Genomic DNA, 144179 nt, shown 5'->3' with positions numbered 1-144179 from the left:
ATACTATTCTCACTTCACACAATCTTCCAGTCAAACTGGACCATCAGATTCCATTCTTGTCTCATACTTCCTCATTTCCCTACTATGACATACATAGAATACATTCCTGCCTAGGAACATTGTTTCCTTCAAGACCATTTCATGTGTGCCCTCCTCCATGAAGACTTCCCTGATTTCTACTTCTTTCCTGGCCCCCTTGCAGTTGAAAGTGACAACTGCCTCCCTCCTCAAATGTTCTTAAAACAATTTTTCTGAATCTCTTTGGCTAGATTACATTTAACAGTATCTTTTTCATACTTATATGTATATGTATTCTATTCTCTCCCTGCCCCCATTCTGATTTGGCTGCAAGCCTCTTGCAGTCAGGGGTTGTATCTTGTTTCATTTTTTCAGCAGCTAGGGGCAGGTAGGTGACACAGTAATAGAGTGCTGGGCCTGGAGTCAGGAGAACCTGTGTTCAAGTCTAGTCTTAGATATTTACTAGCTGTGTGACCCTGGGCAAGTCACTTACCTCTGTTTGCCTCCATTCCTCATCCATAAAATAAGCTGGAAAAGGAAGTGGCAAACCACTCAAGTATCTTTGCCATGAAAACCCCAAATGGGGTCACAAAGAGTCAGACATGACTGAAACAAATAAAAAACAAAGCATTACACTATATAAAGTAGGTGCTTAGTTAACATTTGTTGGATTGAATGTAATTAAGTTAAAAAAATTAGTCACAGACTTTTATACCTGGAAGTGTTCTGGGTCCAAACCTAATCTTTTGCAGATGAGTAAAACTTAAGTCTAGAAAGCTTTAATGACCTTCTTGTAATCACATGACTAGTGAGTCATTGAGCCCAGGCCTTTTGAGTCTTTTTCTAATATTCTTTTCAGTACAATATGGGGGCTAGTTTCCCTGTATGGGGGAAAGGATATCAGGGCTCCTGTAGCCTTTTAGGACAGATTGAATGGATGATTATGGAAAGAAATATAGCATAGATGGAAAGGAACTGTAGCTACTGGGACCATATTGAAAACTTTCTCAACTATTTCATTTAAATGTACACAAAAGGAGACTTCCAGCTAAGAAGGCTGTCAGAATGGCAGCAGATGACCCAGCTCCTACCCACCAGTTTCATCAAAAACATGAAATTCGTAACAGACCAAATAATTACCAGGAAATCCAATGAGAAGATGCAGTAGAATGCTTCTTCCATCCCAGCACAGTAGGAAAGGGAGCTGCCATCAAAGTCAGTACCAACACAGACAGACATGCTTGCAAGATCCCAGTGCAACCGAAGATCAGCCAGAGATACATATTCCCTGCAAAGCTCTGCATCTGGACTCAGAGTGGAAAATCCCACAAGAAAGACCCAAGGAATTCAGAAAGTGCTAGGCTGGCCAGAACACCTTAGAGTGGAGACTTTGAAAACCCTGGAAAGCAGCAGCAAGCAGAGTGGATCAGTAGCACTTAGACTGGGACAGCACAGGCCCAGTGTTCCTGGGATGCCATAAAGGGGCCTGAACATCTAGTACTCTGAATTTCAAAGATCAGGGTGGGGGGTGAGGGTCTAACCCCAGGAAGTAGAGTTCAAGGAAGGAACCCAGGAGACCCAGAGTGAGACCACTCAAAAAGATCCCCCAAAAGGAGAGATTAACTCTATAGCAACTGCAAGTAATGATTTAAAAGGAAAAAAATGCTTTCCCCCCAGGACTATTTGAATGCTTAGAATCAAGAGATTAAAAAAATTGAATAAAAGCTCTAGAGGAGAGAATAGTTTAGACAAGATAATGGTAAACTTTACTCAAGAAATAGATCTTTTGAAAATTAGAATAGAAATGAAAATTGCCTAGATCTATTAGAACCTGTGGGTACAGTAAAGATTGAACAGATCCACCAATCACATCCACAAAGAAATCCCTACTGGAAAGGTCCCAAGAATACCACAGCCAAAATCCAGAACTTTCAAGTCAAAGGGAAAATACTACAGGGAGCCAGAAAGAAATTCAATTACTGAAGAACCACAGGGAGGATCAAAGAAGATCTGGCAGTTTCTATGGTAAATGAGATTTTGAAATATAATTTTCTAAAAGGCAAAACACATTGGCTCACAACTAAGCATAAATTACCTTGCAAAGCTGAATATAATCCTTTGGAGGTGGGGGTCAGGGACTAGTAATCAAGATGACCACAAAAGAATGCCACAGAAAGACAAAGAAAGTTCAGAAGGAAGCAGAGATTTAAAAAAAAAGATAGTTTGAAAGTTATATGTGAAATTATTACTAATTTACTTAAAAGACCAAGTGGTATGAAAAGGAGATTCACAGATTCATATTTAGTCCTCTTTTTGTGTCCTGCTAGGTATATGGAAATTTTCTTTTTTTGTATTTATGTTTATAATAAAACAAAATTAAAAATGAAAACATTAACTTACACAGTACCTTTAATGTCTTTACTATACAATGTTTAAGACTTTATAAGGTAGGTATAGGGGAGGATTACATTCCAAGAATAGGAGAGTCAATGCAAAGGAAGAAAAATGGGAATGGAGTGTCATGTGTGAGAAATACACAAAATAATGGGCATTTTTGAATCAAAGAACTTGAATCTCACCTCTGCTACTTACTGTCTATGTGAGGTTAGATAAGTGACTTAACTTTCCTGGACCTCATTTCCTGTATTGAGGTAGTAGAACTAAATGGGGTTCTAAGGTTCCTTTCACTTCTAAATCCTATGAACCTGCAATCTTATAGCATATTAGAGTTCCTTTGAACTGCTTTTGAAAAAGAACCTTGAAATGAGCAAACCTTTTTAATCCTTGTGCTTCTATTTTAAATTCATTAAGTATAGTATTTCTCAAAAATTTTTTAGTATCATGAACCCTTTATACTCTTTAAAATTATTGAAGATCCCTCCAAGGAGCTTTTTTAAAATGTGGGTTTTATCTATCAATATTTACCATATTAAAAATTAAAACATCTTAGTATTATTATAAAAAATGGTTTTGATCTCACAAATTCCCTGAAAGGATCTTGAGGACTACTGTGGGTCCCTGGACCACACTTTGAGAACCTGTGAAGTAGACCATGAAAAGGAGATCCTCCAAAAATTGTGATGGCTTTCCTCCATATTCTTCTGTGGAACCAGTGGAAAGGAACAATGGGAACATGACACTTCATCATGAAGCAGCTGTTGGCACAGTGGATACAGTGCTAGACTTGGAGTCGAGAAGATCTAAGATCAAATCTGGCCTCAGACACCTACTAGCTATATGACCCTGGGCAACATCTGTTTGCCTCAGTTTTCCTCACTGTAAAACAGGAATAATAGTAGCAACTGCCTCCGAGGGTTGTTAGGAGAATCAGATGGGATAATATTTGTAAAAAGTATTTAGCACAGTGCCTGGCATACAGTAGGCACTATATAAATGCTTATTCCCATCTCTTCTGTCACCTCTCCCCCCATCCTAGATCAGTTTACAATTGAAAGGGACCATAGATTTAGGGCCAAAGCAACTTCAAAAGCAATCTAGACCTACCATACTTACTTTACATCTGAGAAATCTGAGGCTCACGGAGTTTAAGTGACTCGCAGAAAGCCACACAGCTTTACTAAGTAACAAGGGTAAGATTTAAACCCAAGTCCTCTGCCTCCAATCCAGTACTCTAGACAGAGATTAATCCTATTTCCCCTAGATAGTGACTATGATAAAGTCTAATAGTGGCTGAATGTACAGGTATCAGAGTCTAAAATAACCCTGTCTGTCACATACACCTTGCAACTTTAAGGCAGAAAATGGGTATGTTATCTTCCAACCCCAAATCAGGGTATATGATCTTATAAAGGATCTACCCTCCCCCATTTGTGAATGCAACAAAATATTTTAAATCATTACTGTTCTTGGGAAATACAGGATATTCTGTAACTATCTTACTGTATCATTGGGTCACTAAATGGGGTAGAATGGATAGGCAGAAGTGAACTTGAACAGGTAAATGTATAAAGTGTTGAGGGTAGAAACCAGAGAAAATGGTTAAAAGGTGGAATTGAAAGGAAGGGATTTAGGTATAAGAAAAAGAAACTATAAAGGGAAGTTGTCCAGAAATACTGAAACTAGAGGACAAAGTACAGATCAATAAAATCCCCTGGATGCCAGCAGAAATGAGCCCCATATTGAACTCAGAAAACTCTAGACCTTCCAGGTTCAAAGAGAAAATATTACAAGTAGACAGGAAAAGACAGTTTATATCCCATGTGACTACTCCAAGTCAAACAGCATGTTTTACCAAAAGTGAAAATAAAATAAAAAACTGGAATGATATACCAAAGGGCAAAGGGAAATAGCTTGCATCCAAGGAAAACTTGTCCTGCAAAGTTAAGCATAAATACACAGTGGGTTCAATTCTCTTTTAACAGAATTAATAATTTCCAGGTATTTATTTGCAGAAAACCAGAGCCTGCAAAAATCTTTGAAAGACAATGCAATACTTCTCTGTCATATTGCATATGATCCTCATGACCTCTCATACCTCTTTGACACAAAAATTATGTGTCAAAGATAAAGTAACTCCAGCTATCTCCAGGGTCTATGACACCCAGAACACACACACACACACACACAGAGTTTTAAAAAAACATGAACTAATGTCTACCCTGAGCTCAAGAAACACCACCTCCCCACTAACCAGCACGCCCCTCAGCAGCAAGGCTGCAGTAGCCAACCCAAGTACGTGACCCACTTGGTCATTAATAAATATTGGCTCAAAAATTTTAACAAAATCTTGTCAAACAAATTACAGAAATTTATCTAAGAAATCATGCATTAAGACCAAGTGGGGGCAGCTAGGTGGCGCAATGAGTAGAGCACCAGCCCTGGAGTCAGGAGGACTTGAGTTCAAATCCAGCCTCGGACACTTGACACATTTACTAGCTGTGTGACCTTGTGCAAGTCACTTAACCCCAATTGCCCTGCAAAAAAAAAAAAAGACCAAGTGGGATAGATGTAGATAATGCAATAGATGCAGTAAAAGTGTTTTACATAGCACTCATTTTTTGCTAAAAACCTGCAAAGTATAGGCATAGAGATTTTTATTATCCTAAAAACATCTATCTAAAGCCAAAAGCAAACATCATATACAATGTAGATACACTAGAACCTCTCCTACTAAATACAGGAGTGGAACACTATTATTTTATATATTTCTGGAAATATTAACAGCAATAAGAGAAGATAAAGAAATTAGAGGCATAAAGATAGATAAAGAGAAGATAAAACTATCCCTATTTGCTGATGATATCATGGTATACTTGGAAAAGGTAGGGAATCAGCAAATATGCTAATTGTGACAACTGACAGCTTCAAAAAAGTTGTAAGCTGAAAAATAAACTCTCAAAAATCAGCAACATTTCTACATAATAATTAAAAAAACCAAGAAGCAATAATAGTCAGGGAAATCCCATTCCAAATAACAACCAAAATACATAAAATATCCAGGGATCAATCTCCCAAAGCACACAAAAATTCGTATGGGTCCAATTACAGAGCACTCCTTAAAGATTTAAAGAGCAACCTAAGTAGCTGGAGAAATAGTCAGTTGTGTGAGGTAGTGAGAAAATAAAACACAAATACTTCACAGGGAATATATATGTATAAATATATATATATCTATATCTCTATGTACCTACACGTAGAAATGTTTAAAAATCAAGAAGTAGGGAAATCGGGAAGTGGAAAAATTCTGAGGGTATGAGAGCCTGATGGCTCAGCCTCTGGGAAAGTTTCTTTTTTTTTTTACCCTGAAACTTTTTGTTCTTTCTTCTGGTTTTGGTTTAAAGATTTGCTAAGTAAGAATAGTGTCACTGTGACTTGCCTTCCTTTACTGTAAAAGTACTGAAGAAGAATGCAGAGGGTCTCCCCCTCCCCTCATCTTATTCTCCTTCTTTACATTTATAGATGTCACCTCAGTTGTAATCATTAACTAAGAGAATGGGAATTGGAATTTCTGTGCCTTGATTTCCTGGTTCTTTGTCTAGTTTTTCATGCTCAGATTGTAAGTCAGCCTCCCAGCCAATGGTGAGAAGGGTCAGAGGTGGGCGTGAATTCTTTTGCATTAGGTATAATTATTGATGCTTTGCCGCTTGTACAGGGCCTCCCTTGCTAGATCTGTTCTGGCAGGGGACGCCCTATTCTCACGAGAATTGAATAAAATCTTTTTCTGTTCCCACCCTGAGATTATTAAAAATTATTAAAAATTATTTTTTTAATTGGTGAGGGTCTTTCCTCCCACACATCAGTGCTCATGGCTAGGCCATGTCAATATAATAAAAATGGCAATATTACCAAACTTAATTTATACTTTTAATCCTATGCTAATCAAACTACCAAATCATAATAACTCAACAGAATAATAACATAATTCTTTCTTCAACCCACTATAATTATCAAACATTTTAAGTCAAAGGGGATGGACTAAGGTATAAGAAATGCTGAGGTGTTGGCAACTCTTGTAGGATAGCTCCTGGTGATGTGCCAGATGTTGAAAGCCCAAGATAGTCCCAAACAGCCTGGCTAAGCCTCCCACCTCTAGATAGACCTCTATGCCATGCAACTAAAAGAGGCATTAGAGCCCTGTGGTGGCACTGAGTTCCCAGGCACCAGCTGCTGCAGCATATGTGTCCCTTACCCCAAAGCATCACTGTCATTCCAGCAATACTATCTGAATACTAAAACAAACAAGACAGTGGATGGATTTTCAGTGTTTGCTTGTCAAACACTACACTTTTTTTCCCTCTGTGAAGCCCTTTGGATTGCTTCATGGAAGCCTAGAGGTTTATGAAATAGAGTTTGAGGAATGCATATCCAGTCTTACCCAGTCCTTTCATCTTTTCAATAAGAAAACCCAAAGAGATTATATTTTACTCCCAAAATCACAGCGACAGTACTTGCACTAGAACCTATACATAAAAAGTCCCATTTTTCTTAGTCTTGCTTCGTTCTTAAGCCCTTTTTTTCCTCCAATAATTTTAGTTGTCCTCCTTTGGCCTGTTTTTTTTTTTTTTTAGCTCTAGTAAGCCCTTCTTGGTGTAATATAAACAAAACTGTAGTATAGCTACGGGCATAATCTAAAAAGCAACTCAAACTGTTCTAGAATCTTTATAGTGATATATTTGTTAGGGACTGAGCGGTTAGTGGTTTGTTAGCTATTAATGATAACACAGCTATTCTAGTGAAATCAGAACTATTTCTCTGAGGAGAATTGTCTGCTTTAGTTCCTTCTGTTTATTTGCTGCTACAGTCCTGCTTTGCCAGTTTATTTATCTTACAAACATCTTAGATCACCTGTTGTCATACCTACAAGTCTCTTAGCTCCCATTGTAAAACAGATGCCCATGAATTAGTAACTTCTTTTTCTAAGAAGTGAACTAGAAAAAACATCATATTAATAAGAGAACCATGAATTTCATCACTTATAAACTGTTTTAAAAGATGTGCTACATTAGCTTCTATGCCTTTATTCATGCCTTTCCTGCACCTGGAATGTCTTCCCCAAAAGACTTATCATTAATTATTTCCTCCAAAATCTAGACAATCAGTGATCTCCTTCAGGATGTCTTTGCAGAATTTTATGGCACAGTGAGAAAAGTGCTGAGTTTGTAATCAGAGGACCTAAGTGTGAATTATGGTTCTGCCAATGACCATCTCTGTGACCATGGGCAAATCCTTAACTTTTGGGATCTTCAATGATTCCTCATCTGTAAAATGAAAGGTTAATATTAGAAAGGTTCTGGCAGCTCTAAATCTATGCTCCATGATCACTGCTTTATAGTCTTAAAATTCTATGACTACGAAAGTCCAAGCCCAAACCCCAACCAAACCCCTAATTTCACCATTTGTATTTGTACTACAGTACATGGTTAGAATTGGTTGATATTTTATTTTTAAAGTACCTTCGAGTTTACTTCTGCTTATCTTTTCTCCCTAATGATAAGAACTGAATCTATTCTCTTCTATTATGAAAAAAAAAATAAGAAAACTGCAGCAAAGATAATGCATTAGCCCAGGTTAAGGGCTTCTTCTGCACTCTATGATACAGTTGTCCATTTGCATATGACCAAGTAGAAAACTTTGGATTTAATAATTGTGGAACCATGAACCTCAGGACTATTTTGTGATTATTAGGTAAATGTATATTGCCTAGATATGGCTTCATTAGCAAGGAGAATTTAATTACTTTCCATAAAATAGAGTAAAATTGCTCACTGTGAGGACTCTTTCTATAAACAGGAAGAGTTGATCAAAGAAAACACCCCAGAGCTATACAAAAGAGAGAAGAGTTGGTTGGTCTAAGAGACACTATGTCTGCATCTGTACTACCTGGATGGGAGAGAAGAACTGCAATGCATAGCTGATGGTGCAGAGCTGGAGATGTTTCTGTCAATCTTAAAGTAAGGGTCCAGCCTTTTCTAAAAGAACCTAACACTATCAGAGCTAAGGATTAGTTGACCTTGAAGCTGGAAGTGTTTGAGACTGCACTTGCCATAAAGGAGCAAGCCCAGCTAAATGGAGCCTATAGTTGAGTAGCAGTGGAACAGCAAAGTAGATGTGGGCAGCTAGATGATGCAGTGGGTAAGAGTGCTTGGCCAGGAGTCAGGAAGACAGCTTCCTGAGTTCAAATCTGACTTCAGACACTTTCTAGCCATGTGACCTTGAATAAGTCACTTAACCCTTCTGCCTCAGTTTCTTCATATGTAAAATGAACTGGGGAAGAAAATGGCAAACCACTCCAGTATCTTTGCCAATGAATGGGGTCATGAAGAGTCAGATATGTCTAAATAAGCAAAGCAGATCGACTCATCCAACTGAAGCAATGTGCTCTGTGGGAGGAGAAAGATTATACAGCATAGGTCTCTAACAGCCTTGTTTAGCAACAGAGCCACCTATCTTATTACAGGTACCACACACATTAGTGAACTGTACAAAAAACAAAGGATATTGAGGACTGACCAAAGTTCCAGAATTGAGTTTCCAGGCCATGTGTATTTTCTACACATGTGCCTCACAATCATTGTATTTTTAGTTTGTGCCTGTTCTTCCTACAGCCACTCTGTAGTTGATGGAAGACTGTGAAATCCTATTTATCATTCTTGCTTTTCCTTTTTAGTAAATGCTTTGGTTTGAATTAATAGAGGCATTTTAGTTGGTTTGTTAATGGGAAATACATTAATAGTGGCACAGGAACTACATGGTTAGTAGGAATTCCCAACCATAAATGTTACTCCTAACCACAAATGTAGTAGTTATAGAAATCACCTCCTCTTGGGGAAACCCAATGTGCCAGAATGGGGGTGAGTTGAGGGGAAACAATCCCAGAAAGAGAGGAGAGGGGAAAGGAAGAAGAAAGAGGGAAGGAGAAAACAGCAATATAGGGTAGCAATATGGATGAGCCACACCTGAGTTACATTTATTTCCATAGATCATAATACAATCACAATCTCACACACCCACACCCCCCCATACCCACACCCACACCCCCTCCCCACAACCCCCCCCCACAGGGCTTTCAATGATAGCTAAATGTCCCAATGAATAGAATGCCAGATTTGATGTCAGGAAGATTTAGGTTTAAATTTTGCTTCAGAAATTTGGTAACCATGTTATGGTTGGATCTTCCTCCAGCTCATATCCACTAACTGAGGCTATCCCCTAAGGCTCCGTCCTGGGCCCTCTTCTCTTTTCCCCACATATTATCTTCCTTGGTGATCTAATCATCTTCAATTATCATTTCTATGTAAATGATTCTCAGATCTATTTATCCAACTCTAATCTCTCTCCTGACTTCCCATCTCACATCTATAACTTGATTAGACATCTCAAAATGGAGGTCCAGTAGACATCTCAAACACAAAATAATCAAAATAGCACATATTATCTTTCTTCCAAATTCCTCACCTCTACCCAGATTCCCTATTACTATTGAGGGTAGCACCATCTTCCTGGTCATGTCTTTATTTTCATTTATACCTCATATCAGTATTTTCCTAAATCCTGTTATTTCTACCTTCACAATATTTTCTCCAGTCACACAGCTACTACCCTTGTTTAGGTGCTCATCACTTGTAACGGCAACCACACTAGCATACCCAGGACAGCTGCTAGTACAGGTTCTTTTTATCTGCTTTACTAAGGAAAGATAGCTTTCTCAGGCATCAACAATCTTTCTTTTTTAATCACATAAAATGCAAACACAGGAAGTTTTTGCCTTTCTTTGTATCCCCAATACTTAGCACAGTGCCTGGCACACAGTAAATGTTGATTGACTGACTCCACCAAAAGCTTCTCAGTCTTTAAATGTGGTAAACATATTGCAATTAATTTGTTTACTGGGATTATATTTTAGATTGTGCCTTCTTGATAAGATTTTGGGAGCAGGATAGGGGACAACCTGGACTTCATGATAACCTTTAGGAAACCCCTTTGTCTTATCAGCAATACATTTACAAATCATTTGTTAGGCTGTGTTATCACTAGATGGTATGAAAGATGTCAGGCAATGGTTTGGAATTTTCTTGCAGTACTATTAGTTCCCAAACCCTTCCTCCACACTCAACACTTGGGAATTACCATTCCAGCAGTGATTTTCTCTCTAAAATTTCTAAATGTATGAGTCCTTGGCTCAAAGCTCTGAGCCTAGTGAAGGTCAACATTCTACTACACTTTGATTAATATTCCTGTTCCCCAAATCACCACCACACTGAGATGCTTATAGCTCCAAGCATCTGCTCCCTTCTCTTCCTTTTCCTCTTTGACATACACAATGAAAACCAGGTGTATTTTTGCAGAATTTGTTTATAAAGGAAAATAGTATATTTTAAAAATACAAAAAAGCACAAGTAATCAGAAACACATACAAAAGAAGTCATTTAACCCTTCTGCCTCAGTTTCTTCATCTGTAAAATGATCTTCATGGTTTCTAAGGTTATATGATACTATCGAACTAATTTCTCCCTGATTCCCATCTAGGAGGATCCATATATGAGGTGTAACCACAAGGGCAAGAGAGATCACTAACTTTCCTTCCTTTCAACCTCCCATAAGAATAGTGTCTTCACCTTAGAAACTGCTTTTCCCAAGTTTGGTTCTACCCAGTTTCCAGTTTCTTAGATTTAACAAATTACTAAGTAATAAAGATCTAAAGCAAATAATCAAGAGTGGGGAATCAAAATTCAAGTAAAGAGTTTTCACATTGAGATTTTTCCACACTGATGGTATAATTTAACAATTCTTAATAAGAATAACAACAAAAACCCAAAAGCCCTAACAGAGAATGTTTTGGGAAGCATATATCATAGGCCAAAGAATAATACACAAGGTTTCTCATTAAGTAAAATGGAGTAATTACTCTACCTCACTCCTCAATTCACTAGCAAACACAATTCCCTGAAGATATCTGAGTTCATCCACTTTATGTTGGATATTTATTTTCCCAGTAAGAATGATGGTTGCTTATGCCCAAATCCTGGGGGTGGATCTGATTTGGGACTTGCAGCCTTGTGTCTACTGACTGCCAATAAATTCCACTAAAGTCCTTCTAAGGGTTTTAAGTTTTAACTTTAACTTTTTAACTTCTATTAAGTGTTGTTAAACTAACAACTGGGTCTTGATTATGTTTCTTATAATGGTTTTGAGTTATTACAGATGTTTACATATATTAGACAAAGGCATAAGTTTCCATATCCTCAGTCTTGATCCTTAAATGGAATTTTCAGAAAATACTGATGCACCCATGTATGTATTAGATACCTCTGATTCTTTAAAGGCCAGGAAATTTGTCCTTTTTTCTATTCCTCATACACAGCACTCCATTTCTTACCTCTGTTCCTTCCCACTGGACCTACGTACCTAGATTGCTCTCCTTCCTCACTTCTACCTCATAGAATCCTTTAAGAATCAGCTCAACTTACTACTTTTCCCTGAAGTCTTTTCTGATTCTCCAACCTGCAAGTATGGTCCCTCTCCTTGTATGCGTTCTGTATTTATTCCATATATTCTCATACATGTTCATATTGTCTCCCTCAATGAGATTGAAGGATTAGGGACTTTTTCATTTTGTGTCTTTGTATCTTTAGCATGAAGCATAGTTCCTGGCACATATTAAAACTTAATAAATGCTTGTCGAGATACACACGCACATTATAAACATCTATATGTGTGCATATATATTATACATACAGATATAATTGAGTATGTAGGCCTGCTCAAGATATCCTTAAATTATCCATTTGAAAAAAAGCCAAACTATATTTTCATTTTTTCCAAAATAGAAGGAATTGCTGTGAATGACACAATTGCACAATTTTGGTGTCAAAAAACAGCTTTGCCAACCAAGTTAAAAATTATTGAGGAAGTCTGCCAGGCAGAACTATAAATTTGAACTGTGGCTCTCTACACCCATACTGAAAAGGAAGCAGAGCCATGCAGAACTACAAAATGTTCTCCAGCTAGGGCTGCAGAAATGAGTAATGAAAGGACGAGAGAGAGAGAGAGAGAGAGAGAGAGAGAGAGAGAGAGAGAGAGAGAGAGAGAGAGAGAGAAAGAGAGAGAGAGAGAGAGAGATTGACTTTATCTGATAAATTCAAACATTCATTCATTCTTTGATTACCTACCAGAGGGGGAAAATTAGTTTTTGCCTGAAAATACTGCTGAATTACCTCAGTACTCTTCTTTGGTTGGCAATACAGCTATAGCCCCTGCTCAAGGACATAGAACGCTTTAATGTTTTTTTCCAGACTAGGTCATCCAGAAAAAAAGGGAAAAAGTACTAAATAGTCTTGTATTAACATGCCAAAAGAATTTTATAAAAGTCTTCCTTGGTTGTTAAAGTCTTTAATCATATGACATCAGAAACTGTCAGTGAGGTTGGAGATCTAATGAAACAGCTAATTGGGCTTTCGCATTCAAGGAAAAAGTTGTTCATTTCCTTGTGGAGCACCTAGGGACACCCTTGAATTCATACATGGGTTCCCCAAGACAAACCAGACCATGTTCAAGGTATTCTATGTGGCCAAATCCACCAAAAACTGCGGCTCATAAGTCCTCACTAACATGTTTGGTTTTTTCAGTTGGCCAGAAAGTAGAATTATCTCAAAGAAAGCATTTGATGAAGTAGCTTACTCCATATGTACCCCATAAATCTGAGGTACATTCTATCACAAATACACAGACTAGCAGTGGAAAAGTAGAAAAATTTAGGGAACACCAATGGAAAAGAATACATATGGGGAGTAGTTAGGGCAAGGAAATATGTACAATTGGGTTACTCTTTGATGATGTTATCATGGTACCCCCTACTGGGTCTGTTATTCCTTGGTCTCATATGGCATGTATTGTCTGTTAGGTCCATAGTCTCTTCTGGGGACTTAGAAATTGATTATAGTCTCTACTACACTGTAGACTCTTATTCAGTCAGTCAATAAGTATTTATTAAGCACTCAAGTCCATCCTCTGATTCTGGGCATTTTCATTGGCTATCCCTCATTCTTGGAATGTTCTCCTTCCTCATCTCTGACTCCTGGCTTCCCTGGCTTCCTTCAAATCCCAGCTAATATCCCACCTTCTACAGGAAGCCTATCCCAATCTACCTTAACACTAAGGCCTTTCCTCTGTTGATTATTTCCAGTTTATCTTCTATAAAGCTTGGTTGTATATAGTTATTGTTTGCATATTGTCTCCCCGTCACTGGGTGGTGACCTGTTCTGGTGCTATTCATTGTCAGGTGGTTCCATCCAGTAATAGTGTAGTTTCTCCCTGATTTTAGTCTCCTGCTTCAGATAGAGTCTTCAGCTGAGGTGCTATGCTTTCCCCTTAAGATGAAGAATAGGCTCTACCATCTCTTAGTAGCTTAAAGCCCAGAGGTTTAAGCTTTACCTCTTTCAGAAAGGCAGTGCTTAGGAGAGGATTCTGGGAAGATGGCCGAGCAGGTCAGAAAATTCCAAGCTCTCGAGATTTTCCCCCACAAAAGAGTTAAAATAGCCTTAGGGCAAACAAAGTGTGGGTGGAGACAAAGAAAAATAGGGGCACAACCAGGGTTTTCCTCAGACAATTTGAGAAGATCTGAAGAAAAACCCCAGGACTAGGTTTGGTCCCTGCAAGGAGTAAACACCTCCAGGCCAGATTCTGTTTTAACAACAAGCCAGGAAGCTGCTTAAACAACTAGTGGCAAGTTCCAGGGTTAGTTGGTCTGAGAGGCTGCCTCGGCCTCAGGCACTGGAACTTTTCACCCTGGGATAGTGAAAGGAGTTGTGCATTTGAGCCCCGGAAGACTTTGGGAACCTCTGCTGATGAGGAACACCAGACTCAGCTGTGTTGCAAGGAATGGGGGCAGGGGGGGGGGGGTGAGAAGAAACCAGCACATGCCCATGAGTGCAGAAACATCAGGTGGAAAGTCCCTGGCTGTGGGCACTTACAGAAGGTTGGAGTTTTGGCTTTGGTTCCAGGATAGAGGAGAGAACTAAAGATCTGGGGCAAGAGGCACCAGTTCCCATAGCCCAGGGCTAGAGGTGATTACAAAAATCAAGTTATTACTACAAAAAAAAAATGCACAAGCAAAGGAGAAAGAATCCAATCATAGAAACCTATTACAGGAATAGAGATGACCAGGGTTCATCTTCAGAGGAGGATATTGAAGTAAAGAAACCCCCAAAGAGGAGCGTCAAATGGTCATTTGCCCAAAAAGAATCTATAGAAGATCTTAAAAAAGACTTTAAAAATCAAATGACAGAGATTGAGGAAAAACTAAAAAAAAATAAACCAAGAAAAACAAGAAGGTTATGAAAGGAAAATCAGCCAATTAGAAAAAGAGATCCAGAATCTCAAGGAGGAAAATGACTCCTTGAAAATTAGAATTGGGCAAAGTGAAGCCAGTGAAATTATAAGAGATCGAATAATTAAACAAAACATGAATAATGAAAAAATAGAAGAGAAAGTGAAACATCTTATAAGAAAAACAACAGATTTGGAGGACAGATCAAGAAGAGAAAATATAAAAATAATTGGGATAACTGAAAGTCATGATCAAAAAAAGAATCTTGATACAATAATACAAGAAATAATTAAACAAAATTGTCCTGAAGGTTTAGACCAAGGCAGATGTGTGAGGTAGTGAGAGAATAAAGTATGAAGGCTTCATAGGGAATATGTATATACATATATATATATGTATTTATATCTAAAATGTTTGAGAATCAATATTTAAAGAAAAGGGAAATGGGATAAATTTGAGTCTGTGGGAATCTATTTAGCCTTTAGGAATGTCTTTCTCCCCCTCCTTCTTTAGATTTATAGATGTCACCTCAGCTGTGAGTGGAAGACAAGATTGTGAAAGCTTCCCTACGAATAACTCAGGTGAGGCAATATTCAAATAGAGATAGTGCAAATTTAGTTAGGATGTGAACCTCACCAGGCCTAAGTTTTGTTTTCCTGTAAATCATACGATTTTGGGGAAACCAGATGATATTCCCCACTCCCCCTCCCCTAGCCTACTTACAAACTGCCATCTTAGCATTAAAGTTTCCCTATAAGGTAATTCTGTAGTTTCTGTGCTTGTATTGGGTAAAAACTTATTCCTGGTTAGATTGTGAGGCCACTGTCTCTGCAAATGGGGATGGGGGTCCAGCCTCTGGGGTGGCATTTCTTAAAATTGTTTATACAAGGGTATATATCTCCCTGCTTGCCTTCTCCATCTCGCCTCTCTTCACTGCTCTCTCCACCCTGGTAGTGAGAGATGCCCAGTTCTCTCAAGACTTGATCAAATAAAGCTTCTGGTTTTTTTGGTTTTTTTTTGCCTTGAGAAACCGAGACACCTCTGTTTTTTTCACTTGAGTCAGACCCACACACAGGGAAGTAAAAATAGAAAAAATCCATCGCACACCATTTAAAAGAGATCCTATGAGGAAAACTCATAGGAATATCATAGTCAAATTCCAGAACCCCCACCTCAAGGATAAAATATTAAAAGCATCAAGGTTAAAACAATTTAAATATGATGGCTCCACAATTAGAATTACACAAGATCTAGCAGCAGAGATATTAAAGAACCGCAGGTCTTGGAACACAATATATCAAAGAGCGAAAGACCTGGGGCTCGGACCAAAAATATCATACTCTTCAAATTTCAGTATTATCTTGAATGAAAAAAAAATGGACATTTGACAAACCTTCAGACTTTCAAGACTTTGTTAAAAAAAATCCTCAACTTAATAGGCGATTCAACGTACAAGAACCAAAAGAAACATAAAGTACACACCAAAGACTGACTATCAGGAATTAATAAGAACAGATTGCTTAGCTATTATATAATATAAAATGTAAAATGTATGTCTAACATTCTTATTAATAATTGTCGAGCTCATAAGAAAGAGGGGGATAAACCTGAATATGATATGAATTTAAAAGGTAAAACCATTTAGAAACAACTAAAAACAGTAACTATTTTATACAAAAGAGGTACAAGAAGAAGAAAGGATGCAGGGGATTTAGATGGAGCAGTAGGGATGGTAGTTCTGGTAACCTACTTTCATAGGGAATGGGTTTAAGAGGGAACAATACATATACATTTAGAAGAGTTTAAAAGTCTTCTAAATTTAGAAGAAATAAAATGGTAGGGGAGAGGACAAGGGAGGGATTTTTAGAGGGGAGAATAAGAGAATAGGTAAAGGGAGTTTAGATTAATGGGAATGGGAGGATAGGGGAGGGATCCTTAGAGGGGGGAAGGCAAGTAATAGGAGGGCAGGGTGGTTGGTGAAGGAGGGGGTTGGCAAGTAATAGGAAGGCAACGTAGTGGGTAGAGGTAAAGTAGAGGAGGTAGGAAGGATAGGAAACAAAAAAATGTACAAACAAAACAAAAAACAAAGATCAGGAGAAGATTATGTTTGGGAATGTATATGTCTATATATGCATGTATATATGTCTAAGTGTATGTATATATCTGTATGTGTATGTGTATATCAAGAAATATCTAAATTATATTGTAGCCTTGGGGGGGGGGGTTGGGAGACAGGAAAAAAAGAACTAAGTTAAAAAGTGCACAACAGAGAACAAAAGAAAACACAAGGAAGCAAAGAAAAGATGGACAATTCTCAACACAAGATGTATTATTTATCCTACAGGCTTTCTTGAAGTGAAAATTTATTGTTACATATTTTGAATCCTCTCTTATGTTCTGCTATGCACATGACATTTTTTTTCTTTCTTTATATTTAAGTTTCAATATTTAAGGTTATGATATGATTTTGTTTCTTTTCTCTATTTTGTATTTGTCTTCTGGTAAAATAAAATTTAAAAAAATCAGAAACAGAACACACACACACACACACACACACACACACACACACACACAAAGAAAGTCAGTGCTTATGCACACTTAGTCACTGGACTAAGAAAAAAATATTTTATTTTTTTCCCTTCCTAGGATAATCTATCAGTCTTTAGAATTTTCTTCTATTGATCATACCTCTAAACATTATTTATTTAAAATTCTTAATTTTTATTACATAGATGTGGCCAATGGCAGATTTTTCTAGGCTTTCAGCCATACCCAACTGTGTATACCATGTACCTTTCATAAAGGGTAATTGGGGAAGCTTGAAGTAGTTAAAATAGCACTAGGTATGGAGTCCAAGGGCTTGGGTTCTACTCCCAGTTCTGCCACTTAGCAAATGTATGACCTCAGAGGCCTCAAGTTCCTCATGTGTAAAATAGGAATAAAAATATTGACACTAATCAATTCTATTCATCTATTGTGAGCAAAGTCCTGTGCTAGGCTCTTGAAATGCAAAAACAAAGATGAAATAGTCCTTCCTCTCAAAATACAAAAGAACTTTACATTCTGTGCACAAGCAAGTAAACAATATAAACCGAAAAAGGGTACAAAGCTATTGATTGAGGGAATCATTGAAGGCTTTGTGAAGGAGGTGTTATCCAGCCTGAGCTTTGAAGGAATGTAAAGACCCTGGGAGTTAGAAACGAGAGGAGACTCCAGGCTTGAGGGAAAGCCTATATAAAGCCAAAAGCAGGAGATAGATTGTAGAGTTTGAGGGGACATCTAGTAGGCCTGAATAGCTAAAACATGAAGTATGTGAAAGAAAGTAATATAAAATAAGGTTGGGAAGTACATTGAGGCCTAGTTATAGAGGACCTGGAATTGTAGGTTAAGGTAAAGTTCTTGGAGTTTTCCAATGCTCTCTAGTTCTTCAATACTGCCGTCATCATATTTCAGTGGCCTCTTACTTTCAGCTCTTATTTAATCTGTTATACCAGAAGTGAGTGAGACACGTCACAGAGTATAAGTTTTAAGTGGAGAATTTATTAGCCAGCGGCCATTGGGGTAACAACTGCAAATCAATGGCCACGTGTTGGGGTGACAGCTTGGCTTATATAGGATATGTGGGGGTACAGGGCGGGGGAACAGGAACAAAGGTCCTGGCTGATCAAAAGATTCAGTCAGGTTATCTTACTAGTGGGATAATCTCATTTACATTCCTTGGTGGAGTCATGGAGCCCCAGGGATATCTGCTAGAAGGGTCTGCCAGGTTATCCTTCAGTGGGATGGTCCTATCTATTGACATTCCTTGGTGGAGTCATGGAGTCCCAGGGGGTTTGCTAAATGCCAAAGATATCTGAGTCTATTCTTTCTGGGGGTGCTTGTCAGTAGCTAGGGGTTTCTCAGGGGTTCCTAATTTTCCCTGTATTACAAATCTAATCTGGGTTTAGGGGTAAAGTTATTTTTGTGGTTGAATGATTTTTTAAAATTTATTAAGTATTTATCATGTACCAAGAATTGCAAAAAAAAAAAAAAAAAAAAACCCACTCTGCCTGCAAAGAGCTTACATTCTAACAAGGGGAGAAAAATACATATAGGGAAATGAGTTGCAAGAGAGGTATTTCGATTGGAAAGTTACTGGGAGGGGCAGCTAGGTGGCGACTAGCTATGTGACCTTGGGCAAGTCACTTAACCCCAATTGCCCTGCCTTCCCCCCTCCAAAAAAAAAAAAGAAGAAAAAAAAAGTTACTGGGATCATGTGTTGAGTCATAGAGGAGTAAATTAGCCAACGATATTCAGAAGCAGTGGCAGAATTTGACCATGGATCCTCGTTCTTGGTTCTAGAACTGGAGGTTTTGTGGAGGTGGCTTGAGAAGGAGCAAAGTGAAGAATAGATGGAGTTTCCTCCCAATTCATCTCAGAGAAGAGACTTTAAGGATGAGTTTTGCTCTACACCAAGTCAAATGTTTTTTCACTATCAACAAACATGGATAACAGGATCTTGAATTCTGTATACCTTTTAGTTAATTGGGATTGTGGGGATATGGCTTGCTATAAGAAATCATCTACAAAAACCCATTAGTTCTGTTCTCATTTTTCTACCAAGAATACTCTTCATATGAAGGGCGCTCTCTAAAACACTGTAAGATGAGGAAGTAGGCACACAGGTCACTTGTTACTGGTGCTCTCTTGACTGTCTTTTTGGCAATAGCATCCCAGATTTTTAAAAGTGTTGTTTTCAGCATGGATCTTTTCTTTGTGTACTTGGTCTGATCTGGTCATTCTGCCAAATTTCATTTTCCTAAGTATTATTTCCTCTTCTTCTTTTAGCACTTTGGGTATTGGGGTGTTGGCCAAAATAACTGAATGATGAAAATTGTACTGTATACAAACACTGAAACATCTGTTCTGTTATTTGCAGTTCTTCCAAATTTTTTCTATAAATGCTTTTGAGATGCTTTAAATTAGTTGGGTCCCACACCAAACTTTCTGTAGACCTTGGTTATTTTGATGTTAAAAAAATGAATTGTGCACCAACCATGTGTGGGGTCCTACATGGGATACAAATATAAGAAAAAACTGTCTTAACAGCTTATAATCTAGTTTGGGAAAAGGAAGTTATTTACAAGTGAAAATTTAATTAACAACCTCTAAATTAAATAACAAATACAAAAATAATTTGTTATGAGAAAATATATTATTAATTAGCACATGAGTGGTATAGTCAATAATTTCTGAGTTCAGTAGCAGAAGAAATTACATTATTGGAGTAAAGTAAAGTTTCACATAGGATGAACTTTAGCTTAGTTTTAAAGAATAGTAGAATTTTACTAGATGCACAAGGGAGAAGGCAGAGGAGGTGGAGGTTGGTCTGCAGTTTGTTGTATGACTTGGAGTTTGGGGTGCCATTAACAAATAGGGAGTTCTTGCCTATAACAAGGAAGATCTATTTCTAGTTTTGCTATAATACTGGTACACAATGAAAATATTCATACTCAGTCTATATCTAAGGCACTTCAACATATATATCAATGTTCTATCAAATGCTATAACCTCCCAGTTCTTCAATCTGCTTAACCCTTCTGACCTACTCCTCCACTCCACCACAGCTACATGAAAAAGATAACCTTTTATCTCATCAAAAGTCTCATTTCTCTCAAGCCCTTTCTCTGGACTGACCTTGATCTACAATCTTCCCCATCTCTGCCTTCTGCCCCACCCCAATCCACCTCACTCAATATTTTGTCAAGCTATCACTCTACTCTGACTACACACTTCTCTCCTCCCTGTGGCAACTCCTTAGAGAAACCAGTTTAACTTTTCATTCTCCTCTCTTCTCCAATCAGTACCCCATAACTTATGCCTCTGGATTACTATAACTGTCCACCTCTACCACGTTTTCAAGTGCTGCTAGAGAAAGTCTTAAAACTGGCTGCATGACAAATTTATATTATCTAACCTCAACTGGGCCCTCACTGCAGCAAGGTAATCCTTTCATTATCCCTAATTGTCTCTATCTCACCACAGCAGATATTCCAAACCCTCCTTCTTCAGGCTTCCAAATGCATCTCCTCCCTCTCCCCTTTCATCTGAGGCCTTTGTCCCATACTTTACTTTAAAAAAAGTCAAGGTTATCTGATAAGAATTCCTTTGTCTTTCCTCTTTACTTTATGACCACTCATCTCAAAATCTGAGGACATACATCTCTACATACCATTTCTTCTTTTACTCCAGTCTCTGATGCATATCAAATCAAACATCTGTAGTGTTTAGCAGACCCTGGCATATAGTAGCTGCTTAATAAATGTTTATTCTCTTCCCCTTCTCAACAAGGTTGACCCCTTCTAGAGGCACCCCTTGATCCCATTCCTTATCATCTTCTCTAGAAGGTTACCCAGACTATCATTCCCTCTATCTCTTTAATCTTCAACCTCTTCCCATCTACCAGTTCCTTCTTTGCTGTCTACAAATATGCTCAAGTTTCTCTCATACTCAAAGAAACAAAATAAAACATAGCTCTCATTAGTTATCCTTACATTCTTGATAACCACTATCCTATATCTCCTCACTTTCTCAGTCAAATCTATTGTAAAAATCCATTTATAGCTATTCCCTCAATTTTCTCTGCTTGCATTGTTTTCCTTTAACCTCAGCCAATCTGGCTTCTTACCTCACAACTAACTAAACTTATTCTCTCCAGTTTACCAATGATCTCTCCACTAAATCTATTGATCTCTTCTCAATTCTTATATTCTTTGGCCTTTCTGTTGCATTTAACACTTTTGACCACCCTCTTTTTCCTGGATCCTCTCTACTCTCTGTTTTGAAGACACTACACTCTCCTGGTTCTCTTCCTACCTGCCTAACCACTCTTTATTCACCTTTGCTGATTCATCTTCTGTGTCACATCACAACCCCAAAGCTTTGAGCTAGGCCCTATTCTCTTCCCTCTCTATACTCCTTCACTTGGTAACTTCATTAGTTCACACAGGCTTAATTATCCTCTCTATACAACTGCTTCCCAAATCTGTATATGCAGTCTTTGTCTCTATCCTAAGCTTCATTGTGACATCACCAACTACCCACAGGACATTTCAAATTGAATGTCTCACGGGTATCTCAAACTCACTAAAACAGAACTCATCATGTTTTCCCCAAAATCCATCTCTTTTTTGAATGTCCTTATTACTGTTGAGGGCAATACCATCCTTCTAGTCACCTAGGTTCACAACCTTAATATAATTCTCAACTTCTCACTCTCATTCACGCAAAATATCTAATTAATTGTCAGATCTTGTCTTTTCTATCTCCATATCATCTCTCACATACTTATATCCTCTTTTGTTTATTCACACAGCCACCAGCCTACAACAGGCCCCCAATATTTCTTGCCTAGTTTACTTCAGTATCCACCTTTCGGTTTCTCGGCCTCGTGTCTCTCCCCATTTCAATTCATCTATATAGCTGCCAAAATGATGTTCCTAAGGTACAAGTCTGACCATGCATATCACTCTCCTCCTCAGTAAGCTCCAATGGAAAGGCCAAAGTCACCCATTGGATCCCAGGCCATCACCAGTCATCTTGATTTTTGTCTTGCCGCTGGACTTCAATGACTCTGAAAGAGAGAGTGAGGCTGGTAACTTTCCACAACTCTGCCTCACTTAAATCTAATTCACACACAAGTCAAGATATCACCCTTATGATGTCATTGGTACTCTTTGAGAACAAAGGATGAATAAGTGGCTCTTTATTGCTTCAAATTCAAATACTGACTCGTCTGATTCAAAAAGCCCTCACCATACACCTCCAGTTTACCCTCACTGTCTTATTACACATTCTACACCATTATACACACTATAATTCAGTCAAACTGGCCTTCTTACTGGTCATCATACCCAGCGATCTAGTCTCCACCTTTGTGTCTTTACCTTCAGTGTCATTCATGACTGGAATGCACTTCTTCCTCATTTTCATCTCTCAAGATATTTAGTTTTCTTCATAGCTCAGCCCAAGTTCCATCTGCTATATGAAGCCTTTCCTGATCTCTCCCACTCTCCCTTCCTGCACTCAGTTGCTAAGTGCCTTCTCCATCCCCAACTCCAGTAATCCCATATCACTTTTGTAAAACTTTGGATATACATGTATACACACTATAAGTTATATATAGATATATGTACACATACAATATCTATATGTGTGTATATAAAACATTTACAAAAGCAATATAGGATGAATCTATATTGCATATATGTGCATATAGAAAGTATTTGAATATGTTTTGTATATATATACATGCACATACAAAGTATTTTATATACACATACATATATGTATATTCAAAATACACAAATGCATATATACCTGTTATTACTCATGGCTAAATAATAAACTCTCTAAGAAGAGCTATTGTTTTAATATTGTCTTTATTGTTTTTATATACCCAGTGAGTAGCACAGTGCCTGACACAGAGTAGGTGATAAATAATTGTTGATTATTATTACTGTTATTAACAATATTGCAAAAAGAGAGAAGTCTGCAGAACTTTGGAGGATGAGCATCAGAGTTCCAGTTTAATTCTATCTGTTTAATCTGAAAGGATGAAAGAATATTCTAGTGAAATTGGTCGTGGCAAGATTGGTCAGTCAAAAAATGTCTGAGGAATTTGAGTCATTCATGAGCCATTGGCATGCAATACTCCCTAATGAATCATCTTGTTACTTCAGAAGTGAGTTATCTTGGTCATGCTATATACAGCATAATCAGGAATTATTTAAATTAAATCACTGACCAGAAATTATGTCTGATCAAAGGGAATTGATTGTCAAAATTTTAAAGGAATGTAACATATATCAGATTATTCAACCTTACCCATCATACTCTTTCTCATGTAAAGCCATCAAGAAGCTATGTTTAAAAAAATACATTACTGATTTTGTAGGACAATTGAGGGAAAGAACTTGTTTGTATCTATGGACTTCTCAACATGTCTTAATATATTTATCTCATTTTAAACCTCTGCATAGCTTTATATCAGGTTTTTTTTTTGGTAATACATAGATTTTTAGACACTATTGTTTCTGTCAATGGACTACATTTATCTCAGTGGAGTTTAAGGATATTTTCAGAGGAACTTTATTTGAATTATCACCATCATACCTCATCACATTTAAGCAAACAATTAAATTGATAGGATGGTGCCATCTACTTAGGATGTTTGAAGCAAATTGTTTGAGGAAACTGGCCAACAAGGTTGTTTCTCATCAATCAACAAATCACTTTATGTTCAACCAGCATAAGTTCTACTGAATTACTGACATGGCAAGAAAAGAGCATTAGATTTCTTTGCAGTTGGGTAGAGGCTTGCATTTTAATCTTGGTTCTTCCACTACTTAGTTGTGCAACTTTTAGAAAGTCTCTTAAATGTTCATGTTCCTCAACAACCAAATGAATGGCTTGGGGAGTTTAAAAATAAACCCCCAAAATGCATTCTTAATGTTGCTCCCTATACCTCCTCTCTTAAAAACAACAAAAAACAGACAATATTAACAGCAAAAACTATTTTCTAGCAACTGCAGACCTGAACCAAGACAGATTCCTGGCAGAAAAATGTTCTTCCTCAGATGACCTGACAATAGTAGAATCACGCCAATTTATTTTACATGTCCTGTAATCATATCCATATAATAATATCCATAAAATTAAGGATGCAGAAATTCTTTTCTGGCCACCACCAACTCTTGAAGTAGAGTTCTTTGCTATTGTCTGTACTTTAGTATAACTCAGAGCTGGCATCATGGTCTCCTGTGGGTAAAAAATACCTCATGTAACTAAGAAGGAAGAAATCTTATCTATGGATGCCATGGGGCTCTGTAGTATGTGGTTAGTGTTTTTATTCCTTTTAAGTTCTTGTTGAAATTCTTATCTTCTTTCTCAGTTTTATATTGGCATGCTACAGAGATTTCTCTGGGTTTTGCCCATAGTAATTTTGCCATAATAAAGTAATGTCATGTGAAGGCTTATACATCTCTTGCCCACTGGTGGGATTCAGTCCGTTTGCAGTGGTTGGGTAGAACCAGTACCTAATTTTAGGTTGATTTCCACGAACTGGTTGTTAGTTGGGGCGGGGCCTGCACCGGCCATGTCAGTAGTTGGGGCAGTGCCTCAGCTGGGTTCTGTGGAGAACTGGTTATTAATTCATTTGAATCCTACCACTGCTCTTGCCCATTACTGGTATTGACAAAAAAGAAACACATTTGTATTCTGAAAAATGAGTCATTCAGCTATCATATATCTAATCAGTCTTGATTAAGATACATTCAATTAGATTGTAACATCTTGCAAATTGTGGACCATGATTTACTCATCTTTACATCCCAAACAATTCCTGACAGTGTCTTCCTTCTAGCAGATGCTCAATAAACATTTGTTGATTGATTTTAAATCCAAATGATTAATACTGTTTATATTTTTTCTTTCACCATCCTCAAGATGTTCTAACACCTGAATATTCTATTACAGGTCGTGTAAATCATCAGCACTTTTTCTAATATAGCTTTGATTTCCAGGAGAGATTTTATAGTATTTCCAACATAACTAATTCACTGACCACAAATACAAGGCTTGAGTAATCACCGAGCTGTATTAAATTTTCACTGAATCTGACCCTATAACCCGAGCAGGAGAAATCTCCATTATTGCTTTTCTCACTGAGGCTTTCAATTTGGGTTTAATCCAAGGATTAAAGGACAAATGCTTGAGTATTGCAAGGGATTTTTAGAACTTTCCCTCTTCCTGACATATTCTGATCATTACTTTTACAGAAACGCTTTGTTCACATGATTGAAAAATAAGCCCCTGTCTATAGGATGTTGTTTATTTAAGAAGAGCAAAAAAAAAACCCAATATATGTGTTAATTACTATCTTGCAATAACATTGAAAGTCTGACCCTAAATATTAACCTGACATAACACTGAAATGTCTTACCCACTTGAGTCAGACAGCAGCTAGAATTTGTCTCATTTATGATTTTCAGGATGACCCACATAATCATATGAGACTGAGGTAGGCTGAGGAAAAGAAATGAGTCAAGTATTGTTTTGTTCCTTTCAGGAACTCTCCATTTCCTAGCATTTTATAAAGCAAGTTTCTTGAGGACAGAGGCTAAGTCGAATTTGTCTTTTTGTCTAGCAGAGTGCCTTACACATGATAAATACTTAGTATATGTTTATTAGAAATTCTGCTGAATGAATATAATTTTTTTTAGCTGTTGCATTACACTGGCCTTCTTGATGTTCTTGACACTAGATGCTACACCTCCTCACTCCATGCTTTTTCATTGGCTATCCCTATGTCTGGGATGCTCTCTCTTCTCACTTCCACCTCCTTACTTCCCTGGTTTACATCAAGACTTAGCTCAAATCATATCTTCCAATTCTATATATAAATGAAAAGTATTTCTTTATCTATAAACACAAATTATTTCTATATTTATAAGTAAATACAAAGTATTTCTATCTATAGAAATACAAAGTATCTATCTATATATAAATACAGAATATATATCTATTTATAAATACAGATAGATATATAAATTTATACATCTATATTTATGTATACATATACACATACAAAATATCCATATATACATATATATGTATATGTATATGCATATTAAAAGTATATATACATGCATATGCATGCACACACACTTGTGCTCGCATGCACACACGCACACACCCACATGCACACTCACACGCATACGTACAAAACAAAATCCAACAACAACAAAATAAAAACCTAGGAGAACCAGAATAGCTATGAGTAGAAGGAGAGGCCTTATATAATTCATTTACCTTACACCAATGCCTTCCCTCAGGAATTATCTCCCATTTACACTATCTATATTTTTTATGTATGTAATTATTTACATGTTATCTTCCTCATTAGAAAGTGAATTTCTTGAGAGCTGGGACTCTGCTTTTGCCTTTCTTTGTAAAGTACGGGAGAGAAGAGGTATGAGACTGACTACAAAACTGAAGCTCTCCAGAGCCTTTGTGCTGACCTCATTGTTGTATGCCTGTGAAATCTGGAGTCTACCAGCACCATGCCAGGAAACTGAATCGCTTCCATTTGAATTGTCTTAGGAAAATTCCGAAGATCACCAGGCAGGATAAGGTACTAGACACTGAGGTCCTTTCTCGAAATAAACTGACAAGCATTCAAACTCTGCTTCAGAGAGCTCAACTCCAATGGGCTGGCCACTTTATTCAAATGCAAAACGTCTGCTTGCCAAAAAGACTATTTTTTGGAGAACTCAAACAGGGCAAGTATTCACATGGTAGTTAGAATAAGTGATACAAGGACACTCTCAAGGTCTCTTAAGACCTCTGGAATTGATTGTGTGACTGAGAGATACCGCTCAGCATGGCATGCCCATATCAGAGAAGGTACTGTGCCCTATGAGTAAAGGCAGGATTGAAACAGCTCAAAGGAAACACAGGATGTGCAAATTTGGAGAATCCATCCCAAATGTTCACATGGACTATTTATGCCCAACCTGTGGTAGAGCATTCTGAGTTCATACTGGTCTCATCAGCCATAGTCAGTCACACTGAAATATGACTTTAGCATAGTGATGTCATTTTGGTCCTCTTTGAGAATGAAGGACAACAACCAACCATTCTAAGTACTTAAGCACATAGTGTACCCTTAATTAATGCTTAGCAATTGACTGATTGATGTTGCTTTTCAAACCCTGTGAAAAGAAGGTGAACTTGTTATTCTTTTATGGTTTTTTCTAACTTTATATAATTCCTGACTTATCCAGTAATGCCTTGTGTTAACATATACTTTGCTTTTTAGTTATTTGTAGTTCATTTAGCATGATCTCATTTTTAGGATTGAATAATATTAACAACAAGATAAAGAAAGATGAATCTCCGTTTATAAATAGCCCTAGGAGGTGAGTAGGCAGTTCTCAAAAGAAGAAAGGCAAGCTATCACATCCATATGAAAAAATGTTGCAAATATACCTAATAACAAGAAAAATAGGAATTAAAACCACTGTGAGGTTCCACCTTGAACTCATCAGATTGGCAAGGATGCTATAAAAGGAAAATGACAATTGCCAGAGGAGGTGTGAGAGAGAATGCACAGGAATAGATTTTTGGTGGAACAGTGAAGCAGTCCAACCAAAAGCAATTTGGAACTGTATTCAAAAAGTCACTAAATTGCGCATACTTTGTCCCAGTGACACTACTATTAAGCTTATACCCCAAAGAAATCAAAAGAAGTGGGATAGATAGATAGATAGACAGTTGCAAATTTTGTGGTAGCAAAGAATTGAAATAAAAGTGGCTATCTATCTATTGGGGAATGGCTAAATGAATTATGGTATGTAAAGGTAAAACAGAGTCAGAAAAACTTAGATTTATATGACCCGAGCAGAACAAGGAGTACAATTATATGGTGATAGCACAATGTAAAAGAAATCAACTATGAAAAACTTCAGAACTTTTTTCAATACTATGGCAAACTACTTCTCCAGAGGACTGAAGATGAAACATGCCACCCCAACGTTTTCCAGAGGAATGATGGACTAGAGATGGAGAATGAGACATACATCTTCAGATACAACCAATGTGTAGATATGTTTTATGTAACTACACCTGTTATAAGGAAGGGATATTTGCTTTGTTTCTTTGTTTTTTGGGGAAATATAGGTAGAGAGTAGAGGGTAATGATAGTGAAACTTAAAAAAAGGAAATAAAGAAAAGTGCGTCAAAGAATCATTAAAAACAAATAGAAGAGAGCAGATCAAAGTTCAGCAGAGAAAGACAAACAGAGCAGCACTGAATCTGAATTTGAAATATTAAAAAAAATAGAGGGTAAGTTCCTTGAGGAAAGGAACAATTTTTCATTTTTTGACTTTGAATCCCAAGCATAATCCCAAGCTTTTAAAATAGTAGGTACTTCTTAAATGCTTAATGAATTGAATTTATATGAATCCTATGCAGGGCATGTCATAGGTAAAGTCTGCAGTAACTTAAATTTGTTTCAACTTCTCCCTTTACCTTTTTGACACCTTATATCTTACCAGGTGTTCATCATCTAATACCCATACTCTCTAGGTAGGTCCCTCAAATTAACCCTCTATTTCCTCAGGATTCATCATGCCACTGCCAAACTGAAATGTACCTGCCTGATAGAATATCAGTTTTAAGGGGTGGAAGTGTGAATACTATATGCACTTAAACTTCATGCTTTTTCTTGGTAACTATTGTTGCCTTTGTTACCTAACCCATGGATGATACTAATAGTGAAAAAGTAAAGTGACAGGCAGGACAAAGAGAGAAAATTAATAGGATGGCTGAGAGTAGGGCAAAAAGAGGTAGATACATACTGTTGATAGCCCTTATATCATACTTCATCAATTCCACCTAAGAGTGCAAAATCCTCAGAAGACAGAAGCACTTATTATCAAACCAGTATTTTGTACTATTTCCTGTCTCCTAATCTTGTGTTACATAGTCCAGCGATCCATTCACTGGACTTCTCTGTAATGATACACCTTTACATACAGAATGAAACTATGAAATGGCAAGCATAAAGAAAGATTTCAAAATATAGAACAAAATTCCAAATATTAAATGAACTACAATACATGTAAGCATATATATATGCATATATGTGTGTATATGCACATGTATTTATTTGTTACTGTTATTGTTAATCCTTCATTTTCAAAAAAAGACCAATGACAAAGGCTATGTCTTGCCTTGCCTGTGAATTGGATTTAAGTGAAGCAGAGCTACGCAAAGTCATCAGCCTCACTTTCTCTCTTCCAGAGTCATCAATGTACAAATGGCAAGACAAAAGTGAAGACAACTGGTGATGGCCCAGGCTGTAGTGGATGACCTTTGTGTCTTCGACATCTAACCAAGCTCTAAGAGCTCCATAGCATCTGCTTCAGCCACCTTCATCACCATTGGAACAAATTGGCCCAGACTCCCAAAAGTCTTCACATGCTTGGGGTAGACATCCCCCTTACTGAAAGGTTTGAAGCCTGTTAGTTACTCTTAACTCGGTGTAACTTGTCTGCCAAGGCAGTTTTACCCTGCTGTGGCCGCTGAGCATACCAAAGCTTCTTGGAGCCACAGGTGAGAGTTGAGCAACAGATGAGCACCAAAAATGGATGTGTGTGTGTGTGTGTGTGTGTGTGTGTGTGAGCAAATGACCCAAGATGACCACAGTTCTGCCACTCACTACCACTCTGACTTTCAGCAAGTTACCTAACCCCTCTGGGCCTCTGCCTGTAAAATGAGGTGATCGGACTAAATGACCTCCAGGGTCCCTTCTAGCTCTTAACCTGTGATCCCATGTGATTTTGACACAGGAAATGTTGGTGGTAATGGAGGATACTTACATGTAGACTATTAGTCTAAGGTTAATGTATCTCCTAGTGTCTCTGAATAAACTGAAGGTCACCCCTTAGTGGCTCTGTTCCCCACTATATCTCTACTGACTATAACAAAATCTATTAGTGAATGGGGAATAGGGAGCTCAGGTGAGATTTCTTTCTGCTTTCTGATAATAGCTATTAGGTGTTGTACAGGGAGATAGTATTTAGAAATAATAATTTTCTTTAAAATGGCTAGAATCCTTCTTCAGGATTGAGTGAGATAAAAACGTGTGTGAGATGAAAATTAAAAGAATGAGGTCAATAAACTGAAGAAGAGCTGAGGGAGAAAAATGCCAAGGTCAATTTGCATTTTTACGAAGTACTCAGGCTAGCTACTCCTATTAAGGTTAATGAATGTTAAAACTTTGCAACTTTAACCTTTGTTACTTTAAAACTCCTTTAGTTTTTTCAATAAGAAAAATGTTTATTTCAAGGACAGGAGGATAAAAGAGAAACTGGAAACCTGTATCCCCTTCCTTAGTAGATCTGATTGAAAGGAACCTAGAAGAAAAAGAAGGGATGGTGACAGTAATTACCAAGGAAAAGAAGAGAGACAGAGACAGAGAGAAAGAGAGAGAGAGAGACAGAAGCTTTGGGGGAGCCAACCTGTAACCAAAAAGATTTAGCTGCAGCAGGGCCTTGGGGCATCACAACATACTTATATGTGTTTCAAAAAATTACTAGCAGGTGGAATTTATGAATATGTCATTCATTTAATGGGGATGATAATAGCATCTACCTCCCAGGGTTGTTGTGAAGATCAAATAAGATAATATTTGTAAAGTATTATATCAATGCTAACTATTATTATTATTATTATTATATTCAATCACCTTCATATCTGAGTATATCCTTTGATCTCCTTTACCCTCACTCAATGATCCAGCTCACATAACAAAGAACCTTAAAAAAGATAAAAAGGAGTTCAGCAAAACTAACCAACACATTGACTCAGAATGAGAAAATGTACAATCTTCTACACCCACGGTTGCCGACCTCTGCAATGAAGCAAAGGAGGTACATTTTAAAAATTCTTCTTTAGGGCCAAGGTTGGTCATTATGCCATTTTTTTGTTGTTTTGTTGTTCTCATTCACATGCTATAATTTTACATACTGTTTTTCTTTACTTCTGTTTACTATACCTCAGTCAAAGTCTTCCCATGCTTCTCTGAATTCTTTATATTCACTATTTCTTGTACAAAGTAATATTCCACTTCCACTACATCAATATATAACAGTTTGTGTAGCCATTGACTGTTTGGACAGGTACTTTGTTTCCAGTTCTTTGCTACTACAGAACATGTACCGGTGACTATTTTGATGTGTATGGGAAATTTCTTTCTCTTCTTTATTTCCTTGTGGATATATCTAGGAGTAATATATCCTAGTTACATATATTTAGTCATTTTAAAAAATAGTACCAAATTGCTTTCCCAAATGGTTGGACTAATTCATAGTTCCGACAACAGTATATTGGTGTATTATCTTCCCATAGCCTCTTCAACATTATCTATGCTCATCTTTTGTCATGGTTGCTAATTTGCTGGGTATGAGGTGAAACTTGTGGATTGTTTGGATTTGAATTTATTATTAGTGATGTGAATTAACGTTTCATATGTTTAATAGCTTACAATTCCTCTGAAACTTTTCATTTGGATCCATCGATCATTATTTGTTGGGGACTTATAGCTAGGTCTTAAATATTTGTTTCCTTCCCATGTATCTTGAATGTTGCATCCTGATTACAAATATTAAAGGCAAAGATTTTTACCCAAACAAAAGCTTCTTTGTTAACCTAGTTGCATTGATTTGTTAGTGCAAAGCTTTTCAATATTATATAATCAAAATAATTTCTTTCATCTTTTAAGATAATTTCTATCCCTTAGTTCAGAATTCTTTCCCTAGCCATAGGTGTGTGTGTGGGATGAGGGAGAGGGAGAGGGAGGAGAGAATGTAGCTTGGTATCTATATTAAGCTTATTTTGGAATATTTTGTAAGATGTTGGTCTAAATTTAATTTCTGCCAAACTAGTTTCCAGTTCTGAATAGTAACTTGTTTTGGTTTTTATCAATTACTACTCCAAATTAATTAATTTCTGATTCTTCCTCATCTAATTTTCCCATTTATTTTTCTATTTTTAACTGGTATTAAAGGTAGTTTGATGAGTACTGCCTCATAGTATAATTTGAGACCTCAAAAGGCTGTTTCCTCCTTCATTCACTATTACACTTGAACAGCTTTATTTTTACACAAAAATCGGGGTTTTCTGTTTAAATTGCAACTTTCAAATTTGCAAAGCACTTTACTTACATGATCTCATTTGAGATAAGCACTAAGATTGCTCTTCTCAACTCTTCAGGTAATAAAGGCTAAAATAAGTGGTCCACCCAGGGTCGTCCAGCTAATAAAGTCAGAGGCAGGAGGATTTGAACAAATCTTCACGACTTCAACTCAAACCTAGTCTAGCCAGTAACCCAGTTAGGGATGCCTCAGTTAACTTTTTGTCACGTGTCCCTGCATGGCAGAATTCGGTCCTGCAGCTTTATAGGCTTTCTAACTACCAAAGGCAGGTGGAGCAAATAAGCTGTCAGGCATTTCCAGGGTTTTCCTAGAGGAGTATCTCTGGAGGACTATCAATCTTCTCAACCACAGCGAGAAAGCTTTGAAGCGGAGCACCACAGTTCTTACGTAACAGCCAGCATATCTAGAGGTAACAAGGGGAACTCGGATTCCCAAGGAGCATTGCGGCCGGGGACGTACTACAACGTCCATCATGCACTGCGCGAATTCGCCCCTCTACGTTGGTGTACGCTGGATCTTGTAGTTTCTTTGAACACTTCCCTAACACCCATCTTGGTAAGGTAGAAAGTTCGGTGGCGTGGGAGAAACCGGTTTCTCAGTAGATTGGTATCGAGATTTGGGATTATTTTAAAACAAGAAAAAAGAAAAAATCCAGCTCTGAAAACACCGACGGCTGCTGCACATCCAGGTTTCGAAATCGATTACCACTCACTTCCTCTCTACCTCCACCCACCCACCCTTACTCTTAAGGTAGGGCGGGAGGGCCAGAGGAACCGGAAGTTGCGTGTCGGAGCATTGTGGCGGCGCTTTGGAGCTCCAGGTATTTACAAAACGCGTTTGCGAGGAATGGAGGGGCCGAGTGGGCGTGGGGCTGGGCGGCCGCAGGGGCTGGGGAAGTGGGGAGCATGGCCTCCAACCGTGGCTTCTTAGTTCGAAGGAGGTTCGGGCAGAGCCGCTGTTTTTCGACGTGTGGGGCTGAAGTCTGCGTCTGCCGCTCGGCGGGGCCGCGCCCGGGGCGGAGTGGAAGGGTAGCTGCCGGAGCTCTGGCCGGCGTCGACCCGCCCCCACGAGCGGGGATCCGGGGGCTCAGGGCGGCTAGAGGCGCCCCCACCCCAACTTCAGCCTCCACCAACGTTTCTTAGGCGTCTGCTTAATGCACAGCACTGAGCCCCAATGCTGACACCTAGGAAGCACTTGATTATTTCCCTCCTAGTCCATTTCCCCCTTTTACCTTTACCTCCTACTCCCATTTCTCTCTTCCCCCTTTCTTCTTCCTATCCCCCTATCCCCCATGTTAACTTTTCCCCTCCCTTTCCCTCCCCCATCCCGTTTCCCCTCCCCCTTCTCCACTCCTCTCTTCTCCCTGTCCCCCCTCTCTTCTACTTCCCTCCTTTCCCTATCTCCTCTTCCCGTCCTCTACTCTCCTCCCCACCTCTCTGCTTTCTTCCTCTTTTCTCATTCTACTCTCTCCTCTCTTCTACTTTGTCTCTCTCTTTACCGTATTGGGAAGGATTGGCCATAAGGCAGCTGAGGTAGGGTCCTTGCTGATACGGAGCTTTCCATTTAATGGGTGCTTGGACAAACCCTTTTTATTCACTATTCCATTTAAGGTAGGAGGGACAAGACAGAGAGCTGGAGAGAGTTTCAGCTAGGATGGTGACCTTGTGAGTATTAAGAAGGGGACAAAAGCAAGCGGTGTAGAAATGGAAAAGATTTGGCGACTGGATGTGAGAGGTAGAGGAGGAGGAAGACCTGAGATGGCTGAGGTTTGTGAACCTGGGTGTTTGGAAGAATAGATAATGGTGGCCTCGACAAAGAGGGGAATTAAGGAGAGGTTTTGAGGGTGAAGATAATGAGTTCAATTTTTTGACAGGTTGGATTTTAAATGGTTATGGGACACCCGCTTGGAAATAACTGCGTGGGATGAAAGACCTTTACCAATTAAATTTATAATAAGGAGCCATCCTAGGGTGGGAACAGAAATAAATTTTATTCAATTCTTGAAAATAGGGCATCCTCTGCCAGAACAGGTCTATCAAGGGAAGCACTTTACAAGGAGCAAAGAATCAATAATTATACCTAACACAAGAGAATTCCCTCCCACCTCTGACCCTTCTCACCGTTGGCTGGGAGGTGGGTTTACAATCTGAGCACGAAAGCCAGACGAAGAGCCAGGAAATCGAGGCACAGAAACTCCAATTCCCATTGCCTTAGTTAATGATTACAACTGAGGTGACATCTATAAATCTAAAGAAGGAGAATAGGATAAGGGGAGGGGGAGACCCTCTCCATTCTTCTACAGTACTTTTACAGTAAAGGAAAGCAGGTCACAGTGACCCTATTCTTACTGAGCAAATCTTTAAAAACCAGAACCAGAAGAAAGTACAAAAATTTTCAGGGTAAACTTTCCCAGAGGCTGAGCCATCAGACCCTCAGGGCCTCAGAATTTTTCCACTTCCCTATTTCCCTATTTGTTGATTTTTTTTTTAACATTTCTTAGTATAGATATAGGTATATGTATACATATCTTCCCTGTGAAGTCTTCACATTTTATTTACCTCACACATGTCCAATAAGTAGTTGGTGATGGGAGATTGGTGCTTCAGGAGAGAGACTAGGATTGGAGGTACAGGTATCTGGAAATCATCTTCAGAGAGGTGATAGGTGAACCCAAGTGAGTCACCTAGAGAGAAGAGAAGAGGAGGCAGGACCGAGCCTTGGGGTTCATTCATACAGGGCAAGATGTGTGGTTTATGATCAAGCAAAGGAGATGGTGAAGTAGAACCAGGAGAGAAATGTCATGGAGACCTAGAGTATTCAGGAAGAGTGCAAATGGACAGTGTTAACAGAGGAAATGTGAGTGAGAAAAGGCCATCAGACCTGGTAATTAGAGAAAGCAGTTAAGTCAGGTGATGAATTTGGAAGCCCGATTGCAAGAACTAGGTAAATGATGAAAGAAAGTGGAGATGATGAACGCTGAAAGCTTTTTCTAGACGTTTATGAAAGACAAAAGCAAGAGGGCAATAGTTTGAATGTATGAAAAGGTCAAGTGGAGGTTTTTGAATGTTAAGGAATACTTTCACACGTTTGAATATAGCAAAGAGGAAGGCAGTAGATTAGGAGAAATTGAAAATTAGAGTGTATGATTGCAAGGGCAAACTTCTAGAGAGGACTAGGGGTTATTAGATTCAGAACACAGCAGAAGGCTTGACCTTGGAAGAAGGGCCACTTTAAGAGACCATAGCAAAGGAGGAAAGATTGAGGGAAGAGTTCAAGGAGTTTTGACCTAGAGAAGAGAGAGTTCATGGTTAATAGTCTTTATTTTCTCAGTAACAAAAGAGAGCAGCCTTTGGCTTCTCTGGAGTGAAGGGGGAATGGTAAACAGATAAGAAAACTTTTGTAAGAGCAATTTTGGGGGACTGGGATAATGTTAGAGAAGGGTAGAAGCATGACCTTGCTGGATCAAGGACCAGCAAGTAAGTGATCATTGATAACTTTGAAAATAGTGGTATCATCAGTTGGATGACAGAGCTAGAAACCAGATTCCAGAGAGTTTGGAAAAAAGAGGAAACAGAGGCAGCAGTGGCACATGGCTTTCTCTAGAGTTTTAGCCACATCCTTTCTGGATACAAGGAATAGACAGATGGAACAAATGAAGAATTTTTTAAGAATGAGGGGCACATGAGCATGTTTGTAGAAACCAGAAGAAAGGAGAAGGAGCTCCTATCAATTGGCTTCAAGTTTTCCAGTCGAATCTTTTGTTTTTTCAATCTTTCCATTTCTTTTTCATCTTTCAATTCTTTCTCCTTTCAGCTTCTTAAATGTCCTAGGTACAATTTTGCTTAGTTGAGTCTCTCACCAAGCTTTCTTTAAACTGGTTTTACCTTCCATCATTTCTCTTTTTTCTTTCCCTAATATCTGACAAACGAATATTTTAAACTATTTTTGTCCTTAGTGACCATATTTCTGCTGGTAAGGAATTCATATATTTGCTAAATAAAGTGCTTTTTTAAGGATTTTTTTGGTCTCATCGTGGCAGCTTGTTTTTTCACTCATATAATCAGCAAGCTTTTATGAAGCACCTGCTACGTGCCAGCACTGTGCTAAGTACTAGGGGTACAAGGAAAGGTTAAAAAAAATAGTCCCTACTCTTAGAGAGTGTACATTCCAAATGGGGAAGACCCTATGTGAAAAATGGCATCACCTGCTGGGATGAACAGAAAGGTGGCCTGCAGAAAATCAATAAATAATAGTCACGGAATACTTATTAAGTGCCTAATATGTCTTAGGCACTGTACTAAGCACTGGAGATACCCTCAAAGAGATGCCCTCAAGGAGCTCAGAGTCTAATGGGAGAATTAACAATGTAAACAACTGTATAAACAAGCTCTATACAAGATGAATTGGAAATAATCCAAGGAGGGAAGGCTCTTGGATGGAAAGGGACTAGGCAAAGTTTTCTGCTGAGGTGGTATTTTATCTGTCTTCAGGGAAGCCAGGAGGCAAAGATGAAGAGGGAGAGCATTTGCAGACAAGGGGGACAAGCCAGTGAAAAACCCCTAATCGTTTAGGAGATGGGAGTGTCTTGTTGAGGAACAGGAAGAAGGCCAGGGCTCACTGCGTCTCAGGGCATTGGGGTGGTGGCGGCAGGATGTTAAGGTGTAAGAAGACCAACACTAAACAGGATGTTCTATATGCCCCTGAAGGTGATAGGAAGCCTTTAGAGTTTATTGAGTTGGGGGGAGGGGAGCAGGGGTGTTGTGGTCAGGTGTGGTGTTTTTTTTTTTTTTTTTTATTAGAAAGATCATTTTGTGGAAGGTGGACTGAAGACAGACTTCAGGTAGACAGACCAACCAGCAGGCTACTGTAGTAGCCCAGGTGTGAAGTGAGAAGGGCCTGCACTAGGGTGGTGGCAGTGTTAGAGGAAAGAAGGGAGCATACATGAAAAATGTTAGGAAGACAGAATCTACAGACCTTGGCAATTGATTGGATACCAGGGGGTGAAAAAGTGAAAAGTTGAGGATGACATTGGGGTTGGGATTCTGGGACCTTTACAGTAATAAAGAAGTTTAAAAGAAGGGAGTTTTGGGGAAAAAATAATGAGTTCAGCTGAGCTGAATCTCGAAAGAATCCTGGGAAACTAAAAGGAAGGGGAAGGGGAACCAGCTGTTCCAGACCTGGTAGACAGCCAGTGCAGAGGCATAGAGATAGATGAGATACCATGTTCCAGGAAAGGCAAGTCAGTGTAGTTATATCGTAGAGTGCTTGGTGAGGATTAAGGTATAAAGATGGAAAGATAAGAGGCCAGATCATGAAGAGCTTTTAACAAAGCCTTTAGATTTGATCTCACAGGTCATATGGAGCCACTGCAGCTGCTTGAGTAGAAGAGACTTATGATTTAGAAAATTGACCCCAGCTAATGAGTGCAAGGTGGTGTGGGGGGTGACTTGGGTCAGGGAGACTCAACATAAAAGCTATTGCAGTAGCCCAGGAGAGAGGTGAAGAAGGTTGAGCTAGGAGTGTGACTTTGAGGGGGCAGAAGTGGATAGAGAGTAAAGATGTTGGTAATTTCCTCCTTTTGCCATATTACATGTTTCAGCACTAAAAATTTGTTTCAATAGGTCAGGTTGGAGTTCTATTTACATGTGATATTTTTTCTCCTTTTTATTCTTTTAGCTCTGTGTTAATTTTGATCTTTATTCTAACAAACCATTGATCAGACCATATACAGAGAGCTGATTCAGGAATCACTTCCACATTGGTTAATGAGTTCGTTTCTGTTTATAGGATCAGAAGATCATCATTCTGGAGATGGGAGGGACCTCAGTAGCTAAGTAATCCAAACCTTTTATTTTGTAGGTGTGGATGCTGAGGCCCAGGGAGGTTCAGAGATTGGTCTAAAGTCACATCCAAAGTAATCACCAGAGGTGCTATTTGAACTTAGATCCAAGGTGTTTCTAGAATCTGAGTGCAGTTTTAAATTGTCAGAGATTAAAACTGTACTCAAATTTTTGGGGTACCCTATGTGTAGGTATGAAACTTCTGCCTCTGGCTGCTCTCCTTCTTTACTCCTGATTCATATTTTCTAACATACTTTTCACCATCCTTTCCCCACTTCTCCAAAGTCACATAGTGTCAAAATATATGTTGATTCAATTTAGGTCTTAACAAGCTCTTGATAACATTATCTCTTCAACCCTAACAACAAATGTTGCTGTGTAAGCTTTGATTATCAAGTTGCTCTGTTTTAAAAATTAATTTTTAAAAAATTATGTTTTATTGATGCATTTTTAATTTTATAACAGTCTCATTTCTGGAGGGAAGAAACACCCCCTTCCCCACCTTATATTGAACCTTCCCTTTTAACAGAAAAACAACTAATATGGTTACCATAATCTGACAACTTTATTATTTGTTCTCCAATAATATCATTGGTTTTTCAGTTACTTGAAGTTTGATTTCCTTTTGGTGATCTTCATTTTATATTCTTTTGGTTCTCCTTATTTCACTGAATTAGTTCTTACAAATCTTACCATGTTTCTGTGAATTCCTTATTTTTTGTCATTTCTAGAAAATATGGCACAGGACTGAGGGCCTTTTTATAGTTTTCTTTGTTTAGTGGCTGTGTTCAAAAAATGTTATCACCAAGTGACAAGCCTATTACTATTGAGCTTCTCTGTATTTAAATAGGCTGATCTTCAAAAAGCAAACACAATGTGTGGCTAGGGCCATACTTAAAAGCTTCCCATGTGAAACTAAGAATTGGAAAATCCTGCTCAAACCTAATCTCAAACTAGTATTTCTGTGATTACTTTAAAATATTCTTGTGCAGGAAAGTGCAGGTGTAGTCTTGCTGAGTTGGTTGCTTGTGACAGGATAGCAGACTGTATATTATCATAAAATCCACATAGTAATTCTAAGAAGAGCAGAGATAGCTATAAATTTTATATAAATTACTCATCTCGGGAATTTCCAATTACTCCAAGTACCAAACGTAGACATATTGAACTATAAGAATTTCCCTACAGACTTTTCCTGCATAATTTTCAATAGTACTACTGCTATTTTCATTGTTTTGGTGAAACTGCTAGAGCAATGTATTTTGGCAGTCGTGTCACTTGCACACTTACATTTTGGGACAAGAGTGTATATGCAGATTGTTTCCTGATAGCCCAACAAAAGATGTAGTGGAGATAAAAGAGGAAAAAAATGACACAGATGAGGACGAAAAGAAACATGTTATATATCATAAGACTTAAGATATAAAAGAGAAGGAAAAATATTTTTAAAATTTCATTTAGTAAAAAGTAGTAAAGACTGAAGAATAGCAGAAGAAAATGTAACATTTTACAGTATAATCAGATTTTATATTGTCTCTTTTGATCATATGCCATTTCATAACACTTTTTATACTGGTTTTCTTTATTAATTATTTACGTTGTTTTTACAGCCTCTTCCTACATGCTTCTTTGTTGCCTCATGGGTGCTCTTCTACTTCAGGTTTTAGAAACGTTAGTGCTCCATGATTTGCATCAGAATAAAATTGTCATTAAACAGATGGGCTTTTGTTTGAGGGAGAAGTTTAGAGTGAAAAATTTTTTTTGTAATTTCTTGATGGTGATATTTTTTTTCATTTTCAGTTCTTGGTCCAGCTTATTGTCCATTTGTGGTATCAGTCTAAGATGCATGTCTGGGCAAAGGCATTCTTCATCTGTGTCTTTTTTCCTATGTAGACATCACTGACATCTTCTGAGTGATTATAAATTTCTCTTAGGAGCCTCCAAAATGATTAGTACATAGCCGTGCATAAACAGAAGTCTGGAGGACTTTTACTGTCTATAGGTCATTCCCGTTAATTTGTTCTCTGCACTGGCTCTCCTCAACAAAACGTTTGTTGAGTAAGCTTCTGTTTAATACCACCTTTGATATTAATGATTAGAGAGTCATCTAGACCATACTTTATATACTCATAATTTAGCAAAAGATATCGAGAATACAAAATCTGATTTTACCGTTTATAAAAAGGCATTTGATTTGGTAGAACAAAATACTTTATTAAAGGCTCTTCTCCAAAAAGATATGTCCTATGCATGTTGGAATTATACAAGATTCTTTGAAAAATAAAATAACAGAAATAGCTTTATAATTATGGACTCTGGAGGGAGCTGGGAAAAATGGTCTCTTGATTTACTATAATAATTTTGTAAATTCATAAAGGCAGAGACTAAGTCTTCCAGGTTTGTTTTGTTTTGTTTTTTAATTGCCTGTAGCCCTAGACACACAGGTACCAAATAAATGCCTTTAGTTATAGGGAATGGATTGACAAACCTAAAGCATGGACCTGACAATGTCACTCCTCTACTCAGGGGGAAGAAGAGAAAAAAAAAATTAACACTAAAATTGACCAACACATTCCCCAAATCTGAACATGCTATTCCATATTCTACACTGGTTTACTGACCCAGCCACCCCCTGCAAAGGAACAGGAGGTCGTGTTTAATCTTATTGTTTCTTTGGGGCCAAGATTGTTCTCCATACTTTCACAGCATTTGGTTTCAGTTGGTTCATGGTGGTGGTTTTTTCCAATGACATTGATGCAGTCGTAGTCATTGTGTATGTTTTCCTGGCTCTGCTTACTTTACTTTGTATCAATTCATGTAAGTCTGTACTGCTTTTTTATATTCATCACATATATCATTTCTTAAAGGACAGTAATATTGCATTACATTCATACACACAGTTTGTTTCATAATTCCTCAAAAGATAATGATGGGCATCTACTTTTCTTTCCAGTTTTTTCCCCAGCCCAGGATAAAGGTTTCTACCAAGAAAAGTGATGCTATAAATTTGAAGTATATGGAGGCCTTTTTTTTTTTGTCCTCTTCCCTTGGAGTATGTTCCTGGAAGCAGAATCTCAGGGTCAGGGATTATGGACATTTTAGCCACTTTATTTGCATAATCCCAAATTGTTTTCCAAAATAATTATACCCATTCTAAGTCCACCAACTACATATTTGCCTTTCTTTCCACAACCCTTTCACCATTGATTATTCCTATTAGTTCAGTGAATATGTAATGATCTCAAATAGTATTTGCCAATACATTTTTACTTAATGTATTTTTACATTATTTTCCATTATTACTTGCTGTATCTGGCAAATTGGCCAGAGATCTGTGATATATTGTTGCTACTCAAAGGAATCTGAAAGTTTTGACCTAAGCTTATACATGCATATAGTTTTATCATTACTTGCTGGTTCTGAAACATCATGTTTAAGACTACTGTGTGATGACAGACGAGCCCGCTATTCTCCCTTTCTTCTGAAGATAAATGTAATGTGTGGTGGAGAACACTTTGACAAAGTATTAAAATCCTATTGAACCCCACTCACCCTTTCAAGTGTTCTCTCTCCGTTATCTTGGACATTTTTTTCTGTTCTTCCTAAGCCTTGAATGTGTCAGTCTGTATCAGTAAGTAAGGTGGAACTTTTACTGTTCTCTCTTTTAGCACTTATTTAATCAAGTGTCCTTGAAGAGTCTGGCCTTTGTTTCTTTGATTAGATCTGGAGTCTTTGATGACTTGCTTGCCTCTAGGGAATGCCTAATTTACATGGGTTTGAGTGGCTCTCACTCACTGGAAGAGTGGCATGTGACTTGAAGAGACTCTGGGCAGCCATTGTTAAGAGTATACCCCCCCCCTGCCCCCCCACTTGTAAACTCAGATGTTGATTCTTTCCTGGTAACTGAGTTGTGATTTGAATCAGACAAGGTCTGCCTGTTGATGTTTGTAATTTCTATTTGTATTGTTGTGAAGTTCAGGGTGCTGGCTTTTCCTTCCCAACTAAGTGAGTTTTATATATATTTATATATGTGTGTCTGCTTAAAGTGAGGTTGTTAATCCCTTAAAGTTACTTTCCTTAGCAAAGCAGATCAAAAGAACCCGATTTAGTGGCCTTCTGTGTGCTGGTTGGTTTTACACAGCCACAATAGCTGCTAACAAAATTGTTGCTACACAGTCTTAGCCCTCTCTTCAATAGTAACCATTTATGTAGCCCTTTAGGGTTTGCAGAGCAGTTTGTAGAAGTTAACTTGTTTGTTCCTCACCACAGCCCTGGGAGACAGGTGGTATTATTACACCCATTTCACTGATGAAGAAAGGGAGGCACAGGAAGGTGAACTGATTTGCCTAAAGTCACTTTTTGAGTGTCAGAGGCAGAATTTGAATTCAGGTCTTCCCAATGCCATGTCTAGTGCTCTGTGCACACTGTACCACTGAGCTGCGTGCCTCTAAGATAAAAATATAGACTCTTCACCTTGGCACTTAAAGCCTTCCTTAATCTGGCTTCAAAGCCTTTCCACATTTATGTCATATTACTCCTCTCAAGTATTGTACCAGCCCAATTTCTGTACAATTGATGTTTCCTCTCCCATTTTCATGTTTTACAGAGGATGTCCTCAGTGGTTGAAATGTACCACCTCTTAGAATCCTTTGCTTCCTTCAGAAATGTTCACTGTAGGTGTTTTCTCCAAAGCCATTCCTAATCACCTGCTACTCAATACTTCTGTTTCCTCATCTGTAAAATGACTGTGAGTTGGATTAGATGGCCTCTAAAGGTCCCTTTGTGCTCAGAATCCATGATGACTCCCACCCACCCCCATCCCTCAGGGCTCTTTCCTGCCTCTGGTACCTTGAATTAATTTAACTGAGTACAAGTTGTGTCTCCCAGTTGTGTGTTTGCCTTTGGAAGGTAGAGACTGTTTTATTACAATGATTTAGCATAGTGCTTTGTATGAAATTGGCTACTTCTTATACCTGCTTCAAGAAGCCTCACTTATATGACCAGCTCGAGTTTTTCCTCTGTATATCTTATTTGTACATAGTTGTTTGCATGTTGTCTCCTCCATTAGATTGTGAGCTTCTTTAGGGTAGGGTAGTCTTTCTTTGTATCTCCAGTGCTTAGCACAGTGCCTGGCACATAGTAGGTGTTTCATAAATTACTTTTTCACTTGAATTCTGTTGAGCACTTGAAAGTATCTGTTGATACAGATGAACTAAATAGATTCTGATCCTCATGATTGTGAGAATGCTTTATTAGTCTTTATTAAACTTTGGCAAAATTGACTTGGATATTCCTTGTTCAGCCTCAAGATAAAGGTTTTATTGGAAGGGACAAAAATACCTTTTGTGTAGTTAAAAGATTACCCTAAAACTCAGACTTTGAGATAGGCGCTGAAATTCCAGTTAAAGCTGAACATGTGTTTCTGAAAATCATGGTTTAGAATGGATTGGAATTGGCAGAAAGTATTCTTCCTCTGACACAATTATGTATTACAGTAATACTGTAGTTTTAAAAATAGTTTTTAGATGATTCTTTAGAAAGTGCTTCCTAATTACATTTTGATTTTCCTGTTGGATTAGCAAAAAAGTTAAGTAGTTCGTTACTATGTTGGGATTATTTTTTCATCGTCAACTTTGAATGTGCAGAGCATTGCATTTATCTTGGTTGAAAAATTTCTGGAACAAGGTGACAATTTTAATATTAGAATTAGTTTGAAAAATATTGCATTTTGTCCTAGAATTTTAAAGAATGCATTAGAGGATCATCTAGTCTATGAAATTGTTAATAACAGCGAGATGAGACCTGGGCTCAAGGTAGATTTAAGAATGGATTTATTGGCCAAGCGTGCAACTACCTGGAGTATACACTCAAATCAGGCAGTCCCAAACTGAGGGACTTAAAAGCAATCTGATAGGTATGAGGTGAGACCTCAGAGTTGTTTTGATTGGGATTTTTCTGATCAGTAGTTATTTAGAGCATTTTTATGTGACTATTGATAGCTTTGATTTCTTCCAAAAACTGCCTGTTCACATCCTTTGACCACTTATAAGTTGGGGAATGACCCTTATTTTTATAAATTTGGCTCAGTTCTTTATATATTAAATGATAATTTTTGTCCAGGATTATCTTTGTACAATATTTATTGGACTTAAAGCTAATAATACTAATTTATTGCTGTAATTTTGCCTCCTTTTTTCTCATAGATTTGCTTTATTCATGTTATTACTATTTTAAACATTTTCAAAAAAAATTTAGTGATGTAAAATAGACTGCTTTTGAGCAGTTTGTAATCTACCCAAAATAGTCATATACTTAAGACGGTCTTTTTTCTTTGTACCAATATATAAATGGAAAGAAAAATTTCAAAACTGGGAGTGATCTAACCTTTCAAAAGTTGTCCTTATCCATTATAGGTCATGCCATGCACCTATAAACAGGTGCAATTTATATTTGTATATAGTACCTAAGTACTATTCCAGACTTAAAAGAAATTTAAGGTGGTTAAAAATTGTTTGGCCTACCAGAAGCAACAGACACCAGGAAAAAATTGCATATAATCTTTCTTTCTTTTCCCTTTTTAATTTTATTTTTCATAGAAATCTTACAATGTAGCAATTGTAATTGAATTTTCTACCAAAGAAATGCTTATGTCTTTAATGATAGTGACCATATTTTCCCATCAAGTCCTTTAAAAATTTTTCCTGACAAACCTTTCTAAATATTCAGACTTATGTGCTGGAATGTTCTAATAAAAACTTGGCTACTAGTTCCACTGGAGGGATTACTCTGTCAATCATAAAATGCTCAACATACAGAGGAACTTTAGCTGTGCTAGGGCAGCTAAGTAGCTTAGAGTGAGGGGCAAAGAATCAGGAAGACTGGAGTTCAAATCTGGCCTCAGACACTTAGTAGCTGTTGTGACACTAGACAAGTCACTTAACCTGCTTACCTCAGTTTCCTCATCTGTAAAATGGAGATAATAATAGCATCTACTTTTTAGACTCATGTGAGCATCAAATGAGATAGTAATTGAAAAACGCTTAGTACAGTGCCAAGCACATAGTAAAACTTACATAAATGTTAGCAATAATTACTGTTTTACTGTTATCTAGCAACTCGACCTCCCTTGGCAGTTTTATCATAATGATAATCCTTGATATTAATATTCTGGTTGTCATCTGGGACCTCATTGCTGTTGGTCCTGTCTTTCTATTTGAGGTTCAGTAGGGCCCAGGTGTGATGCCTGTAGTAGAACAAGGATTTGTGGCATTTTTTGTCATGGACCTCTTTGGCAGTATGGTGAAGCCTATGGACCTCTTTTTTAATGTATGAAATAAAATGGGACTACAAATAAAACCAGTTACGTTGAAATACAATCATATATATATGTGTACACATACACACACACATACATATACGTATTTAATTTTTTAAACAGATTTACAGACTCCAGGTTAAGGATTCTTGATCTAAGTGTAGCTCTTCAGGGATTTGTATTGTCTAGTTTGTCAATCATAGGAAAGAGAGTAGGAAAGATGTTTCAAAGATCACTTGAAACATAGTTTCAAACAATGTGGTATAGCTCTGAATAACTGGGAAGCAGCTGCTGTTTATAGACAAATTTTTGTATTAGTAGTTAAGGATAGAAGCCTCTTTTCAAATAAAAGCTTACTATAGCAACTGATCAAAGACTCAATCTGCACACGAGCCTTTTATGGAAAGTTCTGCAAGCTGGTCACTTTAACTATAGAAGTATCAGGATAATATTCACTATCAGTGTTGATGTCATGGCATTATAAAAGACAGTAATATATTCCCTTACTTATATACAAGGGATGATGGCCTGATGAATCCTAAGGACCTTCCTTCCACCTCTAAATCTGTGATCATTTGATTCTGAAATGTGAAAGGAATCTTAAAAATAATATAATCCTCTCTTATTCCTGTTCTAGTATCAGTCCGACAGTTAAAATCATAATAACATTTAGCAAGTTTTTCATCTTTTATCTCTTCTAAATTAGGCCCACTGAACTACAATTAAAAATGAGAAAACACTTGATTATTTTCTCCTACCCATTTTATTTCCTTCATTTGGAAATAAATACCTCTAAATATTAAATAAGTGGTTACATGGTAACCTGAGTTTCTGGGTGTAATTTCTGTCTGATGTTTAGTTAAATATTTTTATGGCATATTATCTGTAGCTTTTGCTAGAAATGTTCAAAAATTTGTAAATTTTACTTTAATGAATAGATTTTGAAATATTTTATTACTTAGTTTTAATAACAGAGTTTCAAAGAATCTAAACTTATTTCTTTAATATGCTTATGTTTTAAGCTATGTGCTATTGAAGATCATAGAAGCATGGGGCAATAATCATGATGATAACTAATACATAGAACTTTGAGGTTTGCATAGCTCTCTTTACTTGTATTTTTCATTTGATGCTCTCAGCATTTGTGAGATGGGTGCTATTCCCATTTTAGTCGGTAAACATTTATTAAGTGCCTACTATGTGCCAGGCACTATACTATTAAGTGCTAGAGTTACAAAAAAAAGTAAGAGACAGTCCCTGCTGTCAAGGAGTACACAGTCTAACAGGAAACAGCATGAAACAGGTATAATACAAACAAGTTATATACAGGATAAAGTGGAAACAACCAATAGTGGGAAGACACTAAAATGAAGGGACATCGGGAGAACTTTCTTGTAGTAGGTGGAATTTTAACTGAGACTTGAAGGAAGCCAGAGAAGTAGAGATAAGGAGGGAGATCATACCAGACTTGAGGGACAGCCAGGGAAAATGCCCTGAATTGGGAGATGGAGAGTCTTGTTGAGGAACAGAGTGGAGGCAAATGTCACAGCATCACAAAGTGCATATGGCTTAGAATATATGCATATTAGAGAAATACAATCACATTCTTTGAAACTCAGTTATCAAAGCTAAGTGATAAACTATCTCAAAATCTATCCATTAAAGTGAAGTTTACAAATTTTTGAACATTGCTGGCCAATAGCTACAGATAATATGCCATAAGGTATACTCATAAAATATTTAAACACCAAAAGATTTTATATTTGATCCTGGAATTGAAACTGAGACTGAGAGTGACATTCCCAAGGTTACATAGTAAATATCAGGCAGGATTTGAAGGTCCTGTCATTTAACCCTCCCATTTTACAGATGAAGAAATAGAAGCTCTGTAAAATCAAATGCCTGCCTGGGTCACAGAGGAAGGGAGTAGGAGAGTCAATTGGTTCCTCTGATTTATAAATCCTTTATTCAACTGAATCACAATGCTAGCATTGACTTTTATATTCCTCCACAATTAAATGGGATACACTTATTTCAACAAGCTATTACTATTCTAAGTGAAAGTGGAGAAGTTTGGGTATTTTGCCCTCCCCCCCTTTTTTTTTAAGGAGTTCTTCGTATCAAACAGTTGAGTCCTCAGCTCACTTTCAAGTGATAAGGTTTGCAATGATGTTACAACTCTTATTTCGGTGTGAGTTTCAGTAAGAAATATAAAATGGTAAAGTTAGGCAAATTTTTTTTTTCTAAATCACCAGGTGAAGAAATTTTAGTGTTAAAGTCCGTATTGTTCATCTTTAGACTTTGATGCGCAATTGCCGCTAGACCTAGTGTCTCCCCAGAATTCTTTCTATCCACTGCTGCCACTTGCTTGACCACTCTTGCAGTCGTTATTCTGCCCCTATAGTTTCTGCCTCATTTCCCACTATTTCTTTGTTTCTCCTGGTCCTCTAGAAGGAACAAAAAATGAAAACTTACCATCCATTCTATTATTTTTATCTTTGTCATTTAACATTTATTCATCTATTATGGATATGAAACTTCACGGGGAATTGCTTTTTCATTTTATTTTTGTATAAATTGGACCTTTTATGTTATCTTTTATATTATCTTGTGGCAAAGTGCCACTTGTGTGCTGTGTTGAATTAATATATCATGTGCTATTTAAAATGCATTTTTCACTATTGTTGACAAAAGTGGGCTTTTGATTTTTTGTGTGTTGTATAGATGAAATTTCTCCAACCAGGAGGGAAAAACTGACTACCAAGGAATTCATACTACCAAATTCTTTATGCCAATTTGGAGCAGTTAGTGTACTGTTTACGGACTACTACAGACAGAAGTAAACAACAGAAAATGAAAAGTAGCGTGGCCCATATAAAAGTAAGTATTTTTAGGTTTCCATTAGGCAAGTTAAAGAGAAAAGCACCATTTAAAAATGAGATTGGATGAAGTAAGCATTTGTCAGTGCCATAGTTATTCATCAAGAATTAGGAAAAGAGTTGACTTTTGGAATATTTATAGTAGGAAAACACAAAAACAATCTTTTATCTTAGAGAAACCCTAACAATATTTGAAGATGTGGTAAAAGTGGACCTCTTTCTCTGACATGTTCTTTTAATGTCTGCACTTTGCAAGAGGCAGCTAGATATGGTACAAGGAGCATCTGACTTTCCAGCAGTACAGTTTTTTTCCCCCTTTGCTGCCGTTTTACGTGGACAGGTCACCTGGTCTCCCTGGGCTTCAGAGTTGGACTACATGGACCCTGGGCTCCTGGCTCTAAATCCTTGATATCGTATATGAGAAGTTCTCCCAATTCATGGTTTCACAAATTTTGGCTTCTGTTTACTGCTCTAAGAAGTTTAAGAGGCATGAAAAGACTAAAAAATACCCATTTGAGGCAGATGGAATCAAAATCTAACAAGTCTTGAAAAAGAAATCTTGAAAGGAAATTAGGCAAAGCAAATTCTCATTTGTTCATTTATAGAAGCTATGTACATATTATGTCTCAGTGAGTTTGGGAGAGTGAATGAAAAATTATTCATTTTAATTCAACTTAACTGCCCTTGCCAGTCCCCCTGGCTAAAAATAATTGCTCCTTCCTTACATCTCTCAGGGGTTATTTTGTTTGGACCTCTTATTTTTCTCATCATTCCTTTCTTACTGATTTGTGGGCAGAATATCTGCCAATTAAATTGTGAGCTCCCTGATGGCAGAGTGTCATTTTTCAATCTTCATATCTCTGATCCTTGCATAGGGCCTGCAATTAGCATGCACTTAATAAATGCTTGTTGATTGATTGAGGCTAGGTTCTTTATCTTATTTTTCTTTCTTTGTCCCTCATATACCTAGTAAGCTTCATGAGGGAAAGGACTACATTGGTTTTGTCTTTGTTTTTCCATTGCCTGTCGCTTATTAGGTACTCAGTAAATACTTGTCAAACTAAATTGAATTTGTACATAGTAAGTGTTAGTAAACCAGTATACTGGTTTTGTACCCCATTATCTTGGTCATTAGTGTGACTTAACCATTATTAGAACTACATTAGATCTTTTTGGATTTTTTAAAAGTCTGTCATGTATGGTATTCAGTTGTATAGTTATGCTTTACTCCTTGGACAGATATAGCTTAAAATGTTAGGCTGACTGAATGTGACTATTTAAAAATCTTTTTTATAAATTAACCTTGGCTTTTAAACTATGCCTAAAATTTGAAGCGCAGTGACAATCAAAATACATAACTATGCATCTTAAGTTGTAGATTTTGTCTAAATAGATATGTACAGCAATTGGTCTACGTATATGTACCTGTATATTTACTATGCAAAGAAATAATAATTATTATTATTATACCTTTAATGCTGTGTCTAAGCCTTTATCAGTACATGTATTGATTTCTTCCTGTTATTCACCAAAAATATAAAATTAGAAAAGGAGATAATCATTTATTTAACCCCAATGAATAAAAATTTTTTTCCAAGTACATTTATGTAAATAAGTCATACATGTAGATAAGTGCACAAGCCAGTTCCACTAGGTACATGATTGAGGAGTTTGGCTAAAGACTATATGGCACTTGAAAATATAGTTAACACAGGGTTTTTAAATTTTCCTTTTAACTTTTAATTAAATTTCCTACTTCTGTCAGAATTTTAATCCTGATTTAAAAAGCTCTAATATCTGCATTAAAGTTGTAGGTCTAATAAACCAAAAAAAAAAAAAAGACAATTATATGTAGTTGGATGTCTGCAAATGTTCTCAGAATAATCCTTTGTTGGGAAGTTGCTGAGAGTCAAGTCAAATTGCTAAGAGAGTAAATGTACCTCATTTTCTTCTTGCTTTTTATCAAGAAAATTGCAAAAGTAGATAGGCTGGATTCTAAAGCTATAAATGTATTCAATGTTTTATAATTGTGAACCATTTTGTTGGCATGGTACTACTTGCCTGTGTTGTTAGGAGATCCTCGTAGTTTTCCAGCTAGCAACATTTAAGTATAGCTGATTCTGTTTATGCTTATCCATGTTCCCACAGCTGTACATATATAGCTTCTGTTTTCACATTTAAAAGCTGTCCCACATCTGTTCTGGCCCAAAATTTTTCTAGCCTTTTAGTGTTTACTTTGGATTTTAGTGATTTGGGATTACTTTTCAATGAGAGAACACAGAGATGTTGTAATGAATGGATAGCAGATTTCAGCAGAAGTGGCTCTTGAAGTTAGCAGAGTTCAGCTTTGAATGTTTATTTTGGTGCAGACTAACAGAATCCTCATGTTGTAAGTAACATGGGAAAATACTTCCATAAGTTAAAAAAGACAAATAAGTGACCATAATAATGACATATATGTGTTTCTAAAGTATTCCTTTTTTACCCAAACATATTTCATTGCCTAGCATTTATTTTAACAAACATACTCCTAAATTATTAAATAAAAGTAATTTCTAGTTAACATTTATTCAGTACTATTGGGCTACAAATGTCTCTTGAAACAATTCTTATGTGTTTTGTTTTTGTTTTTCCTTTTTCTCCTTAAAGCATAATTCTGGTCATGAAAGAAGAGAGCTTTCTCAGAGGAGTTCTTCTCCAGAAGATAGGTATGAACTTTATGTTCCAAATGCGGTTAAAATTCTGTGATCTACAAATGTTAGAAATAGACTCCAGTTTCACAGTGTATTATCTGTCTCTCTGACCAACTGAGATGTGAAACTACCTTCCAAAAAGTCCTCAGGTATTTCTATAACTAAACTCCTATAAAGGAACTCTAAGATGAACTGGCCTTTTATGAACTGACTGTCCCTCATGCCTGGAATGCGCTCAGTCCTATGCTCCAACTACTGACCTCCCTGGCTTCCTTTAAGTCCCAACTGAACTTTTACCTTCCAAATGAAGCTTCTCTAATCCCTCTTAATTCCAGTGCCTGCCGTCTGTTAATTATTTCCTCTTTATCCTATATATTGCTTGCTTTGTATTCGTTAGTTTGCATACTGTCTCCCCCATTAGATTGTAAGCTCCTTGAGGACAGGGACTGTTTTTTGCCTCTTTTTTTTTGTATCCCTGGCACTAAACATAGTGCCTGGCACATAGTAGGTGCTTAATAAATGTTCACTGATTGATTTCATATGAAATTATAGTTTGTAATTGTTAGGTAAAAGATAATATTTGCGTGTCTCAACTAAATATTTGAGATTTTCTTGCTATGAAATGCTAGTGAAAAGAAATAAAATTTTAAAAAATGAAGCGCATAGAAGTTACTCTTTTCCCTGTTGAATCATCTACTGCTGTCATCATTATAAAGATCAAAGCTGACGAGTACCTAAATATCCATCTTTTCTAGAACTCTGTAACACAATTTCATAATGTAATATTTAAATTACTTAAGCTAATAAGTTGGATAACCACACTCAAATTAGGTCATGGTTTTGTTTATGTTGGGTTGGGGCACAGAGAATTAGGGAGTAAAGCAGTACAACAACTTGCTCCTTTTTTTCCCTTTTTTTTTTCTTTGAAAGTTGAAAAATTCACCTGGCACCTAAACTTTTGTGGTGGCAACTAGATACAAAATAAACCATCAGGGGTTGGTGGAACCTCTTTAGCGTAGTGCTTTCCCAGGTGGAAAATTGAGCTGTGCGTAAATCCAACCAAAGGCAAATTCAACCAGGACTAAAAACTTGATTGTGATTCACTAAGACTTGGGAAGACCTTGTGTGGCTTTGGGCAAGAGATTTAACCTTGCTGGGCCTCAGTTGCCTCATATGTAAAATAAAAAGATAGAGCAAGATGGTTGTTGAGATCCCTTCTAGTGCTTGATTTTTGAACCTGTGAATAAGCCAAAAACTTTCAAGGCTTGATGGATGAGCCCTTGCAGATTTAGCTGCCAGCATTTTTCAGTAATAGCTACTCAGTCAGTAAGCATTTATTAAATACCTGATACATACCAGGCACTGTGCGAAGTGCTGAGGAAACCAAAGACAATCCCTGGGGAGATAATCAGCAAACAAATATGTACAAACAAGCTAAATGCAGGAGAAATGGGAGATAATTTAAAGAAGAAAGGCATTAGAATTAAAAGGGGTTGGGAAGGCTTCCAGGAGAAGATGGAATTTTAGTTGGAACTTGAAGCCAGGGAAGCCAGAAGGCAAAGATGAGGAGGGAGAGCATTCCATGCATGAGGGATGGGTAGAGAAGATCCCCAGAGCTGAGAGATGGAGTGTCTTGTTCATAGAGCAACCAGGAGACCCGTGTCACTAGATCTAAGAAGATGTGGCAGAGAAGTAAGGTATAAGAAGACTGAAAAAGTGGTGGGGGAGGTGGGAGGGTAGATTATAAAGGGTTTGGAATGCCAAAAAGAGGATTTTGTTTTTGATCTTGGAAATGGTAGGAAGCCATTGGAGTCTATTGAGTAGGGAGGATGATGTGATCAGACCTACCCTAACTGTGATCTTCTAGATATGATCAAAACTGATTTGATCATATGATGCTAACTGGTAGGATTCTCAGCAATCAGTATTTAATACCATATTACTTTCTATCTTGTCATTTTTACTTTTTTATTGGATTTCTTAGATATGAAGAACACGAGCGATCCCCCCGGGACAGAGATTACAGCAGGTCAGATCAAGAACATTCAGGACGAGGACATTCTAATGATAGTACCATGGAATCTCGGTTAGTGTTATAAAAAAATTGAAATTAACATTTAAATTTTCTTATCAGAAATCTAGAATTAGCTTTGTTAAGGTTGGATGCCATGATGAGTTAAACTTAATGCATGCAGTGTGGTACAAAATAGATTTTTATTAAGCACCTTTCTTCTTCAGCCTGGGAAAGTTAGAACAAAAGAGAGAGGTTCTATAGAATTGGGGAGGAACAAGTTTGCTCCCAGTTTTCAAAGAGACTTTGAACCCTGGGCTATAGAGCTCTTGAATCCAGGTGTACCTGACTTCAAAATCCACTTTCTCCACTGTAACATATTATCCTAACTTCCTTTAGAGCTTTGCTTATACGTCACCTTTTCAGTAAAACTCTTCATTATCATGCAAGTTATTTCTTTTAAAATTGCTTCATATTTACTTATTTGTATAACACATAAACTCCTTGAGACAGGTGCTATTTTGTTTTTGTCTTTTTTGCCTCTAGTAAACATTTAATAAGTGTTTGTTGAATTAAATAATAACTTGAAGTGACAACCTCCTATTTTAGATTGCTTCCAGAAGTGTTTCAAAGTTTTTTCAGTGAATATACATACCTTAACACTGTTCATTTTTTAAAATACCTGCTTCGTCACATATTGTCCTGCTAAAAATACTTGTGACTTACCCTATAATCTGCCATATACAGTCATTCATTAGCTTACTATGTGCTAGCACTGAATGAACTATGTCCTGTAGGTAAAAAGACACAGATGAAACAGTTCTTGCCTTCAAGGGGCTCACTTGGTGTCTGGGTTAGGAGAGTCATGCGTGGGTAGGCTTTTGAGAACACTAGCATCAGGGTAGGGGGGGAATTGGGATTGATCTTTTTTTAAGTAGCATATGAGTTGAGCCCCTCAGGAAACTAGGAATTGTTAAACATGGAAGTGAGGAACGAGTCCATCCTAAATATGGGGGACAGTCTGAGCACAGGCATAGGCATGAGATGAAAGTCATGTACAAAGAACAGCAGGTAAGTTTGGCTGGCTGCAAATGGAGTGTGTGAAAGGGAGTTACATGCAGTGATCAGGGAAGGACAAACTGGAACCAGATTGTGAAGGGCTTTAAATATCACATAGAGGAAGCCTATAGAGATCTAGTGGAACTTCCTGAGCAGGGGCTTTGTGGCTGAACCTTTGCTGTGAGGAGGATGGAGAGACTGAAGCAGGGAAATCAACTAGGAGGTTTTGTCAGTAGTCTAGGCAAAAAGTCCAAACTCCCTAGACTAGTTTTGAAGAGCTCATAACCTAGTTCTAACCTGCATGTACAAAGTTCTCCCCTACTAATGTTCTACACAAATCCTTTATTCCACACATACTAGTCTTATTCTCTCAAGAGCTCACTATGCTGGTTCCTTTTTGTTAGTGCTATTCTTCTCTGACTTGTGCTCAAGAATGCACCCCAGGTGTACTCCTTGCTCTGTACCTAACCATGTGCACATTGTGACATCTCTTGTGTTTTTCTCTAACTCTGTTTTTAACCCTTTGTTTTTTGTATGGTTGTCTCCTCAACCAGGTTCTAAGTTTCTTGAGAACAGGAGCTATATTATATTGTTTCTTATGCCTTGCCCTGTCTAGCAATTTGAATAGTGTTTTGTGTATTGGAATTACTGAATGAATTGTATTTGAATTTTTTTTCTTCCTGTTGTTTTTCTTCATCCACAACAGAGGGAGGGATAGAGAAAAACGCAGGGAAAGAGAGAGAGAAAGAGATTCTGATCGGAGAAGGTACAGAAAATCTCCTTCACCAGGTAGAAGGAGTACAGAAAGAACAACAACTCAGAGCTCGTCTGCTCAGGATGAGCCCCCGACAAAGAAGAAGAAAGACGAGGTGGATCCACTCCTCACTCGCACGGGTGGTGCTTATATTCCTCCAGCAAAGCTCAGGATGATGCAAGAACAAATTACAGATAAAAACAGGTACTTCAACATTACTAGCTGCCCAGTTAGATAATGATATTCTTAATAAGAAAGGTAAAGAATCTAGTACTTGGTACATGAGAGTTAACCATGTTTGTAGACATCAAATAGGTGCAAAGAGATTTTTGGAAATAAATGGTGACGGTACTTAGAGAACTTTCCTTTGCTGCTCTTTGCTCCATTAGAAGATGGACATTGACCTATTCCATCACTCCCCTTCTCTTGATAAGAAAGTAACAGACAGTTCGAACAATGATTATATGGCTTGTACTTTTTGTAGTTTTTTTTTCCAGTCATTCTTTGGTATGTAGTTAGTTACTATATCCATACCTACTACAAGTGGGTGTGAGCTTTTGGGAAAATAATCTGATAATGTGAATTTTGAAGGCAACCTGTGTAAGGGTGAGCCTGCGCATTCTACATTCTAATTAGAATTACAGATTTGTTTTTAGTGTTGAAAGGGAAAATATTCCAACCTAACAGCAATCTGATTTTACAGTAAAACATCACAATGTAGATCTTGTCCTAGCTCATCTCCCTACAAATGGAAGGGGAAAGAAGGTACAAGTTAGGTCACTGGAGTAGAATCATATACATAGTTCACTCACAGATTGTGATGGCTAGATAGACCAAAAGCAAAATTAGAAGGATCCTGAGAAGTTCAGGCTTCTGCTTAGCATAGAGCAGTTCCCTTTGCAAAAGACCTGATAGACTTTTAGACTCTGCTAGAGTGATGAGGAGAGAGGTTGCTGCTTATTTACTGCTGTAAGATCCATTGTTGGACGGCTTTGGTGTTTAGAAAGTTCTTTTTTTTTCAAGCTGACTAATCAACAAAGGCAAGTAGTCAGATATATGTACAAAGGAACAGTCAAGATCTTAACCAAAACTATTCTTTAACTGGGTAGGATCAAAAGAATTTATAAACAAAGCCAAGCAAATAAGAGGCTTTTGTTTATTTTCATCAAGGCCTGTCCAAAATTCTGCCATCTGAGGTCAAGTTTTCCTTCCATCTTGTTTTCTTCCATATAGTTTCAGTCAGTGTGTTTACAATTTTGATTCTAGTGCTTTCACTCTGTATTGCCTTATATATATATCTTTACACTTTTTTTGTATGTTTCACATTTGTAATTTTTATGGCAACATTATATTAATATACAATAATTTATTCAGCCATTCCTCTATTGGGAATATAGAATATTTACCTTTTTTTTTTGCTATTAGAATAGAGCAGCTATAAATACATAGATTATTCTTTTATTCTAGCTGCTGTTACATGTATCTCTGCTCTTTTCCTTTACATCTACTAGATCTGCTATTTTTTTTATTAGTTTACTTACAGGAACCTCCTTTTTTGTCCCTATTAAATGACATTTTGTTAGTTTGGACTTGGCATTCTAGCCTATGAACATCATTTTGAATCTTAATTCTTCTATCCCTTGTATTAGCTATCCCTTGAAGTCTTATTGTAAGCATTCAGTTCAACAAAGGGGATAAGGTGCCTCTAAGCTAGGATAAAGTCCTTGATGGAAATGTTGAGCAAGAATAAGCTTTGATTTTTCTTGCCCCCATTGCCACCTGTTTTGGTTGATTATTTAACATTTGTTTAGCATTTATTAAGAGCCTGTTGTGTGAAAAACACTGCATTAATTGAAATGTGACCAGTTCATCTTTATCTCTATTTTTCCTGCCACCAATTTAGTACAGATCTTTATCACCTCAGGACCAGACTACTATTTCCCTGCTTCTAATCTCTACTCTCCTACAGTCTGTCTACCCCCTATTATCAAAATAAAACTCCTGAAATAGACTGTTTTCATTAAGTAATTCCCTTAAAACATGGATTTTCTCATGTTACTCCATTATGAGATTCTTTAAACAAGCCTGTAGAGGAACAGGAAATTAGCTACTCTTAACACTGTCAGTGTTAGTTCAAAGATTAATTCTAGGTGTCAGTCACAGTTTAAAAGGAACTGACAAACTGGAGTGTTCTTAAGAGAATTGCCAGAAAGGTCAGGGGTCTAGAAACTGTTAATGTGAAAAATGGTTGAAGAAATTGGGACTGTTTAGCCTAAGAGGGAGATAGAAAACTTTCCACATGTGAAGGGAAGCTGTATGGATTAAGAAAGAGCCTTAATTCTCTTTCTGTTTGGCAGAACTAGGACAAAAGGATGGAAGTTATGGAGAGGTAGATTTGAGCTTAATATATGTATGGAAGAACTTTTTGACAGGTATAAAATAGCAGGAAAGGCATTCTGATAATGAGCTCAACACTCCTGGAACTAATTAATGCAGCCTGGATAATCAAAGGTCACAAAAGATCATTAGGAGTAAGGGGCCTTAGAGGCCATCTAGTCCAATGCCCATATTTTATAAATGAGGAAATAGGCCCAGAGAAATGAAGTCACTTAGTTGAACAGGTCAAATGGCTGGTAATTAGCAGGGATCCTGTGTTTGTGCAGGAAGGATTCTTGCTTTCAATAATCTGGACTGGTGACCTTAAGAGTGCTATAATGCAGTATCTAAATGTACACCAGTACATATCTTACTTACCATCTCCCATTTTCTCCATACTTTCATGAAATCGTAAAACCAGAGCAGTATGAAATTAGAACATTGATGAGGATAGCCAGTTCAAATGGAGTTCCCTAGATGTAATTGGTCTTTCCTTGCCTTCATTTTTTCTTATTTCCAAGAGCTGTCAGTTTCCTTATCATTTTTATGAAGAATTTCAGCTACTCTAACAATAATTTTTAGCTACCAAAAACCTCTTTTTAAACAGAATAGAGGCAGAAGGTTGACACAGTGGATAGAGCACTGGACTTGGAGTCAGGAAGATCTGTGTTCAGATCCTGCTTCAGACACTTAATTAGCTGCATGACCCTGGGCAAGACACTTGACTTTCAGCCTCATTTTCCTCCCCTGTAAAATGGGCATAAATAATAGCTCCTACATCATAGAGTTGTTGTAAGGATCAAGTGAAATATATAAAGTGCTGTGTATGCCTTTAAATGCTTTGTAAATACTAGTTATTTATTATTGTTGCTATTATATGCTGTTTGCTATTTAATGAGCAAACAGATGGAATTTAGGCTTCGTAATAAGCTTTTGATATTCCATTCTGGTAATTTAGAGAAGAGATTCAAATTATGCCTCAGGGAAGACCTTATTGAAACATTTGTTCAACTATAGAACACATTTCTCATAGAAGCATATGAAATCAGTCTTTGTATAAGATCACGAGTTATTACAATCCAGCCCTCTCAATTTTACAGAGGACATTAAGTGATTTGCCTTAAATCAAGTGGCAGTTAATTTTTTTGAATAGAGAAGATATTCATCTTTCTGGACTAGTTAGTATAATTTTCTCTAAAGGCAAAGAAGAAATTAAATAACATCTAGTGTTTTAGACATGGATTTATGCAAATATCACAGAATCATCATAGATTGTCCATTTTATAAGTTACTACAGAGGCCATCTGGTACAAGCCATGTATGTACAAAATTGTCTGCTATAACGGGCCTCACAAGAAGGGTCGTCTAGCATTTGCTTGAAGATCTCTAGCAAGGGAGAACTTACTGTCTCTTAAACACTTCTACTGGCCTCATTTTATTTCTGATTTGTTTATATGATTGCCTTATGTTCCTCATTGTAAATAAGATATACATCATAAGTTTCACTTTTAATTTTATCTTGTAATTAGCAAAATAGTTTTTTGCCTTTATTGGGGAAAAAAAAGTTTATTTACACAACAGTGTTGGGTTGCTGAATGAAGAGATGAAATGCAGAATATTTACACATTAAGCTCTAAGAAATGAATTTTTTGTTCAAGTAGTCTTGCACAAAATGACTAATAATGGAAATGTTTTACATGATTGCACATGCATAGCCTATGTAAGATTGCTTACCATTGCAGGGGAGTGGGGAGGGAGGGAGAAGGATAGAACTTAGAACTCAGAACTTTAAAAAAAATGTCAAAAATTGTTTTTATGTGTAATTGGGGGAAAAAACAAAATATTTTTCAAAAAGAAATTAATTCTTTATGAAAATTGTAATGATACCGTCATCATTATTTTACCATACTATGAAAAGATTTGCATCCTTTTTTATAGTGTAGGAATGTATCAGTTTTGCCATAGTATGGCAGGTTTAAGTACCAGTTTTGTACTTTAGAATATGTACAGAAAAATAGAGGAGTTTTTAATTTAGGAAGTTAGGCATTTATTTCTTTGGTCACAGTATAATATATATACTTTGTGTATTTATGATAAAAATGAAATTTTTTAAAAAGCAGTATTGTTGGATTAATTTTTATATCTCTACTTGGTATTATCTATGAGTATATTTAGAAGGTAGCATAACATCCTTTGATTTACCTACTTTTAAATTTCTTATAGCTTAGCATACCAAAGGATGAGCTGGGAGGCCTTGAAGAAGTCAATCAATGGTCTTATCAATAAAGTGAACATTTCTAATATAGGGATCATCATTCAAGAACTCCTTCAAGAAAATATAGTTAGGGGAAGGTAAGTATCAATTACTTCATTTCATATTACTTTTAAAAAAGTAACCTAGCAATAATGGCAAAAAAAAATACTATGTTAAAATACACATATTAATCTTTGTAATTTTGTGCCGTTTTCTTTCATTGGTATATATCTATTCATTTCATGCGAATTCTGATTAAACTACAGACTGTCTGACTTAGATTTTAATAGGTCATCATGAAACATGTGCGCACATATATGCTTACCTGTTCTCAGTAGAACTTGTCATCCAGTTGTTATTGTTCATACTCAATGCCTTAAACTGATCAAATTTTTAACAACCTTATTTCAATAGCCTTTTAAAAATAAATAAAATAATGGGCTGAGAATTTAGAAAGTGAGAAACCTATTTTAATAAGAGGGACATCGGTATCCCATGTTGTCCAATACTGTGTTGTCACAAGGGTAAGAAAACAACAGAAATAATACAGCTTTATATTTCTTTGATGCTTTACAGTTTTTAAAGTACTTCTGTATACCTCCTTCTCTTATTCATTCAGCACACATTTATTAAGTGCCTATATGTGGTGTTAGGCAGTGGTGGTTTAAAAAAGAGAAAGAAAAAGGAAACACCTTGCCATTTACTTGGGTGGAGGGAGGCTTGGATACCCTGTTAGAAGGTTTAATTCTGTTGGGCATTCGCACTGTAGTATAACTTAGTTGTTCCTCTCCTCTCCTTCATCTCCCTCTCTCCACATAGGGTGTCCTACCTTTACTTAAGGGTGTTCTGCCCAAAGGAATATGAATTTCTCTCACTGAAAGCTTGCTAGATATCTTGGGGTTTATCGGTTACATTTCTTTCTTAAGGACTATGCCTTAAACCCAGTTCCCTCTGGCTGTCATTGATTAGGTCCCAGCCAAAGCCTCACTTAGTGGTTATTGTTTGGACTCTGATTAGCTCAGAGAAAATGTTTCTGTTTTGGCTGGAAAGGGTCTTCACTTCCCAGATTGAATTTTTTTTTCTTTCATTAGGTAAAAGAGGCCACTCTTTGTCTCATTTCTTACCTAGCCTTAATCACTAAATGGGTGTTGCCTTCAGTCAAACTGAGATCAGAATTTCCCACTGCATGGGGCCATCTCCAGTTGTCCTGATTTTTATCTTGCCACTGAACCCAGATGGCTTCCAAGGAAAAAGTGAGGCTGGTGATTTTGCAGAGCCCTTCCTCGCTGAAATCCAGTTCACTTGCAAGTCATGGCATCACCTTCCTGATGCCATGGTCATCTTTGAGAACAAAGTACAAATAACAACAATAACTTAGGCTGTTGGCTTTCTTCTTAGTTTAGTTAGGCAAGACTGATGGATTTTGATTGAGGAGCAGGAGGTGAGGGTGGAGAGTAGATATAAATTAGGGAATCAGGCAGACCTCTTCACAGTGCTGAAATTGGAGGCTTTGACAACTATAGGTAACCATTAGGGTATTGATTTGCAGGAGGGTTGGTGAATGAAAACAAGAACTGCCATGATGTGGGAGAGAGACTTTTTCAAAGTGGTAGAAAGGTCTTCCCAAACAAACATTGTCCAATTTTAATTTCTCTCCAGTCCCTCCCTTATGGTGATAGTAGTCTGTGTTTCATAGAAAATCTTTTCTTAGTCTGCCTTTAGCATTTATGACATAGATATGTTATATATTAGTGCTGTAGCTAAAGTCTGTTGTGAAGGGTGGCTAGGTGGCACAGTAGATAAAGTGCTGAGCCTGGAGTTAGAAAGAGTCATCTTCCTGAGTTCATATCTGGCATCAGATACTTACTTTGTGACCTTGGGCAAGCCATTAACCTTTGTCTCAGTTTCCTCATCTGTAAAATGAGCTGGAGAAAGAAATAATAAACCACTCCAGTATCTTTGCCAAGAAAATTCTAAATGGGGTCATGAAGAATTAAACACAACTGAAACAACTGAACAGCAACAATTTTAAAACCAATATTTTTGAAGTGAGTTTATCTTTGAGTCTTTTTGTAATTTTTTGCTTAGTTCTTTTCTTTATAAACATTTTCCTTCTGAATTCTTTTAGAATGCCAGAGGTCCTGAGTTAGAAGAAATAGGAGCTAAAAGAGACAAAACTATGTCAGCCTACTCCTGGGTTGGAGGGGTAGGATTAATTTAGAGTTGTGAAGACCCTCTAGCATGTGTTTATTAAAAGTGCTGAAAAATTTGGTCTTTATTTGGTTCTCACAGTTACTTGTATGAGAAAATACTGTTACTGCATTAGAATTGTTGACAAAGGTATTTTTTTATTTGGAAAGATTGTAGTGATTTTTATAAATTTATCTAAAGAAAGTTTCGTTATATTTTTCTGTTTTAAAAAATCACAGGGGATTGCTGTCTCGCTCTGTTTTACAAGCGCAAAGTGCATCTCCAATCTTTACCCATGTTTATGCAGCCCTTGTGGCAATTATCAACTCAAAGTTCCCCAACATTGGAGAACTGATCCTCAAGAGACTAATTCTCAATTTTCGAAAAGGCTATCGAAGAAATGATAAGGTATGTAATAGATTTTGCATTCTAAATGCTGCAATGGTACAGATTGCTGGATGGTACAGATCTAATACTGTAAAAAGGAAGGTTAAAAATACTTAAATTCTTACAATTCTGTAGCATTTTTCCAGTGATAAATTACAATGAATTAGCACCACTAAAACCTCCAACTTATTCTGTATATGTAAATGTTGTTCATGCTGTGATATTTTAAAAAATTTTGGTGTACCTATTTTCCTGCTTGAAAAAAATAAGCCTTTTCATACTAATTACATTTTATATAAATTATTAAAATGCTGTAGAAACTAAATGAAGATGTTTAAGACTCAGGAAGTCGAGTTTACTATGTAACTCTTTCTGTTGCTTCATTTTGCAGCAACTTTGTCTAACTGCTTCGAAATTTGTTGCCCACCTTATTAACCAGAATGTGGTAAGTACTTGAAATTTTGACCTATTCCTTGAAATAGGGAACCTAGCCATATAACATATCCTTTGTTGTTGCTTTTTTCTTATGATATGCAACACTTATTTTCTTCTTCAATATTTTAGTTAAAACTGTAATGAACACCTCTAATATAATTTAATAAAGAACTAGAAAATATCTAGGCTTTTTTTTTACATTTGTGTATTATGTCACTAGCAGACTACACATGGATGCTCTTTACAAATTACTGCAGTTTTAAATAGTGCAACTTTAATTTTTAATCTTGAGACTAAAATTGGAAGCTATTTTTCCCACTCACTTGTTCATTAGACCCTAATTATGGGAACATAGTAGGCAATGTCATTTTCTGTATCTTTATCTTTGCCTTCAGGTTATTCTTTTTAAACAAATAAGAGAAATAATTGTCATCTGTATTATTGGTAAATATACTTTCATTTCAGTGTGATACTTTTTAATTCATTTGGCTCAAAGTCAAACATATTTCCTTATTCAGTAGTCTTTTTCTCTAAAATAATTAAGCTTATAATCTTGGCAAGTAGCAAAATTGATACTGACCTTACTTAAAAAGCTTACTTTTCATATATGTTGTAGTTTCTAGGTTGAGAGAAATAATTAATGAAAATGAACTTTGTTTAAGGTTACTAAGTGCCAGGGTTCCACTCTGACTCATAAAAAAATAATTGAGGATTACCTCTACAGGTACCGTGAGAGTACAAATAAACCTTTCCTTAAGACCATAAACGACTGATGTTATATATACTGAGACACTGCAAAATTGCACAAGATTTGCAATGCTGTAGTGAATAGCATAAAGCTAATTAAAAATATTTTCAAGGCTTTTGCCAAAAAATTAAGTTGATGTATTTTATGTCTCCTTTTCTGTGGAGTGGAAGCATTATTTTTCTGTAATAGACATGAGATTATTATTTTATTTTGTTTTTATTTTTGATGTTATTCATTATGAAATTTAAACTTTTTTTCCTTCTTGTAATGTATGACTGATTTTTAGAAAGGGTTGTCTAAATCCTTTGGCTCCATTATAAGAAACATTGTTTTTATGATAAATTTTCCTCATAAAATTATTCTATTCTAAATTTGCTTCTAGATTATTTATGGTATTACTTATCAAAATGAAACTTTAAACATGGCTCTTAATTTTTTTTTTTGCACTGATAATTTAATTCATTTTGTAGAGTTATAGTATTTTTTTTCCTTTACCAAAAGCTTATGGGTTTTTTTTTGATTTATTAACATTCATATAATGAGAGATATTAAAAAGTTGAATTATTAGATGCATATAATGCTTTAATCAGAGAAAATTATATAAAATAACATATTCCTAATCCAAAATTATTAAAAATGCTCTCAACTTAAATGTTGAATTTTAAATTATAGATTGAAGATGGTAAAATAATGGCATTTATCTAACTAAATATGAAGAGAATATTGCTAAGTTGATGCCATTGGTCAGCTTTTCAGTCATTTATTAAGCCCTTACCATGTCAGAGGCAGCTAGGTAGTTCACTGGATAGAGTGCTGGGCCTGAGTGAAGAAGACCTGAGTTCAAATATGTCCTCAGACACTTCCTAGCTTGTGATTATGGGCAAGTTACCTAACCTCAGTATGCCTTAATCCGTTGGAGAAACTACTCCCAGTATTTTTTGCCAAGAAAATCCCATAGACAATATTGGCCTGCTATGGTCCACAGGTCAGAAAGAGTCAGACAGGGCTGAATAGCAACTACAATATGCCAGGCACTGTGTTGGGAATTTAAAAGTACAAATAAAGACAGCCCCTGCCCTCAAAGAGCTTGATTCTAATGGGAATGTCAGCACCTAAAAAGAGGCTGAAAAGAGGAGGAGGGAATACAAAGATTTGCCCCTCCTTCCATTGTGTAGGAAGTCTGGAGTGCATCCTGGATCAGAATTAGTCTAGGCTGGCTTTAGGCACTCTTCTACTAGATGTCCTGGGAGAAGCCATCCAATTAGAGGCTATATCCACTGAGGAATTCCAAGGGTTGGATTAAGGCTGCAGGATGAAGGGTTGGGCTTGGTAGAAGGAACTTGGTGTGCAGCAGGTGTGGCTAGGAACAAGTCATAGTCAACCAGTCCCTCTATTCAGTCTGAGTTAACATTTGAACAATTTGGGAAGATTTGTTAATAAGTTTTAGATGTACAAAAGTGGAAAATGGAAATGGAAAAAATAAATGTACTGTCTGATTTAGATATTGGTGTCAGCTAATCTGTAGCTAGTAATAGAGCTTATTGGCTTATAGCCCAGCGTTGCCATCGTAAGAAATTTTCATTGACATTATGTAATTTAAAGTATTATTTTGTTAGTGATTTTTGGAAAGCATGTTCTTTTAATCATATTACATCCCACTCTTATAGGCACATGAAGTTTTATGTTTAGAGATGCTCACCCTACTTCTCGAAAGACCAACAGATGATAGTGTAGAAGTAGCAATTGGATTTCTTAAAGAATGTGGCCTAAAATTGATGGAAGTATCACCTAGGGGAATTAATGGTAAGTATATCCTTTACTGTAGAGTTGAGGTTTTGGTTGAATATTGTGTGAGTCTTTTATTCAGATAACTTTTTTCTTTTGAATTATAGCTATATTTGAACGCCTTCGCAACATTCTTCATGAATCTGAAATTGACAAACGAGTTCAGTATATGATTGAAGTTATGTTTGCAGTACGTAAGGATGGATTCAAGGATCACCCTGTTGTTCTGGAAGGACTTGATCTAGTAGAGGAAGAAGATCAGTTTACTCATATGCTTCCATTGGAAGATGACTATAATCCAGAGGATGTGCTTAGTAAGTCAGACATCAAAGAAAACCATGTTTGGGGTTCAGTATAAATATCATGAGTGTTTTCTTGATTTTAAAATACACTTTTTCTTTTTCAAAAGATGTCTTCAAGCTGGATCCTAATTTTATGGAAAATGAAGAGAAATACAAAACTATTAAGAAAGGTAAGTAGAATTTTATTTAAATTGATTCTCAAGTTTTAAAAAAAGCCTACACAACTGTAGTTTTAAATTTTTATGGAGTGTTTTTGTGGTTATTTCATTTAATTTGTAAGAATTGTGCCCATTGTTTTAACAGCTCAAGAATTTAAAAAAAAATAGAACAACTGTTTAGGAACCAGGCATATTAATTCCTAATTGAATTGAATATCCTATATTCAATCTACCAGCATCAGTATGCATTTAATAAGCATCTCCTGGGTATCAGGCATCACACTAGGCACTGGGAATATGATAACAAATGGAATAGCCCCTGTGCTCGAGGCGCTTGCACTATTTTGGGGAAAAAAAAACTACGTGTCCATAAATAAGTATATAGAGAATATAAAATGCAAAGTAATTTGGGGTGAGAGGACAATAAGATCCAGGGGATTGTGTCCTCAGAAAAATCATTATGCAGAAGGGGGTACTTGAGTTAAATCTTGAAGAAAATAAGGGATTCTAAGAAGCAGAGGTGAGGAAGAAGTATCTTCTAGACATAAAGATGCCAGTGTAAAGGCATGAAATTAAAAGTTGAAATGTCATCTGTTAAGAATAGCAAGAAGGCCAGTTTGGCAGGACTGTAAAGGCTGGGGATGGGAATAACGTAAAATAAAATTAAGACCAGGCTATAAATGCCAAATAGCGAAGTTTATATATTATAATAGGAAGCTACCAGATTTTACTGAATTGGAAAGTCACATAGTAAGATCTATGCTTTAGGGAAATTACTTAGGCAGCTCTATGAATGATTGATTGGAGAGGGAGAGACACAATGTAGGAAGAAAAATTAGCAGGTTATTGTACTGAGAAACGATAAGAGCCTAAACTGGGGGGGGGGGCATGAATAGGCAAAATTGGCCAGTTACAAGAGTTGGAGAAGAAATAGCAGCTAACTTCATTTGTAGGTTAAGTAAGAATGAGGAACAGATAACACTGAGGTTACAAACCTAAGTGACTAGAAGGATGTTGGTGTCCTTGATTGGGGGGTGGGGGGAAAGGAGAGATTTCAGAAAGATGACTTTGGGGGAAAATAATAGGCTCCATTTTGAACTTGTTGAGTTGGAGATGTTTATGGGACCTCAGATTTGAAATGCCCAGTAAGTGTTGTTGATACAGGGCTATAGCTCAGAAGAAAAACCACAGGTGGAGACATATAGATAATACTTAAACCCACAGGAGCTATTGAAGTTCCTGAGTGAGAAAATTTAGAGAGGGATGAGAAGAGGACTCAAGACAGCCGTAGGGTATGCCCAGAGTTAGGGCATGATATAGCTGATGAACCAGCAAGCTGACTGAGAATTTAACATGACAGTCTTCTTCTGAGTCAGCATTGGGCCTTACAGGAGGCATTATGGCACAGTGAACGGAGTACTGGATTTTGAGTCAGCGGACCTAAGTTCAAATTCCATTTCTGATATTTACAAAATTTCCTATGTAACCTCAGACAGACTTTTCCTCTTTGGGCCTAAGTTTCCTCATCTGCACATTGCGAAGCTTGGACCTATGAGGTCCCTTCTAGCTATGATCCTATCATCTATAATATCACATTGTTTTTAATGTATTTACTTTAAAAAAAAATAGTGAGTTTTACCTCTATTGCTTTTATCAGCCAAATGGCCAAATGCAAATGAGGATGACATCCACATCTTGATCTCTAGCCTCTACCTTCAGCTTTGTGTCATCTCTGCATTTTAGTCTCTCTATTGAACATTTCTTCTCAGATATCCTGTAACTGTATCTAATCAGCCATGTCTAAAGTTGAACTCATCAACTATGACCTCAAATCAGCTTCTCTTCCCAAGTTCCCCATTCTTGTTTTAATATAGGATTTAGAGTAATAAAATGCATTAGAGATTGTCTAATTTACTCCTCCCCCACCCTATTTACTTCTTTTCAGGCCCAGAGAGGTTAAGTGATATATCCAAGGTGGCTCAAATGGCTTAGGCCAAAGAAATCTTAGAATTATCTTTGACTATTATCTCTCCTTAGTCATCTAAATCCAGTCTATTCTCCCAGTCCTGTCAACTGTTCCCTCAAAATGTCTTTAGAAATCATTCTCATCATTTCATACCATGATTACGTAATAGTTACCTGTCTAATTTCACTAACTTTACCCATCCAAAATTTAGTTGTTATCCCTCCTCCTATTGGATGTAATTTGACTCTTAGGTATTCCTCTCTCTTCCTCAGCCCTTCTACTCTAGCATGTCCTACCTTCTGACCATTTATTTCATTTATGTGTCTCTGAGCATTTGCTCATGCTATCTTCCCCTGCCCCTCTAAAATGTCCTTTATCGCACTAAAAGTCTGTATTATACAATTTAACCATTATATATTATTTTGAATTGTTCCCAGTTGTCTTATGTCTCAATATTGTCTCTATATCTAGAATGAAAACTATTGAAGTGTCTTTTTATTGTTTAACTTTTATAGCATCAAGCATAATGAATTGTAGATATATAATAAATGTCTACTCATTAATAAAAAAAACCGAAACTATTTGTTTGTTTCTTGTATCCAAATTGGTTATTTTGATTTAGGGAATCAAAATTAAAGAACATTTTAATTGTAATTACAAATTCATTCCCTTAGGTTATTTACACGCATAGAAATTTTAGCTAAGTTAGCTCTTTCTCTTATTGTAAAGTTAGCATTTGTTCCTGGAGAAGTTAGAAGTCCCATCTTTATTCCTTTTTTTCCCCCTGTTTATCCCATCGTCAAGGGTCTTGGCAGTATGCCAATAGCTGGAAATGTAATCTCTCATTTTTAAAAATTTTCCAGTTAATTAAAATGAAATTTAATTAGCTTTCATAGTTAAGCAAAATCCACTGTAGGTCTAGAGAAACTGATGGAAATACTCATTGGAGTTTCTTTGACTTCCATTCTTTCAAAAATATTTTTCATCGCTAGGGGACAGTATTAAAGGATGGTTCCAGTGTTACTAACACAGGACGGCCTAGTGAGCTGTGTTGACTTTGCTTTGTGTCTGGTAGCATTTGGGAAACAAGGGATTCTCTCCATTTTCTTAACTCTTTACAGACTGGCTTCTGATCTCATCACTCAATCAAAATTTCTCTCTGCAACGTTACTAATCATCTTTTAATTGCCGAATCTAATGACCTTTCCTCAGTTCTCATCCTTCTTGACCAGCCTTTGACGTTCTTGATCACTCTTTCATCCTAGATACTTTGTTCTCTTCAGGTTTTCATGATGCTTCTCTCTACTGGATCTCTTCTCCCTTTCTTACCACTCCTCAGTCTCCTTCACTAAATCTTTTCATCCAGGTCATTCCTGTTAACCATGAGTATCCCATGGGGCTCTGTCCTAGACCCTGTTATTTTCTTCCCCCTGTACCATTTCATGTTGATCTCTTCAGCTCCCATGGATTCAGTTATCATCTCTATGCTGATGATTCCCAAATCTGCTTAACCAGCCCAGACTTCTTTGTTGACTGCTAGTCTCGCATCTCCATTTGCTTCTTGGACATCTCAAATTGGATGTACCATAGACATCTTAAACTCAACATGTCCAAAACAGAATTTACTATCTTTCCCCCTAAATCTGTTCCCAATTTCCCTAATACCATTGAGGGTACCAGCATCCACCTAGTCTTCCAGGCTTACAATACAGGGTAAGTGTCAAGGAATCCTCAACTCCTCATTTTCTCTCACTCCCCATATCTGGTCTGTTGCCAGTGTCTTATTTTAACTTCTTAGCATCTCTCATATATGCCCCCTTCTCTTCACTGACACTGCTACCACCCTGGTATAGGTCTTACCACTTTACTCTTGGACCATTTTGGTTATCTGCCGGTTGCTTTGCCTGCCTCAAGTCTCTCCTCACCCCAGTCCATCTTTCTCTTAGCTATCAAAGTGATCTTCCTAAAGTGCCTGACCATATTGTTCCTTCCTGACCATATTGTCCCCTGCCTCCTCCCCCACTCCAGTGGCTCCTTATCACTTCCAGGATCAAATAGAAGGTGCCTTTTGACATTCAGAGCCCTTCGTAACCTATCCATCACTCCACCTTCCTAATCTTTGTACACTTCACGCACTCCCCCACCCCGACTCTGACTTTGGATTCCTTGCTGTTCCTGGAGCAAGATACCAAGGCACTTCATTGCCTGACTGGTCATTTCCAGCCACTGTCCCTCATGCCTGGAATGTTCCCTTTCTTCATCTCCACCTTCTACTTGCCTGGCTTCCTTCAGGTTCCAGCTAAAATCTCACCTACTTGAAGCCATTCCTAATCCCTTTCATTTTGTGCCTTCTCTCTATTGATTATTTTCTGTTTACCCTCTCTGTAGCTTGTTTGCAGTTATTTTGATATTATCTACCCTATTAGACTATCAGCTCCTTCAGAACAAGGACTATCTAATCTTTCTTTGTATCCCCAGTGCTTAGCACAGTGCCTGGTACATAGGGGGCACTCATTTATTGTTTATTGACTGACTGACTTTCTTGAATGCTTATTATTTTCCTCATAAAAAAGTGTATCTAAGCTATGATGTGAAATTTTGAACTTTCAATATTAGAATTTTTCTACCTCCTTAAGAGAACTGGCAAATTTTGTTGCTAGTATACCATTGAAATGGTATCATTCTCTTTTCCTGTTAGGTAATACTTCTGCCAAGAATATGTATTTGGCAGCTTCCAGGTATACATTTGTATTTATGGACTTAGAATCCACATAAAAGCAGGAATTAATTGAATATGATCCTTTTGCATTGTTTTGACTTCAAAGCTCTGATTGCCTCATGGCATGAAAATGACTCTAGGTTCCTGAAGACTTTGCCAACTAAATATAAGGTGATACAGCCCCTTCCAAACTAGAAAGGCTTTATGTGGTAGGTTCAGCACCATACTGTGTGCCTTTTGACCAAATACCAGCCTTGGTGAGGTCAGAGACCCTCATCACTAGAAGTTTGCTATTTGAGAGAAGCCTAGGTAAGCTTGGTCAGCAGGTGATGTGGGAGTACAGTAGCTCATAAATCTCATTGACAGAGATATGGAAGAGTTTACCCATGCTACTGAAATTACATATTTTAAAAGATATGAAAAACTCACTGACCTTATGGACAGTATCATCAAACAAATGATTTTAGAAGACCAGAAGTTCAATAGGTTTTAAGCTAGTACAAACCCTTCTGTAAGACTAATGGAACAAATGGTACTTGTTCAAAGCAAAATTTCTGCAACTGTTCATTTTACATTTGACCACTCTTTAGATGGGCTGTATTTTTGATTTTGATGTTCACCATTTAAAAGATGTCCGTGTATAGCATGAAATGCGTAATAAATAATGAGGTTTTTTTTTTTTTTTTTTTTTTTTTTTGCCTTTTTCGTGTTCTATAAAATGCTTTTGAGATCCCTGGAATTCTTAGCAGCCTTATTCATCTTCTCTACTCTACCCTGGCCTCTCATAGTTGACAACTCTCCTTCTTATGATGAAATAAATATCTTTGCCTCCCAAAATATGCCAGTTTCCAGCCTAAAATTTTTCACATTGTCTTTTGAAAATCTACCAGCGAGTTTTTCCTCTTCATTCTGCTGGTTCAGTCTTTGTGTCATGATCACCTAGCTTTCTTTGGCAGAAGGATAATGTTTTTTTCTAGGAGAGCCCTCTGAGTTGGCTCATATGTATTTAAGAGGTTGGTGCTCTCCTACTGCCCTGAAACACAGAGTGAACCAAGCATACTGTTTTCAAAATGTGATACAGGTGACATGTGACCTTTATATCTTGCTTTGATTTTATTACCTACTTTGTTTTTTCTAGAAATTCTTGATGAAGGTGACAGTGATTCAAACACAGACCAAGATGCTGGAAGTAGTGAAGAAGATGAGGAGGAAGAAGAAGAGGGGGATGAAGATGAAGAAGGTAAACATTTTTTGTCCAAGTTATTTCAGTAGTACTTGAGAAAAATATAATACTTATGTAATTAATTCTAACAATAAGCCTGTTAATTTATTTAAAGGGCAGATTGATATTTATGCTTTTACTTGCTGTGCTTCATTTTAGAACTTAAAAATGCATATGGTTTTCATGAATTAGAGGGACTACAAGCATGGCTAACATTCACATTTACATTGTACTTCAGATTTTGTATTGATCTGTTGTGTCATTTATTCTCAGAAAGTTAATAGTTCACCCATAAATGAGTGAATTCTTCTAAAGCATCTAGATGCCCTTTATTGAAATGTTACTTTATCAAACAGTAACATGAAGAAATCCTTTTAGTAAATGGACAGTTTATTTAGGGAGCAGGGAGTTTTCTTAGGTTCAGAAACTTTTTGAAGCAATGTTGCCTACTAAGAGAAAAGTCCATTTTTTTTTCTTTTAAAAAAGGTCACATTTAGATTGATACTGTGGCCTTATTTTTAAAGGATTTTACAATGTAAGTTGATTCTCCTCCTAGAGTCTGCCACAGAACATGCTAGATTAGATTTTACCCTAATACTTCAGTGAGGTTACTGGCTGCAGATTCTAGGACTGTCCACCTATCTTGCAACTGAGAAAATAATTTGCAAAAATATGATTTGACATTTTTAATAATAATATAAAAGTTTGTTTGCATTTGTTTCATATTTATTTTGATGTTTTCAAAATTTTGCTGTTTTCTTCCAGGACAAAAAGTGACTATCCATGACAAAACAGAAATCAATCTGGTGTCATTTCGTCGTACAATTTATCTTGCTATTCAGTCAAGGTAAGCTCCTAGCTGTATATATTGAAGGTACCTATGTAGCCTGGGGTTTTTTTTAATACTCTTTGTTTTATGATAAAATGTTGTTAACCATCTCATTCTCTTGTAGTTAAATATAATCATGAGCAAAATCTTGAGAACTGCTCCTCATTTCACCTACAGTTTAGTGATGTGGTGGAAATTTAATAATTTATTTTTGCTTGTTTGGATTCCATGTTCTGGTTCTAAGCAAAGAGTTATTCTCTGCTAACTTTTTCATACTGTGTGTTGCGGTGCAGATTGGAACAGATCTGTCTACATGGAAAAAGGAATAATACTAGAAAAAAGCCCTCAGGCAAATTTTAAAGACCCTCCATAGTGAGGTTAAGTAAAGGCAATAACTACATTTTGAAAACAAACCGATTCCTTTTAAACTAGAAGTCATTGAGTTTAATTATGAAGAGAAATACATGACAATGTTAAATAATTAATACATCAGTTGTTTTGAATGTGAAGAAACCTATTGAGGTGGTAGATAGAGTGTTTACATTTTATACTGGGGGCAGAATGTTTTCACAGATTTGTTTTGTTACTAGGTTTTGTATATTTCCACTTGGTATGATGTAATAGCTATGATTCATAAGTGGGAGTCATCTTGTTTTTAGTCTGTCTGAAAATTTTCTTGGCTTTAGATTCATCTTCAAATGGTAGAATGTTTAAGACAAAATACTGGTTAGGAATTTTTTGGTTTGGGCTTGACTTTCTTCAACTCTCTTTTAAGAGAAAAAGTATATTAAATACCTTATTCTTTTCCAGCTAAATTATCATAGAAAATTAGATTTCTTTAATGGACAAGTGATATTCCAAGAAAATAGATTGGCATTCCATTTTGGCCTTTTCTGTTAATCAAATATCTATTTCTACTAATTTCTTATAAATTAGTCCCCATTACTATTTTGGAAGTGCCTTTCTTTTTTTTTCATTGAGAATGTCCACATTTTCTTACTAACCAGAATAAAATACATTATTTCTTCAATACTTCAAAAGGTACAAAATTCAGTTTGTTTCTGCTACCTTTCTGATCATAATCATTCCCACACCTTAATAAACAGTCTTATAATTGCTGTGCACACCCTCACTCTGCCAAAATTCCATCACTTGGTTGACCAACCTTCTGATGATAGCCTTCCAAATTTTGCTGTATAAGTCCTTGAATGACAAACATAGTCCATTGCTGGACCTATGCTTTCCTTTCCTTGGTTGCGAAATTCCAGAGATAGCGATTTATTGTTAATATTTTCTTCAAGAATTTAGAAGACCTCTTTATGACATGAACTTTTAAAGTGTTTTAGTGAAAATGAAAGGTAATGAATAAACAGTATTATAGTAGGGATAATATAATGTTATATAATAACTCTTATAAAATTTCCCCTTTTCTATCTCTGTCCTGAATATCAGGTCATGAGGTTGCAAAAACTTCACCTATGAGGGCCGATTTTGGAGAATTTTGGAGATCTCTGCTCTAGATCACAGTCCTTCAGCCTGTGCCAGTCGTTGCCCAAGCCACTCTACTCTTGTGCTGTTCCCATTCTTAATGGTTGTTTGTTTACTCTTTAGCTGCCTGACACTCTTCTTGTAATTTAATAAGACAGTCCCGGCCATTTGAAAGATGCTACCTCAACTTCTGTCTCCTAAACCTCCTGGGTTTTAACCTGTTAGCTCTTACTTGACTCCAGCTATAGAGGAACCGTCTTTGTCATGACTAAACCCTCTCCCATCTACACTGAAATCTTTATCCTTTGGTCATACCTAGTCTTTCTCATCTTCTGTCTTTATTCCCATCTCCTCCACTTCTTACAACCAAACTCAGGCTTCATATATCTATTTTAAAAAAAAAACCAAAAAACTTTGACCTTCTTCCTTTCCCCCATACCTACCCCCTCAACACCCTCCCCCCAACCCAACTATCACCCTTTACTGTCAGAATCCTAGAAAGAGTAGATTATAGATTTTATGTGCTACCACCATTTCCTCTCCATCTACTCTTTCCTTAACTCCTTACTGATCGTGATGACTCCCCTGAAATGTCTCTCTAAGGCACTAAGACTTTCTTTTTGCTGAGTTAGATGTCTTTATTTTCTCTATCCCTTTCCTTTACTTTCCTAAAACATATGACACTGTCAGATTATCATCCCTCATTACTCAAAATGTTATCTTTTCTGCCCATTAAATATTTTTCTTTTTCCAGGGACCAATTTAAATCCCACTTCTTTTACGATGCCTTCTGTGATTCTTTTTTGAATTGCTCATAACACTTCATATGGTCTTCTTATTTGCATTTAATGTCTTCATTTTTATTACAGCCATATACTAGGCTAGGGCTGACCAGGCAAATCCAAATCTTACTAGGCTGCTTGAGTATTTAAGGTTTAAAATTGAACAAAACGCAACATTTTTGGTCCATCTAACAGTTAACAAAAGGAGGCTTACTTAGATCAGGGGAAGAGTACTCAGAATGGAAAATGGATGTCCATTAGTAGTATAGTTCCTTTTTCCACTGTTGGTCGTATTACTGGTCTTCATCAGAAGTCAGAAGTCTTAATTCCCTTTTTCATTGACTGTTTTTTTAATCCCAGCTCTTACCTGTGGCTTCGAGAGCCTTAGCATGAGTAGTAGCCACTCCCTGGTAAAATTAATCCCATCTCAGCAGACAGGCTAAATCAGGTTGAGGGAAACCAACAGGCCTCAAATCCATTGGTAGTTAGGGGGTGTCTACCCCAAGCATGTGAAGACTTCCTCTGGCAGAATGGGCAGATGAGAACAGTTTGTTCCAATGGCCAGGAAGGGGGCTGAAGCAGGCACTGTGGAGCACTTTGAGCTTGATCAGGCATCAGACACATTGGTCATCCACTGCATCCTGGGCTATCTCTGGTCATCTTGACTTTTGACTCGCCACTGAACATTGATGACTGTGGAAGAGTGAGGCTGATGACTTTGTGCAACTCTGCCTTACTTTAAATCTCATTCATGGACAAGTCAAGGCATCACCCCATGATGTCATTGGTCCTCTTCTAAACGAGAAGGAACAACAATCACGTTGACCAAGAAGGAATGCCACCAGCTGAACCTTAGGCCCTTGAACCACTTAAATATCCATATCTTTTAATGAATAGCCTAACCAGCCTAGGACTTGACTTTAGGATATGGCTTTCACCTAAAGCCATTTTTGCATGCCTTAAGTCTCCTGCTAGTTTGTAAACATTTTGGAGTGTAGAGGCTATTTTCTTTTATCTTTTCATTCCTAACATCTAGAGTTTGTAGTTTAATGAATCAGTTGAATTGCCTTAGGCAGTTAGAATATGTTGAGAAACAGAAGCCTGAAAGACATAAAATGACTAGAACAGGTTTAAAAGAGACCTGTGATGTTGATCTCAGGGTAACAACAGGTAAAGATTGTGTTTTTGTTGCGCCAAACCAGAGGTTACCTGTAAGAAATTATATTTTTAAATGTAATTTTTTAAACTTTTAACAAGAATTTATTTTCTTCCCCCTCCCACCCTCAACAACTAAAGAAAAAAACAAAAATCTTAGTTTTTTGTCAGGCAAAGCAAATTCCCTCATTGACTCTATCCTAAATCAGGGCTGTCCACCCTTAGGTTTTTATTGAAACAATAGACAATATATTTTGATTTGCCATTTAGTGAGAGCTTGGAAGTAGCTCAGTTTACTAAAGCATTTATGTAAATTTCTGTGCTCGTAGGCAGGCCCTGTAAATAGTACTGGGGGCCTCAAGTTGAGGGACACATTTTGGACAGCCCTGTTTTAAACGTATGACTCATTATACCTTTTGAGTCCATCATTTCTCTGTAGGGAGGTGGGTAGTGTATGGGGCATTTTAAACAAATCCAACACTTTGTTAGGTAATCTTTTAACAAACCTCTGCAAAGTGTCTGAGTTAAATAACTTTTTCCATTTCTTGTCTTTAATATTGGCCTGTTAAGACTTGTCTCACCACCACCTTATTCTTCCAGTCTTCTTGGGACCACTTGAATAATTTTGGCTGATGTACAAATTTTTCCTCCCTCAAGGATTGGCATGTCCTTTGAAAATAATTTAACTTTCTTTGTTGTTTTGGTCTAGTTAAGCTTGGTTTGGCCTTTATTCAAGTCTCAAAGGACTTTGTATAATTTGGATCCCTTTTTTTCTTTAAGCTTTAGGTTTGTTAGTAGGTAGGACTGCTATTTCTCTACTAATTTTACTTTTTTTTGAGTATGTGTATGCAGCCAAACCAATTTTTACCAATACTTAATGTAGAAGGTATATGCCCTTTCTTTGCCCATTCTTCTACCACTAATAATTTATTCTAAGATTAATGCATCCGTTTCTTTCCAACACAAAATCTGAGATATTAAGACTTAAACATAAAATGTGGTTTTATTTATGTGTAAATTTGCTGTTAAAATAATTTTGAACCAGTAGTAAAATCTATTTTACAAGCACTATTGGAAAATTGAAAGCTTATGCTTAGGAACTAATCAATATGAAAGTTTCTTTTTTTTTTTTTTAATTTAAAAATACTTAGTAGAACAATGAGTATAACTTCAGAATGGCCTCATCTGTGGGAAAAAGGCCACATACTTTATAAGTAAAATTATGAACAAGAAAAATAGGTCACTTATGCAGCTGGCTTTCTCCATGTTTCACTTACTAGGCATGAAGGAAAATAATAAAATTTAACAAGGAAAATGGGATATTAATTACTTTCCCCATCAACTACTTGATCTGCTTTTCAGAATTTAGATTTTCCCTATAAACTAAAACTTTTTTTTTTTAAAGAAAATTAAGAGGGAAAATGCTTGCACTGTCTCCATTTGTAAATACTGTTATGTTTCTGTATTTTTTTTTGTGCAAATGATCTCTTCAAAATTGACTTTGCCATTGCAAGGTATATTTGTGTACATCACAACTAAAATGTTAAGGGTTTATTTGGGTAGGTGGTTTTTCTTCATTATGCCTGTTTTGATCCATTGTTTTATAAAATTTCACCCTAGTGTTAAGTTGTCTTGTGTCCATAAATAGTAATTGGCCATTGGTGTTGGTGGGGTAAAAACATAGGTAAGTCTGACAGTAAGATATGTAACTATTAAATTTTTGTTGAATATTTTTTTTTAATTTAAATTTATTTATTTGACATATTTAGTTTTCAGCATTGATTTTCACAATAGTTTGAATTACAAATTTTCTCCCCATTTCTACCCTCCCCCCCCACTCCAAGATGGCGTATATTCTGGTTGCCCTGTTCCCCAGTCAGCCCTCCCCTCTATCACCCCCCTCCCCTCTCATCCCCTTTTCCCTTCCTTTCTTGTAGGGCAAGATAAATTTCTACGCCCCATTGCCTGTGTATCTTATTTTTTAATTGCATGCAAAAACTTTTTTTTTTTTTGTTTTTGAACATCTAATTTTAAACCTTTGAGTTCCAAATTCTCTCCCCTCTTCCCTTCCCACCCACCCTCCCTAAGAAGTCGAGCAATTCAACCTAGGCCACATGTGTATCATTATGTATAACCCTTCCACAATACTCATGTTGTGAAAGACTAACTATCTTTTGCTCCTTCCCAACCCATCCCGCTTTATTGAATTTTCTCCCTTGACCCTGTCTCCTTTCCAAAGTGTTTGTTTTTGATTACCTTCACCCCCATCTGCCCTCCCCTCCATCATCCCACCCTTTTATTTTTTTTTTTTATCTTCCTCCCTCTTCTTTCCTGTGGGGTAAGATACACAACTGAGTATGTATGGTATTCCCTCCTCAGACCAAATCTGATGAGCGATGAGCGCAAGGTTCACTCATTCCTCCCTCACCTGCCCTCTCCCCTCCTCCCACAAAACTGCTTCCTCTTGCCACCTTTATGTGAGATAATCCACCCCATTCTATCTCTCCCTATCTCCCTCTCTCAGTATGATGCTCTCTCATCCCTTAATTTCATTTTATTTCTTTTAGATATCTTCCCTTCATCTTCAACTCACCCTGTGTCACACATATATATACACATAGATATATACATACATACACATTCACTTATATATATACATAAACATATATATATATATATATATGCATATTCCCTTCAACTACCCTAATACTGAGGTCTCATGAATCATCCATGTCCTCTTTCCATGTAGGAATGTAAACAAAACAGTTCAACTTTAGCAAGTCCCTTGCAATTTCTGTTTCTTGATTACCTTTTCATGCTTCTCTTGGTTCTTATGTTTGAAAGTCAAATTTTCTATTCAGTTCTGGTCTTTTCACTGAGAAAGCTTGAAAGTGCTCTATTTTATTGAAAATCCATATTTTGCCTTGGAGCATGATACTCAGTTTTGCTGGGTAGGTGATTCGAGGTTTTAATCCTAACTCCATTGACCTCCAGAATATCGCATTCCAAGCCCTTCGATCTCTTAATGTAGAAACTGCCAGATCCTGGGTTATTCTGATTGGGTTTCCACAATACTCAAATTGTTTCTTTCTGGCTGCTTGCAGTATTTTCTCCTTGATCTGGGAGCTCTGGAATTTGGCGACAATATTCCTAGGAGATTTCTTTTTGGGATCTATTTGAGGAGGCGATCAATGGATTCTTTCAATTTTTATTTTGCCCCGTGGCTCTAGAATATCAGGGCAGTTCTCCTTGAAAATTTCTTGAAAGATGATATCTAGGCTCTTTTTTTGATCATGACTTTCAGGTAGTCCAATTATTTTTAAATTATCTCTCCTGGATCTATTTTCCAGGTCAGTGGTTTTTCCAAGGAGATATTTCACATTGTCTTCCATTTTTTCATTCCTTTGGTTCAGTTTTATAATATCCTGATTTCTCATAAAGTCACTAGCTTCCACTTGCTCCAATCTAATTTTTAAAGTAGTATTTTCTTCAGTGGTCTTTTGGACCTCATTTTCCATTTGGCTAATTCTGCCTTTCAAGGCATTCTTCTCCTCATTGGCTTTTTGGAGCTCTTTTGCCATTTGAGCTAATCTATTTTTTAAGGTGTTGTTTTCTTCAGTGTATTTTTCAGTATTTTTTTGGGTCTCCTTTAGCAAGTCATTGACTTGTTTTTCATGGTTTTCTCGCATCCTTCTCATTTCTCTTCCCAATTTTTCCTCTACTTCTCTAACTTGCTTTTCCAAATCCTTTTTGAGCTCTTCCATGGCCTGGGACCAGTTCATGTTTTTCTTGGAGGTTTCTGTTGTAGGCTCTTTGACTTTATTAATTTCTTCTGTCTGTATGTTTTGGTCTTCTTTGTCAGCAAAGAAAGAATGCAGAGTCTGAGACTGAATCTCGGTGCGTTTTCGCTGCCTGGCCATAATCCCAGCCAACTAACTTGACCTTTGAGATTTTCAGTGGGGTATGACTGCTTGTAGACTACAGAGTTCTATGTTCCACGTTTGGGGGGGAGGTGCCAGCTCTGCCGCACCAGCACTGCTCCTTCCCCAAGGACCCCCAACCCGAACTGGGCTCAGATCTTTGGCAGGCTGTGCACCCCTGCTCTGATCCGCCACTTAATTCCTCCCACCAGGTGGGCGTGGAGCCGGAAGCAGCAGCAGCCATAGCTGCCCCACCTCCGCTACCCCCGGGGCTGGAAGCCAAACCGTGAACTCCTTCCACTCCCGCAGCTTTTCCCACTAACCTTCTCCGCAGTCTTTGGTGTTTGTGGGTTGAGAAGTCTCGTAACTGCTGCAGCTCACTGAATCAGGGCGCTAGGGCATGCTCTGCCCGGTTGCTGGTCTTGTTGGTCCACGCTGCTCAGGCTGGGCTCTGCTCCACTCCGTTCCCAGCTCCCAGCTCCCAGCTCCGTGCGGGATAGACCTCACCTAGAGACCATCCAGGCTGTCCTGGGCTGGAGCCCTCCTTCCCTCTGCTGTTCTGTGGGTTCTGCCGTTCTAGAATTGGTTCAGAGCCATTTTTTATAGGTTTTTGGAGGGGCTCGGCAGGGAGCTCAGGCTGGTCCCTGCTTTCCAGCTGCCATCTTGGCTCCCGACTCTTGTTGAATATTTTTAGTCTCAGTTCTAAATTTAAGTAGAATGAGAACTAATATGGAAACATACCTCTTGCAGAAGCACATCAAAGTGTTAACATCATTCTTGAATGAAGTTTAAGTTTTCTAGTATTTCATTTCCAGAGCAGTTCATCTGGAACCTGGAACCACAGGACCTGAGTTCCTCGTTCCATTACTTAATGCCTGTTGGACCCTACAGTAAGTTATGTGACCTGTCTGGGACTGTAAAATGAGAGGTTGGGCCACATAACCTGTGAGCTTTTTGAGAGCAAGGACTGTTTTTGCCCATTTTTTGTTTTGCTAATGCCTAGCACAGTGTCTGGCACACAATAGGTGCTTAATAAAACCTTTTTCACGTCACTTGAATGTCTCACTGAATTAAATATTCTTATGATACATGATTTGAATGTTTTCCCTCAAATATTAACATCAACTTTAAAACTTTCCATCTTGTTTTGTTTCTACCTTGTGCTTCTATTTAATTTTTCTTAATTTTTTTAAGTGAACACTTTTTAACTCTCCTATTCTTTAGATTCTTCTAGATTAGAACATAGCTGGCCATGTGAAAAACTGGCTTACTTGGGAAATATGGGTCATAAGACACCATATTTTGAAGTTTGCAGCCTAGGAGTCTGATGCCTTAAAGTCTAGACATTTAAAGATTTTTGGACTGAATTCCTGAATTATTTAATTAGAAAGTTTGAGAAATCCTTCAGAACTTATAACATGCCTACAAACATATATAACTATTTTTCGAGTGTTTATTTAATAATTCTTTTGTGTTTTCGAAATTATTTTTTCCCACAAGGAAAGTCTGCTTGAATTTATTTTGCTCAATTTGGAGCTAAAGACAGTGAGCAGAATAAATAACTCAAAGAATCAAAACAAGTTAAAGGACTTATCCTTAAAGTTACAGTTAAAATACTAAGACCTTACTTTGAAAATTATGTGAGATGATACTATGATACTTATGTATCTGATATATCATTTATTTTCCTTCAGATAATACTAGACTACTGAAATTGTACCAAAATATAATCAAACAGTATTAACAGTGAAAGGAAGTTCTGTGCCTTCAGTCATACTATTGTTTAAATGAATTCTACAAGTTCCAAATCTAAAATATGCCATTTTTTGTCTACAGTTTAGATTTTGAAGAATGTGCTCACAAATTGCTGAAAATGGAGTTCCCCGACAGCCAAACAGTAAGATAATTTGTCATTTTCTACAAGGAAGAGTATAGTTTGGTGTTTAGCAAAGATAGCTTTTGTGAAGTAAGAATATTATGTAGTAAGGACTAACTAGTTCCATCATAAATATTTTTCAGGTATTCTTTTTCTTTGCTTTAATTATTTAAATCACAGATCCTTGCATTGATGTTTAACACTATCCATCCTACATATTAACTGATTCATGGGTAAAGGGGAAAGCATATCAAATTTGGGAGTTTTCATACATAAATGCTTTTGAAAGATTGGATGTGATTTTAATTATTCTTTAAATACTTTGGTGAACTTGATTTCTGTGTTGAATTGAATTTTTAATACAGTGAAGAATTCTTTTGTAATACAAATAGCAAAGATCACAGGATCTTGCTATTATATTGCATTGTAATTGTAGAACAGAAAACAAATACCTGCTGCTTTGCCTCCATTTCCAGGTGCCTATGCCAAAAATTTTTCTAATTTCCAAAATATGAAATAGTTCCCAGTCTGGCAAGGGAATTGAGTGGGGAATTAACTAGTATGCTTCTCGTTGTTTGACGTTTGTATTTAGTCTCTCCAACTTGATTGCAAGTTCTTAGAGGGTAGAGAACACATTTTCTGTTTTTTGTTTCACATATTCTTGATTGCGTTTAGCATGGTTCTTTGCAATAAAAAAATTAAATAAATATTCATTAAATTAATATCTCAATCTTTAGCAATATTTTTATCACAATTTGGGCATCTAGTTCTTCTTTTGGAAATAGTAGTCTTAACAAATCAACCCACCAAAGTTTTGGATTTTTTCCCTATTGAGACAGTGATCACAAGGTTCTCAAAGGCAGTAGTTATGACCTGGAGTTTGGATCCAGTAATAGACTGTTGTCTCAGAACTAGCCTCACTATTTTTCGCGAAGTTTTATCACCAAAATGTTAGCCTTCCACTAATTGAAAAATATTGTGGGCCATACCCACTCATAAAAATCATATACTAAGACACAGAAAATATTGTGGTTTATATGAATAGGAGGTATACTCATATTGATGAAATCAGAAGTTTATTGAAGGAAAAGCTTATTAGAAAAGATATTAGTAATGGTATAAGAAAAGTCATAGGTCTCTAACTCATTTCCCTTGGCTGTTTGTTCTTTGGACTAAAAGTATTAAAAAGGAAATTATTTTATTTGTAGTCCATAGTCTTCTTTAGACTCCAAGTGCTTGGTATAATTATTGAATATAACTAGATATGAAGTGTATCCAAGCCTTCAGAGCTTATAGTTTTAAGAGCATCATTGGCTCCCATTCCATACCTTAGGAGATGATGCTTTTGAGATGGTGTCATTTGAGCCTCACAGCACCTCAGTTTCTTTTCTGAAGTGGATTCTACCAATATCATCCACTTTTAAAGATGAGGAAACAGCCCTGTAGGGATCATGTGACTTGCCTAGGTTCACACAGCTGTGTGTCACAGGTGGGATTTGAATTCAGTTCTTCTTTACACTAAGCCTTGCACCCTGTCTTGCTATATTATATGGTGCATGCTTTCAAAGAAGGAAGAAATTGACCACAATTGTCCATGAAAGCTTATTTCGAATTGTGACTTGTGCTGAATTTTAAGAATGAATCAGATTTGTAACAGCTGAAAAACTGGAGCAGTGATGTGAGCAGAAAATCCATATTAGCTATTGAAAGGTTTTTCAAATACAAATTCATCAGCATGTTACCTAACGTTTCCATTTCTGTATCACTTACACATTCAAAGCATGTTACTTTCTTCCTCAAATAACTGATAAAGATATTAAATATAATGAAAACAAGAATAGTTCATTTCACTAGAGACCTCATCTTGGCTGATGTTAATTCATTAGTCAATAGTCTTGTGATTAGTTCTGTTTAACCAGTTCCAAATTTACCTGAACTTTGGTATAATTCATCCTATATATATCTCTGAAACACAAAATTTTATCAGCTGCTATGTTCAAATCTGTTTATGCCATACTTAACAACATTTTCTTGATCTAACAGCCTAGTAATGTTAGAATAAAGAAAATGAGCTTAGCTATTAAATTGAGAGGGATGGTAGAGAAAACTATCCCAGATGAAGTGGCAAAACTCAATAATATGAAAGATTTGTCACATAGAAAAAGTGAAGATGGTACCTACTAATTCTCAGGTGAAGATAACAAGGAGATGGATGGATGGATGGTTTTACATATATGTATGTACACACACACATACATACACACACATGCACACACACATATATACACATACTAGTTTGAAGAGCATTATAGGCTCCCATTCTACCTCAGATAAGATAGATCTATTTATCTATATGTAGTTGTCTATTTAGTACATACTATTTATATAATATCTATAAGTAGTCTATAATATAAATGAATATAAAAATGTTGTTGATATATATTATATATTTAAATATATTTATTGAACATAACTGGATGCCAGAACATATCCAAACCTCCAAACCTTCAGAGCTTGTAGTTCGAAAAGCATTATGAATTCCCATTCCACACCATAAATAGACAGGTAGATAGATAGATAGATAGATAGATAGATAGTGTAGAATGAGAGCCTGTAGTGTTCTTCAAACCCTAAGCTCTGAGGGTTTGGATATTTTTCATACCTACACAGCTTGTAGTTTAAATAAATACATTTTATAGGAGAGGGCTGAAGAGTAGCTCTCTACATGAAGAAGGTATCCTGAAGTCCATAAACTTAGGAGTGGATGTTTTGATTTGCATTTCTCTAATCAGTAATGATTTCAAGCATTTTTTCATATGCCTATAGATATCTTTAATTTCTTCCTCTGAAAACTGCCTGTTCATATCCTTTGACCATTTCTCAATTGGGTAATGACTTGTATTCCTATAAATTTGGCTCAGTTTCCTGTATATTTTAGACATGAGGCCTTTATCAGAGACACTTGTTATAAAGATTTTCTCCCAAATTTCTGCTTCCCTCCTAATCTTTGTTGCATTGGCTCTTTTTATGCAGAAACTTTTCAATTTATCGTAATCAAAATTATCCATTTTGCATTTTGTAATACTCTCTACCTCTTGTTGTGTCATGAATTCTTTCCTTTCCCATAAATCTGATAGGTGAACTATTCCTGGCTCTCTCAAATTGCTTATAGTTTCAGCCTTTATTCCAAAATCATGAACCCATTTATTTTGGTATATGGTGTTAAGCTATTGATCTATGCCCAGTTTCTACCCTACCATTTTTCCAATTTTCCCAGCAGTTTTTGTAAAATGGTGAATTTTTAGCCCAGAAGCTGGATTCTTTGGGTTTATCAAAGAGTAGATTGCTTAGTCGTTGACTGCTGTGTCTTGTGTATCTAACCTACTCCACTGATCCACCACTCTGTTTCTTAGCCAGTACCAAGTATTTTTGATGAGTGCTGCTTTGTAATACAGTTTGATATCTGGTATGGCTATGCCACCTCCCCTAGCTTTTCTTTTCATTAATTCCCTAGATATTCTGGACCTCTTGTTCTTCCAGATGAATTTTGTTATTATTTCATCCAACTCTGTAAAATAATTTTTTGGTAGTTTGATTGGTATGGCACTAAGTAAATTAATTTAAGTAAAATTGTCATTTTTTTTTATATTAGCTCAGCCCAACCATGAGCAACTGATGTTTTTCCATGTATTTAGGTCTGACTTTATTTGTGTGAAAAGTGTTTTGTAATTGTGTTCATATAGGTCCTGGGTTTGTCTTGGCATGTAAGACTCCCAAATATTTTATCGTGTCTACAGTAACTTTAAATGGAATTTCTCTTTCTTTCTCTTGCCGTTGGGTTTTGTTAGTAGTGTAGAAGAATGCTGAGGATTTATCTGGGTTTATTTTACATCCTGCAACTTTACTAAAGTTGTTTTTTTATTTCAAGTAGTTTTTTACTTGATTCTCTAGGGTTTTCTAAGTAAATCATTTTATCATTAGCAAAAAGTGATAATTTAGTTTCTTCTTTGTCTATTCTAATTCCTTCAATTTCTTTTTCTTTTCTTATTGCTATAGCTAATACTTCTAGTAGGGGTGATAATGAACATTCTTGTTTCACCCTGGATCTTATTGGGAATGCATCTAGCTTATCCCCATTACATATAATGCTTGCTAATGGTTTTAGATAGATGCTATTTATAATTTTAAGGAAGGCTCCATTTATTCCTATGCTTTGTAGTGTTTTTAATAGGAATGGGTGTTGCATTTTGTCAAAGGCCTTTTCTGTATCTATTGAGATGGTCATATGGTTTCTGCTGGTTGTGTTGTTGATATGATCAATTATATTGATAGTTTTCCTAATATTGTACCAGCCTTGCATTCCTGAAATAAATCCTACCTGGTCGTAGTGTATTATTCCTGTGATCTTTTTGTGCAGTCTTTTTGCTGATACTTTGTTTAAAATTTTTGCATCAATATTCATTAAGGAAATTGTTCTATAATTTTCTTTGTTTTGACTCTTCCTGGTTTGGGTATTAGTACCATATTTGTGTCATAAAAATAATTTGGTTGGACTCCTTCTTCACCTATTTTCCCAAATAGTCTACAAAGTGTGGGAATTAATTGTTCTTTAAATGTTAGATAGAATTCAAATGTAAAACCATCTGGCCCTGGAGAATTTTTTCTAGAGAGTTCATTGATGGCTTGCTCAATTTCTTTTTCTGAGATGGGGTTATTTAAGTATTTTACTTCCTCTTCTGTTAACCTGGGCAATTTATATTTTTGTAAATATTCATCCATTTCCCTAAGGTTGTCAAATTTATGGGCATACAATTGGGCAAAGTAATTCCTAATCATTGTTTTAATTTCCTCTTCATTGGAGGTGAAGTCACCCTTTTCATTTTTGATACTGGTAATTTGGTGTTCTTCTTTTCTTTTTTTAATCAAAGTGACCAAAGGTTCATCAGTTTTATTGGTTTTTTTTTTCCATAAAACCAGTTCTTAGTTTTATTTATTAATTTAATGGTTTTCTTCATCTCAATTTTATTAATCTCTCCTTTGATTTTCAGTATTTCTAATTTGGTATTTAATTGGGGATTTTCAATTTGTTGTTTTTCTAGCTTTTTCAGTTGCATGCCCAATTCATTGACCTCCTTTTTCTCTGTTTTATTCATGTAAGCATTTAGAGATATAAAACTTCCCCTAAGAACTGCTTTTGCTGCATCCCATAAGTTTTGGTATGTTGTCTCATTATTGTCATTCTCTTGAATGAAGTTATTAATTGTTTTTATGATTTGTTCTTTGGCCCACTCATTCTTTAGGATTAGATTATCCAGTTTCCAATTAATTTTTGATTTACTTTTCCATGGTCCTTTATTACAAATAATTTTTATTGCATCATGTTCTGAAAAGGGTGCTTTGACTACTTCTGCCTTTCTGCACTGGAGTGCGACGTTTTTATGCCCTAGTACATGATCAGTTTTTGAGTATATGCCATGTATTGCTGAGGAAAAGGTATATTCCTTTCTATCCCCATTCACTTATCTCCAGAGGTCTATCATTTCTACCTTTTCTAAAATTCTATTCACCTCCTTAACTTCTTGTTTATTTTGAGGTTAGAATTATCAAGTTCAGAGAGGGGGCAGTCGAGATACCCCACTAGTATAGTTTTGCTCTCTGTTTCTTCCTGTAACTCCCTTAATGTCTCCTCTAAGAATTTGCATGCTATACCACTTGGTGCATATATGCTAAATAATGATATCGTTTCATTGTCTATGATGCCTTTTAGCAGGATATAGGGTCCTTCCTTATCTCTTTTAATTAGATGACTCTTTGCATTTTCTTTGTCTGAGATTAGGATTGCTACCCCTGCTTTTTTCACTTTAGCTGAAGCAAAATATATTCTACTTCAGCTTTTTACCTTTACCCAATGTGTACCCCCGTTTTAAATGTGTTCCTTATAAACAACATTTTGTAGGATTATGGTTTTTAATCCATCCTGCTGTCTGCTTCCGTTTTATGGGAGAGTTCATCCCATTCACATTCACAGTTATGATTACTGTCTGTCTTTTTCTCCATCCTATATCCCCTGTTTATATTTTTATTTCTCCCTTCTCCCTTCCACCCCTCAAAAGAGTTTTGCTTTTGTGACCACCACCTTCCCCAGTTTACCCTCTCTTTTGATTCCCAACCGTTTTCTTACTTTTTCCCCCTTGCAACTTCTTCCCTTCTTTCTGATCACCCCCCCCCCCACCTTTTATTTCCCCTTTTTCCTCCTACTGCTTGTTGGACAAGTTTGATTTCTATACTTATCAGAGTGTGTTATTCCATTCTTGAACTAAATCCTATGAGAGTAAACCTTAAATACTGCTCTTCTCCCTCCTTTCTTTCCCTCCACTATAATATGTTTTTGTGCCTCATCATGTGATGTAATTTACCCTTTTCTACTATCTCCTTACCTCTTTTCCCTGAACCATCCCTTTATATCTCTTAATTATATTTTTTTACCATTATATCAGTTATTTTTTAGTGACACCCACAGTCTATGAATGTCCTTTTTAGGTATCATAATAACTGTACTATTCTCAAGATTGACATATATACATACATATACGTATACACACACACATATACATATATAAAACATATATAAAACAATATAATCCCATAAAAGGATGTACATAATTTGCCATATTGATTAACAAGAGCCTTTTTCCCCCTTGTTTGCCTTTTTATGTCTTTCTTGAGTTTTGTATTTGAAGATCAAATTTTCCATTGAGCTCTGGCCTTTTCACCAGGAAGGTCTGGAATTCCCTTATTTTGTTGAATGTCCATCTTCTTGCCTGAAAGATTATGCTCAATTTTGCTGGGTAGCTGATTTTCGCTTGTAGTCCAAGCTCCTTGGACTTTTCAGAATCTCATATTCCGATTTCTCCTGTCATTTAATGTAGAAGCTGAAAGATCCTGTGTGATCCTGACTGTAATTCCACAACATATGAATTGTTTCTTTGTGGCTGCTTGCAGTATTTTTTCCTTGACCTGCTCATTCTTAAATTTGGCTATAATATTTCTTGGAGTTGAGGAGGTGGAGCCAAGATGTCAGCTGGAAAGCCAGGACTTCTTAAGCTCTCCCTGAAATCCCTCCAAACACCTATAAAAAATAATTCCAAACAAGTTCTAGAGCTGCAGAACCCACAAAATAGCAGGGGGAAGCAGGTCTCCAGCCCAGGAGAGCCTGGATGATCACTGGGAAGAGTCTCTCTCATGGTGCTGGGAGCAAAGCATGGTGCAGTGTGGGCCACACCAGGACAGACCAGGCCAGGAGTCACCCAGCCGGAACAGGCCTTAGGGCCATGAATCATTGAGCTGTGTCAGTTAATCAGAGCAGGTTAGTCGGAAACTGCAGGATCTAGTTCAGAGTGGTCTGGCCACTAGCCCTGGGGGTGGCGGAGGTGGTGCAGTGGTGGCGGGGGCAGCAGCAGGAAGCTCCTGAGGCTGCCTCCAGAGTTCCAGCATCAGCTGCTTCCCGAGTCCCTGACTCATACTTTGGGAGGAATCTAGCAGCGGATCAGCAGGAGTACAAGGAGTGCTTTGTGGGCACAAAGGCAGTTTCTCTTGCTGTGCCCTGCTTGGATATGGATTGCAGGTTTTTGGAGAAAGAGGAGCGCTGCTGTGACAGAGCTTATTGAAATTGAAAGAATCCACAGATCGCCTCTTGAAAAAGATCCCAAAAAGAAAACTCCTAGGAATATTGTTGCTAAATTCCAAAGTTTCCAGGTCCAGGAGAAAATATAGCAAGCAACCAGAAACAATTTGGGTATTGTGGAATCACAATCAGGATAACACAAGATCTAGCAGCTTCTACATTAAGGGATTAAAGGGCTTGGAATATGATATTCCAGAGGTCAATGGAGCTAGCATTAAAACCAAGAATCACCTACCCAGCAAAACTGAGTATCATGCTCCAAGGCAAAATATGGATTTTCAATAAAATAGAGGACTTCCAAGCTTTCTCAATGAAAAGACCAGAGCTGAATAAAAAATTTGACGTTCAAATACAAGAATCAAGAGAAGCATGAAAAGGTAAACCAGAAAGAGAATTCATAAGGGACTTACTAAAGTGGAACTGTTTTGTTTACATTCCTACATGGAAAGATGATGTGTGTAATTCATGAGATCTTTGTTGGTATTAGGGTAGTTGAAGGGAATATACATATATATATAGACAGAGGGCACAGGATGAGTTGAATATTAAGGGATGATATCTAAAAAAATGAAATAAATTTAAGGGGTGAGAGGAATATATTGAGAGAGGTACAAAGGGAGAGATAGAATGGGATAAATTATCTCACATAAAAGTGGCAAGAAAAAGCAGTTCTGTTGGAAGGGAAGAGGGGACAGGTGAGGGGGAATGAGTGAATCTTACTCTAATCAGATTCAACTTGAGGGAATAACGTACATACTCAATTGGGTATCTTACTCCACAGGAAGGTAAGGGGAAGGGCATAAAAAAAGGGGGGATGATGGAAGGGAGGGCAGATAAGGGGAGGAGATAATCAAAAGCAAACACATTTGAAAAGGGACAGGGTCAAGGGAGAAAATTGAATAAAGGGGGACAGGATAGGATGGAAGGAAATATAGTTAGCCTTTCACAACATGAGCATTGTGGAAGTGTTTTATATAATTATACATGTCTGATATATGTTGAATTGCTTGCCTTCCTAGGGAGGGTGGGTGGGAAGGGAAGAGGGGAGAGAATTGGGAAATCAAAGTTTTAAAAGCAGATGCTCAAAACAGGGTTTTGTTTTGTTTTATTTTTGCTTGCAGCTGGATAACAAGATATGTAGGGAATGGGGCATAGAAAGTAAGGGGAAAAGGGATGGGGGCAGGGAGGGGGGTGACAGAAGGCAGGACTGACTGGGGAACGAGGCAATCAGAATATATGCCATCTTGGAATGGTGGGGGAGGATAGAAATGAGGATAAAATTTGTAACTCAAAATCTTGTGAAAAAAATATTTCTTAGAGTTTTCAATTTGGCATCTCTTTCATGGGGTGATCGGTGGATTCTTTCCATGACTATTTTGCCCACTGGTTCTAGGATCTTGGGGCCATTACCTTAATGATTTCCTTGAAGCGTAATACTGTCCAGGCTCTTTTTTTCATTGTGTCTCTCCAGTAGACCAGTAATTCTTAGGTTGTCTCTCCTGGATCTGTTTTCCAGATCAGTTGTTTTTCCAATCAGTTATTTCACATTTTCTTCTATTTTTTCATTTTTTACATTTTGTTTGACCGATTCTTGAGGTTCTCATAGTTGTTAGCTTCTACTTGCCCAACTCTAATATTTAATATATTGTTTTCTTCCTTTAGCTTCTCTATTTCCTTTTCCATTTGATTGATTTCACTTTTCAATGAGACATTTTCTCCATTTATATTCTGAATCTCCTTAACCATTTCGCTGATTTTACTTTTTAAAGATTTGTTTTCATCAGTGAATTTTTTCCCCATTTTTTCCTTTTACTACCCTAATTCGGTTTTTAAAGTCTTCTTTGAGTTTTCTTCCAGGAATGCTTTTTGGACTGGAGACCAGTTCACATTCCCTTTTGAGGTTTCAGGTGTTAATATAGTGTCTATGCTGTCCTCTTCCAAATTAGTATTTTGTTCTTCTCTGTCTCCATAATAGGAATCAGTGGACTTTGGCTTTTTAGCGTTTTTTTCGTGGTGTTTCTTTTTTTCCACATGGCTTCTAATGTGGATCTCTGCTTCTGGGGCTCAGGGGGCTGTGTCCCAAGCTTCTTTTGTTGGGCTCTGTGGGCCTGCTTACTGGCTTTGTGTGCTATGGCCTCTGGTTTAGTGATGTGTGGGGGAGGGGTGGTCTGGCTACTGAATGTCTCCTCTTCCCTGGGACTGCTCTACAGCATGGGTGGTCTCAGCTGTTGTCTGTGCTGGTGTCTGCCACTTCCCCTAGCTGTGCAAAGGCACATCTGGGGTCCTGGTGTTGATGCTTGCTAGCTCCACCCCCTTTGAGTTCAGTAACTTTTGTTGTTCTGTTGAGGTGGGGCCTACTGGGATACCTCTCTTCCTGTGCTAGTCTCCTTCTGACACCACAAGGAGGGCCCTCTCTTCAACTTATCTTGCTAAAAGGCTATTGAAGCCCCACTTCTGGCTCCTGTTTCTCCTGAGGGAGTATTTTCTGTGTTTATTCAAGGGAGGGATGAGAGCTGATTTACCTGGCCATCATGTCTCCTGGGAAGTTCAAGAAGGCAGTTTCAAACCTTTAGGCTGTGGGCTTGGGGGCCTCTGGGGTAGCTGCTCCTCAACTGCCAGCTCTGCGCTGGTGTCTCCCATAGCTCTGCCAGACTCCTGTCTTGGGTTAAGAGACCTGGGGCTTGACCATGGCCATAGCAGGTACTTCCACCCTGGGCCTGCTACTGCTTCTGCCTTTAGCTCACCCATGCTCTTCCAGACCACGCTGGCTGGGTTCCTCTGCTGTTCTGGGTTGGTGTGGTCTGGTGCTGTTCCGTGTGCCCAGTGCTCCTGCCCCTCTCAGTCTACTAGTGGCTTCTAGCTCTCTCATATCTATTCAGATTCATTTTTTTTTCAGACATCTGACAGAATTTGTGAGGGATATCCATTAGTTCCCTCCTTTCACAGTGCCATCTTGTCTCTGCCCCCTCCTAAAACTTGCATTCTTGAAGACCCATTCTCTAACCTCTGAGAACCCAGTGACACTGCTATACCTCAGAATTAGGAGTGGAAATTTAATGGAGTATCATAGTTTGACCATACTTTAAAAGCTAATTGACATTGCATAATGTCAGAGTATTGAGGTCAAACTAGTCATCAATAAATATTTTTTTATTGACTTCATTGTGTTTGGCCAATGTGTTAAATGCTTGGGTGTGGTTTGGTAGGGTAATGCCAATGAAGAGAAGAATGCCTTGAAAAGCAGAATTGATCAAATGGAAAAAGAGGCATGAAAATTTCACTGAAGGAAAAAAAAACTCCTTAAAAAGTAGAACTGGCCAAATGGAAAAGTGGTATAAAAGCTCACTGAAGAAAATAATTCCTTTGTTTTTTGCTAGGATTCTTTACGTTAATAAATTACTACTGTACTTTAGTTAGCTAAATAATGAGATAATTGATTATCTTGGTTTTCATAATTTCGTATTGAGTATGAGAATACATTTGAACGTGTTACATTATGCTTTTCAAAGTTTGAGTAGATATTCTTTTCCCTTGAGGTTATAAATATACTGTGTTTAGGTTTTGGTTTTCATAGAAAGTAATATGATTTTGACAATGCATTGTTTTCATTTGTTCTTTGAGACTTATGCGATTATGGGTTCTTTCAGCTTTCACTAAAGTATATACATTCCTCATTCTCCTGTTTTCTACCTCTTTGTATTTGGATCAGAGAGCTTTCCAGATACCACTTTTTATTTACATAGTTTTTTTCCAGTATTTTAAGGAAAGCATGAATTAAACAGCTTTTGTTTTATTTTCCAAAGAGACTTTCAAACTTTTCATCTCTTTTAATGTTTCATTGTAGAATCATATATGTTAGAGCTAGAAGGTACCACAAAATATCAATAGTATTTTTGTTAGGAATGATATAACCATTATTAATTCATTTAACAAGTACTTATTGTGTCAGGCACTCCAGCATCCTGGAGCATAAAACTGGATTTAGAACCAGATTTGTGTTAAAATCCTGCTTCTGATACTACATTTGTGGTCATGAAAAAGTCACTTCACCTCTGTGAGACTCCGTTTTCCTCATTTATAAAATGAAGGGATTGTGCTGGATTATCTCTGAGGTCCTTCCAGCTCTAAATCCCATTTTTATGGATCATAATCCCAAATTCTGGAGCTTGCAATCTAATGGAGGAGATGATACATTCAAAGTAACACAAAATGCCATGAGACAAGTACAAAGTAATAGGAGAATTTCATAGAATGGAAAGATTACTTAGTTATTGAGTTGTAGTTCTCAGAAGCCATTGGGAATGGAGTTGGGGGAGAAGAAACACTGGGCAAGTATGGGTATCCAAGGGGAATTGATAAAGACTGCTGAACTAGTAACCCACCCATCCTTTAAGTGCATTGGATTCTAATTTACTCATAAGATATTTTCTTTATTTGGACTAATTGTACCCTGAGACATTGTTGGGAAATTGGCAAATCAGGAAAGGTACTCCCTTCTGTTCTTTACTAATCCAAAGCAGCAAGGAAAAGAGTGAATTAAATTCATGACCCAGACATTTGTTTTACTTAATCTTTTATTTAAAACTACATTTCATGTGGTTAATCAAAAGAAAAAGTGATTATCTTTTTATTGTTAATTATTAGTTTGGGAGAAGTAAAAGTTTGTAAACTATATAGAAGCATCATACCTATGTATCATGAATATTTCCTTTAAGAAGACTTTAAGTAGACTGTCTTTTCTTTGGTAGGCTAGCTACTTCAGTCAACAATTAGCAAGCATTTATTAAGTGCACTACTACATGCCAGTCATTGTAATAGGTGGTAGGAATGAAAAGACAAAAAAAGTGAAGACTTCTTTGCCCATGGCAACCCATGAAATAAAGAAAAATACAAGCTCTCACTCCATCTTGTGCAACTCCTTCTCTTCTGCAGTGACAATAACAGTTATAGAAGAGGAGGGAAAGAGTGCTAAGAACCCTATAGATTTTTAAATAAATGTTAACTTAGCTTTTGGTACTCTGAATGTAATCTCCCTATTCATAGATTAATGAATGGACATAACAACCACGGACCATAACAACAACAACCGTTGTATCAATATTTACATTCTCACTGTAAATGACAAAAATGAGTTGCAGTTCTATGAATTAATATCATATAGGTTCTCCTTGGAAAGATGAGTAAAACCATTGGGAGTTGGTTTCATATAAAAACAGAGAAAAAAAACATCATTTCATGGGACACTTGTTCATCTCATAGTGCTGTGCTATTTTGCAAAAGATCGCCATGAAGATAATTGCAGGGGTTTTTAGTTGTTGCAAACATCTGTTGCAGATGAGGAAAAGGTAGAGGTAGTCAACAAAGAGCTTGGGAAGAACCTACAAACTAAATCAACGTCTATTTTAGCTCTTGATGACTTTGCTAGAAAGACATGAGGGAGGATAGCAAAAAAATATTTTGTAAAATGTGGTTCAGGAGCAAGAAATGAGAAAGTCCAAAGGCTTATAAGCTATAAGGGAACCTCATATCTGCATTTCATGAATTCTTTATTTACCAAGGAAGTTGGGCGGCACTGGATGTGACAAGTACCAAGTTACTAGCAAAAATGTAACTGATTCTAACAGGAAAAAAAGCAGTTATCAATGTGGGAGTCATTTCTAAATAAGTTGTGTGAATAATCAGAATATCAACCTATTATATTAAAGATCAAAATAAATATTAGATCAGAAGAATGAATTAAAATGAGAAAGCATTGTATATAATTGAGACGGCTCCTTTTTCCTATTTAAACAAAGTGTTGATGAAGAATTGAAATTTAGTCTATTTAAATCACTACAGCAAGGAGACAAAAAAAAAATTCCTAAAAATCTCCTTAGCCATGAAACAAGAAATATTCTTGCCTTGTAGAAAGAAATGGTAGCAAAGGCAGCTCAAGTTAGTGAAAGGTTATGAGCAATCACAAGCAGTAGAAAAGGGGAAAGATATGTTTACAAACAGTTGGCCAGAGCCTCAAATAAGCACAGTCATTCAGAGGACCTTTAAAGATGAACCGGAGAGAGGTCAACAAACAGATGAAAAATGGAAAAAGATCTATCAACATTTTTACAAATAGTAATAACACTGAAGCCGCCTCTTGGCACACTAGTATCACAATCTTCAGTGTTGTATATGAAGGAAAAATGACTCTAAAGAAAACAAAGATGGGAGAAAAAAATACTTGAATTCTACAGTTTTGATGAAGTTGAAGCATAGACTCTTGGGCCATCTGAAAGCCAGGAGAGTACCAGATGCTTGGAAATAATCAGGGACTCGATTATAACCCAAAAAAATAGCCATGAAAATATCAATAATTACTGGCCTATAAATCCCTCTCATCTCTACAAAATCTTTAAGAGAATAATCTACACTTGTACTGAGGGTATCATTGATGAAAGAATAAAAAAGGGAACGTGCAAGCTTTCCCAAACAGTATTTTATAGTGGTCACATCTTTACAAATTACACGACTGACTGATGTAGAAAATACAAGATTCCCAGTGTGGTTATTGTTTAGTGACTATTTAAACATTTGATTTAGTAGAGCAAAATGTTACTTTAAATGTTCCCCTTAGATAGGATATCTCCATGAATATAGCATAATTACATTAGATTCCTTGAAAAATGAAACCAATAATTTTGTTTCATGGTCTTCTTATCACTAATACAAAGAAAAGCTTTTAACAGTGAAAGCTGTATTCCCCAAAGGTGTTTGTTACCATCACAATGGATGTTCAGGGCAGAATCCAAATTGAAGAGAGAGTCCATGTAGATAAGTGAGGCCCTTCAAATGTTCATGCTTACATATCATGTTACACTGATTGCATCAAGTCCTGTAATGTTTCAAAGCCTTCTAAATGAGATTCAGATTAGGCCCCTCAAAAGAGTTTGGCCTAATTATCCAAACAAGAGAAACATAGTGGATAAAGAGGCACCTAGTGCTCAGCTTACATTATATTTAAAAAACACTGCAGATAAAAAATGAAACAAGCCCAGAATTTAATAGGAAGAGAATTAGGGGAGTGGATTGCATTTGGAAAATTGTGTATTTTTAATGACCTCAATTTCTGTCTAAAACAAAAGCCATTTTTTAAACAACATTCTTCTCAAGCCATTTCATATTGTGCTTCATGAGTTCACTGTGTTTCCACAGTATTAAAATTACTGGTCACCTAAAAAACAATGGAGAGGTGTGAGTAGGTGTATTACATGGCCAATCAAGGATTTTATGGCAGAAGTAGAAGAAAGGATGCTATTAGAAACACGTATAACCAGAGAAGGTGGATGGTTGCTTATGGCTAACAAGAGCAAGGGATAAGTGGACAGACAAGCTAGATGCTGCATTAATATCTGCAATTTCAAGAGACTGAGATTCTCAAAGAAAGTGCTCAACGGTGGACCCTTGTTCAGTCAAGCAAGTGAGTAAGCCAAAGCAGCTATAGTGCATCAGGAGCTGTTAGACAAGGAAGATCAAAACATACACTCAGAAAAAAATAGCAAAGTCAAAGCTCCTACATCCATAGCCTCCAAGAAAAATATGAATTGGTCTCAGATCACAGAAGAGCTCAAAAAGGATGTTGGAAATCAATTAAGAGTGGTGGAGAACAAATGGGAAGTGAAGTGAGTGATGCAAGAAAATAAAAAAAAAAATCAACCGCTTGGTAAAAGAGACACACAAAAAAAAAGTACTGAAGAAAAAAGCACCTTAAAAAACTGACTAGGCCAAATGGTAAAAGAGGTACAGAAAGCCAATGAAGAGAAGAATGCCTTGAAAAGCAGAATTGACCAAATGGAAAAAGAGGCATGAAAATTTCACTGAAGGAAAAAAAAAAAACTCCTTAAAAAGTAGAACTGGCCAAATGGAAAAGTGGTATAAAAGCTCACTGAAGAAAATAATTCCTTAAAAATTAGAATTGATCAATTAGAAGCTAATGACTTTGTGAGAAATAAACAAACAATAAAACCAAAAGAATGAAAAAATAGAAGACAATGTGAAATATCTCATTGAAAAAAACAACTGACCTGGAAAATAGATCCCAGAGAGATCTTTTAAAAATCATTGGACAACCTGAAAGCCATGATCCAAAAAAAAAAAAAAGAGCCTACACATCATCTTTCAAGGAAAACTGCCCTGATATTCTAGAACCAATGGTTAAATAGAAATTGAAATGATCTACCAATCACCTCCTGAAAGCGATCCCAAAATGAAAAGTTCCAGGAATATTTTAGCCAAATTCCCAAGCTCCCAGTTCAAAGAGAAAATATTGCAAGCAGCCAGAAAGAAATAATTCAAGTATCATGGAGCCACAGACAGGATAAAACAAGATTTAGCAGCTTCTGCATAAAGGATTGGAGGGCTTGGAATATAATATTCAGGAGGGCAGAGGAGCTAGAATTACAACTAAGAATCACTTACTCTGAGTATAATCCTTCAGGGGAAAAAATAGACATGCAATGAAATAGAGGACTTTTGAGCATTCCTGATGAAAACAGCAGAGCTGAATAGAAAATTTGACTTTCAAATAGAAGATTCAAAAGAATTAAAAAAGGTAAATAGGAAAGAGAGATCATAAGGGACTTAAGGTTAAACTGTCATGGAAATATGATACTTGTAACTCATAAGAACTTTCTCATTTTTAGGGCAGTTAGAAGGAGTATATATTAACAGAGGGCACAGGTATGAGTTGAATGTGAAGGGATGATAGCTAAAAAAATAAAATTAAGGGGTGAGAGAGGAATGTACTGGGAGAAAGAGATAGGGAGAGGTAGAATGTGGTAAATTATCTCACGTAAAAGAGGCAAAAAAAAGCATGTAGAGTAGATGGCAAGTGCGGGGTGTAAGGCGGAATGAGTGAACCTTACTCTTATCAGAATTAGCTCAAATTGGTAATAACATACACACTTAATTGGGTATAGAAATCTACCTTAAACTTCAGGAAAGTAGGAGAGGAGGGGAATAAGAGAAGGGATTGATAGAAGGGAGAGCAGATTGGGGGAGGGGTTAGAAACGAAACACTTTGGAGGAGGGACAGTGAAAGAAGAGAGAGAATACGATAAATGGGGTGGGGTAGGATGGAGGGAAATACAGTTAATAATAATAACTTAAAAAAATCAAAGCAAGTAATAAAGTCCTTATTTCTGATAAAATCCTAATTACTCAAACATTCAGAGAACTGAGGCATTTATAAAAATAAGAGCCATTCCCCAATTGATAAATGATCAAAAGATATGAACAGTTTTCAGATGAAGTAATCAAATCTATTTATAGCCATATGAAAAAATGCTCTACCTCAAATATGTTGGAGAAATGCATATTAAAACAATTCTGAGGTATTACCTCGTACCTCTTTGATTGGCTAATAGGACAGAAAAGGAAAATGACAAATGTTGGAGGGGAAGAGATTCATGCATTGTTGATGGAGTTGTAAACTGATTCAGTCATTCCGTAGAGCAGTTTGGAACTGTGCCCAAAGGGCTATAGGGCTATAAAATCCTGCATACCTTTTGACCTAGCAATATCACTACTAGATCCGTATCCAACAAGAGATAAAAAACAAAAAAAGGAAAAAGACCTATATGAACAAAAATATTTATAGCAGTCTTTTCTGGTGGCAAAGAATTGGAAATTGAGGGGATGCCCATCAATTGGGGAATGGCTGAACAAATTGTGGTATGTGATTGTGATGGAATATTGTTGTGCTCTAAGAAATGATGAAAAGGATTCTCTCAGAAAAACCTGGACTTACGTGAGCTGATACAAAGTGAAATGTACTGTGTACAAAGTAACAGCAATATTGTAAGATGATCAACTGTGAATGACAGCTATTCTCAGCAATACAGTGATCCAAGAGAGCTCTGAAGGACTTAGAATGAAAAATGCTGTCCATCCCCAGAGAAAGAACTGATGGCATGTGAATGCAGTTTAAAGGATACATTTTTTTTACTAAGTTTTTCTAATTTTTTTTTATGTTTTCTTTTGCAACATTGCTATTATGAAAATGTTTTGCATGACTATACATATATAACCTGTATAGAATTGTTTGCCTTCTCAGTGGGGGTGTGAGGGGGAAGGGAGGGAATTTGAAACTCAAAAGTTTTACAAACGAATGTTAAAATTTGTTTTTGCATATATTTGGGGAAAATAAAATGCTAAATAGTTTTTGTAAAAGGAAGGAAGTAACTTTCTTAATAATCTTTGTTAAGAATTTATAGGAGGGGGAGGGTGGGTGGGAAGGGAAAGAGGGGAGAGAATTTGGAACTCAAAGTTTTAAAAACAAATGTTCAAAAACAAAAAGTTTTTGCATGCAACTAGAAAATAAGATACACAGGCAATGGGGCGTAGAAATTTATGTTGCTCTACAAGAAAGGAAGGGAAAAGGGGATGGGAGGGGAGTGGGGTGATAGAGGGGAGGGCTGACTGGGAAACAGGGCAACCAGAATATGCACCATCTTGGAGTGGGGGGGAGGGTAGAAATGGGGAGAAAATTTGTAATTCAAACTGTTGTGAAAATCAATGCTGAAAACTAAATATGTTAAATAAATTTAAATTAAGAAAAAAGGAATTTATAGGAGGACATGGACAACAGTTAGGATCTGTATGTCATGGAAGACGCAGAAGTACTTAATAGACATTGATTATTTTGGTTTAGTTGGTTACAATGTGACGGTGTTTAGCATTGTGTTAGCTAGGCAAGGCAGATAAAAGTGTAACACACTTGTTTCAAAAAACATCTTTGGTAACTTGGATAGAACAGTTTCAGTTGAGTGAAGTCAAACTGGATAACAATGAATATGCAAAGTACAGACAACTAGAAGCTGAATTTTGAGTCTTGTATTCTTTTAACATAAACCAAAATTTTGATGTAATTTAGCAAATTTGAAAGGTGTTTTGTTATTTTGCTTGTAAAATCATTTTTTTCTTAGCCAAAACTGTATTATCCTTGGTAATAGCTGTTTTGTTATTCCACTACCAAGTGGACTTCTTAGGAAAACATAAAATCTTAGGAAAAAAAGGATTATTTAATGATGATCTGTGAAGAAGGTATACAATACCTGTTTACGGAGACATTAAATCTGTTGCTAGCTACTGAAAACATAAATATCATGATATTTAATATTAAATATTTAATGGCCTGAGTTAGAAAATGAATATTGTGGTTTTATTTTTTCTGCAAGACATATTTCAGTGCAGTAAGCTAAAGTGTGTAGTATATATTTGCATCTCATTTTGAATAATTCAAAATGAAAATAGGATTTCGTAGAAATACTGACTACTTTTGTTGGATTTCTCTTCTAAAATAATTCATGACAATTGACATTTCCTCATAGTTTAAGATGGTGTGGGAAAGTTGCAAAGGTAGAAATTTAGGCTTGCATCAAGGCAATAAGCTTTTCGAAAATTGAATCATCTGCTATAAGAAGTAACAGACTTTTTCACTGGAAGTGTTTAAGTAAAAGCTGGTTGGATATTGGTGTGTGGTGGAAGGTATTCTTGTTTTGGTACAGCTGGATTGATGGCCTTTGGCATCCTTTCTAACTCTAAATAATTTCCCATATCTTTATGAGTGAGGTAAATAATAAAAATTATCATTACCTCCTATATACAAAAATGGAGGTAGAGAAAAGTGGTGATTTCTTTGAGTCACTAACAAGTTCATTATTGCAGTGCTACACCACCTCCCTATTTTTCTTTGTATTCCTATGATATGTTTAAATTTTTTCAAGTGTAATTGTAGGAAAAAATAACCCTTCCCACACATGATAGACAAATACTGAAATGGATGTGATCTCATCAATTTCATGCCTCTTCTTCCCCTGTGAATTATTTTCATGCTCTCCCATGAGTTTGCCATTGGGGCTTCACCCAACATTCTGGAGGCCTTATTTGATTCCTCTAGATATTGCAGTGGTATCAGTGTTACCTGGCCCACTACTTGTCACTCTCCTTTCTTGTGATGTGAGCAGCCTGTCTTCTCTTCCTTTCATACATTTCTTTGATGATATCTTTTACTATTGTTTCTCTTTGAAGTTCCTCATTGATTATCTTACAGCTTGCTTTCACCCTCCATTTACCTCTCTCTTGTCCTTTCTGTGATACTCACTTGTAATTCTTCCAAGACAATTATACTCCATCTCTCACTGGCATATGGTAATACAGATAGAACGTTAGTAATAGAAGACAGGCTTGATTTCATGGGAAGTTTGGGATCTCTAAAGGAGCTTTGCATTTTCCTAAGAGCAACCTAGCCTACTCTCCTCCTCTTCAATTCAGGGCCCAGCTTACTGTTCATCTTACTCTCTATCCCAGATATAGATACTCCAGGGTGTTCATTGGGGATGTATGTTGAAATCTGGCAGTAGACATTTTTCACCTCCTTGGTCTTTTCTCTGTAAATAGGCAAAGTTCCTATGAGTGATTATATAGAGCTTTTCTAAGTCTTCATTTTCTAGTTTCTTCATTTTTCTGAAACTTAATGCATTCAGCACAGTGTCATGCACAAGCAGGAGCACCTTGAAGATCTCATCATGCACAGGGCATCTTTCCTACCTGAACTCTTCTCAGAATTTACTCCGTCTCAATAATGAGTATCTAGTCTACATATGATATACATGCAAAAAGTAGTGATTTTTGAGAAACTAATTCTTAATGCTATTTTAAAATACCCTTGACTTAAACATGTTTCATCAATGTAACTTTTATTATGTAACATTTGATGTAGATAATTCTGTGAATTATAGGTCACTTATTTATAGTGTAAAATAGAAAAAATTATATTTGCCTCTCTCAAATCTGAATTTGAACCCTAAATTCATAGGTTCATAGAATCATAGATTAATAGCTGGAATGGTCCCTAGAGATGAATTAGCCCAACTCCCTTATTTTGCAGGCGAGGAAAATGAGGCCCTTAGAACTTAACTGATTTGCCCAAGTTCACTTCAGTTGTAGGTGAACAAGGCAGGATTTGATTCCAGGTTATCTCACTCTAAATTCAGTACTCTTTGTGCCATATGAATTTGTACTATTCAAAATCATATAAGGCAAGGTTATATACTGTTTGTTAGTATATGTATCATCACTTATGATGATACAGAACTACCTGAGAATCAAGTGAACTCATTTATCTGTAGAACAGTGCTCTAAATAAGTTCTTTGTTTGCTATTGACTGTGAACCAAAATGGTATGTATAACTATGCATTTAACTGATGTTCACAGGATTGGTCTTATATTCCTTACTCAACTACCCTTGGAAAATTAAATAAATTAAAACATTTAAAAGGAAGTTCAGTTATTCTCGTGTGTGTAGTGGGTTTCTACTATGTGAAAGACACTATTGTCACAAGTATTTCAAAAAAATTGCTTTGATATTTACTACCTTCATAAGAAAGATGTTCTCTTTTTATTTTTTGCTTCTTATTGCTTTTTATTTTCTTTTGCTGGGCGATTTCAGTTGCTAATATTGAGTTTAATAAAGGATGATTTGGAAAGCATTCTGACAGATGTACAGAGGAATGAAATCTATAGTACTTTAGCCAGGATGTTCTTTTTTTTTTTCCAAAGGAAAAAAAATATGTGGATTGAGTGAAGATTTTCAAATGCCACTAGGTCAAGAATAATAATCAAATTCCAATTTAGAATTAATCAAACAAAAAAATCATACATAGTAACTTATACTACTCCTGAGGCTTCCCAGCAATATTTTACTGTAGTATTTATGCCACCCTTTTGTATCCATCCTCTCTTTTCTCTTCCCACTTCCATCTTTGAATTGTATTTGTTCATTTTTACAAAATGAGGACAAATTGGGTTCTTATAGTTCCTTGTTTTTTTTTTTAATTTAATTTTTAAAATGTTTTATTGTTGCCTGCTGTTTTTACATGACAGTAATTTCTGAATTTCTCTTCCTAGCCCCCTCCCAAAGACCCTTTTCTTGTAACAAATATAAATACAGCAAAAACAATTGATAGGGCTTGCTTCCACATCTGACAGTGTATGCAGTCTTCTTCATTCATAGTTTTCCATCTCTCCAAAGGAATTGAGGGAATTACATTTCCTTATCACTTCTCCAGATTCAGAGTTGATCATTACAGTTATATAGAATTCAGGTTCATTTTAGTGTTTGTTTATATTATTATTGTCATTGTGTATATTATTTACTTGATTCTGCATGTCATTCCTCATTCATGAAAGTTCTCATGTTTCTCTCAATTCCACAAATTGACTATTCCTTAAAATGCAATAATATTGTTACTTTCATATACTACAATATCTTTAACCATTGTACAGTAGGTGCCCACTTTGTTTTACGTTTTTACTACCACAAAAATACAGGTACCAATATCTTAATATATCTAGGACCTTTCTTCTTGTCTTTCCCTTGTTGGGATCTGTACTCAACAGTGAAATCTCTGGGCCCAACCCAGAGTAAGGCTGGTTTAGTGACTTTTTGTTGCCTAGTTCCAAACAGAATAATTATACCACCTTCCACTTCGCCCAACAGTGGATTAGCATCCTTCTTTTCCTCTGCCTCTCCAGCTTTAGGTATTTCTGCTTCTTGTCATTTTGTTTTTTGCCATTTTGATGGGGTGAAACCCCAGAGTTATTTTAATTTATTTACCTTTCTCTTATTAATAGTGACTTAGTGCAGTCTTTCAGATGGTTGTTGATAATTTTTGAAAACCATCTTTTGACCATGCATTATTGTGGAACAGTGAATATGTCCTTTTAAAAATTGGAGCTTATAAGAAGAAAGCTCCTGGTCTAGCCACATCAGTCTTTTTCTTCCCCTTTTCCTTTCTCACATAAATCATTTGTGGTTATGGCATCAGAATTACTTTCTTAGGACCATAGGTTCATAGAATTTGGAACTGAAAGACACCTTAGAAACTACCTAATCCAATCCTCTTATTTTACATATGAGGAAACTGAAATTCAGAGAGGTTATCACACAAGTAGTAAATACCAGAGCCAAGAGTGCGCTAAGCCCACTCTAAGATAATGCTGTCAATGTCTCTCAAGTTTTCTTCCTATTTATGCTTATCCAACAACTTCTTTCTTGTTGGGGATAGTCAATTCCAAAATAGCAATTTCCTTTATTTCTTCTGCCTTTTGAAAAATGAAATTACTATAATGATGTCATCAATGTATGTAAACTTCTTGACAAAGAATAGAAAAGTATAACAACTATTCCATGGCCTGCAAGACAGTGAACTGTTTCTTGGTAGATAAAAATGTAGCATGTTATCAAAAACAAGGATGGCCAAGTTCCCCCATCTGAGAAGTAGCCTGGTGTGTGCTGATCTTTCTGCTACTTGAGGGAGAAGGGAACATGACCAGAGATGGAACATTTCTCTTGCTCATGTTTGGTCCTGGCATTTGTGTGTGTTTTTCTTTGGGTAAAGGGCCCTGTTCTTGAAGAGTGGGGTGTCTAAAACCCTTCATCTCAGATTGAACAATTCTAAATCTTTATTTTGATGTTGTTTTAAACTCAAGTAACTTAGCAAAATGTCTTCCTCACCCCAAAAAGTTGGCATATGAAGCATTTACCCAGATAGTCTCAAACCTTCTGTTTTTCCTTGCCTGTGGAGATGACTTCAAATTATTTTTGACTATGTATTGATATGGATTTTTTGTTTTAAAATTTAGAGTGTGTGTATATATATATATATATATATGAAGGAAGCATTCATTTATCCAGCATTACCAGAGAATATATTCCATAAGTGGAATTTCTAGATCATTTAAGCAAAAATATTTAAGTTTTAATAATCCTTAGTGAAAAAAAAAAACCCCTTCAAATTGTGTGTGTGTGTGTGTGTGTGTGTGTGTGTGTGTGTACTTCCAAACCACAATGTATCTGCCTTCTTAAATAGAATTTAAACTTTTCTTGTTGACTCAACATCATAGAGTGTTGCTCTCAGGGTCTTGTAAGATTTGTAGGGGAATGTGATCCATTTTGAAAGGAACCTACAACATCTCTTTTAGAGTTCTATTGTTTCCTCCCTAGATATCAGGCAAAGCCACCACTCATTGTTAGTAAGGTACTTGGATTTAGTGGTCCCTACCATCTTTTCTTCCAAGTTGTTAGGTATGGCATGAGTTAAAAAAAACACATGATCATGCACATTAGAATTATGTACAGAATGACTCTTTTGCTTCCTTCTTTGTTTTTGGATAGTTAAAATGATCAAGTACATGAAAAAAATATATCACATAATTCTGAGCAAAGAATATTGCTTTTGAAAGATAAAGATATTCAAATAAAGTATTTTTTGTCTCCTGCTGAAGCTAGTGGCTACATAGTGGAATTTAAAGGTCCATATTTTTCCCTTGATTTTTACTAGAGGTATTGTCATTGGAAGCAAATATATTAGTGAATTAACCTTTAAAATTATAATTGAAGACAAAATTACTATGTGAACTTGTCACATCACTCAAAAAATATAATTAAAGCATTGTAAACTTTAATTTTAATCCAGAGGATAGTTATTCTAGAACTCGCCTCAACCTCTTGATAACATTTGCAAGGATGTCTTTCTAGGTAAATCTTTTTTCATGCATATGGTTCTTTGAGATACTCTCCTAAAAATCATTGTAATATTTAATTAAAATGTTAAAATATTTAATTATTGCAAACCACAGGGGATAGCAGTGCTGTAATTGCATTTAAACTGGGGGGAGGTGGAGGGGAGAAAGTAATTTGTTTTCCTACAAGTACTGCTGATTTTGTTAGCAGTGGTATCAGCATTTTAACCAATTTCATTGTTTAAAACCTAATTAACTACAGCATTACTCTTTAAGAAAGAGGCATAAAAAGTTAGTATGCATTTTAATACATCAACTTAATGTAATATGACAGTGCTCAGAAAAACTGCGACTTTAAGTTTTGATACTTTTCTGATTTAACATTAGATTGGAGTACTTTTAGTATATTTTTGCATACATTTACAAATTTTAAATTTAATGTACTTTGTGATCAGAAGCTTTCTGCTGTTTTTCAAAGATTTGTTTTTAACAAATGCTAACATGTTAAACCCATTTTTAACCAAAACATGTTCTTTTTTGTGAGGCAAGAGTTTCAAGTACTGTATGTAAAATCAGTCCCCTGATTTATAATTATGTTGTGAATGTATGCAAGTTAGTAGCTATATATTAAGCTTTTTTGAATCCTTCCTCCCCTGCCACCCTCCTTCCCCTGCCCCCCCCAAAAAAAAACCTGTTCCACTTAAACATTCTAATGGTCCTACATAGTTTAAATAGTTTGACCTATAGTGGACCATGGCAGACTGTACCCAGAAAATTATACACTCATATATATATTTCCCTGAAATCAAGGGTGAATATTGAGAACCTAGTACTTTGGTGGATCTGTGCTTTCATTAGCATGGGTACTCTTCTCTACTGCAGATTTACAACCCCTCAGTGCTTCCTCATGTTGTGCTGTTCTTAACCATCTGTTTCCATAAATTCTTTAGAGAAGATCAGTCCAAGTTATTGAAATCTTTCATTTCATTCTAATATCTCATTCTTTTAGTAATCTTGGATGTATCACTATATCATTCATTCAGATTGTAACTTTCTGTCTTTTGTGAAACAATAGACAATTTATTAAGCACACAAAATTAAAATATATGTAGATTGCTTTTGGAAAAAAATAGCCAAGAGAAAAACTATGCAAATTGCTGTTCACCAAAAATGGGGAAATTCATTTATTCAAATATTTGATGATAAATCAAACATTAACTCACAAATAATCTTCACAAAATGACCACACAGACCCAAGATGGATGGCTCTATGATTCTTAGGACTTAGAACTAGGACCTTACTAGAGAACATCTTCAGTCTCTGATTTTATAGTAGGGGAAACTGAAAGGTTGTTACTTTTTCCCTCCTTTTTTTAAATGGCTTGAACAGTACATTGTTCTGTTCAGTCCAGGGTAAGCATGTTGTTCTCTTTGTTCTGCTTACTTCAGTATATGTCAGATCATACAAGTCATCACAGAATCTCAGAGTTGGAAGGAACTTTAGCAGCCATGGAATCCAACCCTTGCCTGAAAAAAGAATCCCTACCACAGCACACCCATTAAGTGGTCATTGATCCTTTGCTTCCTGTTTCCTTGAATTCCTCAAAGGTATGATTTCTTACAGTGACCCATTATATCCATTTGTCAGCCATTCCCCAATACTTGAGCCTTTACTTCGTTTCTAGTTTTTTTGCAATAAACAATAGCGCTGTGAGGTTTTGGCACATATGAGATCTTTCTTCCTGTCTTTGACCTCCTTTACTTCCCATTAGTTGCCAGTTGTTTGCCATCAGAAAAAGAGCTGCTGTATCTATACATATGATCCTTTTTAGTTGTGTTTCTGGGTCAAAAGGTTTTAGCCACTTTGGGCATGGTTCCAAATTGCTTTCCAGAATGACTGGACCAATTCATAGTTCTGCTACCAGTGTATAGGTGTGCTTGTTTTCCTTTATCCCCTTCAATATTTGTCAATTAACTTGTTGTCAGTTTTGTCAATCTAATGGCATGTGAGGTGGAACTTCAGAATTGCTTTAATTTGCATTTATCTATTAGTGATTATAAGAATCTTTTCAACTGGCTATTGATAGATAGTTTCTGGGGTCTTTTTTTTTAAACCTATGGTATTCAAACAAAAGACAAAGAAAATCACAGAAGCCAAAATAGAGAATTAAAAAAACATTTACATGAATACGTTAGAGCACATAGAATAAGAAAAAAAGAAATTGTCAAGCAACAAAAAAATCTTCCCATCAAGTATCTTGGTTTTGCAAAAGTCCAAGATAAATAGGGGATTGATAGAAATATATCAGAACAAGAGCCATTGCTCTGTATTTAACTAAGAATGCTAACCAGTTTTCAAAACAATAAATATTTCCAGCTCAAGAGCCATGACAGATTGCTCCAAATCACTAATAAAAGAAATTAAAAGTTAAAACTTCGAACCAATTCATATTGAACCAGTTGGGGAAGAATGTCAAAAACAGTAAATGCTAGAGAAAACTGTTGGGAGATACAGTGGTAAACAACTGAGAACTAAGAGAATGCCTATCAATTGGGGAATGGCTGAATAAATTGTGGTATAAGAAAGTAATATAATAGAGGACACATTCAGAGAAACCTAGGAAAACTTGTATGAACTGATACAAAGGAGGAATGAGTAGAACCAGGAAAACAATTTATACAGTAAGAACATTGCAAAAATGAGGAACTTAGAAAGGCTTAACTGATCATTACAGTGAAGAAGCAGAATTCCAGAGGGCAAATCATGAAGCATGTTGCCTACCTGCTGAGTTGATGGGCCCAGGATGCAGATTGAGACATGTGCTTTTTAAATGATGCCAGTGCAGGAATTTGTTCTGCTTTACTGTCAACATTTTTACAGTTTTTACTTTTCTTCTTTTTCCCTAATTTGGGAGCTGAGAGAAAAAAATTTTTTTTGTTTTTTTTTTTTTTTGCTAATTGGAAATAATTTTTGATTTAATTTTTTGAAAAGGCCCCAAAGTTCTTCATTGTATGGGCAATATCATTTACAACTCCAAAATCAATCATTGGATGAGCATTTAGAAAGCACCTACTTTGGGTAGTGTGCTATCCTAGTTACTGAAGGTACAGAGACAAGAAAGAAACAAGAACTTGACATTCTTCTGGAGCGATAGAATACATAAATATATACCCAGATGAATAAATACAAAATATATAAAAAGTAATTTCAGAAGGATGGGATGAGAAAATTTGGGATCAGAAAAAGCCTTATGTACTTGACCTCAGTCTTTAAGGGAGCTTTGGATTTCAAGAGGCATAGTATATGAAAAGAAAGAATACTATTTTGAAGGACAGCTTATTTAAAGACAGAGACAGATAGTGGAATACCATTTAAAGATTAGTTGATCTGACTGAAACATAAAGACAAGGAATACTGTGAAATTGGCCTACAAAGATAGCACAGGTGTGAAGGGTTCTAAAAGCCAAGGAGGTGGTGGGGCGGGGTGCAGCACATTTTATGTTTAATCCTGGAGATAGTAGGAGCCATTGCAGCTTATTGAGTAGGGATATGACATAGTCGGACCTGTGCTTTAGGAAGATTACTTTGACAGCTGCATGAAAGACAGACTGGAGTCAGACTTGATTCAGGAAGACCAGCCAAATGCTACTACAGTAATCTAGGCCTGAGGTGATAAAAGCTTGCACCAGCATAGTGTCAGTGTCAGCGGAGCTACAAGAGTAAGTAAGAGTTGTTTTGGAGGCAAAATCTATAGGACTTGGCATATTGAATAGGCAGGAGTAAGAGTGAAGAGTCAAGGGTGGTATCAGGTGTATCAGCCTGGATGACTGGGAGGATGGTGCCCTTGACAGTAAGAAAGAAGTTAGGAAGAAGAAAGGATTTTGGGGGAAAGATACTAAGTTTATTTTTGGATATTTTGAGTTCAGCATGTCAACAGAGCATTCATTTTCCAGATATCCAATATGCAGTTATAGATGGGAGGCTAAAGGTTAGCAGAAAAGTTGGGGCTGGGTAAAATGATTTCAGAATCATCAGCATAGAGATGATTAATTGAACCGTAGGAGCTAATGAGATCATCAAGCGAAGAAGAGAGATCAGGACAGAGCTGTGAAGGACCTCCACAATTAACAGCAGTTAACAATTTGAGAGAGTGGTCAGTGTCACAAAAATCTAGAGAAAAGAGTATGGTGGAGAGGAGGGTGATCAACAGTGTGAAAGGCTTCAGAGAGGTCAAGAAGGATGAGAATTGAAAAAAAGGTCATTAGATTTGGCAATTCAGAGATCATTGATACCTTTGGAGAGAACAGTTTCCTGCCCTTAGGGACTGGTACATAGATGATGATCTGTCAAAGAAGACTAAGAAGGAACCATCAGACAGTGACCAACATTGGAGAGAGGGTTGGATTTAATTGAATCTGTTATCAACTAGTTAATTGCAGGATTATCCATTTTTAAATGTTTTCTGCATTTTACTTAACATTCTCCTAGTAGTTAATTAAAATTAAAGAGGTAATCCTGTTATAGTAAATCTGTAGTTGTGCCTTGTATCTCTTAATGTAATAAATAGAATGTATTTTGAATTGTTTTGCATGTACAAGGGAACTTCAACTCATACCATTGAAAAAATTTGAGGCTGTCTATTTCAAGCACTGACTTTTCCCTAGTCTGTATTTCACATTGTTGCTACCTCATTCCTCACTCTTTTCTTTACTCTGTCTTGGAGGAAAATATAGCTCTTCTCTTCGCAAACTCCAATTGTCATGTCTCCTACTACTTACAGATATGCCTAGATATCTCCCATCCCACCTCTGCGATCCTATATCCCTGCTTCCTTTCACAACCAATACCTAGAAAAGATATTCTTAACTATGTGTATCATGGACTTCTGGCATTCTGGTGAAACCTAATGACCCTTTCTCAAAATAGTACTTAAATGCACAAGATGAAATACATAAGGTTACCAAGAAAGCAAACTATATTGAAATGCAGTTACCAAAAAAACCATTTTTTTTTAAGTTTATGATTCACAGGTCAATAATCTCTGGCCTAGAAGAAGCTATTTACATTCCTTACATCCTTCTTCTCACCTCCCACCTAACTTCTCCACCCCTTGTAATCTGTCTTCTAACCTCATCCCTCAACTAAAACTGCTCTCTCCAAAGTTGGAATTGTCTAATCAGATGGCTTTTTCTCATTGCTCTTCTGGAAACCACTCTATCCTGCTAGGCATTGTCCTCCCTGGGTTTTTGCAGCAATGCTATCTCCTGACTCTGCTCCCCTCTGTTTACTTGCTGCTTCTCAGTATCCTTGGCTGGGTCTTCTTCCATATCCCTCCCTCTCTACATGGTATACCCCAGGGGTTCTGGCCTTCTTCTCCTTTCTATACATCCTCTGCCTTAGCAGTTGGTTTCATCAGCTCCAGTGGGATTAACCATCATCTCTTTGCCAACTCTTAGCTCTATATATCTAGCTCCAGTTTCTCAGACTCCAGTCCTACATAATCAGCTGCCTTTTGGACTTCACATGTATTTTTTTATTTTTTATTGTTTGGAGGAGGGGAGACAGGGCAATTGGGGTTAAGTGACTTGCCCAAGGTCGCACAGCTAGTAAGTGTGTTTAGTGTCTGAGGCCAGATTTGAACTCAGGTCCTCCTGACTCCAGGGCCAGTGCTCTACGTACTGTACCACCTAGCTGCCCCTGGACTTCACATGTATAGTACTCATTTTCTTTCACGTCATACTTCATAATTTGGCTCCATGCTGCTTTGCTCAGAGTTATTGCATATTACTCTCCTTCATGCACTTTACATTCCAGCCAAACTGACCTTTTTGCTGTTCTCTAAATGTAAAATTCTGGGATGCACTCCTTACATGCCTTCTCATGGAATCCATGACTTTCTCTAGGCTTGGTTTAAGGTGTCACTTCATACAGAAAGAAACTCATTCTAATCCCCTCCCCATTTCATAGTATCATTCCCTTAGAAATTACTTTATATATTTTGTATTTAATTTTCTAGACCCATCTTCCTTCCCTCCACTCCTCTCCCCGCAATGTCCTCTCCCATGCCAGTAGAATGTAAACTTGAGGAAAAGGATTTTCAGTTTTTGTCTATGTATTTCCAGGGCCTAGCCCAATGCCTAATAGAGGTTTGTTGAGGAAAATCCTACCAAAAAAAAAAAAAAACCAAAAGTTTTTCTTTGTGAAAATTCATCCTCTGATTTTTTAAAAAACTGGGTTTATTGTAGTTCCTTTGATATTTTCAGTTTGTCGTCAACACTGTTGAAAGTTAAGTCAGTGTCTAGTATTTGGATAGATTTATATTCTGTGTGGATGCAAGCTTTTCTTGAGAATAACAATTGCATTAATTTTTTTCTTCCTGAATAGAAAGAACTGTGCAACATGATACTTGACTGCTGTGCCCAACAGAGGACGTATGAGAAATTTTTTGGCTTATTGGCAGGGGTGAGTTTCACATTTCAGATTTTGAGTGATAATGTTAGGATACAGCTAGTTTGTTGTTTTTTATGATGAATATTATGGATTAACCAACTACTTTGTTTTAATGGAAAAAAAAAGTTTAAAGCTAGTATAAATTTCACTATCTCTTGTAAGACTTTTCCAGTCCCACACCTAACTGCACACTGTGCATCACCCTATTGCTTGGAACACCCTGACATTGCAGTGCAGTGAGCCATCCTTCCAAAGCTTCTGGAAATTTCTACTTCTTCCTGGCAAATTAAGTATAGGTTTTGTTTTATTTTCCCTCTGTTACTCATGTCAGGCAGCATACTCAAACAGCCATGAGATCTTAATACTAAAACTTGTACTCATCTTCTAAGCTCAACTCCTGTTCCAGTATTGCTTCTCTGTACATCACCTGCATCTAAAACATTTTGCAGATAAAACTTTATTTTAGCATATATGTAAACTCTGGGTCAGTAAGGGTCACGCATTTTTACTTCTTTTGTAAAACAACTTGTTGCAGTTCAGGAAGATTTCATTGTTATTTACCTATCAAATATTACATATCACCATATGTGTACATGCATCCTTGATGTAGGAAATGTTTGTACATTTTAATTTGTTAGGTTGGGGGAGTTGTACTCAGTACTTATTCTACTCATTTTTATTCTTCAGCGTTTCTGCATGCTGAAAAAGGAATACATGGAATCCTTTGAAGGTATTTTCAAGGAACAATATGATACCATACATCGCTTGGAAACAAACAAATTGCGAAATGTTGCCAAGATGTTTGCACATCTCTTATATACTGATTCGCTACCATGGAGTGTGAGTAGTAAGACCTGCATTCCAGCTTTCTCCCAAATTCTTTATTATTCTTAAATAAGATTTAAAAAAAATCTAGCCACAGTTTTACTTTTGAGGAAGTAAACTTTCCAATGAAATGTGTGCCTTAGTGTTATTGAGAGTTCTACCTGTAAGCATCTTTCCCACAAGGAAAGTTCTAAAAAAATTGAGTGGTTAACATAAGTACCATACCTTCTGCATCATTCCAGGGGTCTTTATCTGACAGATACTCTATCTGACAGTGGCTTTAAGGATGTCTTTAGGAGATTATCTCCTCTCCATTACACAGATCACAAAAGTATAAAAATGTTCTACATAGATCTCTAAGTAACTTATCAACAGATTGTAATCTGTAAATTTATAAAAAACTTCCTGAAATATCTTGACATTTTTTGGACTTTACAGCCTAATGGCCTATTTATTGTAAAAAAAAAATTTTTTTTTTTAAATTGTGTAAAGTTGGCAATCCCTGGCATATTGAACTTCCAACTCAGCAGAGCAGTAACAGTCTTATATTTCTCAGTGCAGATCACCTGGGAAGCAGATCACTTAAAGTGTCATCTTTTAAGATGATGGAAAAAGCTGAATGAATTACTTGGCTGCTCTTTTTTTCTGCTACTGCCATGTCTGAGATCAGTGTAATAGGAAGAAATAGGTTCCTGTCTTGAGTTGGAACTCCATTTTTTCATAGAAACAATGTTACAAATAGTAGGTGTTCTCAAACATGGAGTTAAATAGACTTTTGTGAGCTGAGCTTGGGCTCATAACACTCATTTAGGACGTAGTTTCTATAGGATAACACCTAAACTAGTTTTTGAATACCGGCTACTTATATATTGGAAACGGCCTTTGTTTTAATTTCTTGTAAAACTTTATTCCTGCATGGGGCAAGAGATGGTTCCCAGCGCTGGGAGTCTTAATAGCTTCTTGTTCACCCTATCCTCACTTTTAATGATTTTATAATCTTACTATTTGAATATTTGCCACATGTTGCACAAGAGTTCTGATTAGTCCTGTATACTGTATTAGTCCTATGCTACACACATACATATATATTGATACTATTTTTGTAAAACTCCAGAGTTTATAGGAACTAATAATTCTTGCTTTATCATTATGTAATGGAAGAACCAGAATGTCTTGATATACAAGCATGTTAAAAATTAGAGAATGTTAGTACTACCAGCAATTTTTGAGGCCATTGGCCTGACCCCTTCAGTTGACAAATAAGAAAATGGAGGCCTGAAGATGTGAAACCAAGTGGTTTCATTTCATTCATTGATTTTGGTCGTACATCATTTCAGTTAGCAGAGCAAGGCCCAGATGTCTTGAGTCCCCCATAGTATTTCTAGGCATCTTCTTCAAGGAAGAAAAAGAGCCGATCATAAGATCTCCTTTGTGTTTTGAAAACTAGTACAGAGAAATATTCTTTTAAACTTTGCCAAATGGTCATGTGTATAAAAGTCAGGGAGTTCAAATCAAAGATTTTCTGATGTAAGGTAAATATTTGCTATGATTTTTAATATCACTTGTAAGCATAGATTATAGAATATCAGAAACGGAAGCAATCTCTAGACCATCTAGTCAGACTTGAATCTGATGTTTCCTTTGTTTCCATCCTTTGAAAACTAAAGTAAAATTCTCTGCTTTTTTCTCATTTCCAGGTTCTTGAATGTATAACATTGAGTGAAGAAACTACTACATCTTCCAGTAGAATTTTTGTCAAAATATTTTTTCAAGAACTTTGTGAATACATGGGACTTCCTAAACTTAATGCAAGACTGAAGGATGAGTAAGAGGATAGTTTTATTATTAATTCTTATTTATCACTATTGGGATCATACTATTTGTACATCTGCCTCTCTTCCTGCTGTCTCCTACCCACAATAAAGCCCAGTTGTAGAAACATGAATAGCAACTTCACTTAGATAAGTCTTTGAAATCCTAAAAGCCATGGCTTAGAATAGATGACCCTATATTAATGATGCGATTCAAAGTCAACAAAATTGGAAGAAAGAATGCTAAATTCATATTGCACACATGTGTTCACTCTACTTCTTTAAGTTGAACTTTTTACATATTATTTATTTACATTTTGGCCTCAGTGTTTTTGCTCTTTCTCTTATATTCCTGGTTTCTGTGTACACATGGAGTTTAACACACCCATCATAGTTTCAAGAGCTTGTCCATATTTTTCTTATTATACTGAAATTTCATTACATTAAATAAGTCTAAATAAGTGATTCACTAGCTGGGCCTTTGAAATCTATATAATATTTTAGTTGTGACAGGTTTTGACCTGTAACTTTTTTTGTAAAAGATGATTAAGGTAATGTCATTTCTCTGTTGAGTTTATGGACTTTGATAATTAAAAATATTAAAACTTCCCTTGTAAGAATTTGATGGAAATTAATTAATTAAATGATATTTTGGTAGATGAAGAACTTTATATCCATACCCCATAATACTACTTTTGCTTGTGGGCTTCATTAAATATTAATACAAGTTATTTAATAGTTTTAAGTCCACATGTACAAACATTCATAATATACCACTTTAAAATTACATTTGTGTTGTACTGATACAATGTGTCTCCTCTAAGATTTCAATAGTTTTTTTGTCAGTTAGTAGTTAAGAATTGTTTCATAATATACTCTTTAGTTCACTGGGTTTTTTTATAATTGTTTATTATTAGTCAATTACTAATAGGAAGATTTAAAACCTTGTTATACCACATTCTATCACTGTTACATTATTATTATAAACTTTAATTTATCCAACATATCCCAAAAATCTTAGTGCAGCTTTAAGCTTTAATAACTTTAGAAGTATAACTGCTACAAACTTTAAAAAAATTATTTGAAATTTTAAATATTTAAATTTCCCTTAAACTTGTTTAGCTTGGTAAATTTTAAATTATAAGTTTTTAATTTTAACAAGCGTGCACCCTGTCATTATGTAATTGTGTAACAGTTTCTGGAGGAATTTTTCTCAGGACTGGCAGATCATTGGAGGAATTCATCTTGCCTAGCCACCTTGGTCACTTAATCTATCTCCACTAGACTTTTTCTTGTGGAGTAACATCAAAACTGTTATGTATGCATGAAAACTTCATTCTTAGGATGATCTTCAGACTAGAATAACAAATACAAACCTTTTGGTCACTGAACAGCAACTGATGAACATTTCTACAAAGTTTGAAGATTGGAGCAATTATAGTACAAGACTGTAGTTATGTTGGATTTTAATAAGAGACATATCAATATTTTAAATTTTAAGTAATTAACTTTTCGTATTTTGCCATTTTGTAAGTTTATGACATTTATAGCTCTGTTTAAAACTGAGGTCATAGCTAAAATTTGAGATAAACATGTTTATTTTTATGACTTACTATTTATAAATGGTTTGTTATTTTGACATATTTTCTCAGAAAGCAAATGCTTTTTATGGTTACAAAACAACTTCACATCCATGATTTGTTCCTCACAGCAGCCCTGTGATTGTAAGTTGTGTTAAATGCTTACCCCATTTTGCAGGAGAAGAAACAAAGGCTCGTAGAGCTTTACATGACTTGTTCAGGGTCTCATAGGTAGTAAGTGGTTTAGCTGAAATTACCTTGTGACTCCACAAGAGAAAGTTGAATTATCTTTTTAGTGTACCACACTATCTCACAATCAAGTCCATGATGTGATGACTTGCTATTGTTGGTTTCATGCAAACCTAGTCTGATATACTGCTGAGGAAATTACTTATTTGTTTGTGCTATATGTACTACTAGTTTAAATGTTCAATACATTTTCAGATGATTTCTATAAGAATTTTGTATTTAAATATTCAAGTTATATGCTATATTAAATTTCTGTTCTGATTCTTATCTTTATTAGAACATTGCAGCCATTCTTTGAAGGATTACTACCCCGAGATAATCCAAGAAACACTCGGTTTGCCATCAACTTCTTCACTTCCATAGGTCTTGGAGGATTAACGTAAGATATTTCTCTTTCTGAAATTCTGTTAATTTTAATCATATATTCTTTAAAGTTAAAATTCACCAATACTTGTTTTTGAAAAAAAAAAAAACCTAAATGAAATTTTCTTGTTGGGTAGGGACGAATTACGAGAACATCTAAAAAATGCACCCAAGATCGTCATAGCAAAGAAACAGGATGTCGAGTCATCAGATTCCTCCTCTTCCTCCTCTTCCTCTTCAGACTCTGACTCCTCAGACTCTGATTCTGACAGCAGCGATAGCAGCTCAGACTCATCCAGTGGCAGTGACTCCTCATCCACAAGTGGCCATAGCTCCGACTCAGGTATTAAAAACAAATATATGAAGTTGGCTTTGCCTCTTCTATCCCGTGTGTACACATGATGTTTTGTGTGAAGTAGGGTTATTTCGGAGTTCAGTATTTTAGTTCAGTATTCCCTATGTAACATTTGTAATGCTGCAGTTTACTGATCTTAATTTTTTTTTAAGAGAATAAATCATTCATTCAGTCAACTTTTGTTAAGCACTTATTCAGTTCCAGACCACCCTACTGTAGCAGGTGCTGGAGATACAGGAACAAAAATGAAATTGTCTTAGCCCTCAGGGAGCTTACATTCTCTTGAGGGGGACACAACAAGTAAATTGAAAATTGAATACAAAATAATTACAAAATTATTTCCTGAGGGACAGAATACTATCAATTCTGAAGCTAGGCTAGTCTGTGATTATATTTTGTTGAAAAAAGTTTCCTTGAGATTCTGAAATGCCATGGCATTTATGATCCAATGATACACACACACTCTTCATAATTGTCCCTTTTGATATAGGGAAAGCTGTTAAAAGGTTCTTGGGTTTGCATTGTATGAAGCATTCTAGCTTTAGTTCTTCCAGGAGCCCTGTTGTTGTTTTCACCTTGTATCAGTTCTGTTTGCTTTCTTAATGGCTTCTTAGGTTGCCATACTTATGGATTGTATCCTGTTCTTTTAGTCCAGTGGACTAGGAGTCAGTGCAGTATTTTGCCATGCAACATCAAATCAGATAGATGGCCTTACTCCCGAACAGTTTCTGGGGATGTAGTATTCTTTTTCAGATGTGAGCAAACCATATGACAATCAGGAGTATATTTTGGAGAAAAGATGTTATATTTTCTGATGAAAAGCCTGTTTTTGACATGACATGTGATAAATACTGGTCATTTAATGTTCACCTAATCTGACTCTAAAAAAAACTTGTTCTTTCATTGAGTCTATTTTGGGACCAGATGATAACACAGCATGAACCTCTGTAGTAAGGAAGCTTGCTGATTCAAAATTAATTTGATTTATTATATGATTTCAACAGTGAATTTTTGTTAATATGTTAGTAAGCATTGTATAGGCAAGATGAATTATGCATATGGCATAACATCATCATGGTGAAATTGTTGCAGCCTTATGAAGTTGACAGTATCCGAAGTCATTGTTCCTCATTGTAATGTCAGAGGGTGGATGATAATAAAGCGCAAATTGAGGGCATGGTGTATCAGGGTCGGAGAGACGTTGCTTCAGCTGAGAGCCAGATGGCTTCTGCATGGACAGCTGCAGCACAGTGGAGCTGCTTGATAGGAACCAAAGAAGTGAGTCCTTAGTGACAAACTGACTGATTCTGCAGTCTGCTGGGGTAAGTGTTAGGAAGGGAATGATGAAGGTGGGTATGGAGTGGCAGTATTTTTTATTTACGATATTTTTCTACCATATTTTCATTTGGATATGCATGAGCCAATACCATAAAGAGAATAATTTTGTTCGTCTCAGCAGTTTACTTTGTTTTATGTACCCAAACTAGAGAAGCACAGCAAAACTTATGAAATATTGGGTCATAGCTAAAATTTGAGATAAACATGTTTATTTTTATGACTTACTGTTTATAAATGGTTTGTTATTTTGACATATTTTCTCAGAAAGCAAATGCTTTTTAATGATTATGGTTTTGTATTTTAATAGAGCTTCATATTCTATTTCATCAGTATAGTTAATGCTGCTCTGATAGTGCATGAAAAGAAAACTATTTCTGCGCCATATTAAGGATCTTTGAAGAAAAAAAAATTTGACTACTCTGCTAATAATGTTCTAATTCAGTTAACACATCAAGGCCCTAAAGTCAGGTGTTCTTATTATCGTTTTGTGTGTACTTGTGAAAACTACATTCCATCAAAATGTTAAGTAATTTGCAACTCTCAGACCTCCCTATAACACTCTATCATGGACTTTTAAAAATTATCTATGGCTAGTTATCATCGCAATACGCCTGTAATCTCTCATCTGGGGAGTCTGAAGCTCAGGGGTTCTGGAGTACAGGAGGGCTAAAGCTGATGATGTGTCCACACTAAAACAGGCAGAAAGGGCAAATCAGAGCCCCAATGCAGATCATTTGCTCAGTCAAGTTAAGGAGACTCAGTCTCAAAAAAAAAGTAGAATAGAAAATTTTAAAGTTAAAAATAATAGAATCTTTAGTTGAATATGATCTCCTTGAGGGCCAGAATGAGCTTCTCATTTTGTCTGTGTGTCCCCATTTGCTGGTGCAGTGACTGGCACGTAGTAAGCAGGAATAGTAGGCACGTAGAGGAATATAACAAACTGTTTAGTGTATCACTCCATCCCCCATATCTTCCAAAAATATTGCTGATTTTGTGATCTTCATTTATTTTGATTCCTGGCAGATCTGGCATAGTATAGATCCCTTATCACTGAGGAGAGAATGGAACCTGTGTGGTGCTTTCTTTTACTTTTCAGGCACAACTCCATTTTGAGAAAAAAGAGTTGTAAGGGATGCATAGAAGTCTCATCATTGGTATAAAATCTGTCATCTTTCCCTTTAGTTTATCTATAAGAAACAAAACAGAATTAGTGTGACATTCCATACTTATTATTTTGTGCCTGAGGGTCACAGTCATGGCCCTTTTAAAAAATAGCTATAATTCAGAGTTTTTCCTCAGTTAAACTTGGCTTTCCTCCCAATTCACCTGAGATTAATGAAATTTTACTCTGTTGGCAAGCTGTGAATAGCATTATTTGTATGCATTATCATAAATTAAGAAGTTAGATGAAAATAAATGTTAATTACATGTATTCTATGCTTTTACTTTTAGATAAAAGGAAAAAAGAACAAAGAAAAAAGAAAAATAAGGAAACAGATAAGACAGTTAAGAAAAAGAAAACAAGTGAAAAGAAACACGTGGAAAATAAAATGGAAAAAAGACAGCAAGAGACAGGAACTGAAGAAGAGAGAAGATCAGAAAAAAATACAGACCGAAATTTAAGAGATTCAAATTGGAGAGAGAACTCATCAAAACATGCCCCTGACAGAGATAATACTACAGAACGAAACAGTTGCAGGGTTTTAAATGACAGAGATCATGATAAATACATAGAGCCAGAAAATAAGTCTGGTGATACCAAGAAGAGGAGAGGAGAAAGAAGAAATTCTTTTTCTGAAAATGAAAGAGAAAAACACCGAAACAAAGACGGTGAGAATCATAGGAGGAAAGAGAGATCAAAGTCAAGAGAAAGGAACAGAAGTCATCCAAACCCCAGAGAAGAGGAAGGTCGACGTTGGAATGGTGCAGAAAAGGAATCTGAAAAACATAATAGACGTTCTGAGCAGTCCCGAGAGTCAAGGAGGAATCATGACCGACGAAGAGAAAACTCTCCAGCAAGGCGAAAATAACACTGAAATGCCTTACCTTCAGTCTAAACTGAATTTTTTTACATTTATTGCTGAACTTTATTTGAAAAAAAAAACTTTGTATAAAGGACTGGTTTGTATTATACATTTTTAAGAGGTTTTCAGTGGAAGGTGTTTTATAATCATTTCTTTTTCCCCCTCCCTCCAGAAACCCCTCCCACCTTGGTTAAACGTATTTGAAGAGAACATTTTCATTTAAGAGAAGAACATAATGCTTGCTTATATTTTGTGAATAAAATTGTGAAACTCTCATTGAATCAGTGTATTTATCAGTAACAAAGTTATTTTTCTGTAAATATTTTATGATGGTCTGAGGACATAATAATATGAATTTATTCATTGTTTTTTGTTGCAGTTTTTAAAAGTTAAGAGACTTGATTACAAGTTGCATATTACTTCTCATACAAATACAGGCAAGCAGTTTTATCCCCCTTCCAGGAGTATTTTGTGGGTTGATGAATGTTATCTTTAAATGATCCTCATGTTACGTTATATATCAGTTATGACCTCATTTACTTTACCAATAACATATCTTCTAGCTAGATTTAAGTTTTCTGTAACACCATTCTTTTAGTCTTACAAAATATTATTACAGCAAGGTAATATATTTATTTTTAATGGGGATTAATATGTCATTGTGAAAGGACATGTACTTGTGAGAAATTTGAACACCATAACTATGGAATTATTCAGATTGTTTTGTGTGGATAATTTTAAAGGTTTATATCATTGTAATTCCCACCATTTGAAATGCATCAGCTTATTTTTATATTTTTTAAAATAAAATATTTCCTCTGAGACACCTGACATACATTTTCTATTAGTTATCTCAAAGGAATGAAACTCATTTTAACCAATGGATTTGGTTTCAAAATTTCTTAAAATTTTGTCTTTAGCAGGCAGTGATTCAAACTTTTGACTTTTATTATAAAACCTGAGCATAAAAAACACATGAATAAAAGTGAGTTAAGAGTGTCAAAGTAACCTTTCGGTTAGTGTGACTTCAGTCTTCTATTTTATTGGGGTATTAGTGTGTAGACTGATAAATCTGGAAGGAACTTACGTTGTTTTGGCCCATCCTCCTAAACCAAGATATCCACACCCAGACCAAACCAAGAAGATGCAAATATAGCCTTTAAAAAAAAAATTAGTATCATAAAAGTAAGATACTAACACATACATTGAGAGCTCAGGGCACTGAGATTCTAACATGGTAAAGCAGAAACCAAACCTACCAAAATCTCCAACTTCATCCTGTGTAGAAATTGACCATGCCATCTAGCATATCTGCAGGTATTTCCTTAATGCAAACAAATGCAAATAATAGTGATGAATTTACAGAAAGGAGAAGAGGGGTATAAGTGCCATTTCAACCTAAAGTGTGCCATAATTCACTATTAATGTTTTAAAGAAGATATATCACAGAGTATCACATTTATGTTAATACAAACTAACTTTAAAAAAATGTTTCAAGTGGAAGGCTCAGCAATAATATATGATATATACAATGGAAAAAGCACTAGTCTAGGGAGGTAAGTCATTTAATTTTCTTGCCCTTAGTTTAATCTTAGGATTACAGAGTTAGACTAAATCATCTCTTTAAAGCTTGGCACATACATACCATACATCCATAGCACATCCTTAGATAGTAAGCTAAATTGAAAGGCCTTTAATAAAATTCTTCCTGTATTTTATGGATAAATTCCTTTCTACTAAAGTGAAATGCCTATATTTGGAAAATATTTTGTGAGAAATGTACACACAAGCTCCTACATAAATTTTTAATATATCTCAGTGAGAACTGCTTTCATTCAGTAAACCCCTATTAATCACCTGTACTAGGTTAGGTACTGAGAAACTCAGGAGAGAAGTAATGAGATATAAATAAAATACCATCTTTGTTTGAAAATGACACTGATTTAAAAGCTATCAATATTTGTTTAAATCCCTGTCAGCTCATAGTCTAGCAGGGATGAATAGACATATATTCAGATCAATAATTGAAGCTTACCCTTCTTAGGCTTTTCTCATGTATTGGTGGTTAAAATGTGAATACTTTTTAAGAGGAGCTGCATAACTAATGCACAGTACAGAATTAGGTCAGGGAAGGATTTTAATAATCGACATTTGATGATGTTATTTTCCAAAGAGAAATGAACAATTTAAGTTTGCTTATTCATTGTATTTACCTAGCGTGATCAAAATCAAGATTTGAAGGGACAGTGGACTAAAAATTACAGCCAATCTCCTTCTTTTAGTTACTTTAACTTTGGACAAGATGATGTCTCTAAATGTTAAAAAATGATCTATATGTTTGCCATGAAATATTTGAAATACAATATCTTCATATGGAAGTATCGGGCAAAGCAATTATATTAGCCATTTCTTTATTATCTTGGATGAATTATCCAAATAGTTTGCTAAAGGTCAGTCTTGCTATTAAGTTCCAACTTTAATTGAATCCTTTATTTACATCCATTACCCTGTTCACTCTTGCCTAAGCACAGCTTGTCATCCAACAAAACACTTGATTACTCATCCAGAAAGGTATACATTTTATTATATAAATAAAACAGGTTATATAGAACTGTGTTGTCAAAGAGAAATGGGGTAACTAATCCATACATAAGGATCCCTGCAAGCCATATATTGATAGTATTAAAATGTAGTATTACCTAAGTTTTATTTTATTTCTGTTTATTTTGTTAAATAATTTTCAGTTACATTTTAATATGGTTCCAGGGTGTTGTGGGCCACATGTTCTTCAATGGAATAAGGAAGGAGTTGAACAGGTGAGCAGATGGGAAAACTAAACAGCTTTAGTCTCAGGCAGTGTACTTTCATCATATAATTTGAAGTATCATGTATTCTGGGAACATTAGACTAAATGTAACGTATTTTATGGTCAACTTTTTTTCAATAAGATTTGAGGTTACACTCCTCACTAAAGCACCTAACAGTTTCCTTCAGGGTTTCCTAGTAAACCAATAAGGGAAAATGTTGCCCTGAGTTTATTGATGCCAGTTTTCATTGTGCTATTCTTTCACCCTCCCACCTTCCCCCTCCCCTTCCTCCAAGAGAAGGCAAGGTAGCCGTGAGACTTAGGAAATTTTAGAAAATGCACAACTCTGGGAACCACCTACATCTAGGTAGAATTATGAGACTGGTTAAAGTCAGTCTGGAGGGAAATTATTCTTTTGCAGGGCTGGGGATTACCTTCTCTAGTGCAGGATTTCTAAGCTTTTTTGTGTGTTATGAATTTCTTTGGCAGGCTAGTTAGTGGATCCCTTCTCACTAAGGTTTTAAATGCATAAAATATAACGTGTGTATATAATATAAACACACACACATTTATGTTTCACAGACCCAGGTTAAGCATACATGCAGTGCAGTGGGAAGATTCAAATTACTTGGCCAAACAATGCTACAACATAATGACTCTCATTTGCTCCCATCCAACAGCATGTAAATTTTATGAAGGAAGCTATGCTTATTCACTAAAAACAAATGATTTCTCCTGGAAACAAGGTGTGATAAAGACAAAAATACTCAAACTTTTAATTCCCAGATGTGGAAATTCCATACCGTCTTTGTGACCAAAGTTATGTACTTAATATTTTCAAACATTTTAAATGGGTAGTTCTGTCCTAGAAGTTCATTTCAAGTTAAATATGTCTGTGGTTCTCTAGTATTTTAACAGTCCCATACTGATTCAGCACATCTTTGATGCTTGCTGTACTACACATTGGGAAAGACTAACAAAAAATTACATGACGCAGTCCCTGCTCTCATGGAGTTCACTGTCTTTGGCAGGGATGAGGGTGGGAGAGGGTTGCCATGCCTGCACAAATAATTATATAAATTTATGTAAATTATAAATACATAAATATAATTATCAGAGAGGAGCAAAGAAAGGTGTGAGATCTGAGAAAGCAAAAGTAATTGATGGGGGATCAACGAAGCTTCAAAGAGATGTTACATTTGTGTTTAAAAAGACTAGTCAGAATTTGACAGGGGAAGAAGAGTAGAAAGGGCATTTTAAGCATAGAGAACAAAAAGAACAGACAGAAAAGAGCAGAGTTCAGTTCTGCTCGAGTATAACCTATTGGAATTGGAAGGTAGGTGTGCAGAATAATAGATAATTATGGAATGTCAGAATGGTGCCAGATTATGGAAGGCCTTGAATGGCAGACAAAGGAGTTTGAACTTGGTAGCCACTTGAGAGTTTCTAAGAAAAGGAGATGATGAGATCTGTGAATATTCAACTAGATCCATGATCTCTATTCAGGGGTTCTTTCCAACAATGCAGATTTCAACCCATCCATGGCTGCTGATTTTATGCAACTTTTTTTTCCCAATGTCCACTAAAAATTCAGCGCAGTAAGCCAACCTAGCATCCTGAAGGCCTTCCTAGATTTCACCCAACCCTGCTGAGGTTACCAGTAGAACATCCAGGCAGGCTATCTCTCATTCCTTTCTCTTGCCATGTGACCAGTCCATCTCTTTCTGTCAGAAAGTTCTTAAATACTCCTTTTCATCTTTCAAGTTTCTTCTTGATTATATGTTATAGCCAGCTCTCACCTGTTATTTATCTATGAATAAAAAGTATTACTCTGGCAGCATTATGAAGGATTGAAGAAGTTATAGAATGTTTTCATTTTCATCTCTTCGTTGATTCTAAATTTATATTTTGGTTTAGTTTAATTGGGAGTTTTAATTTATTGATTTTTCTAGAATTTCAGTTGCATTGTTAATCCGTTTAGCTTTATTTCTGTTTTGTGTTAATAAAAGTATTTAGAGATAAATTTTCCCATAAGGACTGCTTTGTCTGCATCTCACAAATTTTCATATATTGTCTCATTGTCATATTTAATGAAATAATCATTTCTATGATTTGTTCTTTGGGCCACTAATTCTAAGTTGTAAAGCCTCCAGTTGCTTTTTAATACTTTTTTCCCGCAGCAGCAATTTTTATTGCACTGTGGTCAGGAAATTTTGTAATATTTCCACTTTTCTTCATGATGTTTTTACATCCTAATACGTGATTTATTTGTGTTAAAGTACTGAAAAATTTGTATACTCTCCTCTATTTCCATTCAGTAGCCACCAGAGGTTGATGATATCTAATATTTATAAAATTGTATTCAGGTTCTTAATTTTTTCTTTCTTTTTTGTTAGATTTATGTAGGGCTGATAGGAGTAAATTAAAGTCCCTCAATATTATAGTTTCATAGTCTATTTCTCTTTGTAATTCACGAAGCTTCTCCTTTAAATATTTAGAAGATATGCCATTTAGTGTATATAAGTTATGGGTTGAAATCAGTTCATTGTCTGGCTTACATTTAGTTCCCTTCATCTCTCTTAATTAAAACTGTATTTGCTGTTGTCATAACCGAAATAACAATTCTCTTGTTTTTGGTTTTGTTTTGCATTTGGCTGAGGCATAATAAATTTTGTTTCTATTTCACTTAGTGACCCCATCAGGTGCTATGAATTCAATTATTTCTATACTGATGATTCTCAAATCTACTTATTCAGCCCTGACCTTTGGATCACCAGTCTTGTATCTCCAAATGCCTGTTGAACTGAGTTTCCTGTAGAAATCTTAAATTTACCATGTCCAAAACAAAATTCTTTCAAAATTCCTTCTCCCAAAACCTTTCCCTTCTCCCAAACTTTCCTTATTACTCTTGAGGGCACCAGCATCCTTCCAGGCTTACAACCTAAGTGTCATGCTTGACTCCTCACCACCACCACCTAATCCAGTGTTGCCAAGGTCTCTTGATTTTTACTTTTTAACATCTCATATGCACACCCTTCTCTCCTCTGGTACTGCCATCATCCTGTCACCTTAGTACAGGCCTTCATTGCTTCACAGCTGGATTATTGAAATAGTCTGTTGGTTGATCTGCCTATTACAAATATCTCCCCACTCCAATCCATCTTCCACTCAGGTTTCTGATTTTCCTAAAGCACAGGTCCAACCATGTCACCTCAGTAAACCCTATAGTGGAAGCCTGTCACATTTAGGACTAAATATTACTTCCCCTTCCCATCAGTCTTCTTTTACCTTCTACCCCTTATACTCCTTGATCCAGGTTTTCCTCACACAAGACAATCTGTCTCCTGACTTTAGGCATTTCCCTGCCTGTCTTCCATGCTTGGAAGGTTGTTGTTCAGTCATTTCATTTGTGTCCAACTCTCCATGACCCCATTTGGGGTTTTTTCTTGGCAGTGAAAGTGGAGTGGTTTGCCATTTCCTTCTCCAGCTCATTTTACAGATGAGAAACTGAGGCAAATAGGATTAAGTGATTAGTCCGGTTTCAAACAGCTTGTAAGTATCTGAGACCACATTTGAACTTAAATCCTCCTGACTCTAGGCCTGGCACTCTATCCATTGTGCTACCTAGCTGCCCCCATGTCTGGAATGCTCTTCCGCTTCACCTCCACTTCTTGACTTTCCATGCTTCCTTCAAGTTTCATCTAAAATTCCACCTACAAGAAGCCTTTTTAAATGTAAAAACAATTTTTTACCTTTTTTTAAGTTTTGAATTCCAAATTCTATTTCTCCCTCTCTGCTCTCCCCCCCTTCCTGAGACAGGAAGCAATCTGATAAAGGTTATACATGTTCTATCATGTAAAATATTTCCCTGTGTGTCATTTTGTGCAAGAATACTTGAACAAATGAGAGGGAGGGAGGGAAAAGAAAAATAGTGTGCTTCAGTCTGTATTCAGGCACCATCAGTTCTGGAAATGGGTAGCATTTTGCATTATGAGTCATTTGGGATTGTCTTGGATCATTGTATTGCTGAGAACAGCTAAGTCACTCACAGTTCTTCATCATTATTCTCCTCATTTTACTTTGTATCAGTTCACGTAAGTTTTTCCAGGTTTTTCTGAAATCATCCTGCTTGTCATTTTTTACAGTGCAATAGTATTCCATTACCATCATATACCACAGTTTGTTCAGCCATTTTCCAATTAATAGGCATCCTGTCAATTTCCAATTCTTAGCCACCACGAAGAGAGCTGCTATAAATATTTTCGTACAAAGAGCTTTTCTCTCTCTCTAAAAAAATATCTTTGGGATAGAGACCTGGCAGTGGTACTGCTGGATCAGAGGGTATGCACAGTTTTATTGTCCTTTTGGCATAGTTTTTTACAAAAAGCCTTTCTTAATTCCTTTTCATTCCAATGCCTCCCTTCTGTTGATTTACTTCCTACTTTTCCTGCATATAGCTTTGTTTGCACATGGTTTGCATGTTGTCTCCCCTTGTTGAGCTAGAAAGCAGGGACCAGATTGTCTTAAACCTTTCATTGGAGAGGCTAGCAGAAATGACAATAAGTCATTTAATAAATCTTCATTAACTGATTTATATTTCAAGTGTTTCCTATAAACAACATAGTATTCCCATATGGAAAAATGCAGTACAAAGAATTCTGGTTTTAGAAATGCAGAATCTGAGTTCAAATCCTAATTATTACTACCTAGGTTTTATCTTTGGACCTTGGTTTCCTTCATCTATAAAATGAAGAGAGGTTGGACCAGACTTTTAATGCCCCTTATAGCTTTAAATCTAAGATCTCAAAAGGGCACGTAGAGCTTGAACGGATGTTAGTAATCTAATCTTTTGGTTTTTACAGATGAGGAAAACAGGCCCAGAGAGGTCAAATGACTTGCTCTAAGTCATACAGATAGTAAATGTAAGATCTGGATTTTGAATGCTGGTCCTTTGACTACAAATCCGGTGTAATTTGTTCTTGTTTTTTTTTTCATTTTAAGTGTTTATTACTTGAAAAATCATATCTGAAATCTTAGTATTTGTTTTTCAAATTACTGTGAGCAAAAAAACCCATTTTTTATTGTTTTATCTCTAGGGGAAAATAGAACATCCCTGACTGCTACTAAGGCCTTCATAATCTGCCTTCAGCCTATCTTTGCAGCTTCATTTCACATTTCTCTCCTGCACACACTTTTCACTCCAGACAAATTAAACTACTAGCCATGTCCCAAACTTAAATTTTTTTTTCCATCCGATGTAATTTCCACTATACAATATTTAATAAATGATAGGATATGAACAATGAGGGAGAGGAACGAATCAACCATAATATGAAGAATGAACTATGCCTGTGCAACAGTGGAAAACTGAAAAGGATAAAAGTATCTTTTGCTCTGTCACTCTCCTGTTTTGGGCATTATTCTCAGGATGCCTCCAGTCTGTTGGATTTTCTTCTTCATTTCCCTGTTTCCTTCTTATTCTACTTTTATTTATCAAGCTGATTTGGAATTCTAGTGTTTTTCCTTAAAATTAAATATTTGATGTCTGTTTAAATCAAATTTTTATTTTCTCCCATTAACAAAAATATACCTTCTCTTCTCCAAAGTACTGGCAAAAAAAAAAAAGAAAAAGAAAACCCTCATTACAAGTATTCATACAGTTCCTGTGCTTGTCTTGGCAAGTAGATTTCTGCAGTTATTTTTAATGGAATCTTTATCTCTTCCTGCTGAATTTTGTTGGTAATGTGCAGAAATGCTGATGATTTATGTCGGCTTATTGTATATCTTTGCAATTTTGCTGAAGTTGTTAACTTTCATTTTTTTTAGTGGACTCTCTAAATAAACTATTATATCATTGCAAAAAGTGATACTTTGCTCTTTTTTCTCATCTTGTCACTATAGTTAGCATTTTAAACCCTTTTTAAATATTAATGGTGATATACATTCTTGCTTTTTGTTCAGTTGTTTCAGTCGTGTCTGACTCTTTGTGATCGCATTTGGGGTTTTCTAGGCAAAGATACTGGAGTGGTTTGCCATTTCCTTCTCCAGTTCATTTTATAGAAGAGGAAACTGAGTCAAAAAGGGTTACGTAATTTGCCCACAATCACACAGCTAGTAAATATCTGAGGCCACATTTGAACTCATGACAATGAGCCTAGCACTCTATCCACTGTGCCTCCTAGCTGACCACATTCTTGCTTTACCCCAAACATTAGTTTATCTCCATTATGGAAAATGGTAACACTTGTTTTTTAGATAGATAGTACTTAGCATATGAGGAAATTTCTGTTTATTGCTATACTTTGTTTTTTTTAATAGGAGTTGGTGTTTTAACTTGTCAGAAGTTTTTCTTTCTTGAAATGATCATATGATTGTGTTGCTGGTCTTTTTTTTTTTTGCTGCTGGTCTTTAATATATATATATATATATATATACACACATATATATGTACATATATATATATATATAGCAAATTATGTTTATAGTTTCCTAATGTTTAACCAGCCCATAATTCCTTAATTAAGCTGGTCATAGGTTATAATCTTTGTGATATGACATTATAGTCTCCTTGCTAAAATTGTATTCACTATTTTTGCATTGATATTCTTTAGGGATATTTATAGTTTCCTGTCTCTTTTGGTTCTGCTTGGATTAGGTATGAAGACCATATTTTTTTATCATAGAATGAACTGTTAGAACTCCTTTTCCTATTTTCTTTTCAAATGCATTTTGCAGTATTGAAATTATTTGTTCTTTGAATGTTTCATTGAATATGCTTGTAAATCCATTTGGTTTGGGTTCTGCCTTTTTCTCTTTGGGGGTTCATTTATGGCTTCTTCAAGTTCTTTTTCTTAGATTGGCTCAAGTCCCTTCAGCCACAAGGTTCTAGCACTGAATCTCCATCTTGCTGCTTGATATTTTTTTACTTTCAAGTCCCACCAAATTCAACATGCCCTCAAATAATTACAGTGGAAAGAAGGGCAGCTAGAGGGTGCAACAGATAGATTGCTGGGTCTAGAGGCAGAAGGATCTGAGTTCAAATGTGACCTCAGACACTAGCTGTGTAACCCTGGGCAAGTCATTTAACCCTGTTTGCCTCAGTTTCCTCATTTATAAAATGAGCTGGAGAAGGAAATGACAAGCCACTTCACTCTCTTTGCCAAGAAAACCCCAAATGGGTCATGAAGAGTCCAACACAACTGAACAACAATAAGCCAGTGAAAAAGGATGTACGTTCTGGGGTAAAAGTCCTGGTTCAAATCCTTCGTCTGATACTACCTCTGAGACCTTGAACAAGTAACTTGAATTCGTGGGTCTCAGTGTCCTTATCTATAAAGTGAGGTTTTGGATTAGATAACTTCTGAGGTCCCTTCCAGTTCCTCGCTATATTATAAGTTCCATGAAGAATGTTTCTTATCTATCTTGGTCTTTCACAGTGTTTGATATGTACTAAGTTCTTAATAAAAAAAAAAAGATGAGTAAATCTAAAAATTGAGCTGTTTTGGTTCCATTCCAGGAAAAGTGAACTGGCTAACTTTCACAGGGTTGGGATGTTATGTGCATGTAAATTCTAAGGTCATATACTTCAAAATGTAAGCATGGGTTAGTGAATAGAGGAACAGTGACAGGAAGCTCTTGAGTTTAAAACCTGCCTCTAATACATACTAGGTCTGTGACCATGGGGAAGTCATTTAATCTCTCAGTGTCCCAGACAACTCTCTGAGACTATAAATTATAGATGATTTGCCAATCTGAACTGGTTGAGTGACTTCCCACACCAGGGGATCCATGAATGAATAAAATCAGAGTCCCAGATGGAGAAAAAACAAAACAAAACTGTCAACACAAGTAGTATCTAAATTCCAGAATATATGGTAACATAGTGTGCAGAGTCCTGGGCCTAGAGTCAGGAAGACCTAAATTGAAATCCAGACTCAGATGCTTACCAGAGGAATGACCCTGGGCAAGTCACTTAATCTCTGTCTGCCTCAGTTTCTTTAACTGTAAAATGGAAATAATATATAATTTTGAAGATCAAATGAGATCTTTTTAAAACATTTACCACAATGCCTGGCACATAGTAGGTACTTAATAAATGCTTGTTTCCTTCCTCCTGATAGTGGAACAAGGAAAAGCACAGCTATAAACACAAGATACTAACTTGAAGACAAAGGTATGTATTACACACCACATAAGCTATGGAAAGGAGATCTATTATGTTCATCTGGGTTTATTTATGAACTGAAGCACAGTATTGTTCTCTTATTAACGGTAAACAAACATGTTCACTGATGATCACTGTAGTTTTCTTTGTTCAGCACCTCAATCTGTATAATACACAATCAGGCACTTAATAAACGTTCTCTGATGAAGATCTATTGTTGTTCTGACAGTCTTCTCTACAGCGCAGTTGAATTTTTGTAGAATGCTTTAAAAACTCTTGTTATTGAAGCATATATTCTGTAAATACATATATGCATACATTCTTACTCATTTCAAACAAGGCACAAAACAGGGAGATTTATACTCACCAATGGAGTCTGACACTCAGAAAGCCGAATCTAAATAAAATAGGGATTACTTACGGAGTCTGAGGTCTTTCAGATGAATCAGTTTACAAATGACATTTTGCTGATGGCAAGGCCCGAAACATAACACAGTCTCCCAAAGAAAAGCCAACTTACCTCTCTATGTCCCCTTTTCTCTTCTGACACTGCCACCACTCTGGTGCAGGCCCTTCTCTCTTAATGCCCAGACTATTGCAATAGCTTCCTGGTGGTGTTCCAAGCACAAGTCGCTCCCTACTCCAGTTCATCCTCCACTCAGCTGTCAGTGTTTTTCTTAAAGTACAGCACTGATCATGTAAACCCTCCTCAGTAAACTGATGGCTCCCTGTCACCTCCAGGATCAAATATAAAGTCCTGTATTTGGCATTCAAAGCCCTTCATATCATGCTTCCACTACCTTTCTAGGCTACTTACACCTTACAGCCCCCATCCCTCAAGTACCCTTTGGTCCAGGGATCCTGACCTCATTACTGTTGCTTAAACACACCATCTCTTGGCTCTGGGCATTTTCATTGGCTCTCCCTCAGGCATGCAGTGCTCTTCTCATTTCTGCCCCCTGGTTTCCTAAAAGTTAAAGCTAAAATCTGCTTCTAGGAAGCCTTTGCCTAATTTTCTAAATTCTAGTGTTTTCTTTCTGTTGATTATTTCCTATCTATCCTATATTTGTCCGTAGTTATTTGCATGTAGTCTCCCCAACTGGATTTGAACTCTTTGAGAATGGGGCATGTAGGGGCAGCTAGGTGGTACAGTGAGTGGAGCACCAGCCCTGGAGTCAGGAGGACCTGAGTTCAAATCTGGTCTCCGACACTTGACACATTTACTAGCTGTGTGACCTTGGGCAAGTCACTTAACCCCAATTGCCCTGCCTTCTCCCTCCCAAAAAAAAAAAAAGGATGGGGCAAGGCTTTTTGCCTTTCTTCATGTCCCCAGTGCTTAGCATAGTAGACATTTAAATATTTACTGACTGGACTGACTTCCCACACAGCAAGGGGGGAAAAAGATAAAGAATGCCAGTTGTTTAAATAATATGTAGTTGGATAAACAGTCATCAAAGCTCACCCATTAGTACATCTGCTATGGTTGGACACAAATGGACAATGACCTAGAACTAAAATAGGAGAGGAATAAAAGATTCTGGATTGCTTTGAGGGAATTACACAGTGCTTTTAATGACCCTTAATTTCTTCCAGAAATAAATGCTCATCTTTTTGATATCAATATTCTGTTGGTAATGTTGCCTGGCTGCAATTAAAGACAGCTACAGTCTATGAAGAATTAAAGTGGAGCTCATCTAGAGGGTGGTGGAGAGGTGCATGATGGGAGTGAACACATCACAAATGAGGAATTACCCAGGAAAATCTGTGTAAATTATGCTATCAGAGAAATATATGACCAGAGAAAACGGTAAGCTGGTCAAAGCAACTCTGAGGTTCCATCACATACCCATTCAACTGACAAAGTTGACAAAAAGGGAAAATGACAAGTGTTGTAGGCAATACTGGAAAGCAATGTGAAACCATACTCCCAAAGTTACTAAACTGTATATAACCTTTGACCTAGCCATACCACTACTAGATCTGTATGCCAATGAGATCAAAGAGAAGAATGTCCAACATGTACAAAAATATTCATAGCAGCTTTTTGTGAAGGCAAATAAGTGGGAACTAAGGGGGTTCCTATCATTTAAGGAATAGCCAAATGAATTATGACATATGAATATATTAGAATACTTGATAAGAATCAATAAAGGAGACTATTTCAGAGACATCTGAAAACACTTGCGTGAATAGATGAAAAGTGAAATGAGCAGAACAAGGAGAACAATTGATACAATAACAATATTGTAAAAATATACAACTTTGAAAGACTTACGAACTCTGATCAATGCAGAGGAACAATGGTGAATAATGCTACCCACATCTTGACGGAGATTGTCTAAATATGTAGAATACGTATTTTGGGCCAATACAGGATTTTGTTTTTCTTAACTATACAAATTTGTTGCAAGGGTTGGTCTTGTTGTTTCAATTCTCTCATCTCTGTGGGGTGGGAGAAAGGTAGAAGGGAGAAAAAAATGCCTACTCAATTTTTTAAATGTTAAAAAAAAAAAGAAAAATGGATAATCAGTGGTCTGGATTCTTTATTGATATTCACATAATGTCCAGAGAACATAGGGGAGGCATGTTGAGCAGTTGAGTACTATGTCACTATAATATATTTGCACATCTTTACATTAAAAGAGCTTCCAGGGATAAGAAGTCAACAGTCCCACTGTGCTCTACCCCGGTTAAACTACATTGAAGTATTGTCTTCAGTATTGTCTATGTCTTTTTAAATTTTTTTTTATTTATTTCATTAACTATTTATTTCCCAATTACATGTAATAATTTTTTAATCATTTTTTAAAATTTTGAGTTCCAAATTATTTCCCTCTGTCCTGTCCCTCCCACATCTTTGAGAAGGTAAGCAAGTTGATACATGTGAAGACATGCATGTTATATTTCCATGCATGTATATTATGCATGCATAATCATTCCATTTTAGCCATATTGAAAAAGAAAACACAAAATAAAACAGTAAAAATAAAGTTTTTTTAAAAGCATGCTTCAATCTGCATTGTTCAATTTGTTCATCATTTCTCTCTCCGGAGGTAGACAGCACTTTTCATCATGGGTCCTTGGAATTATCTTGGATCATTGTCTTGATCAGAATACCTAAGTCTTTCACAGTTGATCATCCATACTCTATTGTTGTTACTGTGTATAATGTTCTCCTGGTTCTACTCACTTCACTTTGCTTGAGTTCATATAAGTCTTCTCAGGTTTTTCTGAAACCATCCTTATCATCATTTCTTATGATACAATAGTATTCCATCACAATCATATACCATGACTTGTTCAGTCATTCCCCAACTGATGGGCATCTCCTCGATAGCCAATTCTTTGCCACCACAAAAAATGCTGCTGTAAATGTTTTTGTACAAATAGTCATTTTCCCTTTTCTTTGGTCTCTTTGGATACAGACCTAATAGTAGTATTGCTAGGTCAAAGGGTATGCACAGATTTATAGTCCTTTGGGAACAGTTCCAAATTGTTCTCCAGAATGGTTGAAGTAGTTCACAACTCTACCAACCGTGCATTAATGACCCAATTTTTCCACATCCCCTCCAGTAGTTGTCATTTTCTTTTTCTGTCATATTAGCTGATCTGATAGGTGTGAGGTGGTACCTCACAGTCATTTTGTTTTGCATTTCTATAATCAATAGTGATTTTTAGCATTCATTATGTGACTATTGATATCTTTGGTTTCTTCTTATGGAAACTCTCTGTTCATATCTTTTGGCCATTTATCAAATGGGAAATGGCTCTTATTTTTTTACAAATTTGGTTCAGTTCTCTCTACATTTGAGAAATGAGGCCTTTATCTGAGAACTGCTAAAAAAGAAAATTTCCCATTTCCTGTTTTCCTTCTAATTTTGGCTGCATTCATTTTGCTTATACAAAACCTTTTAAATTTCATGTAATCAAAATTATCCATTTTACTTCACCTGATTCTATCTGTTCTTTCATCACAAATTCTTCCCTTGTCCATAGATCTGACAGGTACATTTTTCCATGCTCCCCTAATTTATTTATAATATTACCCTTTATGTTAAAACAATTTATCCATTTTGATCTTATCTTGGTATATAATGTGAAATGTTGGCCTATGCCTATTTTCTGCCAAACTGCTTTCCAGTTTTCCCAGCAATTTAAGTCAAACGTTGAGTTCTTAGTCCCAAAACTTGGATCTTTAGGTTTATCAAACACTAGATTACTATGGTCATTGACTATTGTGTATTGTGTACCTAATCTATTCCACTGATCTACCACTCTATTTCTTAGCCAGTACCAGATTGTTCTGATGATTACTACCTTGGAATATAGTTTGAAATCTGTAACTACTAGGCTACCTTCCTTAACATTTATTTCCATTGTTTCCCTTGATATTCTTGGCATTTTGTTTTTCCAGATGAATTTTTACTGTTTTTTAGCTCTATAAAATAACTTTTTGGTAGTTTGGTTTGTATGGCACTGAATAAGTAGATTAACTTAGGAAGAATTGTCATTTTATTATATTGGCTCAGTCTGTCCATAAACAATTAATATTTCTCCAGTTGTTTAGATCTGTCTTTATGTGAAAAGTGTTTTGTAATCATATTCATATAATCCCTGTGTTTGTCTTAGCAGCTGGACTCCCAAGTATTTTATATTGTCCGCAATTATTTTAAATGGAATTTCTCTTCATCTCTTCTGCTAGACTTTGTTGGTAATATACAGAAATGCTGATGATTTATGTGTGTTTATTTTCTCTAACCTGCAACTTTGCTGAAGTTAATTGTTTCAACTAGTTTTTTAGTTGATTCTGCAGGATTCTCTAAGTACTACCATCATATCATCTGTTAAGAGTGATAGTTTTGTTTCCTCATTGACTGTTTTGATTCCTCCAGTTTCTTTTTTTTCTCTTATTGCTATAGCTAGCATTTCTAGTACAATATTGAATAATAGTGGTGATGAGGGACATCCTTGGTTCCCCCAGATCTCATTGGGAAGGCTTCAAGTTTATCCCCATTACAGATAATGCTTGCTCTTGGTTTTAGACAGATACTACTTATTTCAAGAAAGATTCCTATGCTTTCAAGGGTTTTTTTAAAATAGGAATGGGTGTTGTATTTTGTCAAATCTATTGACATAATCATATGATTTTTGTCGTCTTTGTTATTGCCATGGTCCATTATGCTGATAGTTTTCCTAATATTGAACCAGCCAAGCATTTTTTCCTATAAATCCCACTTGGTCATAGCATATGATCTTTATGATATATTACTGTATTCTCTTTGCTAATATTTTAATGAAAATTTTTGCATCAGTATTAATTAAGGAAGTTGACCTATAGTTTTCTTTCTCTGTTTTGGCTTTCCCTGGTTTAGATATCAAAAACATATTTATGTCATAAAAGGAATTTGGCAGGATCCCTTTTTTACCTGTTCTCCCAAATAATTTATATAATATTGAGATTAATTGTTCCTTGAATGTTTGGTAGAATTCACTTGTAAATCCATCTGGTCCTGGGCATTTTTTTTCTTTAGGGAACTCATTGATGACTTGTTAAATTTCTTTTTCTAATATAAGGTTATTTAAGTATTCTGCTTCCTATTCTGTTAATCTGGGCAAGTTATATTTTACTTATATTGTCAGTTTTACTGGCATATACTTGGTCAAAATAACTCCTAATAATTCCTTTAATTTAACCTTCATTGGTGGTACATTCACTCTTTTCATTTTTGTTTCTGATAATTTGGTTTTATTCTTTCTTTTTTAAAATCAAATTAACCAATGATTTGTCCATTTTATTGTCTTTCTTTTTTTTTTTATTAAACTAGCACCTGGTTTTATTTATTAGCTTAATAGGATTTTTACTTTCAGTTTTATTAATCTCTCCTTTGATTTTCAGGATTTCTATTTGGGTGTTTAATTGGGGTATTTTTTTTTCCTTTTCTAGTTTTTTTTTAGTTGCATGCCCAATTCATTTATCTGTTCTTTCTCTCTTTTACTGATATACACATTTAGAAATATAAATTCCCCCTATGTACTGCTGTGGCTATGTCCCACAAATTTTGGAATGTTGTCTTGTCATTCTCTTTAATGAAATTATTGATTGTTTCTATGGTTTGTTCTTTGAGCCACTCATTCTTTAGGATTAGATTATTTCCTTTTCAATTAACTTTTAATCTGTGCTTCTACAGCTCTTTATTAAATGTAATCTTATTGCATTATGGTCTGACAAGGATTCATTTTTGTGCCCTAATGCATGGTCAGTTTTTTTTTTCTGAAGACTCCACGAACAGCTGAGAAATAGGTATAATCATTCAGTTTTCAGAGGTCCTTCATAATCATTCAGTTTTCTCTAGAGGTCTATCATATCTAACTCTATACATTTTCTTTACTAATTTATTTTATGTTTAGATTTATCCAGGTCTTGGAAGGGAAAGTTGATGTCCCCCACTAGTTTAGTTTTACTATTTCCTCCTATAATTCATTTAACTTTCACTTTAAGAATTTAGATGCTATATTTGGTTCATATGTGTTTAGTGTTGATATTATTTCATTTACTATGGCTCCTTTAGTAAGATATTGTTTCTCTGCTTATCCTTTTTGATTAAGTTCTATTTTTGCTTTCTCTTTATCTGAGATAATGATTGCTATCCCTGCCTTTTCTACTTCAGCTGAAGCATAATAAATTCTGCTCCAGTCCCTTATTTTAACTCTGTGTGTGTGTCTTTCTGTTTCAGGTGTGTTTCTTGTAAACAATACATTGTTGGATTCTGGTTTCTAATCCATTTTGCTGTCTGCTTCCATCTTAAGAGTGTGTTCATCCCATTTGAATTCAGTTATGCTTTCTAACTATATTTCCCTCCATCCTGTTTTCTTCTGTTTATCCTTTTCTCCACTTTTACCCCACCCTACCTTTAAAGCCTGTTTTGCTTCTAACCACTGCCTTCTTTATCTGCCTTCCCTTTTTACCCTCTCCCCCTTCCTATTTCCCCTTTGCCTCCTGCTTCTCTGTTGGAAAAAAATAGATTTCTATTACCAATTGAGTATGTACATATATTTTACCCTCTTTGAAACAATTTAGACATAAGTGGGTTTCAAGCATTGCCCATCTCCCACACACCATTTTCCCCTCTACTATAAAAGCTCTTCCTTGCATGCCTCTTTAATGTGAGATAATTTTCCCCATTATTTCTCTCCCTTCCCCCTTCTCCTGGGGAATCCCTCTTTCTTGCCTATCCACTTTTTTTTAGATTTTCCCATTATAATGAATTCACTTATGCACCCTCTTTATATATTGATTCCTTCTAACTGCTATAAAAATGATAAAGTTCTCAGAACATACATGTATCATCTTCCCATATATAAAGGTAAACAGCTTAAACTTGAGTCCCTTATAATTTCTCTTTCATATTTACCTTTTTCTTCTTCTCAAGTCTTGAATTTCAAATTCAGATTTATGATTCAGTTTTGTTTCTTTCATCAGATATACTTGAAAGTCCTTTATTTTATTAAATATTCATTTTTCCCTTGAAGGATTATACTCAGTTTTGCTGGGTAGGTTATTCTTGGTTGCAGTCCTAACGCTTTTGCCTTCTAAAATGTCATATTTCAAACCCTCAGCTTCCTTAATGTGCTACCTACTATATTTTGTGTAATTCTGACTGGTGCCATGGTATTTGAATGGTTTCTTTCTTTCTGCTTGAGTATTTTCTCTTTGACTTGAGAGTTCTGGAACTTGGCTATAATATTACTGAGCGTTTTCATTTTGGGATCTCTTTCAGATGGTGATCTATGAATTCTATTTGAGGTATTATTTAATTCTTTTGAGGTATTATTTAAAGTTGTTTAGAAGAGAATGTTGGGAGAGCTCCACTGAGTGCTTTCTCTACTCCACCATCTTGGCTCTGCCCCCAGAAGTCATCACTATGTTTCAAGAGCACATTAATAAGATGGTGTTCATTCACAGAAGAGTCCCCAGGCAAGTTCTCTCAGGGCCCTCAAGTTCATGCCATGTGAAGATTAGTTGAAACAAATGAGATGTTAAGCCTGGAGAAGAGAATGCTTGAAAGGCTGATGCATGTAAGAAGGATCAGACTTGCTCTGTTTAGCCCCAGAAGGCAAAATTCAGAGCAATACATAGAAGTTACAAGGAGGCAAATATAGGCTCAATGTGAGAGATAGGTAAAAGCTAGGTTTCCACAGAAGAATTAAGTTCCACAGAATAATTCATTGTGTCAGCTTGAACAAAGAAGGAGTAAAGATTAACCAGGATGAAAGCCCTCAGCCAATGGGAACAGAGTTTGTGGTTTTGTAGAAACCTCAGTTTCAGGATATAGGCAAAACTGGTCTAAACTGGCCAGATAATGGTCAGGGTTGAAGAGAAAACTGGGTCAAATGGCTACCACACATGCTTAATTGGCTAATTGAATATTACCTCACACACCCACAGGAAGGAGTTTTCCACCATTTTTGAACATGGGACATATGTTGAGGAGGGGGGAACATGCCAAGGAGTTGCATGTTGGGGGCGTATAGGGAAGATTGTGACCTAGAAGGGAGCAGACCAATCTGTTCTCTGAAGGCAGGTACTGAGCTGATTGTGCATCAATCTATGTCAGTGACAGAATAAAGTTGGTCTCACTCCTGTACACTCCACTCCCTCTTCCTGAGGAAGGATGGAGTCCGCTCCTGGCCAGGAACATTTACCAATTCCTGTGAATTCCTTAATAATAATAAATTGCCCTTGATACCTGAATTTCAGTGTCAAGCATGTTTCTAACACTTAATAAAAGGGAAAACATCCTTATAGCTAGAGCTTTCCCAATAGATAGAAACAAACTATTTTGGGAGATAGTAGGTTTCCCCTTACTATATTTCTTCCAGTAAATTTGGGTGAACACTAGGTAGTGTTCTGGAATTCATTTAAGGGTATAAGTTAGACCAGATGACCCCTAAAGTCTCTTCCTATTCTAAAACTGTGTTATTGTATGAATGATTAATGAAAAAAATATTGTGTTTATTATGTGCAAAACACTGAGCTAAGGGATGGAGATACAAAGAATTTGGATTACATAAAATTGAAAAGTTTTTGCACAATTGAAATCAAGTTTTAAACAGAAGAGAAATAGTTAATGGAGGGTGGGGGGGGGGAAGGAAATCTTGTGACATAAATAGCTACATCTTGTGAGTCTTTTTTTCTGAATTTAATTTTATGAATAGCAACAAAAAGAGATTTCCATATACAAAGTAGGACAGAAAATTACATTATGTATAATTATATATAAACAGAGTATTATATACACAATCATGAATTTCAATTTTTATAGCTTCTTTTAAAATAAAGTATATAATAAGTTCAACATGTTTCTTTTTTAATTCAATATTTTATTTTCCCCCAATAACATCTAAAAACAATTTTTAACATTCATTTTTTAAAAATTTTGAGTTCCAAATTCTTTCCTTTCTTTCCTTTCCTCTCCATTACCCCCATTGTGAAGGCAAGCAATTTTAAATAGGTTGTACATGTGCAGTCATGCAAAACATATTTCCATGTTAGTTATTGAACATGTTACTTTCATAACTTTAATGTTTACCTGTGTTTCTGATTTTTTTTGTTCTCTTCTATGCATTTTTAAAGATCCTTCAGTGACCTACCTTTTCTTCTTTCTTTCTTTCTTTCTTTCTTCCTTCCTTTCTTTCTTTCTTTCTATCTTGGCAAATCTACCACCAGTTTCCTTCTCCTCCACAACAATTTTTTTTAAAAACCACAATCCTTCGAACAAAAAAACTCAGTCAAGGAAAATAAATCCATACGTTTGTCATATCCAAAAATATGTGTCTCATTATGTACTTTGTACCCATCACCCTTATATTAGGATGTGAGTACCTTGCTGTATTATCAAACCTCTGGAGTCAGGGTTGATCATTCCATTAAACAGAATTCTTAAGTTTTTCAAAGTTGTTGCTCTTTACAATGTTCTTACAATATAGATTGTTCTCCTGGTTCTGTTTACTTCATTCTACAAATCTTCCCAGGTTTCTATGAAACTGTGTCTTCATCTCCTTCAGTACAATATTATTCCATTGCACTCTTATGTCGTAACTATAATTTACTCAGCCATTCCCTAAATGATTTTTGCTTCCTTAGCTTCCAAGTCTTTGCTACAACACAAAGAATGGCTATACATATTTGCATACCTATTGGTGTTTTTTTTTTCTATTTCCTTAATCTCGTTGAATTATAGAGAACTTAGTGATATTGCTGGGTCAAATAGTTCAAAATTGCTTTCCAGAATGGCTGGATGAATTCACAGCTCCACCAATAGTAGAACAGTGAGTCTGTCTTTGCACATCCCTTCCAACAGCTATCTTGAGGAATGGCTAGCACTCTTATATATTTTAATCAATTCATTATGTCTTTGACTTGAGACCTTTATCAAAGAAATTTTCTAACATAATTTTTCCCAGGTAACTATTTCTCCCCTGACTGTAATCTCATTGATTTTGTTTCTGCAAAAACTTTTCAATTTTATATAATTCAAATAGTCCGTGTTTTCTTCCATATTGGGAAACTGGCCAAAGACAGCCCATCCAAAAGAGCTTGTACAGCCTGGTTGGCCTGATGCAATTCTCCATGTGGATTCATAGGTATTCTATGATTATTTCCTGTCTCATTACCATGTGGTAAAGAAAATACCTCTTTGATTGGCTCCTGAGTTGGAATTGACTGTACATACAAAAGACTCCTATGGGAGACAACTTCTTGTCTCTCTTTTCTGATAGGGAATAAGGCAATTACTTCTCTATGCCTCAGAACTGCTTCTACTCCCATAGCCACCTGGAGATTTACATTTGGCATGGATTCCACTGCCTGCCTTCTTCTGGAGCAATTCCAGTCTGTCAATGTCATTCCTGTAAGTTAGTGCCCAAAATGAAACACACTTCTCCATGTGATATCTGGCCAGCCCAGAGTACAGTGGGACTGCCGTCTTGATTTTCATTGGAGCCTAAGATTAAGTGAGCTTTTTTGGTTTGTGTGTCACACTATTGGTTTCTATCAAGCTAGTAGCCCACTAAAACCCCTATATTTCTTTCACATGAACTATTGCTTCATATTGGTGCTCTTGATCTATTTAACCTATATATAGTACTTTATACTTATTGCTTTGAATTTCACTTTATTAGATGTGAATCGTTGTTTTAGCCTATCAAGATCTTTTTGGATTATGATTGCCAACTTACATATTAGCTATTTCCTCCTACAAGTTTTATAGTTTCAGCAAATTTGATAAATATATCATATATGTGTTCATACAAGAAATAGGAACTAGACCAAGGACAGACCCCTTGGACCTAATTAGAAACCTTCTTCTAGTTTAATATTGATCCATTAGGGTCATAGATTAAGAGCCAAAAGTGGGGCAGAGAAGGATAGCTGTCTTCTAATATTTAAGGAACCACACTTGGAGCCAAAAAGAACAAAATACAGGAACTAGAAGTTTCAGAGAGTCAACTTCATGCAAGGACAAACTTTCTAGCAATTAGAATTGTCCAATCAAAAGACACTTTTAAGGACTGTTTATATGTCAGATGCTGTTCTAGTTTGGGGATAGTGAAAGACAAAAATGAAATAGTGCCCCCAAAGAGAAGACAAGTGAAAATATAAGTCTATACAACATACAAAAGAAGTTTAAACTAATTTTATAGGTGAAGGCAATGAGAGCTATAGGGATCAGAAAAGACTTTTTGGAGGAGGTGATGCTTGAACTGACTTTTGAAGAAAACTAGGCATTCTCAGAAGCAAAGGTGAGGGAGGACTGCATTATTTCAGCAAGGACCTCATGTGTAGAGTAAAATATCATCATAAAGGTCTTTGATGATACTATTTCCAGCCCTCAAATTTGGTGATACAAAGTCAAATCCATATCCCTTTTCTAAACTCCAAACCTGGGTTTCCAACTCTATGGTATTTATTCATCTTCACTTAAGATGTTGTCCTAACACTACATTGTTTACATGTTAAAAACTGAGCATCTCATCTTTCCCCCAAAACCTGCTCCTATCTTTTAATGGTAACACCACTCACGATCACCCCATCTCAAGATATTAGTCATCTGTGATGCTCCCATCACCACCAAGTACATCTATAATTACTTCTCCTAGGACTATTGTAGTAGACTCTTACCTGCTTTCCCAGACTCCATGTTTCTGTGATCCAAATATACACTACTCATCACTGTCAAAGTAATATTTCTTTTTTATGTAACATT

At 36.3% G+C, this 144179-nt stretch overlaps 1 protein-coding gene across 1 annotated transcript; it reads left to right on the top strand.

The window, feature by feature from the left end:
• The first annotated feature begins 32987 nt into the window (after positions 1 to 32987).
• CWC22 (CWC22 spliceosome associated protein homolog) lies at positions 32988 to 121219 on the top strand. Its single transcript, XM_036746357.1, has 20 exons — positions 32988 to 33382; positions 48442 to 48597; positions 51246 to 51304; positions 53274 to 53375; positions 55066 to 55317; positions 59713 to 59841; positions 62173 to 62341; positions 62712 to 62765; positions 65171 to 65306; positions 65396 to 65602; positions 65698 to 65760; positions 71572 to 71673; positions 72421 to 72502; positions 81666 to 81726; positions 112333 to 112410; positions 113086 to 113238; positions 114921 to 115048; positions 117141 to 117242; positions 117364 to 117569; positions 120372 to 121219. The coding sequence occupies exons 2-20, from the start codon at positions 48571 to 48573 to the stop codon at positions 120947 to 120949; spliced, it is 2688 nt and encodes an 895-aa protein (XP_036602252.1). The 5' UTR covers positions 32988 to 33382; positions 48442 to 48570; the 3' UTR covers positions 120950 to 121219.
• The last annotated feature ends 22960 nt before the right edge of the window (positions 121220 to 144179 follow it).

This window comes from Trichosurus vulpecula, chromosome 2 (genome assembly GCF_011100635.1).
Source record: "Trichosurus vulpecula isolate mTriVul1 chromosome 2, mTriVul1.pri, whole genome shotgun sequence".
NCBI lineage: Eukaryota > Metazoa > Chordata > Mammalia > Diprotodontia > Phalangeridae > Trichosurus > Trichosurus vulpecula.
Note: the sequence above shows the minus strand (reverse complement) of the source record. Positions and strands in the feature narration are given on the sequence as shown.

Coding starts and splice junctions, on each gene's coding strand:
- CWC22 (XM_036746357.1), top strand. CDS start 48,571: ATGAAAAGTAGCGTGGCCCATATAAAA. Junction 62,766..65,170: donor ACCTTATTAACCAGAATGTG/GTAAGTACTTGA, acceptor CCACTCTTATAG/GCACATGAAGTTTTATGTTT. Junction 112,411..113,085: donor TTTTTGGCTTATTGGCAGGG/GTGAGTTTCACA, acceptor TTTATTCTTCAG/CGTTTCTGCATGCTGAAAAA.